The sequence below is a fragment of the Ursus arctos genome, unplaced genomic scaffold, assembly GCF_023065955.2.
Source record: "Ursus arctos isolate Adak ecotype North America unplaced genomic scaffold, UrsArc2.0 scaffold_12, whole genome shotgun sequence".
In the NCBI taxonomy this organism is placed as follows: domain Eukaryota; kingdom Metazoa; phylum Chordata; class Mammalia; order Carnivora; family Ursidae; genus Ursus; species Ursus arctos.
The window spans coordinates 68,131,470-68,275,648 of NW_026622786.1; the positions used below are offsets into that span (position 1 = coordinate 68,131,470).

At 41.2% G+C, this 144,179-nt stretch overlaps 3 protein-coding genes and 1 long non-coding RNA gene across 9 annotated transcripts in view; 2 read left to right on the forward strand and 2 right to left on the reverse strand.

The window, feature by feature from the left end:
- Positions 1-4,683: 4,683 nt before the first annotated feature.
- CMPK1 (cytidine/uridine monophosphate kinase 1) lies at positions 4,684-38,805 on the reverse strand. Of its 2 annotated transcripts, none has more exons than XM_026498156.4 (6): positions 38,547-38,805; positions 12,651-12,797; positions 8,561-8,713; positions 7,007-7,083; positions 6,675-6,771; positions 4,684-5,756 (listed from the first exon to the last, which is right to left on the reverse strand). In XM_026498156.4, exons 1-6 carry the CDS (start codon positions 38,715-38,717, stop codon positions 5,715-5,717), a joined length of 687 nt encoding a protein of 228 aa, XP_026353941.1. In that variant the 5' UTR covers positions 38,718-38,805; the 3' UTR covers positions 4,684-5,714. The 2 variants fall into 2 exon arrangements, with proteins under 2 accessions (XP_026353941.1, XP_026353942.1); XM_026498157.3 differs by lacking the exon at positions 38,547-38,805 and adding an exon at positions 38,257-38,362.
- A 10,917-nt stretch (positions 38,806-49,722) lies between these two features.
- Positions 49,723-118,250, forward strand: STIL (STIL centriolar assembly protein). Of its 3 annotated transcripts, none has more exons than XM_057310658.1 (17): positions 49,723-50,096; positions 51,932-52,018; positions 55,299-55,406; positions 57,380-57,492; positions 57,816-58,003; positions 59,186-59,433; positions 62,652-62,735; positions 63,969-64,055; positions 69,744-69,894; positions 71,652-71,761; positions 76,346-76,460; positions 77,627-78,565; positions 84,671-84,836; positions 88,188-88,416; positions 101,365-101,572; positions 102,983-103,233; positions 116,733-118,250. In XM_057310658.1, exons 2-17 carry the CDS (start codon positions 51,975-51,977, stop codon positions 117,517-117,519), a joined length of 3,828 nt encoding a protein of 1,275 aa, XP_057166641.1. In that variant the 5' UTR covers positions 49,723-50,096; positions 51,932-51,974; the 3' UTR covers positions 117,520-118,250. The 3 variants fall into 3 exon arrangements, with proteins under 3 accessions (XP_057166641.1, XP_026353943.2, XP_048076515.1); XM_026498158.4 differs by having other exon boundaries at positions 101,368-101,572; XM_048220558.2 differs by having other exon boundaries at positions 49,749-50,096; positions 76,346-76,448; positions 101,368-101,572.
- Positions 118,251-130,659: 12,409 nt separating this feature from the next.
- LOC130543464 (uncharacterized) lies at positions 130,660-136,489 on the reverse strand. Its single transcript, XR_008958835.1, has 2 exons — positions 136,315-136,489; positions 130,660-134,539 (listed from the first exon to the last, which is right to left on the reverse strand). It is a non-coding gene; the product is annotated as an uncharacterized LOC130543464 (long non-coding RNA).
- TAL1 (TAL bHLH transcription factor 1, erythroid differentiation factor) overlaps positions 133,152-144,179 on the forward strand; it is a 16,057-nt gene continuing 5,029 nt past the window's right edge. Inside the window, exons 1-4 of one of the 3 annotated variants that reach the window (XM_026498159.4) lie at positions 133,152-133,224; positions 135,962-136,118; positions 139,699-140,139; positions 141,495-141,589. In XM_026498159.4, coding sequence (XP_026353944.1) covers positions 139,700-140,139; positions 141,495-141,589 — 535 coding nt within the window. In that variant the 5' untranslated portion in view covers positions 133,152-133,224; positions 135,962-136,118; position 139,699. Of the gene's footprint in view, positions 133,225-134,220; positions 134,311-135,961; positions 136,119-139,698; positions 140,140-140,198; positions 140,640-141,494; positions 141,590-144,179 lie in introns of those variants that run through there. The other 2 variants (XM_057310659.1, XM_026498160.4) reach the window with 2 other exon arrangements.

The window sequence follows — 144,179 nt, forward strand, 5'->3', positions numbered from 1 at the left end:
AAACTGCAGATCTGTGCAATAGGGAAGATAAACGAGGGTATCAGGCTAGTGACGAGAAGTAGAGGCTACCAGAAAGACAGGAGGCATATCTGGTAAGACCCGAGGTCTGGGGTCCGATTCAAGACTCGTAACTGTCTAGCTATAAAGGTTGTTGGGCAATTGACTTGGATTCCTTGGGCTTCAGTTTAATCATCCGTGAAACAGGAAACTTGCCATCCCAACCTACATGATTTGGAAAACGAAATGAGATCACAGAGGTAAAAGTGTGCTGGCATTAAAGCGCTATACGAAAACACAATACAGTTAAGAAACCACTAGACTTGAGCTTAACTGGTGAGCTTGCTGAGGGCAGCGACTGTGTATTACTGATTGTGGTAGCCCTAATTAATCTGTCTCAAACATATTCTGAATGAATAGTCAACCAACTTGTGGTAACATCATCATTTAGTGCTCTTGTCATCTCCTGGTCTGATGTCAGACACATTGCCTAAGGAAGATGGAGATTTCCTGTAACAAACTCTGATCTCAGTCAAGGGCTAGCATCTCTGAAATGCAGCTTGCTAACATGATCAGTTAGCTCAATTAAGATGGCAGATCCTTGCATGAATGTGATTACAAACTAATAATGCCTCCTGTAGGAGTCTAGCAAGTGGCCATGGTCTGTGTATTGTCATATGAAACGATGATTTAGCTGATGACTATAAATTAAACAGCTACTTTAAGTCATATATACAAGCTAAACTCACAAATATTCGTAAAATTACTCAAACCATAAGTTAAGGATAAATGAAGATAGATGGTGTCAAGGGAGTCACATTCCTGAAACCTATTTTCATCAACAAAATGCTCCTGGAGAGTAGTGGGAATGTGGTTTACAATCATGAAAAGTTTGGGCAGATTTAGAAAGGATGTTTTTTTTTTTTAAAGATTTTATTTATTCATTTAACAGAGAGAGAGACAGCCAGCGAGAGAGGGAACACAAGCAGGGGGAGTGGGAGAGGAAGAAGCAGGCTCCCAGCGGAGGAGCCTGATGTGGGGCTCGATCCCAGAACGCCAGGATCACGCCCTGAGCCGAAGGCAGACGCTTAACGACTGAGCCGCCCAGGCGCCCCTAGAAAGGGTGTTGGTGGGAGTGTTTATGGGTAGAATAAGTCTCCTACAAGGGCCATCGTGGATGCAGAACTGGACTGAACCAACTCCTGCTTCTCTATACAGACAGCTTCACCCTCCCTGCCCTCATCCCCTCCCCTTCCCTCCCCTCCCCTTCTGAATCTTGCTAGCACAGTAGCAGCAGCCTCAAGTCCAGTAGTGGACCTTCTGTCACTCAAGAGCACTTATTCAGACCTCAGTAAAGGCCCTAAACAGAGGAACAGTCTCTGCTCAGTCGTGTTTGATGCTGGATATGACAACAGACATCTTGACACAGTACTTGATGTCAGGGGGATTTTGATGCAGCTGTTTTAAACTGGTCATTCTGATGTAAGAATGTTTTGACCCAACATGAAAGTTAAACATTAAACTTCAGCATTTTCCCTCCAAATAACGTAAACAACGTGTCTATCTTAACCACTCTCCCAGTACAGGACTGGATAATGGTAGTGCCTATTGTGCACTCCCTGGTATTAAAAAGAAGGTTTCCATTTTGACGAGGCTATTCTGATGCAGCCTTGTCTCAATCACAGATACTCTGGCCAAATTCTGGCAGCTGCTTTAGAGCCACTTGTGAAAATGCTTCTCTATAAGACGAATGAACAACCTACAGTGAGCCGTGCACAACAGCTTTGCGCTTTTAAGTACTAACTGCTGAACCAACTCACTGTCCTTTCCCTCTGGTTCTGGAAGCCCTTGGAGCCAGGTGGTTGTGAGAGGCCAGTTCTACCTAGAGTCCTTAGAGAGCTGCAAGCATTTATAGACTGGCAAGAAATCTCGGCTAATCCAGGGGTTTTCGTGGAAGTCCATCTTGAGTCCACCGTATCAATTTCCCCCGGAATCTCATAGAAGCAGCTACTGACAGTATATTTCTTCCAGGAAGCCTCCTAAAGGGTAGAATGCGAATATTCCCAAAGCTCACATACATGTTTTTTGAATTTTACTTTCTTTTTTTAAATGTGGTTACTCAACCAAATGAGAATACATCTGCCATCTACGCAGAATGCAGCTTAACTGCTCGGTTCCACTGTGTAGAAGACACTTTGTAAAGTTTGCTTGGATTATCCTGTTAGGGTTGGGATGTGGTAACCTACCTCCGCACATGTGCAGATGCTTTTCCTCTGGTCGGTTAGGGCATCAAAGGCCAATGTCAGAAGTTGCATAAAGTTACTTCAAAATGCATCAGAAATAAAACACAATTTTCCGTAGCTGAAAGAACCTCACTTAGAGAAATGCTGATTTATGACCCTTGTCTTCCCCCTAAATAGGACAAAATAATTAAACACTCTTCTCTTATGCCTCGTCTTAGGAGGACAAAATATGACAGAAAAACCTCTTTAAAGAAGAGGGACTCAAGAAAACCAGGTTCTGCTCTGATGAGCGGGGACAGCAGGGACCCCATAAAAATCTGAGCCCTGGTGATAGCCTGGAACTGGCATGGCTGACCAAGGGTACAGGGTGATAGCCAGAAATTCAACTTCATCCTTTAGCTCTCCCCAGGACAGGAAAGCTGATGACCAGCAGAATGTAACTGAGACCCAGAATTAACACCACAATCACAATAACCACACCCACTCAAAGGAAAGCATACCTGGATCTGAGAGAATACTTACACTGGAGTCAGGGGTGAGTAAATAAAGGGATTGGTGATTAGAACCATTTTTACCTTTTTTCCTTGGTACACAATGAGCTTCCTTGCTTTCATTAGGAAAAAAATGCTTAGAATTAAAGCTTACTTAATTTAGCTGAAGCGTACAGGTAGGCTAGGGAGAAGGGAAATAAGCTATATAATAATGATTATTAGCCAACAGAAGACATCTGAGGTCTACCGTATCAAGATGCTAGTTTTAGGCAGAAAACTCTTGGAAGGCAGAGGATGCTCGTAGCACCATGGCTAGTGCAATCCGTATGCGTTTGAAGATGGAGGACCAAACCTCCACCGAAAAAATGCTGACCTACTCTGGCCTGTACTTGCAGCCACTCTTCTCTCCAGAGACCACTGGAGTGTCAGGCGACCACTCAAATTACGTGACAAAGCCACAAGCCCCCCAAATCCTCCATCCTGAGATACTGCCAGCTGCCAACCTCCCCCTCAAAGAGACAAGCAATTGATGCTACAGAAAAGACACTATACTTGTGCCTCAATCCAAACTACTTCTTAAAGGAATGGGATAAATTCATGCTTTCTACTTAATTTAAGATGTGCAAACATAATACGCAGAGCAGAAAATTCTCCTGGATCCTGAACTCTGCTTTTAAACCCACATGTTAAATACGTGATACTTCTGCCTGAGAGAACAGAAATCTGAAACAGTAAAGGCCATAGCACAAAAGGTATTGGGATTATTTACCAAATAAGCCATACACATTCAACATCCCTGAATGGAAATAAGGTTAATTAATTAAAAAAATAATAATAATAAAAATTTTTTTAAAAAAGCAAAGCTTCCACTGGGGTCTTTCAAGAAAGTCAAAAAAAACCTGTATCTTTAACAAATGGAATGACCAAACTAATGAAGTCAGATGTATCTCAGTCAAATCCTAAACCCAATATTGCCAACATGGGTTTCTACTCAAAAGCAAACAAGCAAAGCCTCATAATTCAGTACTTATTGTTTCTTGGTTTCTGTTCTCAAATGCCACAGAACAATGTGTGATGAAAGGAACCAAAGCACCTAGTCTCAGCAGTCTTCTTCAAAACCTTAAATTTGCTTTCCCAATATGAATGTAAATATTTAGATTCCGCCATCTGATGAATTTCTTCACTTATTTGAGTAGGAATGCTCTCAAAGCCTTAGTCTTTACTCTCGCTTCATCCTGCCGCTGTTTGATTAAACCACCAGCAAAGTCCCTCTGTCCAGGCTGGACTACATCTCTAGATAAGAATTCATTACAATCTCTTCCAAGAAACCAAGATAATCTCAATACAAATTTTGGTGGCTAATATGTTACAGTACTTACAGATACTTTGTTTCCTAATGGCAAGTTTGTTGAAAAATGTATCATTAATAAGTGAATTTCATAATACACATAGAAAGAAATGAACCTATTATAATGTAAGAACATCCATAAATTGCACTCACTATCCCCAATGACTTTATACTTCTTCTTCTTCTTTTTTTAAAGTAAACTCTGTGTTCAATGTGGGGCTTGAACTCATGACCATGAGATCAAGAACTACATGCTCTACCACTTAGCCAGCCAGGTGGCTCCTATTCCCAAGGACTTTAAATATAAAATCAAATTACGCAAGGACAAAATTCCTTACCTGATTTAAACCTGTATACCAAAAATGAGAAACATTTTAATAAATCTCACACTAAGAACACTGGAAGTCACTCTGCATTAGTAATGGCAGAAAAAGATAAGAAAGGAGAAAACAAATTTCTCAGAGATTTTTTAAAGGAAGAATGGATTTAAGAGACAATTCCTTTGGGCTCTATAGCCTTTTTTTTTTTTATTCTGTAACTTTCAATGCTTCAACATGATGCCAAAAAAGAATATACTAAATAAAAGTAACCAGTAAGGAAATCAAACATTTATAAGATATATTTATTATTTTTCTGACCAAAGTGCAATGATTTTTAAATCTCCTTAAACAAATAATTGAAAAAAGTATTCAAGAAAATAAAACACAAATGGAAAATTAACCAGATGTTTTTACTTCATACCAATCCTACATTTAGTCTAGAAAACAAACAAAAACACTTTGAATCAAGTGTTACTAAAACGCTAACCAAATCATTTACCATAAACCTCGTACATGCATTTCAAGGTTCCACTGCTAGGAATTTTGTTAAGATCAATTTAATCATTAATAACACTATATAATAGAGCACAGGAACACAGGTCATTAGATGTGATCCTTGCCCCTCACCCTCAGATTAATGTCAGAATAAAGCTGACAATTCTGCCAGGCTCTGAACCCCCAGTGACCCCATCCCAATCCCTGGAAGCAAAGAAGATGCCCTGTCACACAACTTTGTATAAGTTGTAATAAAACAAAGCCTAAGTTTTCTTACCTTTCTATAGGAAATGGTCAGTTATTTGATAAATACTAAAACACTTCTAGGAATTCATTTTATAAGATTGTTTACCAAACACATTTTGCAAGAACTGACTACACAATAAGTTCCTTTGGAATTTGGTCCACAAATTCACTTAACAGGTTGGAAATTTAAAACCTGCAAGAAAAAAAGGATGTGGGGAATCCCTAATCCTAACATGTTGTAATTATTAAAGGGATATACAGACATACTAAAAAGTTTTGCTCACAGAAGGCACAAACTATAAAAGGGATATGCTTTTTGAATAAAAACAAAGAACTAAGCTGATATCCTTCTTTGTTTTGTGAGCACCATAGCTAAGATGAAGTTAGACCCGAATTCACTGTCTACTCCTACAACCAAAAAAATCTAAGATAAAAAATTTGTCTTACTACATACTTTCCAGCCATTAATTGAGATGTAATTATGAAAGATTAAAATTGCCTTAAAAAGGGGTTGTAATAGCAGCTATCAAAGCAATATTCAAGCATGATTTCGAAGATGCTTTCAGGTTTAGAGTTAGCCTTCTTTGTCAAAAATCTTCACGACTTCATCGAAAACCTGTAAAGGACAAAAATAATAGTAATTTAAAAAGCAGGTATTATTAAAACACATTATGTGGCTAAGTTCCTGTTAAAAAGTCAATTTTTAAATTAATTTTCAAGATGTATCATATTAAAAATATTGTAATTTGTTGGTTTCATCTATTTTACTTTAGACAGTAGTATGTAATAGCAAAAATACATAAAAAATGGTAAACAGGTACATTCAATTTTATTGTGTTTTCAGGACAAAACAAATTTCTTGATCGGTAGCAATTACTTGATAAAATGCAAACTGAAGTGGCTTGTTTTTCTAGATCTGGTTCTAAAGCACTAACTTCCCTGATGTACCAGCTCACTTCTATGGGAAGGAGTAATGGATAAAAAACCCAACAGAACTATGTGATAAACAAGGAAGGTCCAGAAAGGAAGACTCAGGGAATCAAGGCAAGAGGAGATGGATTAAGAGATACTAGAAAGAGCTGCTGGGCACTGAGAGATCATCAATTTTCAGAGGAGAGAAGGGCCGGGTCTGGAAGCCCTGCGCCCCTAGAGCTCTGTGCTCTGTGATGAAGAGATGGAAGCAGCCCGGTGCCCTTGAGCTAAGAGGAATTGCCATTCACATTAGATTTTAAAAAGTGAACACGGTCCAAATCATAGTTCTCAAAATGCCAATTTTCCAGTGCTTGAGCAAAGAGGTTTGGAATTAATAACCACGCATTTCTTGTGAGGAACAAGTCTGAAGTTGTAAAATTTACTTTAGACGCTTTTCAAAAAGGAGAAAAAAAAGCTCATTTTTCATTTAGTCTCCAGGGTCTTGAAAAGCAAACAAACTAACTTGTCATATCTCTTTTTCTCCTGCCTACCTACCCCCCCTGGCCCTGCTAAATCACATTTTTACTTGACTTTTCTTTTAAGGCAAGCTAGGGATACTCACTTCGTCAACAGACTTAGAGGCATCTATTTTCTTGACTTTCCCCATTTCTTCATATAAGTCAATAATTGGCTTTGTTGACTGAAGATAGGTCTGAATTCTGCAAAAACAGCAAATAATGCAAGGTTCTAAGTATCCACCCGTTCTTCCCCATGTTACAGGATCGCTCAGAGCACAACCCAGATCTGACTCCCTTACCATCTCCTTAGACAAGACATTTTACGTATTGAAGCATGCCATTCTCTGTGTCTGGGCAAACTGAGGCAGGTATTTAATCTGCTCCTCAAAGTTCCCAACTGAGCCTAAGGCGGCGATGTGTAAAATCTGCAAAGTACCTCTTCTCCAAGCTCTCTCTGTTGTCATCACTTCTACCACTACTCTTTCCCCTCTCAAGGCATCGTTCGATACAGATCTAAAAAGAGAAATAAATAGTCATTACAAAAAAAAAAGATGTGAATTTGCTATTCACATTCACCATCCTTTTTTTTTTTTTTTTTTAAAGATTTTATTTATTTATTTGACAGAGAGAGACAGCCAGCGAGAGAGGGAACACAAGCAGGGGGAGTGGGAGAGGAAGAAGCAGGCTCCTAGCAGAGGAGCCTGATGTGGGGCTCGATCCCAGAACGCCGGGATCACGCCCTGAGCCGAAGGCAGATGCTTAACGACTGCGCCACCCAGGCGCCCCCACATTTGCCATTCTTTTAACCTGAAAAGAGAACAAAGTTTGAAGAGAATACAAAAACTCCTACATTGAAACTAATTTGTCTAATTCATTAATCAACATGCAAAGTCCTTTTAAATTTAAACATGTGGCTCAATTTATATAAACTAGGTTAAATAAGTACAGAGCATAATAAGAATTCATTCATGACTCAGTTTTTCCTGTGTACTTTTTTTTAAACCGCAATAAAAAGAAGATCTGTATGTGTATGCTTCCATCTAGGATATATTATTAACTTATTAGGTATGAATTACATGCCTCAAACTTTGTTCCATTTTGCTTACTTTTTGATAATTCCATAAATCTCCTAATATTTAAGAATCAACAAATTTGCATTTGAATAAAGTATCCCTTGTTAATAGTGAATAAACATTCCTTAGTTATAAAGCTGTGGTAACATTCTAAAGTTAACTTTGAAGAATAACTGAAAACATATTTTTGAGGGTTGGAAAAAGAGAGTTAGATTTTCAAACAACGCAAAGGCTGCAGCAAGTCTCTCCAGCAGAGGCACATTTGCAATTCAACCCAAGAAGAGCCAACTTCCTTCCAGGCAGTACTTCAGAGTCTTATTCTTTCAGGCTGTTGGCACTAATTTAATGAAGTTATAGTGCAGCTGTCAAACAGTCAGGCCCTTTAATTAAATGATCCTGAGAAATTCATTTAGTTATTCAAAGGTATGTCTGGGTATGTTATTAGAAGTACCAGGAAGAAAAAGAAGGCTTCCCTGCTTTTTTCAAGATCCTTTCACTCTTAGGGAGATCACTATCAAGCTATCTTCCCCCCTCCCAAATCAAGCTAGCTTATATGTTTAAAAAAGAAAGCTTTCCCAACTTCCCAAAACTGTTTCCCTAACATCCTAAGGCAATGCTCTCTGATAAGAGCGCAGCCTCATTACCTCACATCATTGGACACGTCAATTCTTACTTAAAAACAAAGCAACTACTTGTTATCTTGAAAATAAAACAAATTTGAGGTCCACAAAGTTGCTGATGCCAAACAGTTTTTAGTAGTCCAACAGCAAGACAGTGCCTCTCCAGTTCAATTTACCAGTTCAAAGTAAAACTGCTGCCAATATAACATGTAAATGTAAGTACAAAGTCACTGTTTTTCTCTAAAAACAACTGTCCGTTGGTTAAAGCCCATGTGAGCTGATGAAGGTCTTCATTACCTCATTATTACAATCAAAAAACAGAACGAAAGACACATCTGCCTTCCCATCCATGGTCTTGTTCCATCCTTGAAGGTTGTCTTGATTTCTTGGAAACCCATCAATCAAGAATTTATTCTTCTGAGCATTGGCAGCCATTGTCTGATCCATTTCCTAAAAGAGAAGGAAGATTTAGGTTCAACAGGACAACAACAAAATGCAATTTCTTTTTTTCAGTGTTAACATGTTAAAGAAAAGCATATACTAGGTTCAAAAGTAGCCTAACTGAAGGAGTGACTAATTTTATGAAGTTTATGGGGCGAGGGTAGAAGAAAAGGTTTGACTCAGGAACGATGTCCATTTGAGGGGGTATCTGAAACAATGAAGCATAAGCAGAAATGTGAAAAAAAAAAAAAAAAAAAAGCTCGTAAGGTAGATATCAATAAATGACTACAAAATGCTGACTGACCACACAGAAGAAATTAAAATATAAAGACGTACAGAATTCTATTAATTTTAAATTGGCAGCAAAAAGATTAGTTGAAAAATGGAGTGAAAAGGGTAGAGAAGTTCTTTTTTTTTTTTTTAAGATTTTATGCTTACTTAAATTTTAATTAACATATAACGTATTACTGGTTTCGGAGGTAGAGTCCAGTGATTCATCGGTCTTATATAACACCCAGTGCTCATTACATCACGTGCCCTCCTTAATGTCCATCACCCAGTTACCCCATCCCCCCACCCCGCTCCCCTCCAACAAAATGCAATTTCTTAAGCAGGGTGTTGGAGATATGAGTGTTTGTTTTGTTATTATTATTCCTTAAATCACTAGTAAAGAGTGGAGGGTGCATAGAAAAAAAAAAAAAAAGACTTAAAGGCAATGATCCAGTGTAGCAAGTTGGTGGAATTACAGGTATGTATCCCTTCCCAATTTATACACGTACACACATACAACTTTTTTTCCTGCAGTTTCTAGATTTTCTTCAGTAAGCATTTATTACTTTCATATACACATTCACAAAGTTATGAACGGCAAAAAGAAAAAAAAAAAAAAGCATTAACCAGTATCTTTGCTCCAGCCCCTAGAGACCCTATCTTGCTACCCCCCTGCCCCCCCCCCCCAATTCCCAAGTCATTTTGCTGTAGGAAGAAGTATGCTGCTTCTGCAGCCATTCAGATTCTCTGCAATAATTCAAGTCCAACTGCACAAAGCTTCAGACAAATATAAAGAGATTGCTAGCATTAATTATTAGCATAAAAGTTAATATATTTCTGACAGAAGCTAAATAAACTTTAAAAGCCACTAGCTACCCCATAACACAGGTAGCAGAGGAAAGAATTCAGTCAAGAAAGACAGCAAGAGAGCACGCTTCACCACCCTCCCCCAAAGTCTGAAGCCAGAATGTCGAAATATGTGAACAGGGGATGCATATCTCTGAGGTCTCCAAATCCTCACCACCGCCCGCCACCATGGGGTATGCACTGATGCATGGCTCTGACCCGCTCTAGAGAAGCCTCTATTCCAAAGCTAACCAACAGCCTGTCCCCTCAGTGCTCAAACTATCTCCTTGTTCCTCCAGAAGAACAAGGGCCATCAGGCCCTCTGATTCCTTCATCTGAGGGTTGGCTGTGTCCCAGCATTTGCTTCTCCAATATTCTCCAAGAATACAAAACTTGCCCAGAATGTTTTTGGGCCCCTGCTATATAGCATTTCTACTCCAATTATGGTAGGGAAGGTATCTGAAGAGGTGCATGGATATTGTGCTCACTCAATGTACATTAACTCAAGGCCTATTACTAGGGAACATGGACAGCGACATGGCTCTTGGCGGGGCTCATGGTTCAGCAGGTAACAAACGGGTAAAGAAATGTGCTAAGTTCTATGAGGACGTATTAAAGGATGCTATGATAAAACAAAGAAATAAAGCTGATTCCTAAATCAAGAGCTGAGTCCTAAATCATGAAGTGGCAAGCAGACAGGGATCAAGGCACTCCAGAGAGTGTAAACTGAATATATAAAGGCTCGGACATGAGAAAGCATAACAGCTTTGATGAATCTGAAGTAAGCTGAGGCAGCTGAATATTAGGACATGTTACAGAGTGGTGGGAGATATGACTAGAAAGCAGGTAGGGGAAAGATTAAGGAACAATTTATTATGCCAAAGGAACTGGTTTTTATTCTGGAAGCAACAGAGGACCGCTAAGGAATTTTAAGCAGGATATGCTTGTATCACCTTCTAGAAAAAAAATCACCCTGACTGGGATGCCTGAGTGGCTAAGTCTGTTGAGCGTCGTCAACTCTTCATTTTGGCTCAAGTCATGATCTCGGGTTTGTGAAATCAAGCCCCATGATGGGCTCTGTGATGGGCTCCGCACTGGGTGTGGAGCCTGCTTGAGATTCTCTCACTCCCTCTGCCCCCCTCCCCTCCCCCTCTCAAAAAAAAAAAAAAATCACCCTGACTGCGCCATGAAGGTTGAATTAGAAGGGGACAAGCATGGATTAAAGGTAAAAAGACTCATGAGAAGGCTCTAGTGATGGTCCAGGTAAGGAAAAGAGGACCTGAACTACGGTGACAGTGGTAATAGAGAAAAAAAACTAAGTCAAAGAGGGTTAAGAGGAAGTTAACTGGAAGATCTGCTCACTGAATTGATATGGGAAAGTGAGGAAGAGGTGGAAAATACCGGATAGCCCCCAGATTTCTGGCTTGGGCACAGATGGTAGAACCATTAACCAGGACAGGAGATGAAGGGTGATTACACTTTAGATGATACACTGATACGCTGAGACACTTGTTAAATATTTGGGCGGCTGTCTAGTAATTAGAAATATAGGTCTGGAGTTCAGGAAAAAGGTGTGTGCTAGAGCTATCGATTTTAGCATGTGTTAGTATAATGAGAGCCGTGGGCATGGCTAAAAGCATCCAGCATGGACTACGTAAAAGGAGAGGAGAACCATGGATAAACCCCAGAGAACACCATGGTTTAGGAAACTTGTAAGGAGACGTAAGGAACAACAGCTGTTGAAGCAGGAAAGAATTAAGAAAAATGGTGTCACACAGAACAACGAAGTTTCAAAAAGACAGTGAATAGAGTTAAATGCTATAAGAAAAATCACTAAAAATAACCCCTAGATTTGATAAGAAAGATCACTGGTAACAATAGCAAGAGTAGTTTCAATGCAGATGGAAGTAGAACCTGACTACAAAGGGCTGAAGAGCAGAAAGTGAAAAACGGAGATGACTTTTTCACGTTTAGTGATAAAGCGGAGAAAGGGCATTACATCTAAAGAATAGGGAGGGAGGATATATTCTGGAATAGAAGCAGGTGACTCCAATCTCTGAAACAAAAGGTAAGAATGCGTGTAAATGAGCCACTCCTCCCCCTCAAGTTCCTGTGTTGCACCCAGGTGCTCATAGATCTCTCTCCCGTTGGGTTTCAACGATTTCTTGCTGTTCTCACTCTTGCATTTCTCCTTCGCAGTTTCTTTTATGTGAAAATACATGTTAATGACTCATCCTGGGAATCTATAGTGGAGAGATACCACGTAAATGCAAGATAACTATATTTAAGATGGGACATATTTTAATTTGATAGCTGCTAATCTCCATATTTCATACTGACGATGGTGACACATTCACCACAAAAGGAAACATCAAAATTGAGAAAATGGCAACAATTGGAGGGTCATGGGAAAAAGGAAGAAAGGAAAGGAAGGAAGGGAAGGAGGGAGGGAAGAAAGAAGGCTTACAAGAAAACAGAAAAGGGAAAGGAGGGGGGAAGGAAGAAGAGGAGGAGGGAAGGGAGAAAAGGAAGAAGAAACAGAAATGGAAGTGACACACTGCATGTTGTGGAAGGATCAAGGACACACATATGGATGTGAAACTGAGCTAGCTGATCCTAGATCGAGGTAGAGAATGCTTGCTACTGCCCAGTTTCTTCCCAGGTGAAAGCAGAATGTCCAGTATTACCATTCTCAAACAGCATGGCCACCTACCACAAGCCAAGAAATTTAGTACTCTCATTTTTTTTTTTTTTTAATACTCAAAGGAAAAGTAGATTTAGTTTCTCATTTCCTTGCTGGTTTAAACTGGTTGGCATTCACAGTCCTTACCCTCTTTAACAAACTGATGGTTATCTCAACTGGCACAATCTTGCCATCTTTAATGTACTTTTCAATGAGTTCACCATACTGTGAATCTGGGTTCTTCCTTTCATCACGAAGAAGTTCTCCTGCAGAAAGGTGGGTGTAACCATATTTCTGAAAGAAACAACACATAGGGAAAAAAATCAGAATACATTCAACCCAGGAGCACCTGGGTGGCTTGGTCGGTTGAGCATCCCGCTCTTCATTTCGGCTCAGGTCATGATTTTGGATGGAACCTCAGGTCTGGCTCCGCCCTCAGCATGAGTCTGCTTGTCCCTCTCCCTCTGCTCCTCCCCCGGCTCACTCTCTCTCTCTCTCTCCCTCTCGTTCTCAAAAAAAAAAAAAAAAAAAAAATAATAATAATACACTCAACCCAGTGGTAGGACTATCAATTTTTTTCCTTCATGTTAATTTCCATAGTCTAACTTTTCTATAATATGCTTTGCTTGTACAGTAAACAAATAATAAACAAATTTTAAGAGATTTTATACAATCAAGCTTGCTTAAAAAACATTCTTGGGGCACCTGGGTGGCTCAGTCATTAAGCGTCTGCCTTCGGCCCAGGGCGTGATCCCAGGGTCCTGGGATCGAGCCCCGCAAGGGGCTCCCTGCTCTGCTGGGAGCCTGTTTCTTCCTCTCCGACTCCCCCTGCTTGTGTTCCCTCTCTCACTGGTTGTCTCTCTCTCTTTGTCCGATAAATAAATAAAATCTGAAAAAGAAATTTTTTTTTTTAAAGATTTTATTTATTTATTCGACAGAGATAGAGACAGCCAGTGAGAGAGAACACAAGCAGGGGGAGTGGGAGAGGAAGAAGCAGGCTCATAGCGGAGGAGCCTGATGTGGGGCTTGATCCCACAACGCCGGGATCATGCCCTGGGCTGAAGGCAGACGCTTAACCACTGTGCCACCCAGGCGCCCCTGAAAAAAAAAAATTCTTAACCTGGTAGGGCATGGTAGCTAAAATGTTCACACACCAAGAAATCATCCCGAAATTTATGTAACTATTCAAGGCCTTAACATTTCATTATAATTCTTTAGAAACACAATCAAAGTTTAAATGTCATTAATAATGTTAAAAGAAATGCCTAACAAAAACCTATATAATTCAAGGCAAAAAAAAAAAAAAAAAATCTCACCACTGTTGGCCATACCCACCTTCTACAAAATGCTTCCCTTCCTTAAAACATCGAACTGAACTCATCGGCATTTACACTAACCCTGTTCTTCTGGTCTGTTCCCTTTCTTGGTAAATAGCACAAGTCCTACCTCCTCCACAAAATTAACTTTCCTAACCACTCTGGAGAGTGGTCACATAATCAAACAGTGCCTTCAAGTACCACTGTCTCTCTACCGAGACCACTACCTTCCTTACCATTCTTAAATATCCATCTCCTCCTTCTCTAGTTGCAACTAGAGGTCTCATCTGTAAAATGGGAATACAGATACCTATTTTATAAGTTAGTGGTGATGACTAAATGAGATAACATATATAAATTGCCTACCAAAGAGCCTGATGCATAGTATGAGATAAAAGTCATCAATTATCTTCTTGCCATTATGAAGATACTTATCTTAAATAATCTAGAAGCATTTTTATATTATATGTATATATATATACACCATTTTTATATTACGTATATACATATACACACACCTGCATACGTACGCACTTTAATGGTTTTTATAGAAGGACCAATCAAGAGGCTTAAGTGAAATTACAGATACGAATAGCCTATGAGAGGTCAGTAGAATAGTATTATTATGATTGTGATGATCATTATTGTGTAGGACCTAATGATGCATTAGGTCAGGGTGTAGGGTAATAGTTGAACTAAGTCATATGAGATGCTATAGTGTTGTTCTGCCATTTCCCCATGACTGGAATGAGAAAACAATGTAGATCTAAGAAACAATTCTGAATAATGAGAAGCTTCTTCCACCACATGAACGTACACATTCCCTGTCATTAAATCAAAAGAACTATAAAATCTACTTAAAAAACATTTTTGGGGCACCTGGGTGGCTCAGTCGGTTAAGCCAACGACTCTTGATTTCAGCTCTGATCATGATCTCAGGGTTGTGAGACTGAGCCCCAAGTCGGGCTCTGTGCTCCGCGCGGAGTCGGCTTGTCCCTCTCCCTCTGCCCCTCCCCCCACTTGTTCAATCTCACTTTCTCTCTCAAGTAAATCTTAAAAAAATTGTTTCAAATAAATAATAAAAAGAACACTTAATATTTAAAAAAGTGTTTTTACTCTCAAATATCAGGGCACTCAGAACTATATTCAATTTTCAGTTACAACAATCATCTCACCCCAAATTCTTAAGACTCCCTAAATGGGTTTTTATCTCACCTATAGTTAAGTGTACAATAAAAATTTAATATCTTAAATTTATCTTTAATTTCAACATTTAGATTTGAGGAAGCCCACATTCCCACCCTCCTTTTAAAGCAGGATATTTCAATTGCACAGTTCATAAAAACTCTCAATTACCTAGGTTATGGTGAGTCTTCTTTTTTTGGACTGCAGAAGCCATATATTCTTTACCCCTTTTTCTATTTCTAAACATTGTTGGCTAAACTTGTTCTTGCTGAGTAAAGTAAGCTAGCGGCAAGGTAGTCAGCAAAGGAAAACAAACTCTAAATAGTTTATTTGCTGACTAAAATTGGGCATAAAGTTGGATGAGAATAAACAAAACCGCAGCGTCACTCGTGTCTCTTAGTCATACAGCCCCTTCCATTAGAATAATCAAAAGTGTATTTAGTTGTTGTAACAGGCTTTAAAAAAAAACCCTCCCATTGTTTACAGAAAATGGAAATACAAAATGTTTAATTATTTAAACTGTTATTCTAAAATTATTTCCACACCACACCATTTTTAAATGCTACTTTGATCACCAAGCATAAGGAAACTACTGAAAGATGGGTGTAGAAAAGACTATAAAAAATGAGGCGTGACCCACTTTCCCACTCACTATTATAATTTTCAAAAAGCATTTTGCAACTAGTGTCCATAAAATTTTATAGCAGCTCCATTTCCTACAGCTTACTTTGCTTCCTGCTTGGAAGTCTATGCTTGCTGGATGTTCGCATCTGGTCTAGAGATTATAGCATATGGTAATATTGAATAACTGCAGAGACAAACAGTACTAAACAATGGCAAATGCTTAGTGAAACACCAACCACACAGACTGCTCTGTACGGACTGCCTCTGCTGCAGGAACAACATACATTTAGAAGCCCAGCTAGTAATTTAGAAATGAGTACATACGGTATTGGTTTCCTGACTCTGGAGTGCTCCAATTTGCAAGCTTTACATTGCATTAAAATGGGTTTTGGCATATCACTTTTCTAAAAGAGAAACTAGTTATAAACTGTAGAAGTATACAAATGATATTTTAAAAAATAATTACACACAGTTTGTCAAAAAGAGAGAAAACAACCTTATCTACAAAGTCAAACAAAACAAGGAATTTAAATAAATATAACCACGTCAGATCTATACATGTGTCTTCCTATTTCTCATCCACATTCCACTTTTTAAAATCCTCTATTTACTGTTTTATACTATATTTTTCTTAAGGATTTTGCTGAAGCTTTCCTCTTACCACAGAGTTTCTACAACAAAAAAGCAACTATCACTTACACACTAGCTATTATGGTATTTTAATAACAACTTCAAGGAGCATGTTTTTAAAGCATTCTGTTGTCATTAAGTAGTCACTGATGCCAATTTTGAGGAAAGCAAGAATGGCTATTTCCCAGGCTTAACCAAAACTTTTTCACATTCTCTGAAATTTCCTAGCAATTAAAACCTAGTGGGTCACTAACTGCAGTCTTAAGAACAACATTCAAAACCACAGCAGGTTATAAATACTATAAACTACAATAAATACAATTACAAGCTACTATTCAACTAAAAATAGCTTTGTAGTGACAAATGTATAAACTCAATTCATTTAGAGGAACAGTCGCAACTTTTTACTTTCATTTTCTCCCGTAAGAAACTGAAAAAACAACTCAATAAATTTTTATAAACCACATACTAAGATTTGGAGGGAGAAAAAAAAAGCACCATGCTCTCAATAAGGACAGAATGGCACTCTACTTTACTAGGTGAATGTTGACAATTTTATGGTATCAAATCTCCAATCATCTTGACGGACTTCTTTCACTTCTTAGCAATCATCTTTCCTTCTTTCTTAATTTAGGTAACGTGGTTCTATGTGAACAAAAACAATAAAAACAACCAAAAACAAAACCACCACAACAAAAAAGAGTTCAAGGTAAAACTGATACGGGGTGCCTGGGTTGGCTCAGTGATTAATAGTCTGCCTTCAGCTGAGGTTATGATCCCAGGGTTCTGGGACGGAGCCCCGCCTAGGGCTCCCTGCTCTGCAGGAGCCGGCTTTTCCCCTCTTGCTCTGCCCCTCCCCGCCCCCACTCGTGGTCTCTCTCTCTCTCTCTCTCTCTCTCAAATAAATAAAATCTAAAAATTAAAAAAAGGTAAAAATGATGCATAAATGGCAAGTCCTTGGAGGCAAGAAGAGATCCAGATGCCAGATACCTCCTCCAGTTAGTGTGGTGATTGGAAAGTACCATGGGACTGCTTCTGAGCCTCACAACAAAGGGCACATAGCAGATATATCAGATATAAATATATTTTTAATGTAACTATGTGTGTTAAGATTATTGGGCATCCTTTAAATAGTGGACGCATCTATGAAGCATTTAAGACTAAGTTTACTTTGGATTCCCTAGAAGATTAATGAACCTTCAAATGTAAATTTTGGTTATGTACTATCAACAATGCACCTTCAGCAGAACACCCAGAAATGCTGCAAGGACTATCCAGAGCGATCCACTCACCAGTCTGGTGCTTGTTGCAAACAACAGCTTCAGAGCCTACAGCCTCCCAGCAACATTTTACGTAAGCCTATCATTCATTTCAAAGGGATTTCCAATAGAACTTTTTCCAATTACTCTAAATGAGATGTCTGACAAGGACCTTCCAAGAACAGAATCTGCCAGTCTTGGGGAACTTCCATTACTTTGAATGTAAAAACTAACACAGTGCCCAGATGCTTAAAACTGGTCAAACGTTTAAGGTTCCTTCCAGTTTCACCGACAGTGGGTTTGAAAAAGGGTCTTTCCTATAATCACCATTAAAGAAAGGTTAGCATTAAAAGAAAAAAAAAAAAAAATCCAGGGCAAGAGAAGCCGAGTGTAATAGTTGACTTAAGTTGCTAGCGGATTTCCAATCTCATTTTTAGTCTGCCCTCATTGTATTTCCAAATGTATGCATTGCATTTCACATGCCTATTTAATTGCAAATCTACATTAACTATAAACTATGGAAGTTATAAACCAAGCTAAATCTTTTCTTAAGCAAAAAGCTTTAGCAGACAGATTTTAAATTAAAATGAAGCATACTTCTTTTTCTAATTAAAGAGTGATATTTTAAAAGCTTATATTCCGAAAAGGAGGGGTATAATCCATTCAACTGCACATAATTATAGCACTATTTATTTTCCTCAATGTTTTGCTCTTCATATAAGAAAACCTTAATTCAGGCAATACTTAAATCCATAAATATTTATTGAGTATCTATGAAATGTCAGGTCATGTGCTGATTCAGGGAAGGTAAATAGGATGTAATAGTGACCTGCATATATAAAGTGACGGGCACCCTACTATTAACTAATAAGGCAATTCTTCATACTTGCACAACTTTTCCTAAGGAATTCAGTCTTTACCAGCACCGTCTGCTTGGGGAAGAAGCTGATTCTTCAGAGGAGGTGGCAAGAAGACAGAACAATAAATAAAACTTAAAGCAAGGGTGAGTTAGAAACCCCCCAACACTATTTCCCCACCTGCGTAAGTCTGCATATCCCTCTAACAGTTTGCGAAAGGCTCTCAGATAACTAAGGATTTGGGTACCTGATTGACATACCGAATGGGCCCTATAGCAACTGTGAATTGCAATTTTCACACTCCAATTTCATTCCAGTTGGTCATTGCCAGTATTTCTCTTTTAATTCATCTCACCCATTCTTAATCAATCTGTATTCCCTACATTAGAAAGAGATGGAAAATGGTCAAAGATGAAGACCAGGCCCAGAAGCCTCCTGGGATTTCAGGAGCTCAGAAGCAATAATTTGAAAACTTCCAACACTAATGGACAGGCCCAGAGGTCTTGTTAATCTTGGAAAACACTCTCTGATCTTGTTAATTGAATGACCAATTCATACAGTCACCGTAGGGTCTACAAGCTATGCACTCGTATCACTACAACCCAAATATTGTTGCAGGTGGCCTAAGAGCCTAGAGTTCAGTTAAGTCATTTCCTGTGAGAACACTTGGAGGACATATATCAAACCACTCAGATGAAGCCCTTGCCTCTATTTCACATTAGAAAAGAGAGGTTTTTAAAATATTAAGCAGGCCTAATTGTATTTATTATTTAAAGAAAAGTAAATAACACTAAAATCAGAATATCACTACCTATGGAATACCAAAAGTAATAAAGTCACCCTAAGAGATTTAACTACTTGAGGATGCAATTTGTAAAAAGCATCATCACAAAATAACAACATTTTAACAGCTCAGGTTCTCCCTAAGGGCTAGAATTTATTTGGATTTACGAATCCACTCTTTGAGTAAAATGTGCAAAGGATACCAAACTCTGAATTCAATAATGTATACAAACATAGCATTTGAGCATCTGCAAAAATGATCAAACTAATGGAGAAATGCACTTAGAGAAACAAAGAATTCAGCAAGAACCACAAGGACATAAGAACCTTGCATGAAGTCACATCCTCAGAACACTGAACTGAAAGTTACGGGATTATTTTAAGACTAAACTCTGTCACAACCCTGTGTGACACTGGAAAACTGTGTAACCTTTCTTAGATCTCAGCTGCTTCATTTCTAAAACACAATTAATACTATCAGAAATAATATCTATACTATACTATCGGCTACAACAAAGTATTGTTATTAGCTATTACAACTAGAGGTATTCTCCTTAAGAACACAGTCCTAAATACATGGTCTACACTGCTAGATTTAAGACCTACTATGAGAGCATTCATGTCAGGGAGAAGTTAGACAAACACATTCAGGTTATTCCTGGAGCAAAGGCCAAAATAATCAGTGGCTAAACTACAAATTACATACCAATCAAGGAAAAGAACTACCAAACTGGGTCAACATCATACAAATGTACACAAGAAAGGAGCAAAGTCAACAAATAACTACAGAACAAGTATAGTATGATAAATGACAATCCAATCCACTATGCAAATAGCCTCAAACACAGAGGCTCCAAAAATTGGCATCAGAGATGTATTTGAGTACATTTAAAAATTTATGAGAACAGGAACTTATCTTGCTTATAAACAAACAGATCAATAGCTTTCCAATCAACTAGCAATGACTAATTAGAAAATATACATTTTAAAAGATCCTATTCAAAACAGCAATAAAACTTAAATTAGGATTAAAACTAATGTATAAAAATCATATAAAGAAATTAAAAATCCTTAAAACCATTACCATAAAAAGAAAGCTTTGGGGCATCTGGCTGGCTCAGTTGGAAGGGCATGCGACTCTCGATCTCAGGGTCATGAGTCCCACATTGGGCGCTTACTCAAAAACAATAAATATTTTAAAAAAAATAAGTAAAAAGAAGGCATCTGTGTTTCTGTGTTCCTGAACAGAAGGATGCAATACTATAAATATTTTAAAATTCCACAAATTAATCTATGAATTTATTGCAACCTCAAACAAATTTCAACTGGAATGAATTAATTTTTTTAATGAAACAGAATGACCTGATTCTCAAGTTCATCAGACAGTAAATGCGAGGAGAAAGGCCAAACCTGAAAATAATTTTAACAACTACAAGTGGGAACTTGTCCTACCAGGTGGCATAAAATACCACAAAACTATAATAATTAAAACAGTATGACACTAGTATAAAAATAGGCAAACAGAACAATGAAACTCAACAGTCCTGAAACAGACCCAAGTACAAATGGGAATTCAATAAATGACAGACTTGGGGGTCCTGGGTGGCTCCGTTGGTTAAGCGGCTGCCTTCAGCTTGGGTAGTGATCCTGAGTCCCGGGATCCAGCCCTGCGACAGGCTCCCTGCTCAGCAGGGAGTCTGCCTCTTCCTCTGACACTCACCCCGCTCTGGTGCCCTCTCACATAAATAAATAAAATCTTAAAAAAAAAAGATAGACTTAGAATCTAAGAACTAGTAAGGGGAGTGAGTGGCTGGCTGGCTCAGTCACTACAGCACACAACTCTTGATCTCGGGGTCCTGAGTTTGAGCCCCACGTTGGGCACAGAGAGTACTAAAAAAAAAAAAGAAAAAAGTTAAAAAAGACTTAAATGAAGGGGCACCTGGGTGGCTCAGTCAGTTAAGCATCTGCCTTCAGCTCAGGTCATGATCTCAGTCCGGGGATCGAGCCCGACATCGGGCTCCCTGCTCAGCGGAGAGTCTGCTTCTCCCTCTCCTTCTGCCTACCCCCACTTGTGCTCTCTCTCGCGCTCTCAAATAAATAAAATCTTTAAAAAAAACTTAAATGAAATAAAAATCAATGAGGAAAAGATTAACTATTTAATAAATGATACTTGCACAACTAGCTACCCATCTGGGAAAAAATTAAATCAGATTCCTGCATCATACCATATGTAAAACCCTAAGCAAAAAACCCTATGACAGTATTAGAGAAAAATAATCTTGAGATATAAAAAAGGCATTCTAAAATAAGAACCAAGTCAGCTAAGATTTATGTTTGACCACATAAATAATAAAAACTTCAGAACAAAGATATCATAAATATAATCAAATAACAAGCAAGAGCCTGGAAGAAAATGTTTTCGCCATACAAAGGTGGAAGGGGTAATCCACACTGTACATAAAGACATCATACTAACAAATAAAGAAAAAACCTCAATATAGAAATAGGCAAAGGATAAGAATAAACAATTCACAGGAAAGAACAGATGCTCAATTCACTGGTAATCATGAAAATGCAAATTAAAACAATGTGATTCCATTTTCCACCCTTCAGATCGGTTAAAATAAAAAGACTGCTCTATCTGGCTATGGCAAGAATGGCGGTAGGGGTGTGGGAAAACCAGCATCCTCATACTCTGTGGGAGTGTGAACTGGTTCAGCCTTTTTAGATGGCAATGTAGCAGAATCTATCAGAATTTCAGTTTATACTCCCTCTGGCTCAGTACTTCCATCTCTAGGAGCTGTGCTACTGAAAGAGTTGCACATGCGCGCCAAGACATTTTGTACGTGAATGTTCACAGCAGCATCATTTGTAAACAAAATCAAACTGTTCACCAACATACAAGAGGTTAAATAGATCTTTGTATGTATTATGAATGATGTAGAGCTATCTCTATGGAAAGCTATCCAAGATACACTGTTAAGCAAAAAAATGCAAGTCACAAAACAACAGGCAACATGTGTGCACACAGATGTGCGTGCATTGCATCTGTGTATAGACACATCAAGAAAAGGACCAGAGCGACGCGTGGCTGGCTCAGTCGGTAGAGCACACTACTCTGGATCTCAGGGTCGTGAGTTGGAGCCCCAGGTTGGGCGTGGAACCTACATTAAAAAAAAAAAAAAAAAAAAAAGGACCAGATACACATACAAAAAAATTTTTAAGTGATTACATAAGGAGTACTCTGAGGTTGATTAAGGAGAACTTTCACTTTTACTTTATGTACTTTCAAAACGTTTGAATCTTTATAATGTACATGTATACATATAAACTTTTTAAAGTTTTAATAGATATACTTTTACATAAAGCATATATACTATCCACACATCTCTAAATGGCAAATACCACAAAGAAAAATTAATGATTTAAATGTTTTATTAATATAAAATCCTTGGGGCATCTGGCTGGCTCAGTCGGTGGAGCATGCAACTCCTGATCTCGGGGTTTTAAGTTCAAGCCCCACATTGGGTGTAGAGATTGCTCAGAAATAAAAATATAAAAAAAAAAAGTACATACATGTGTGTGTGTATATGTGTGTGTGTGTGTATACATGTATATGTATATATAAACTCTTAAGAAAACAGCAAAATGAAATTCAAAATAGCCTCACATGAAGGATAAAATCCCTACATAAAAAAAAATGTAATTTCAAGAAAAAAGGGAAACAGTACCTGTACAATCAAGAACTTATTTAAAATTTAAAACTAAATCATTGTAGAGAATAGCAAAAACCAATTCAAATGTTTGAATAAAAATTTCTCTGTAAAGTGAGCCATTCTTTAAACAAAAGAGAAACAAAAGTATAATATAGCAACACAAAAACATACTGCATGGGCATGAAGTCAAGAGTTATATAAGGAGACAGAAAACAGTTCAGTTTTATAGCCTAGAAACAGATGGAAATTTAGAGACAACATTCAGTTGAGAGAATCCAAAAGGCACAGCAGCGAAGGTTTAAAAGGAAACATATTTCAATGAAGCCCTACTCTAGACACTAGAGTTCAAAATTGTAAGCAAGTTGTTCTGTAAATGACACCTTCATGGCAAAGACAATATACTCATACTACTTCTAGTCTCCAGAATAACCCTTTGGAGCACTTGCAGAACTTTACTGTGCCAAGCAATCTCTCTCAATTGATTTTTTAGACATAATTAATCTTGCTTAACTTTAACAAAGAATCGTCTTCGTTTTAGTCCACCAACCTGTGCTAATAGAAGAAAGTATGAGCAAAACCATTTTTTCCCCAAAGATTTTATTTATTTATTTACTTACTTATTTATTTATGTGCCAGAGAGAAAGAGAGAGAGAGAGGGAGCACAAGAAGGGGGAGCAGAAGGCAGAGGCAGAAGCAGACTCCTCATGGAGCAAGGAGTCCAATGCCGGACTTGATCCCAGGATCCCTGGATCACAACCTGAGCCGAAGGCAGACGCTTAACCAACTGAGCCACCCAGGCATATCAAAACCATTATTTATTTGGTTTTGAAAGATAGTACATGTTTTTAAAATTTGGGGGTATAAAGTTTAGTTTCATTACATTTTGTTCAATCTAAAATTAAAGTCGGCAAAACAAATGAACAAACAAAAAGCAGAATCAAATCTACAGATACAGAGAATAAACTGATGGTTGCTGAGGGGGGTGGGCAAGTTATAATAGAAGATACAGTATAGGGAATGTAGTCAATAACACTATAATAATATTGTATAGTGACAGATCGTAGCTACACTTGTGGTGAGCACAGCATAACCTACAGAGATCCTGAATCACTACGTACACCTGAAACGAATGTAACATTGTGCATCAACAATCAATCAATCAATCAATCAAAGTTTAAGTCTAAGAATACACATTTTTGATGAAACAGCCATTAAATCCTAACCCAGCTTGGAATTCAATGTTGGCCACAGGTAACTGTACCCATTTCTATAATGGGGAACAGAGAATATAAGGGACTCCCAGTTCTTGATTAGAGCCTAATTTCTTCCTATAAGGGAAAAAGTGATAAACGTATAGAAAATTTTATGGCAAATTTTCTTTCCTGCCATGACTATACAACAGGAAGAACACTGGAAACCATTCTGTTAAATGGGCAACTTCTCTCTCCCACCCCACTAGTGTGACTTAACTTGGTTGGACTCAATTATGCCCTAGAATCAGTCAAGTAAGCACTAAGAATCTGTTACCCTCACTCCTCCTTTCCATCCACCACTACCGCCTCTCTCATCCACCCCCTACTCTTAGTCCCAAGTACAAGACATACACTTACCAGCTGTCCTCTTTTTTAGTTTTAAACGTATCAATCTCTTAATCCCTGCATCATAGGCAATAGATCGCATACCTTATGTTCTAATGTGCAAGATGTAAGGCCTCATCAAAATTAAGAACTACTGTGCTTCCAAGGGTACTACCAAGAAAATGAAAAGACGACCCATGGGATGGGAGAAAATATTTGCAAATTATATATCTGGATAAGGGACTTGTATCTAAAATACGTAAACAACTTTGTAACTCAATAATAAAAAGATAATCCAATTCATAAACAAAGACAATTTGTAAAATGCAATATTCCGGGGAAAAGAAAGAAAAAAAGGACAAAGGATACATGTCCCCAAAGCAGGTATACAAATGCCTGGTAAGTATGGGAAAGTTGCTCAATATCATTAGTCACTAGGGAAATGCAAACCAAAACCATAGTAAGATACCACTTCCCATTCACTGGATAGCTGTTAAAAAAACAAACAAATGAAAAAAACAGGTAAGAAGTGTTAGCCAGTACATCAAGAAATTGGAACCTTTATACCCTGTAGGTAGGAACGTAAAAGAGTGCAGCCACTTTGAGAAAGTCAAGCAGTTCCTCAAAAGCTTAAATGTAAAATGTCTGCACCTCGTCTATCTGACAAAGGCTTAATATCTAGAATAAAGAACTCCTATAACCGAATAACAAAAAGCCACCTCAATTAATAAATGGGTCGAGGACTTGAATAGACATTTCTCCAAAGCTACACAAATGACCAACAAGTGCAGGAAAGATGCTCATCCTAGTCATTAGGGAAATGCAGACTGAAACCACAATGAGATACCACTTCACACTACTAGGATGGTAAACTGAAAATTAAGTGTTGGTAAGGATCTGAAGAAGCTGGAACGCTCAAACATTGCTGATGGGAATGTAAAATGGTAACAGTCACTGCAGAAAACAGTTTGGCAGTTCCTCAACAAGTTAAACAGAATTATCATATGACCCAGCAATTATATTCCTAGCTATACAACCAAAAGAATTCAAAACTGACTCAAACAGATGCTTGTATGCCAATGTTCATTGCAGCATTATTCACAATAGCCAAAAGGTGGAAGCAGCCCTGTCCCACAACAGATAAATGGATAAACAAAATGTGATGTACATATTATGAAGTATTAGCCATAAAAAAGAAAAAAGTTCTGACACATGCTAATGTGTATGAACCTTGAAAACAGTAATGCTAAGTGAAATAAGCTAGACACAACGAGACAAATACTGTGATTCCACTTGTGTGAAGGATGCAACATAGGCAGATTCATAAAGGGAGAAAGTAGATCAGAGGTTAACGGGGACTGGGAGAAGGGAGGCATGGGGACTTATCTCTATATGGCACAATTTCTGCTTGTGTATCAAAGAAGTTTTAGAAAAGTGGTGATGGCTGCACAACGTGGTGAATGCGATTAACGCTACTCAGCTGCACACTTAAGACGGTTAAAATGAGAAATCTTAGTTGTATTTTACCACAATTTAAAAAAATTAACAATGTAATATCAAAACCACTGAATTATACACTTCAAATGGGTGAATCGTATGTAAGTTATATCTCAATGAAGTTATTTTTTAAAAAAACAGAATACAGGGGTGCCTGGGTGGCTCGGTTGGTTAGGTGTCTGCCTTCAGCTCAGGTCATAATCCCGGGGTCCTGGAATCAAGCCCCACATCGGGCTCTCTGCTCAGCCGGAGTTGGCTTCTCCCCCTGCCCGGCAGCCCCCTGCTCCACGCCCCGCTCATGCTTGCATGCTTTCCCTCCTCTCTCTCTGAAATAAATACTTAAAAAAAAATACAATTCCTGAAAAATCATAAACAAGAAAATTTCCAAAACAGGGTATTAATTATATAATGTATCTAATCTATACAGTATATTGTTATATAGATTATATGATAAAAGTATATTTATTAACATGGTAATATGTTGACGATATTATAAGTGAAAAAGCAGGGGCGCCTGGCTGGCTCACTCGTTAAGCATCTGCCTTCGGCTCAGGGCGTAATCCCAGAGTCCTGGGATTGAGCCCCACATCAGGCTCCTCCGCTGGGAGCCTGCTTCTTCCTCTCCCATTCCCCCTGCCTGTGTTCCCTCTCTTGCAGGCTGTCTCTCTGTTAAATAAATAAATAAAATCTTTAAAAAAAAAAAAAGTGAAAAAGCAGGTTTCCAGACAGCATGAGCCCACTAAAAAAAAATGTCTGGAAGAAGATGCCTGAAAATAGTGACTGATGGTAGCTTTCTCTGGATGGTAAGATTACTGATAATTTTTATATTCTTTTTTTTTAAGATTTTATTTATTTGAGAGAGAGAGGAGAAAGCATGAGTGAGGGGAGGGGCAGAGGGAGAGGGACAAGCAGACTGTCCGCTAAGTGGGGAGCCCAATGTGGGGCTTGATCCCAGGACCCTGAGATCATGACTTGAGCCGAAGGCAGATGCTTAACCGACTGAGCCACCCAGGAGCCCCTATACTCTTATTTTTATGTATCTGTATTTTCTAAATTTTGTGTAATGTTCTATACTCCTTGCATAATAAAAAAGTAACCAAAATAAGAAGTATGTACATCTTTAATAACAGGACAGTTGAGGTATATATACAGTAATAGCTTATGACACTTAACCCATCATTAGGTCACTAGCTCCATTTGGCATCTAATAATCTATTTTGAATATAAATAATATTTATACTATAAACTTCCTTAAATCCACTCACCCTTTCTAGGATTTTTAAATGTAAGCTAACTCCAAATACTTTCTCTAAGTACAAAGATCTTTCATATTCCATAGCCTCTAAATACTATACCAGATTTTCTAAAATTTATAAACTGATCAGTGTGAGCAATCACTTTCCATGTTATAGCAAACAATAAGAATATAATGCTTTCCAAAACTACTTTTTTCCAAATTACTTTTTGATCTCTTTCCTACAGGTCTTTTCTAAAATGATAAATGTCACCTACACACTCAGTGTCATGTACTGTGCTGAACATTGTTGAATCATCACCTCATTTCATCTTCCTAACAGCCCAGTGAGGTTGGCATTATCATGGCTTTACAAACAAAGATACAGAATCAGACAAGTTAGCAAATACAGCTGTAGGTGGTAGACTGAGAGTCAAACCAACGTCTGAATTCAAAGTCTACGTGCTTTCTAATTGTATGCTCTATCGTAAGAAAGAAAGTTGGTCCTAATACCCCAATTCTTACATATTTGTAATGTGTAAAATACATACATGCACAATTCTATTTCAGAAAGCTACTCCTTTTCCCACCTTACACATTCTTTGTTACCAGCCTGAAGCTCTATGTAAACATGAAATACATGGGAAGTTATTAAATACAATTCCTTGAGCACAATTCATACAGCACAGAATGGCACAGAAGGTATCCATATTCATAGTGACTGGCTGATTTGCCTCTGAGTGTGACTACACTGGATTTCACGCTATCTAACACTGAAGTCTCGGGATACAGCTTTGTTTCAGGGCTGGCAAGACCACCTACTTCTATACCCCTCCTTTTATAAGAGGGCACGCTGAGATAAACCGACCTGCCAGTTAGTGGAGAGGAAACCAGCACTTGAACCCAAATCTGACTATTAATCCACAGTAAGCATCTGGGGCAATTCCTAGGTGACAGACCTGGAGACAGTTTTTTGCCTTCAAGATACTTACTGCCTTTGAATAACAGAATCTACTGGTAGAAATTAAAAAGGGAATTCAAAGTTGATGTACTTTATCATTGGGTTGTATCCTAGCATAGGGATGAGAGGAGAACTTTATCCACACACAAAGAGCCAGACATATTTGGCCTATCTATCATCCAGCCAGATTGTGACCATCCTTGCTTCAGTCTTGCCTTTATGACACCACTACCGCTTCTGACACCATTACCATTTCCACTTGCCACCTCCCTCACCCAATAATCACTAAATAAGTAGCAAATAAAACTGCCCACAATATAAAAACCTGTATTAACCATTAAGTCAATTCCCAATCACATAATCAAAGCATCCGGGCTGTCTCTCTACTCCCTGTAGACACCAAGAAAATATTAATTCATGTTATCTACCTAAACCATACATAATTATAAAGGGAAATCTTATCGGTTAAATTAAACACATAATACTTTCCAATGGCACACACCAGTGACAAATACATCACGGAAGTTCCAAACGGATGGTGGGCAGGGAAGCAGTCTCTTGCATAGCCCCAAGTTAAGCATATTTAATTGTTTGTTGAAATAAGATATAGCCTAATGATGAATGAAACCAATTTACGGGTCTTCTGGAGAAGACTGATGGGATCCAGTCCCTCAACGTGAGTTTCTGAGAATGGTCGGTAACAACCGGTCCTTTTTCCTTTACCAAAGTAATGTTTTGTTAGGTTTATTTACCAGGCAGCATAAAACTGTTGGCAAACAATATGTCCACTCGCACCTGTTCTCTATTAAATTCTAGGTGCTCTTATCACATATTTAGTCTATAAAAATGTTCTTGATTTGCCAGTTTAAAGCAATAGAAATGTTAGAGCAAATACATTTTCATAGGCAACTGGGCTAAAAGTATTAGCTTTAAGGTTAACAAGAGTAGGTGTGATTCGGCGAACATGACATGAAGAATAAGACGGTTATCACCCATGTCCACCCTTTCTCTCTTACCTGATCTAAAAGTCCCACTACTAGAGAACTTCTCTGAAGTGCTCAGGACAAGCGTTAGAAAAAATACTGTACTCCTATGTAACTTTGGGAGGTCCTCAGTGATTGAGGTTCTCTCCCCATTAGCATCTTAACTAGAATGTGGTCTTTAGATCAACCCATTATTGTCACTGGAACTTTAACCCAAAGGGTGTACATCAAGCAGATTTCAAAGAGAGTAAGGATAAGGGAAAGAACTGATGTTGAAGAGGCGCTTTGAGCTAAGACTTAGGTCGAGGCATCTAATTTTCATGGGGGTAGAACATATACATACATTCAGAGAAGCTCCTCCCTGCATAGCAAATTCATGTAGTTGGATATGTGTGTGTGTGTGTGTGTGTGTGTGTGTGTATTTTTTAAGATTTCATTTTAAAATAATCTCTACACCCAACATGGGGCTTGACCCCACAACCCCAAGATCAAGAGTCACATGTTCCACCAGTCGACTGAGCCAGCCAGGCACCCCAAATGGAGTATTTTTTATAAAATTTTTTCTTTATTTTCTTCAGTAATCTCTACAGCCAATGTGGGGCTCAAACTCATGTCCCTGAGATCAAGAGTCTCATGCTTTACCAACTAAGCCAGCCAGGCACACCGTATATATATTCTTTTTCAAGGCATGACTGAGCTGGCAGAAAATTAAAGAAGTAACTCAGATTTAGCTAAATCGAGGATGCACAAATCTGGAGTGAGTGTGTGCTAGAGTTGTGGCTGCCCTGGGGTCTTTCCCCACCCCCAAATCTCTGATGGCTAGAACCTGGGATTTAATGGCCCACAGACTGGGGAAAGGGGACAAAGACTGAGGCCTAAATAGGACTGGAGATCAGATCAAAGAGCTCCATGTAAAGTCAGAACCCCAAAAGGATGATACTCTTCGTGGCTCAACTAGAAAAGAAAACCCACCAGGCAGAGAAAACTGCAACAATTCCTAACCACAAGCCCATACTGATTAAAAAAACTTGTTAAGGAAAAAAGAAGGAAGTTCTGAAGTGCAAAAATAAATGGTGAATAGACAAACTGGTATACATGTGAGTTATTCTACACAAACATTACATCATTGCTATAAAACATTAACACATCATTTGCAGGGATTTAAGAAATCACTACAGTATTTAAATCCTGGAACACAGATAGGATGAACCTAGAGTTAAGCCTACTAAGGTATTTCTACTGATTAGGAGGGGGGAGAGTAAAAATATTAATCAATACTAGACTTAAGTTAAATAACACGTATGCTTAAAATTTCTAGGGCAGACACTAAAAACAGACTATAGCAACCAAAGTAGGAGGGAGTAAATGAGGGGAGGCATCTCAATCAAGTCAAAGAAAGCAGATGCGGGAGGGGGGTGTACAAAATTCACACACAAAAAGATGATGATATTAATAAAAACACTTATGTATGATTTACCACGTGCCTGACACTGCTCTAAGAACTACACATATTAGTTCACTTAATCTCCGCACCACCCCTTTGAGGTAGATACTATATATTATTATTCCCATTTTACAGATGAAATTTAAGCACAGAGAGATTAAATGACTTGGCTGAGGTCACGCGTACAGGTGTTAGGATGAAATTCAAACCCAGGCAGTCTGACTCTAGAATCTGAACTCTACATAGTGCCTAATAGACAATACACAGACACTTTGACATTCATTCATATCCTTTCAGTTCGATTTTTCTTCATCTAATGACTAAGAAATTAGCTACCTGTACCAAACGTACCCAAAGTATAGCTACTTACACTGCTCAAACCATTTCCTACGTTGACTATTTATGGATAAGCACAGAGTAGGCAAAGAGGAGGGTGCTAACATATATGAAGTAATAATACATATTAGGCACTCTGCCAGACATTTTATTACATAGGTTCTTCTGGTTAATCCTCACAATCACCATGAAAAGTAAATTAATATTCCAAATTTTCAGTGGAAGAAACTAAAAAGCAAAAATTTCAGTAACTCACCAAGAGGCAGGAACCCAGGTCTGAATGGCTTCAAAATCTATTTAAATGTTCAGTGAGCATCAGTTTATGCCAGATGTTGTGCTGGGCACTAAAGATATGAGAGTAAATCAGACATTTGAGGTTCTACCCATATGGAGTTTATGGTCTAAAGGGGGGTAATCTTTGGGGTTCCTGGACCCAATTCTAACTTGAGGGACAGGTTGCCTTACACAATTCTTGAACACCAGCAGAGTGTCCGAAAATTCAACTCAATTCTATCTACCCAGAGATATCGTCAGCTTTCACAGGTTAAAGGTTCAGTCCTACAAGACGCCCCCCCCCCACCACCACTTCAGAGCCCAGTTCCAAATCCAAGGTATTGCCTATACTTCTGACCAAATGACTATAAATTAGAGGACCCCAAGACCCCCTCTTTGGATTTGATTAATTTGCTAGAATGGCTCACAAAACTCAGAGAAACATTTTACTTACTAGATCATTGGTTTACTATAAAGAGGATGTAACTCAGGAACAGCCAGATACATGCATAGCACCAGGGCACAGAGCTTCCGTGCCTCTCCAGACAAGTGTCTCCCCCTGAGTCTCCACGTGTTCACCAACCCAGAAGCTCTCTGAACCCCGTCCTCATTTTTGGAAGCTTTATTACATAGTCATGATTGATTAAATCATTGGCCATTGGTTAAATATCCAGGTTCACTCCCCTCCCAGCAGGTGAGGGGGAGGAGTGAGACTGAAAGTTCCAACCCTCTCTTCACACATTTGGTTTTCTGGTCAACCAGCACCCCGCCCACCTTATGTGGGGTCCAAACCCCACCTCATTAACATAACAAGAAACACTTTTGTAACTCTGAACACTAGGGAAATTCCAAGGGTTTTGGGAAGGTGTTAAGTCAGAAACTGTGAACAAAGATCACAAGTTGTTCTGAAAATACCTAAGTATTGTTCAGATCTAATTACTTAACAAATATAACTTAGATATTTCTTTTGGACTAGAGTAGTTGTGAAAAAATTACTGAGACACTAGGGCACCATGAACTGAGAATGTCCTGGAATTTCCGTAGTAAGCTAAGATCTGAAAGATAAGCAAGCATTTCAAACACCAAGTAGGAGAAGGAGTCAAAGACAGGGTCCCCACCCTTGAAGGCATTACAGTACAGTTCAGAAGGCAAAAACTACAAGATAAACAGTTTTTAAACAATGTAATGTTAAATTTGACTATTTGCAAAAGTTTTTCATATCTTTTCTCATAAAATTCTATTAAATGCGTATCTATCCCTACTAAATTGAAAGCCCGTAGAAGCCTGCCTCTATCTGCATACACAGATAAGCACACAGTCTGCATTCAGGAAGTGTTTTCTGGGTCAATCTCACATAGGTTTACTCTCCTTAGGCTTTTCTCAGAAATGAAACCTCCAATTACCCGTCAAGGGTAACTCTGCTTTAAGTGTTCTCTACTCCCCCACATCTCCCAGCTGCTTCTTTCCTACTGTCCTTCAAAACTGAGTTCAGACACACCACCTACCCTGGGAAGACCTCCCTGACCCACTAGACTGAAATTTAAATGTCCTTATTTAAATGGTATATTTAGTACATTTTTATCATAGGACTTACCACTCTATTCTATAGTAGTCACCGATAAACTTCCTTACCTCCACACTAACTAAAAGCTTTCAGCAGCAGGATGTGTGCTTTATTCAGCTCAACAACAATCACAGTGCCTAGCTCTCAAAAAACTGTTTTCTGAATAAATGACAAGTCAAAGGAAATTTTTAAAATTATGTTTTTTCACCTTTATGGACTTATTGGAAAAAATGAGGAGTTTACTCAGAAAAACTTTAGAAAGGGGGTTCACAAGTTTGCAAAAATTAAAGCAGTTCATAACCATCCCGTGCTATCTAATAAAGAACCATACACTGCTGACAGAAATGTAATAAGTATAATGTTTTTGAAAAGTATTCTGACAATTATCAATTAAAATTTTTAAAAATGCACATATCCTCTGACTCGACAATCCTACTTTTAGGGACTTTATTTACAAAAACAGTATCCATATGCAATGTCTATTTACAAGGAAGTTTTCTGAAGTACAGTTTACAATAGCAAAACAATTCCTGGAAACTATCCTTAATGTCCATCAATAGGGGAATGGTACAACCATGCTATAGAACATGAATATTATGGAATATTCTACAGCTACTAATAAGAATGAATTAAATCAGGTGCCTGGGTGGCTCAGTCCGTTAAGAGTCTGCCTTCGGCTCAGGTCATGATCTCAGGGTCCTGGGATGGAGTCCTTTGTAGGGTTCCCTGCTCAGCGGCAAGTCTGCTTCTCCCTCTGCCCCTCCCCCCTGCTTGAGCTCTCTCTCTCTCTCTCTCTCTCTCTCTCTCTCTCTCATGCTCTAATAATAAAATCTTTAAAGAAAAAAAAAAAAGAATGAATTAAATCTATACGTAATGACCTGAAAGGATATCCATGATACATTCAGTAGAAAATAGACGAATCCCATCTGGAGGTAAAAAATACATATATACACTGGCATTTTTATTTCTAAGAATATTGAGAAAGAGATGGTGAAGCAGTTAAAACTAGACAGCTAATACAAAAGACATCAGAATTAGAGGGGATTTTACATTTCTCAACCAAGTATGTATTACTTTTGTAATTTAAAATAGAAAGGTAAAAAAAAAAAAGAGGACGTTTTCAAAAGTAATGATAGTAGTATCTCAATATAGTCTCCTCTCCTACAAGTTCTTAACCAAAAAAAAAAAAAAAAAAAAAAATCTAAGTTACAACCACCTTTAATAAGAAAGGTGGTACATCAGAAAAGTCAAGAATTCTGTGGACTATCTCTTTTACAGATAATTTAAACTTTCTATTATTTAAAAAACCTATCTCTTACTCTATCCTATCCCACCAAAAGGAGAGAAAGGCCTATTCTTAAACAAGCTTAATGTTCAGTGGATCTTTCTATCAAGTTTCTTCTATGAGCCATAATCTGCTTTGGGGATTTGTAATCAGGAGCTTGGATATTTCAGAATATTCAGCAGATTTTCACAACCATACCATTTATTCACTGAGAGTAAGCAGAAGTGTTACATAAGAAATCTGAGCCTGACAGAGCTAGGTCTCATTCAAGCATTTCTGTCCTGAAATTGGGAGAGCTAACTGCTACTTGGGCGCCCCCTGGGGACCAAATTTTAAAACTTTTTACATCTTAGGACAAACCAGTGTCTTCTAAGAAATCTACTGATTCAAAAAATACTTATTAAGCCCTTACTATGTGCCAGGCACAATGTACAGCACTAGAAACACAAAGACAAATAAAATCAGCTTTCTGATTTCTACATGCTTAAAGTTAATATCATCCCAAAATTTCTAAGCACAGTAGGTAGGGAGACCATACAAAGTATGAATTACCCATATAGTCCCTGGAGAAAGTTATGACACAGAAAATGACAAGAATGTTTTTGGGGTACTAAAGAAAGCAATTTGGCATTGAGATAAGATTTAGCATAATTTGTTTATGTAAGCAAATCTTTAAAAGAGAGGAGATTTAAGGGGCGCCTAGGTGGCTCAGATGGTTGAGCACCTACCTTCTGCTCAGGTCATGATCTCCAGGTCCTGCGATCCAGCTCCCCCCCTCCCCCAGCCCGGACCCCGGGCTCAGCGAGGAGTCTGCTTCTCCCTCTCCCCATCTCATGCGCGCTCTCTCTCTGTATTTCTGTGCCTCAAATGAATAAATAAAAAATCTTAAAAAAAAAGAGAGAGAGAGAGAGGAGGTTTAAATAACCTTCCAGCTAACACATGCAAAATGTGATTATTTTGAAAGACAAATTTAGGTTATGGCACCAAAATTTTTCTTGGGCCAAAACAATATAAATAAAGCTTAATTTTAGAAATTAAAAAAATGACACAGTAAGCCCATCATCCTTTAGTAACAAGTTATTCCACAATAACTCTAAGCACTTAACTCTGGAAGGATTGCACTGACTTAGAACACCGCTAATTTTCAAAAACAAATCGAGTACAAGAGGACACAGATTTAGAAACAATTAGTTACAAAATAAAATAAAACTGAGGAAGACAAGTACAAATAAATGGGCAAAGTCAACACCCAAATCTCCCTCAAATCCTCTCATCCCAGTTCAGAACACTTTCAGAAGACACTGTATCAGATCTGCCTTTTCTTCCTCACGGTCTGGGAGAGTAAGCAGCAGAGGTACAACTCACCTCAAGGAAGAAAAGAAGGCAGGGAGGGAAGGGAGAAAAGAAAGAGATAGATAATAAATAAATACATATAGACATACAAACCAGCTTCCCTCCCCTTATATCCACATCACTAACTGCAATGCCCCAGGACATTGGAGGGCCAGATATTCTCAGATTCTATAGCCAGGTCCAAATATGTACTTCTGGCAGCATGAGTTGGAAATCCATGTAATTCCCCACCTCCCCAAATTGTATTTCAGTCACAATTCAGGTACCCTGTGAGCTAAACTAGCACTGGCATGATAGATAGGGAATTTAACCTTTAGTTACAGAACTTTTTCCCTACAGAAAAAAACTTAGTCCTCAAAATTACAATTTTTTAGGATTCAGTTTATATTTGCTTATGAAATTTAAAAAATGAGTCAAAATACAGAAGACTCATGAGGGGGGGGAAAAAAGTCTCTGACTTAACTATTCACAGACATTCCATTGTTTAATTTAGTCAGCTAGGAGACAGCAATTGCTAAATTATAAACTATTTGGAATTTGTAGAAATCAACCCAATTATCGCAACTGGAATCAAGAGCAACTATTTTCATGAAAGATGACAATTTAAAACAATTTAAGCTCATATAATTGCCAAAATACTAAAGAATAATACATTATGAAACATTTAATCATGGAAATCTTATAGTTGATAATTAACAGGTTTAAAACATTATCAGCCATTACTGAACACAGTAAAGAATAAATACTAGTTACAGAATGTGTAGATTATTTTTAAAGCAGTGGAGTAATTTGAGTATTATTAGTTTGGGTGTGGATATTTAAAGCCACATTATGATTCAGAAACAAAATATTTAAATGCATTCAAATACAGCAGTCATAAACCAATTTTTAAAGTAATACTACTTTAAAGTAGAAATAACCAACTTCATAAATTAAGTACAAGAAGTATAAAATGGAGAAAAAAATTATCTGCATCTATGTGTGCCAGATATGTTACCTCATTTAATACTCACAAATACCACACTAGATAGGTATCATTTCTCTTTTCACAGAGGAAGGCCAGATAAAAGTAGCAACTTCCCTGGGTCTAAACAAACAGTAAATGGGGGGCACCTGGCTGGCTCAGTCAGTAGAGCATGCAACTCTTGATCTCCAGGTTGTGAGTTCAAGCGCCACAGTGGGCATAGAGATTACTTAAAAATAAATACAATCTTTTTATTTTATTTTATTTATTTATTTGAGAGAGAGAATGAGAGAGCACGAGAGGGAGGCGAGTCGGAGGAAGAAGCAGACTCCCTGATGAGCAAGGAGCAGGACTCCGGAACTCCATCCCTGGGATTCCAGGATTACGATCTGAGTCAAAGACAGTGGCTTAACCAACTGAGCTACCCAGGTGCCCAAAATGAATAAAATCTTAAAAAAAAAAAAAGGAAAGAAACACAAAGGACAGAGTTAGGGTTTGAACCCGTATCTCTTTGACTCCAAAATCTTTTCTCCTTTCCCTATTATGCTATATACATGTAAGAGTCATCTCAGATATTTAAAACAAACAAACAAACAAACAAACAAACAAAGGGCGCCTGAGTGCCTCAGTTGTTAAGCATCTGCCTTCGGCTCAGGGAGTGATCCCAGAATGCCGGGATCGAGCTCCCCTACTGCCTCCCTGCTTGGCTGGGAGGCCTGCTTCTTCCTCTCCCACTCCCCCTGCTTGTGTTCCCTCTCTCGCTGGCTGTCTCTCTCTCTGTCAAATAAATAAAATATTTAAAAATAAATAAATAAAAATAAAACAAAACAAAACCTGACATCATTCAATTGCCACTTATCTTAAAAAGTTAAAAAGAACCAACAAAAATAAGAAGAAAAATATTTATGGGGTTTTTTTTTGGTTGAATTAGTTCCACTTTCATTCCTTAAAATGATCAGTAATTATCAAGACAGCTGTAAAACAGTAATGAAGTAGATGTTACTATTTGACTTTCTTTGGATGCTCTTTAGAGAATAAAATACAGGACAGGAGTGCATTGTATGAACATAGGAATGGAATGAAAGTCCAAAGCTAATATAAGCCACGTCCTGGAACAGCAGAGAGCATTATTTTAGAAGTTCTGGGTCAAAACTTTTGTGGTCACAGAGTTTCACAGGGATTGTTTGGGTGTTTTACAGCACCACTGGTCGCCTCTCATTTCTATATATCATATCCTGTTTTCCTTCACTCCCCTGATTCTCCAATTAGCCTTTCTCCTCACAGTGTCACCGCAGCTAACCACGTTTACCTGTTCGAAAAGAGAACGGAACCGGTAACCTTAACATGTGAAGCAACAACAAAAAAAGTAACACAATTTTTGAGTCGGGAGGTATTTCACATTGAGTTTAAATCTGGGTGCAGAGCTCTTAGGGTCCAGAGTGCAACTGAGACTCGGAGAGAGGAAGTGACTTGGCCATGGACAAGGCGTGAGTTGGCAGCGGGACCAGAGGTTGAAGCTTGAACTCCTACTCTGCTCCTCAGCTTTTGGACCACACGAATCCGGACTGAGCCTCAGAGCTGGTACTGCCATTGACAGGGTCACAGAAGTGCTCCGGGCAGATCACAGAATACCTTAAGCAACACCCTGTCCCCAGGGGTTCTTTTCCAAGATTAAGACCAGGGTAAGGTTAGCTGAGGCGTTGGTGTTTACGGAGGGTTTGAGGGAAGGGGCGGAGTGGATAAACCGGTCTCCCCTCCAGATAGCTGCGAGTGCACACTGCCTCTAACCTGAACCCACGCTCCTGCTGCCTTCACCTACCACACAACCAGCGACACACTGACCTCGGTGCGCCGGGGGTCCCCCGAGGCTGATCTTCCCGGATCTCCCTCCCAGCCCACTCTCGAGACGAACCTGATCCCCAAATTGTAAGGAAAGAGGTGCGCGGGAACAAAGCGACCCCAAGCGGTCCCCCTCCATTACGGGCGCCCCCGAGGCGGGCGGACGTGGACTACGAGTCCCGACAGGCTGCGCGCCTCAGGACCCTCGACTACCGCCACGCGGGCGCCGCAATGGTCGCCGGGACTCGTAGTCCGCGGCTCCGGGGCGGGGGGGGGGGGGGGCGCGGACCGCCCCGCACGGCGGGACAGGCCAACCCGGCGTCCGGTCAAGCCCAGGGAGTGCGCCTGCTGCCCGGGCCTCACCTCGACGATGCGGGCGCACTGGGTCCCCTTGCCGGCGCCGGGACCGCCGAGGACGAACACGACCAGCGGTTTCATGAGGCGGTGAGGGCAGAGGAAAAGCGGCCGGCGGGTCAGCAGCGGGAAGCTAAGGCCCAGGACGTGCAGCAGCCTCCGGCCGCAGCGGTTCAGCATACACAGCGTCTCCGCCCGACGCTAAGAAGAGCTGACAGCAGCCCGGCCGGCGGCGGCGCGGGGCGGGGCGGGGGAAAGGGGGCGGGCCGAGTCGGCGCCCGCCGCGGCCCCGCCGCCGTGGCTGCCGAGGTGTCCGCGCCGCAGCCGGAAGGGGCGGGGCTTCCGCTGCTCCCTAAGAGGCTGCGCCTGGGCGCCCCCCGGTGCGGGCCCGCGCGCGTTCTCGTCCCCGCCCCTCTGCCGGCTCATTCATCCCACCGCTGGCAGTTCGTCCAGCGGCAGAGCCTTCATCGCACGCCTTGTGTGACAGGGCTGTGCTGGCGTCTGCAACGCGACGCGGGGGAGAGAAAACCTATTGTCTGCTCGTGAAGAGTTTAAATTCCAATGGGGAGGCATCCGAGCTGGACAAGCCAACGTAAGAAGAGATGATAGACAAGAAGGAAGGAAGGAAGAGTGATAGAGGCTTTGGAGGAAAAGAGCGGAAAAATAACAAGGGGTGGATGTGATTTGTAGAAGGGAGGCAGAGAAAGCCTCTGAAGAGGTGACATTTAAGCCAAGACATAGGAATAGGAAAGAGCAAAAGCAGGTAAAGACTAGGATAGTGTCCCGCAAAAAGAAAAGCGCGTGAAAAAACCCTAAAACAGCCTGTGTTGGAAAAGGCCGGAGAGACCAGAGCTAAGGGAATGAGGCAGAGAATGGAATGTGGGAAAGGTAGGCCCAGGCAGGTCGTTCAGGCGCTTTGGTTATGGAAAGGAGTTGGTATTACATTTTAATTGCAGTGGGAAGCCTTTAACTGTAACTCCATTTCTCTGCTGCCTGCATGTGAGAAAAATCTCATTAAATAGAAATAAAAATTAAATTTTTCAGTCACACTAACACATTTCAAGTGCTCAGTGGTCACAGGCGGTAGTGGCAATTGTATTGGACAGCTCCTAGAGAACATACCCACTACAATCAGTTCTATTGGGCAGTGCTGTACTAGAGCTTGTATTTAAGCTCCTGGGAATGATTTGATAGAAAGGGAGACAAGCAGCCCCTTGAGAAGAAAAATCAGATGGGCTCGAAGGGACAAATGGAGGGCCTTAGATGACTTAAAAGGTTTTAAGAGACAGGGGTGACTGGGTAGCCCAATTGGTTAAGCTTTCCGACTCTTGATTTTGGCTCAGGTTGGTGGGATTGAGCGGGGAGTCTGCTTGAGATTCTCTCTCTCCCTCTCCCTCTGCCCACCCATCCCCCCACGCACACACACTCTCTCCCTCTCTCTTCCGTGGATCGATAAATCTTTAAAAATATTTTTTTAAAAAGGTCTTAAGAGACCAAGACATTAATTTGCAATCAGAGTTGCAAGAAGGGCACAGTTGCAGGAAAGTTTGAAGGTAGGAAGAGTTCCTGTCTGAAAATTGTATTTTCTCAGTAAAGAAAAGGCAGTATCAGCTAAGGGTAAAGATTTTGTGGTAGGATTTTTGAGAGAGAAGGTATCAAATAGACATTTTTTAAGACTGGAAAAGTTTCTAAAGAAAAATAATCAGTAGGACTTCTGAGCAATATTAAGAGCTCACTTGGTATTTGAGATCATGGATTTTAAATTTGAAGGTGTTTGTTTGGGTGCAGACAGAGAGAAGACAGATTCTTGATGTCACCCAGGGTTGGATTTTTGCCAAGCAAGTACAACAGAGGGAGAGAGGACCAGCATGGTGTTTGCACGAGAATGTTTGCGATGATGTATACGGAATCAAAACCATATAGAAAGCAAATGATGGCATATGAGGGCTGACAGTGGGGATGTGGAAGAGAGCCAGGAAGGGGGCCAAGTTATTAGAAGCATCGATGTTGAAGAATGACTGCGGTTGGGTATTTGAGTAAATGAACTGTCAGTACAGATGCCAGTGTTCTGAGTGGGATATTTGGAATTGAGATTTCAGAGATTGTAAGTTTCTTTTTTTTTTAAAATATTTTATTTATTTATTTGACAGAGAGAGACAGCCAGCGAGAGAGGGAACACAAGTAGGGGGAGTGGGAGAGGAAGAAGCAGGCTCCTAGCGGAGGAGCCCGATGTGGGACTGGATCCCAGAACTGAGCTGAAGGCAGATGCCCAACGACTGCGCCACCCAGGCGCCCCCAGAGATTGTAAGTTTCTGATGCTGTTGAGATTCAGGGTGAGCCCAAGCTGGGTGAGACTGCAGGAGTAGAAGGCTGAGGCAAGAACATGCCCTGTGGTTGGAACTGAGTGGCCAGGGTGTTAGATTTGTCATCCAAGAAGTTTACAAGATAGCATTAGAGTGAAGAGAAAAACTACAAAAGAGGAACTAAGTTGTTGAAGACAGAGGGACAAGAAGTTTGATAAATGATAGCAAACAGGAGGGGAAGAGGGTAGTATAGCCAGCTTCCGTCTGGCTACCCTCAGTCTCTTTCCCCTCTACCACTCCTTACCTCTCTCCTTACCCAGTATTTCCAGCCTCCTCCCCATCTCATCCTAGCTTCTCTCCCTCCCTCCTCTCTCTCTCTCTCTTTTTTTTTTTTTTGACTTATACCATCTCTCCTCCCCTTCTTTTCCCGTTTCTAACTTCCTCCCATTTTCCCTTTCTACTTCTCTTTTTCTGTCCTTCTCCCCACCCTGGTCTCTTTCTTTGCCTCTCTTATCCCTTCTCTCTTCAGTTCCTACTTCCTTCCTTCCCATAATTTCTACCTTTTCCTTCCATGGAAGAGGGAATGGAATATCTCAGATCATCAAAGCTAGAGACATCTTATGATTAATAACTTACATTCCTTCACAATATCCCTTGTTTTGCTTGTTTATTGAGCCCCCTGCACCCCTGGGAAGGAGGAGCTAGGACATCAGTCAGCTGAAAACAAGAACAGTTGGTTACAATACTAAGAGCTAGTAGTATAAAAAAGGCCTCATTGAAGCAAATATGCCTTCTTTTTCCTTTGTGCATGTTCTCTTAAGTGTCTTCTGTATCTCTTCTGGCAATTAAAAGATATTCAGGATATGAAGTTTGTGGAAAGGGGGATTAAGAAGCTATTCACATGATTTTAGTGAAGGCCTTAGACCATATAGACAAAAAGTAGTCTTTCTTGATCCCATGATGGAGTCCACCAGAATAAGGTATCCACACCGGAGTGTGGATCCAAAATCTCATTGTATATCTATATATAGCAAGGTGCAGGGACTTTTCTATGTCTCTCTGGAGAGCTCTGACCACTGTAGATTGAGTACCTACTGTCTTGTATCTTGCCCAGCTCTTTTATGCCAACCATGCAGACAACTAAGGAAAATACTGCTGTGGAAATATATCAAAAAGTGAAACTCATGGGGCGCCTGGGTAGCGCAGTCCTTAAGCGTCTGCCTTCGGCTCAGGGCGTGATCCCAGCGTTCTGGGATCAAGCCCCACATCAGGCTCCTCCGCTGGGAGCCTGCTTCTTCCTCTCCCACTCCCCCTGCTGTGTTCCCTCTCTCGCTGGCTGTCTCTCTGTCAAATAAATAAATAAAATCTTTAAAAAAAAAAAAAGTGAAACTCATATACCCATCCCTGCCAAGGGTTTTCCAGGGAGTTATTTCCAGGAAGAACAAGGCTAGGCTAAAAAACAATTTATTATTTGTTAGTTCTGGGGGCCTGTACTGGTTATCTATTGCTACATAACAAACCAACCCCAAAACTTAACGGCTTACAACATGAAATGCTTAGTGTGGGAACCCTGCCCTCCCTTCTCCCCTCCCCCCTTTGCCCCACATTGGTGACCTAAAATGTTCAGTGTGGGTAGTGCTATGAGTAGAAAGAGGATTAACATGGAGGAGTTTTTCCAAAGCACCTATGTTACCATACCAGGCAGTCCCATGCGGCCATGCCAAGGATTCATAAAAGACACCATGCTACTCTGATGCTTTAACATTTAACCCCTCTACTTGTCCACAGTGAAAGGTCTAACTCTAACACCTTGCTCCTAATTTGTCCCCAAAGAATTCACTGTGTTTTTTTTTAAAGATTTTATTTATTTATTTGACAGAGATAGAGAGAACCAGCGAGAGAGGGAACACAAGCAGGGGGAGTGGGAGAGGAAGAAGCAGGCTCATAGCAGAGGAGCCTGATGTGGGGCTCGAGCCTGATGTGGGGCTCGATCCCATAACGCCGGGATCACGCCCTGAGCCGAAGGCAGACACTTAACCGCTATGCCACCCAGGCGCCCCAAGAATTCACTTTTTTTAAGCCTTAGATCAGTGCTCCTACTCCTTGGAGAAAAGGGTAAGTTCCACCCAGATGCAAACAACCAGACCTTCAATAATAATATGCCGTAATAAATATATATTGAGTAAATGGGTGTCACCAAGTAAAGGGTCATTTCCTAACTAAACCCATAGATTGAATTCCTAGATTAAATAAATTTGATGAATATCTGTTGAATATCCACTAAGTACCAGGCATTTCACTTACATTACCTAATTTTTGAATGATATCCAAACTTTTTAATAATCAGTGCAATCAGAATATTTGTAAATTTCTTCGCCAAGATATGCTATCCCAGGCATCAACCCTCTAATTACTGGACCATGGAGAGGTCCTTGGGGTCCCCGGAGAGGGGTGGAGGGCACTCAAAGTGCTCAGTGGAGTAGTTATAAACCAACTAATCTGAAAATAATTCACTATTTTAACCACCAATACTGGTCTTACCAGTTGTGTGTTGATTAAACATCAGCCTTGCCTTATAGAGTCCTCTAAACGATGTGACATTAGTACTGTCATTTTGCAGGTGGAGAAACAGCCAGGAAATGGAAGTACTTTGTTCAAGACCACATAGGCAGTAGATAACAAAGTCAAATTCAAACTCAGTGTATATGGCTTTGAATCTACATTCTTTCTATACAATACAGACCCCATACAAGATAAAAAGTTCCATATTCACAAAAGCCCCTCAAAGTTAATACTATTACAGATGAGAAGACTGATCTCAGAAAGATTTATAACAAGAGCTATCCTCAAAACCCACTCCTACCCATATGTGTTTATTTATCAAGTATCTTAGGTCTTTGGGGCATATATTCAATGTATGCTATTATTTCCAGGGTATAGCTATGTTCTTAGCGAACTCTATAGGAGCTGTCCTATTTATCATAATTACCCTTTAGCAATAGATCATCTGTTCCCATACTTTCATTTTCCCATTCTTGACCATACATACCTCTGCTGGTATGTGCCATTCATTCCTCAGGATTCAGCTCAGATCTTTCCTCCTTCAGGAACCTCTCTCCAAATTCCCAAGACTGGGTGAGGTGCCCCTTTTTTGTTCTATACACATCACCACCACCACCACCACCCATACACACTTATTCCTTCCCCCCTTTACTTCTGTTGTAGCACCATGGTGTATTGTGTATCTCCACACTGGATTTAGAACTTCTGGAAGGAAGACACTATGTCTGATTACTCTTTGTACAGCATGACAACCTGTTATTGTTACAGTAGGATTCACTCTCTTAAGTGTACTCTGAGATCCTTGGAATATTTAGACTACTTTGGTTGCTGCCACTCAAGCTTAATCTACGATGGTCTTTGGCAGCTAGTTCCCTGTAATTACAAAAACACCTTTCTTGAGTATACTTAGGAACCAGTTTCTAGGATCAGTCTGGGCAATGAAGCAAAGACATGGCATGTGGTAGCATTGGAAGGCGGGGTAGCAGGCCATATGCTTTGCATTCAGGCCTTTGTAGCCATCTATTATATTGCGATCTATTTCCTGGAAGGATGCTTAGTGCATTACATCACCTGATGCTTAATGGAGTTTCTAAAATGCAGATTCCTGTTACTTAGATTTGCATATTTGCATATTAGATTTCCTCTTTTATCAAAGGACCACTTAACAAAGACTCTGAGAACATTTGTTAAAGGAAACATGGTCTTTAAAAAGCTGATGTGGTAAATCTGACAACAGGCAATATGCGTAACCTCTTGGGAATGTGTCAGCTGAGCTCAGTCGGGTTTATGCTGCAGAATGGCAGGCTGAACAGGGAAGGGAGATTGTCTTATGATGGGTCTTACAGCATCTTTGCTTATTAACTCTGAAAGCATAGGTAGGATGGTTATACCTATAGTTTCCTTGCCTGCAAAATCAGGATAATGGTACATTAACTCAGTTACGCAAATACTTTTAGAGAATTTACCTATGTGTGTTATTTCATCATTCCTGTCTTCATTCCAAACAATCCAAGCTTTAAAAAAATCAATAAAATAAGGCGCATCTGGTGCGCATCAGTGGGCAGAGCGTGTGGTGTGACTCTTGATCTCAGGGTCATTAGTTTGAGCCCTACACTGGGTATAGAGATTACAAAAAAAGAGAAAAAAAAAAGGTAAAATAAGTGGACTTGACACATAAATTGTTATTTTTACCTCTCCCAAGAGGATTAAGAGTCTCAAGGGAATTTTATACAAATTGACAGTTTAACAATCCCCCTAAAAAATATGTTTCTTAAAAGCAAAGCTGCAGGTGTTTTTAAAGAGCAGTAGTCTAGCTTAGCTCAGAAGTGTAAATAGAGAAAGGAAAATTGGTATTTGGAGAAATTGAGTAACAAAACTCATAACTAATTCCAACTTCCTTGTTCCTGGTGATAACAATACCTCTTTAATTCCTTCAGCCAGCCTACTAGCAGACATGCCAGGGTTTATGACACCAAACATTTACCCAGGGTTAACATAAAGACTATGGCATGTAGACAGGGACTGAAAGGGAATAAGGAAAAATGAGAACAACGGATGTGTTAAGATGTAGAATTTTGGGTGAAATTTGCCCTTTATAATTTTTTTTCTTGTTATAGCATTGTTTGTGCAACAAACTCATGCATTTTTTAAATGTATACCATACTAGAAATGATCCTCTGTGAAGCAAATTAAAGCACTTGCAAATTTGAAAAGTAAGGCTGGTAGCTTTTCTCTGTAGGGACCCATAACCAGAGCAATTCCCTAGTGTCCTGAAATGACATAAATTTTTAAAAACGGGGATCAAAGAAGAGATCAATAGAATAGTATATATTCAGTCTATTTAAATTGTCTGCAATCTAAAAATAATTCATATTTGCTTTGAATAATTACCTCTTATTACCCCACCTTTAAAATTGGGCCTTCCTTGTTCTGTTTGTTATATCCTTCCAGTTCCCTATGCCATCAAGCGCAAAGCTGAGTGGGTAGTAAGTCCTTGGTATAGCATTTGTAGATTTTATTTCACTAAGCTTATTCTCTAATTTAACAAATCAGTTCCCTTAATCTCTATGAATGTGTTGCTCATTTATTAACACTGTCAATTGTCAATACATCTGGACAAATAATATATGGGTACTCTTTTAATTAACTTTCGCACTCATTAACTCTTTTCTATAATAATGTACAATATGCAAATGAGGAAAATCAATTTTAGAGAGATTAAATGGCAGAATTGAGGCCAGATCCCCAAAGCCAGTGATTGTTACATTATAACATAATTCAAAAAATGTTCTCAATATTTAGGGAAGTAGGCACTTTAGGCACCTCTCAGTTGTTCTAAATATGAGGCTGAGTCATTCCAATCCTTAAATGAAGTCAATAATTACCTTTCTCTTCATTTAATTTGAGAAGTATCTGTATTATGCATATCATTAAGTGTATATCCTGCTTAGGAATCCAGTGGTAATAAAATGTTTAATTGAAGTCTTACTGGTATTTGAGTTCTTATTAAGCAAAAAGAAGACATTTTATTTTATTGCTGTTGCTCAAAAAGTTAGCATATGTTTCAACTCTCCTCTTGTCCCTTCCTTTTTTTTTTTTTTTTTCTAAAGATTTTATTTATTTATTTGACAGAGAGAGAGACAGCCAGCGAGAGAGGGAACACAAGCAGGGGGAGTGGGAGAGGAAGAAGCAGGCTCATAGTGGAGGAGCCTGACGTGGGGCTCGATCCCATAACGCCGGGATCACGCCCTGAGCTGAAGGCAGACGCTTAACCGCTGTGCCACCCCAGGCGCCCCTCTTGTCCCTTCCTTTTTTCTTTTTTAGTAGACTTTATTTTTTAGAACAGTTTTAGATTTATAGAAAAATTAAGAACCTAGTACAAAGTTCTTATATACCCCCCACAGAGTTTCCCTCTATTATTAACATCTTATATTTAGTATGGTACATTTGTTACAATTAGTTAACCAATATTGGTACATTATTATTAACTAAAGTCCATAGTTTATTTAGATTTTCTTGGTTTCTTTTTTTGTTTTTGTTTTTATTTTTTGAGAGAGAGAGCATACGTGTAAGGGGTTGGGGAGGAGGGGAAGAGGGAGAAGGTGAGAGAGAATCTTAAGCAAGCTCCACTGACACGGGGTTTGATCTCATGACCCTGAGATCATGACCTGAGCTGAAATCAAGAGTTGGACCCTTAACTGACTGAGCCACCAAGACACCCCTAGATACGGCCAACATTGTCATAAGTCATGTTGATAGTATGTACACTGGATATGCCATTTTCAACACAGCATATCCAGTGTACATACTATCTACATGAGTTATGACAATTTGACCGTGATCACCTGGCTGAAGTAGCTTTGGTCAAGTTTCTCCAGTGTAAAGTTACTCTTTCCTCCCCTCTTTCCCTACTGTACTCTATACCTACCCTACACCTAAGGAGGGAGTTATGTGTTATGTTCATCCTTTCTCTTTTATCTAATATCATCTTACATTTCTCTTTCAGATATCTTAAAGTAGTTCTAAAGAAAACCATAGATCAATAGGGTCCCACCCAAAGTCCCTTTCTTTTACATCCCAAATTCAATCTCTAATGAAATCCTGTTGATTTTACCTTCAAAATATATCTAGAATCCAGCCACCTTTCACCACCTCTATTGCTAACCACTCTGGTTCAAGCCACCATCAGTGTCTCTCCTAGGTGGCTTGCAGTAGCTTTCTAACTGGTCTCCTTGCTTCCCCTTCCCCCTCCAGTTTATTCTCAAAGTAGCAACCACAGTAGTCTTCTGAAACCTAAAGTCAGATCTTGCAGCCCTTGTTTAGAATATTCCAGTGGTTAGGGCACCTGGTTGGCTCAGTTGATAAAGCATGTGACTTTTAATCTCAGGATTTTGAGTTCAAGCCCCACGTTGTAGGTGTGCAGCCTACTTTAAAAATAAATAAAAATAAAAATAAAAATAAAATAAAATAAAGTAAAATAAAATAAAAATATTCTGGTGACTTCCTGTCTAACTCAAAAGTGCAACCAAATCCTTATCATGGCCTTTAAGGCCCTGTGTGGTCTACCAACACCTTCTCCCCTTCAACCCTTGCTATTCTTCTCCTCACTCGCTCTGCTAAGGACATACTGGCCTCCTTGGTCTTCCTTGAAGATGCCAGGGAGCTCCCTCCCTAGGGCCTTTGCACTTAATGTAACTCATGACAGCCATCAAGGTGTCTTTCTCCAGAAAGGTCATGCCAATCAGCTGCAAAGCATACACTTGGCTAACAGCCTCTTGCTGTGGCCTTCAGGATCTGCCTTAGCTTGGTGCTTGCTTTTTCTTAGAAGCCCCAGCCAATGACTAAGCACAGCAAGGATTCTAGCCATTTCTGCCTAATGTGTAACTCTTCTAATGGGCAATCGTTGTTCCCGAGCTCCCTATTGGGTTGGCAAACACTTTGTCAGACATGCAACACTGTCTGAGGATCTTCCTACTCTCATACCAGAGCTGAGGAACTCACCATCAATTCTCTTAAAATGAGTGCCCTACATTCTAAGAATTTTTTCAGGAAAGCAGAGAATGACATTCTATAGCGCATATCTCTCTATTGGCTAGTTTTTTTTTTTAATTTATTTATTTGAGAGAGATAGAGAGAAAGAAGGCACTTGCCTACCACTGCAAGCAGGGGGAGAGGCAGAGGGAGAAGAGAATCTCAAGCAGACTCCCTGCTGAAGGCAGAGCCCCACCCTGGGACAATCCCACCACCCCAGATCAGGACCTGAGCTGAAATTGGGAGTCAGTTGCTCAACTGACTGAGTCACCCAGGCACCCCTCTCTTGGCTAGTTTGATACATTTTTCAGGATAATGTTTTGGGGACTCCTGGGTGGCCTAGTCAGTTAAGCGTCTGCCTTCTGCTCAGGTCATGATCCCAGGGTCCTGGGATCCAGTCCTGCATTGGGCTCCTTGCTGGGTGGGGAGCCTGCTTCTCTCTCTGCCTACCGCTCCCCCTGCTTATGCTCACACTCTGCTCTCTCTGACAAATAAATAAAACCTTAAAAAAAAAAAAAAAAGGATAGTGTTCTAACTCCCTCGAAAGAGTGGACGCTTACTCAGAACAATACAACCTACAGTTGCATCTCACACTTTGACATTCCCAAATTGCTCGGAAAGCTACTATAAGTGAAATGTAGAGGAAAGTGGCATTTCAAATCCTCACTCCACACTAACTAGCGGTGTGGTTTTACACATTTTTTTTACATTTACTACCTTTTTGAATAGTGATAATACCCACTTTGGCTGTTGCAGGTCAATCATATAAAATAATGGTGGAGAAAGCTCAATTACCAACATTAGTCGTAGAGACTAAGAATAAATGGTTTATAAATTTAAATCACGTTCTTTTCTACTCAACGGTAAGGAATTAAAACTTTTGTTGTTGTTGTTATTGACAGGAGAGGATTCTTCTTAGCTCAGAAACTAGAAGTAACCTAACTTCCCTCTCTTTTGTCCATTTAAGTAAAAAGTTTTGTCCGCTTCTACTCGCCGAGCGACAATTCGTACAGCAAGCACTTCCCACTGCCTCTGCCACCCCTGCATCCACGGGATTGGGCTTCTCATTGCGCGTGCGCAAGGCCCGCCCCACCCCGGAACTTAACCGTTGACCGAAATGTAGTGTTTAAATCCTCCGGAATCTGATCCTGGAGGGCCGGTGGCGCACTCATTTCTCCAATGAGGCTTGGGATTGGTCAAGCGCCGGATTGGTGCGGAGAGCTGATTGGCTGATGTAGCAGTACGTCACGGCGACCGTGCGAGTTGCCTCTGGCACCGCCCCTGCCCCTGACGGGTCGGATTTCCGACCAGTCAGTAGGCGCGGCGCGGGCTTCGGTTTCGCGAACCTCTGTTTGCCGCCTCGGTTCCCGCGACCCTAACGTCCCGGAGGCGGGGTGGAGGCGGCGGAGGCGCTCCTTGGAGCCGACCTCTCTTCCGACCTAACAAACGGACCCCGCTGGGCGGAGGTTGCGGTGAGCCTGGCTTTGTGTCCTGGATTCTTCCGAAGGGCGGCAGCGAAGCTCGGAGGAGGACGGTGGGCAACATTCGGGGCCCTGTGGTGGGTTCAGCCCTCCTGGAGCCAGAGGCCGACGATGTGAAGGGGAACTACTGGCAGAAATAAGTCAAGCGGACCACGAATTCCCTAGGAATCGTTTGTCGTTAGGTATGTGAAAGAGGTTTGCCGTAGATAACGTGCCATTTAAAGGTGTTTTTACTGTGAAGCTTTGATGGCTGAAGTGTGCTGGTTCTTGCATTCCTCGCATTCAGCTTATATAGCTACGTAGTTAAGGGGTCAGTTAAGGTTTGAGGTCCGTGGTCTACTGGGAATAGTGTGTAAGCAATACAGTGTGAAAATGCTGTGTGTGTGAACGCAGGCGGTGGTCACATCACATGGTGTCCAGGAGATGGTTTTACAGAGCAAGTGACATTGGATTTGGACTGTGAAGGATGATGGAGCTTTACCAGGGCATTCCAAGTTAAGGGAACAGACTGTGCAAAGATGCTTGAACTGGGGGAACTGTAAATAGTTCAATTTGGTTGGAATGTAGGGTAAAGGATGAGGTTGGAATAACAAGGTGGGGCCAGATTGTGAAGGTGCTTTATTTTGTATATAAAGAAGAGCCATCAGCTTTTTAAGTAGGGGGAATAATTTGGCCAGATAGGCACAAATACCCTTCTAGGAGCACTCTGGGGACTTTTCTGTAAATCTGGTGAGAATTGAAGTCAGGAACTAAGGTTGGAGAGATGTTAAGGCAGAATTTATATGGGGAAACAGGGAGGAAGGGGAGGTAAGGATAACTTCAGGGTTTCCATTTTGATAAACGATGCCATTATCTGAGAAGAATCTGTTTTGCTAGATATAGGTGGTATGTGGTTTTAGTTTCACTGGCTTTAATTGCTTGTGTGATACTCTTAGAATAAACTCATATATTGTTTTAAAATGAGAAATAGATCAACATTATCTTTTTACCCTAATACATAAAGGAAGAGGGGACAAATATGGAGCTTTAAGACTTTTTTGTTTAATGAAGAAAAATGGCATTTTATGTACTTTCTAGAGTTACAAATATCGATCCGAATACTGTAACCTGTGACAACCAAGTGATGTAGAAGGGCTTTCAAGTTTAAAGCCTTCATTCCATAGATGATGCATGAAATCCAGATATCTCCAAGAGGGGCTTTTTAGTCAATGTTACAAGAACACTCTAAACAAGATTTTGTTCTAGTCAGTAATTTCAGCCTCTGGCTTTATCTGAAAAATCTCTTCTGCACCTGCATTAATAACTCTCTCCTCCCTTATCTTGCTTCAGACGATTCCTTCTTGCTAGAATTAAAGTAGAATGTACAGGGCCTAAAGAACTCCAAGACCTAATAAAAGAGTATAGGAAATACTGAACTGTAAAGAAAGGACTATGAGCTCTGTATTTTGCTTTGATAATATTTAGATGGAGATACCCAGTGGGCAATTAGAAATATAGGTTTGAAACTGAGAAGAGAGGTGGAAGCTGAGAGTTTGCTATGTACAGATGGGTGTGGAAGCAATGGGAGTGGATGAGGAGTACCCAGAGAGGGCATGTGCAGCCAAAAAAAGACCACTGATTCTGTAGGGAAACAAGTCCGTTTGTGGGGATGCAGTATTTGTCTCTGTCTCCACAAGATTTAAGGTTTGTTAACCTTGTTACAGATCCAATAAATATCTAGTTTGTTGTTCCTATGTACTGTTTTGAGGTTTTCTGAATATTGTGAGGCTTTTGGTCAAAATTTCATATATTAAATACTGCCTGCTGCCTAGATTAATATTAACATTAATTTATAGGCAGAATGACTATAAAGTATGAAAATGATCAGATTCTACAAGCATTTTGTCTTACTAATCCAAAGATGAAGGCACTTCATATAAGTAACCTAATTTTGCCTGTACTGTTAATATGTGGTGAAATCATGTTTCTTATTTTTTGTTTTTATCATTCATTAGTAACATTCTCTTTACTTTTTTAGGATACTAAGCATTTGAAATTGAATACATAATTCACCAACTATCATGGAGCCTACATATTCTCTTGCAGGGCCCCAGATGAACACCAGGTATAGAAACATTTTTATTAAAATTTTTTTCACTGCTTCTCATAACTTGGGAAGATAGGTTGGAATAGGAAAACAACAACAACAACAGCAACAACAACTTTCAAATCAGGAAAACCTGGGTCCACATCTCAGCTCTACCACTTGGTAGGTGGGTGACCTTGATCAAGTTAATTAACTTCTCTAAGCCTCAGTTTCCTCATCTGTAAATGGGGGATAGTAATCTCTATATAACAGAAGATTATTGTGAAGGATTAAATAAGATTACTAAAGTAAAGGGTCTGGCACATAGTAGGCACTTAGTAAATATTACTTTCATTCCCATCTTCTCTTTTATGGTTTCACAGCGCATCTTTATTGATGGGAAATAGAACCTGAGCTCTCGAGGCTAAAAATCATAGACATATTTATTTACATCCTAGACAAGTGAGAATGTGGTTGGGTTCCTTCCTTTGTGTAAAACCTAATCCTTGATGGGAAAAATTTCACATTGGATATACCAAGTTTCTTTAAATGTCCCTAAACCTTTCCCCACTCATGTGGAATAGGAAGGAGGAGCTTGCCACCTGTCCCCTAATTTTCTCAGTCTGTCAGTACTCTGGGGATAAGGCAGATTGGCTTGCGTTATTTGGCTGTTTAGGTCATTTATCGTTCCTTTTTTCCCTCTAGGGAGGGACAATTAATGCTGACGTGAATTTTTTTTTTCTTCTAAACTATAATTATATCCATGAGTTACCTTCATTCTCTGTACTTTTCTTTTCTGCCAGATGTTTTTGATGAAGATAGTGGGAAACATGACCCAAAGAGGCTATCATATTCCTTTTGCTTAATTTTGGCCCTTCTGTTTTATCCTGCTGCCACCCCTTATTCTTTGAAAATTTGTCGACTCTGTTCTTTGAAAAAACTTGTTGCACTTGCAACAAGCCAATACATTCTCTTTTTTATTTTATTTTTGGGTCAAATTCATTCCTTACATTCTAGGTAAGATAATATTCTCATGTAATTTAAATTGATTATTCCTGATATATTCAACTCTAGTTTTTTTACTTATTTAATGACCTTTGGTTTTCTTTCTTTTTTTTTTTTTTAAGATTTTATTTATTTATTTGAGAGTGAGAGAGAGAACATAAGCAGAGGAGAGGCAGGGGGAGAGGGAGAAACGGACTCCCTGTGGAGCAGGGAGCACGACGTGGGGCTCAATCTCAGGACCCCGGGATCATGACCTGAGCTGAAGGCAGACGCTTAACTGAGCCATCCAGGTGCCCCTGACCTCTGGTTTTCAATAATCTCTGGGCTACAACAGTTCTGAATTATTTAGGGGTTGTAGACCGCTTTGAATATCTGATAGCATGAATCCCCTCCCATAAGATAAAACACTTACATACATACATGTAAAATTTTGTGCCACGTTGCAGGATGGTTGTGTTTCCCCTGCCTCTAAAGTCTATGGTATACCTTAGATTAAGAAAAGGAGTAATAGCAACATTTATTGAGATCTTGTTACGTGCCGTTTGCTGTGCTAATAAGCATATTACATTATTCTTATTTAATCCTCATAACAAACCTATGAGGTATAGGTGCTATTATTATACCCCTGCCTCTTTTTTTTTAAACTGTAGAGTGATTAACCAATCCAGAGTTATATAGTTGATAAGTGGTATAGGCAGGATTTAAATCTGATGTGACTTCTACTTTAAACCCTTTACATAGATGCACTCATTTAATATTCAGTGTAATTACCAGGAGATACAGGTATTATCCTGTTTAACAGATGAGGAAACTGAGGCACCGAGACATTAAATAACGTGAGCAAGGTCACACAGGTAGCAAATTTTGAAGCGAGTTTTCAGACCTAAACAATTGATTTCCAGACATTTTGCTTTATCCACCACATCATACTGCCTCTCACCAACTGATAAGTGATAAATATATTAGATATAGAAACTTAGATAAACTGACAGTTTGTTACTTACTAGCTTTGTGACCTTGAACAGCTCAGACTATGTCCTCATTTCAAAAACGGGAGATTAAAGATCCTTCTTACAGATATTATGAGCTCAAATTGGACATGGATTTGAAAGCACACAGCTAGGAATAGTGGTGGAGCCGGAATTGGAATCCAGGTTCTAAAGCACTATACCATTCAGCTTTTTAATTGTTGTATAAAGTTAGGAGAGTTATAGTTTGTTATTGATAAAATGGATAATAAAGTGTTTCTGGAAGTTTTAGTGAGAAATCTTGTGTATGTAAAGTGCCTTCTGGTATGCCTGGCACACAGTAGGTGATCAGTAAACGGGCTAGTCTTGTAGCTGAGAAGCTTCATTAGATGATATGTGAAAGTAAGATCTAGAACGAGGTATTCTTAATACATGATATGATTAATATTCTTTTAGTTCAACTAAATAGTCTACTAGCCCACAAATGCACTGGTATAGGTAGCTCACTGTCAGAGCTTGCGTGCTTTAATTACACGGGACTCTGGCTGATATCTTTTCCTCAGTTCTTTCTCTCCATTGTTTTTTTCTTATGGTTTTCTCATGTTACTCACTTACGTAAAATAAAAACTTTATGATGGTGTTCTGTATGATTTAACATTGAAACCTTGCTTTATGCTGTCTCTAGGGTCTTTGCTAAGGAGTTACTTATAATGCTGTCCTTTTGATGCTTCATTACCAATTAAACTGAAGTGATAGGACCCAAGATACCAAGTTTAGAAACACTGAAAAATGAAGACTGTATTAAGTTTTTGTGCTTTTCATAATTTTGTTGGGTGTTATCTAGAAATTAGTTCAGAGGGACAGAATTTTAATTTTAAATTTAAATGTAATTTCATGGTTTATACTATTTCTCTGTTACTTAATAAGGATATTATAGGATTGATACTCCTGATTCTTATTTATTTATTTATTTTTTTCTTTTTAAGTAGGCTCCATGCCCACTGTGTGGCTTGAACTCACAACCGTGAGATCAGGGGTCACATGCTCTACCAGCTGAGCCAGCCAGGCGCCCCTTCCCATTCTTTTTAAGAAACGTGTGTATATAAATTTATGTATGCATAGGAAAAAAAGGACAGGAAAAAGCTATACGTAAATTTTGAGTGCTTATTTTCTTGATAGTAAGGTTATAAGGATTTTTTTTTAACTTTTTAAAAATATTTCTAAGCTCCTTTAAAATTAACATAAGTAGTTTGAAAAGCCCCATTATTTAATGTTAAACTGCTTCTTATAAAATTTCTGCTAAGTATGCTTTTCATTGTGCTTTGATTTAAAAACTTTTTTTAAAGGTTTCCTTCAAGCAGGATGGTACCTTTCTACTTTCCTCCATCAAAATGTGCACTTTGGAACCCAATCCCAGTTGGAGATTTCATCTACTTACATCTCAATTACTACAGGTATAAGATGTTTCTCTTTTCAAATCAAACCAGTATAAACAGGAATCAAAAGGATGTGTAAGGCAAAGTTGATTACTATGACTAATTCCTTTTTTTTTTTTTAACTTTTCCATTCAGAAACTCCCCTCAAACAAACTATCCCTTTTGTGCTTTTGAGAAATAATCTTAATTTCACAGTTAAAATGTTCTGCAAATCTTAAGTTCTAAGTATTGTAGGAATTCAAGAGACAAAATATAATAAAAACTGAAAGGGTATTTCATTGTGCTTTAGCATGCTGTCTTTGTAAAACATTGAGAAGATTGAACTGATTTTGAGTGGATAGATCATTTTAGAAGAAATATAAAATATGGTTATGGGCAGGATCTTGAAAGAAAGACATAAAAACTTAGGCTTAAAGAAATAGAAAATAGAGATCCACTGCAATTTTGTGTGTAAGGGAGTTACTTGTTGAAAGCAGAATTCTAAGAAGGATGGGTCATAGTGGGGAGAACCTGGAGTTAGCTTAGCTGTGAGATGGTTTTCTGTAATCTAAGCAACATCGATTTATGCCATACTGGTTTGTTTACCTGGAGTCAGACGGCCTGGGGGGTCAAATCCTGATTCTACCACTTCTTATTTATGCAACTTCAGTAAAGTAGGCAAGGATCCATTTCCTTATTTAGAAAATGGGAATAACAATACCTGTTTCATAGCACTCTTGTAAGGATTAAATGAGACAGGCTCTGTAAAGCAGCAGTTGGCACGGTGCCTGGAACATAGGAGGTATTCAAATAAATGGTTGCTATTATAAGGGTTTAGAGCAATGTAGCAGTATTAAGATCAAAAGGAAAGAATGAAACAAGGTATTTTAAAGAAATAACTTATAGCATTTGATGATGGATTCAGTCAAACTAAAGGAGAGATACAAGTCAAAAAGTAAGTTCTAAACTAGTTGGCAGAGGAGGATAGTATCATTGATAAAAAAGAGTCTCGTGGGGGTGCCTGGGTGGCTCAGTTGGTTAAGCATCTGCCTTCGGCTCTGGTCATGATCTCAGGGTCCTGGGATGGAGCCACGCATCGGGCATCCTGCCCAGCAGGGAGTCTCCTTCTCCCTCTCTCTGCTCATACTCTCTCTCTCTGTCTCTCTCAAATAAATACATAAAATCTTTTTAAAAAACTCCAATGGTCCTATGGAAGTTCAATGAAATATTTCTTAGACTTGTTCATTCTTTTCTTGATGTCTCTTGACCTTTTATATTTTCTGTTATCTTTTTGTGCTACAATGTGAGTAATTTTTTCTTCAACTCTACTGATTTTCTCTTTAGGTGTACTTAGTTGCCATCTAATCTGTACGTTTAGGTTTTTTAAATGTGGAAGTATTCCATGTATTTGAAAGATTGTTTAAAATATATGTGCAGAGTTTATAGGATAATAAAAATTCATGTACCTATCCCCAGTTCATTATATTGAGTTTGTAATTGATTATATTTTTATTTCTGCAGTTCTTTGTGGTTCTTTTTCAAATTTGCCTCATCTTTTTTTGATAGTATCTACTTCCTTGCTCATATTTTGGAGTCCCTTTTATATACTTCACATTTTAATCATATTTTTTATATATTCTACATTCAGTAATAGTATCTGAAGTCCACAGACCGTATGTAAACAAACAGATGTGGTATTTCAATCAAACCTCATTTATAGAAACAGGAGGCTGGCCTCACAGTTTCTTGATCCTTGCTCTGGTTCGTAAAATTAAGCAAATGCTCAGAGAACAACTATAACTGCAGTGTCTACTTAGTGCAATTCTGGTTTCCAGGCAGCTCTTCCTACCCACCCCCACCTCCTCCCCATCTTTGACCCTAGAATTTCTCAACAATGATTTTTCTGTACATGTTAAAAGATGTGTGTTATATTTTAGGCAGCATTTCATGGCAGGAGGGTTTTTAGGATATCAGATCTACCATATTCATGAAAGACTTTTGTTATTTTTCAGAAATCCAAAGCTTGTGGTAACTGAAAAGACCCTCCGACTTGCTTGTCGTCATGCTAAGCAGAATAAAAAAAACCTGCCTTGCTTTTTACTTGGTTCTGTCACAGTAGATGAAGGTAATATACTTTAAAAAGATATTTTCATAACTATAATAGAATTTATGTTTTGAATTCAGCCAATTATTGTAGTGTGCTTTCTGTTAATTTTCTTTGCAATATACCAAGGTTATAAGGGTAAGTAAAAGTTGACACTACCCCTCACAGACTTCACAGGTCAGGTGGAAGAATATACATGCAAGCCATTTTTTAAAATAAGAGCTTAGTGTACTCTTAGTGTTCATACTTAGTATGAACAAAATGCTTTGCTATAATTGTAGGCTTGCTTGATTGATTTCAAATTTTTGTCATGCTATATAATAACTGCTATTTTTGTTCTTCAGATGAAGAAAGTATGACATTGACAATAGATCGTTTTGATCCTGGTAGAGAAGTACCTGAATGCTTAGAAAGAACCCCTACGGCTTCTCTTCCTGGGGACTTCGTGATTCCATGCAAAATTCATACTCATGGAGTTTGTTCAAAAGAAATAATAGTTCATGACGCAGATGACTTCAGTTCAGCTTTTAAGGTGAGATTTATTGATAACTTGATTATTCTTAATTGAACACAAGAATCACGTTATGTGTACTATGTTGTATTTCAATGAACCCATATTTAACAAGTATTCATAATAATTTCTGATTGAATGATTGTTGCTAAAATACAATTGAATGTGGTTTCTGAAGGCAGAGATTCTAGGGAGGTAATATGGATAGCATTCCAGAAGGGGAGGCAGTATGACCAAGATAACAAAGTGCAGGATGTCCTCAGGGTGATATTAAGGGTGTAGATTTTTGCTGCTTTTTGTGGGCAATCAGACTGGACCATTAGTTTGGCCAGATTGTAGAGATCTTTGTCTGCCAGGCTAAGGCATTTGAACTTTGTCATATGGGCTTAGAGTCATTGAAAGTTTCTGAAAAGAGGAAATACTATTAAATCAAGGATAGGTAATCTAATAGGGCAGCCTGACTGAAGTCAGAGAGAGTTGGTAGGCCAAGTCAGTAGTCAGGTGGGTTTTAGAGAAGGTGTATTAGCGTGGAGTAGAGTGGTGGCAGAATGGCTAGGAAGGACACAGTGGGCCTGAGCAACTATGCAGGAAGAACTGACTTGACGATTTGTGTTAATAAGAAAATAATTAAGAATGGATTTTAGATTTTCTTTCTTTCTTTTTTTTTTTTTTTAAGATTTTATTTATTTATTTGACAGAGAGAGAGGCAGAGAGAGAGGGAACACAAGCAGGGGGAGTGGTAGAGGGAGAAGCAGACTTCCTGCCGAGCAGGGAGCCTGATGCGGGGCTCGATCCCAGAACACTGGGATCATGACCTGAGCCAAAGGCAGATGCTTAATGACTGAGCCACTCAGGCACCCCAGGACTTTAGATTTTCTTAGTTGAGTTGGAGTTAGTTTACATCTGTTTTTTTTCATGTGATAAATGTTTATTGGAAATAACATTCTTTAATAACAATTTGAAATGCTGCTGGGACATCTAAGGTGGCAATATGTAACAGAGCTTGGTACAGTAAATCTTACTCGCTTTGACATAGTTATTCATGTAACCTTTTGGTCACATGGAAGAAATGAGAGAATTGAAATGTTACAAATCAAATTGTTTAATTTTGTCAGATCAAGGTATGTCAGTATGAAGCAAAACGTTTAGAGACATGGACAGATTTCAAAGTTTTAAAATAATTATATAATATTGATTCCTCAGGCTCTGCAGCACCATGTGTGTAGCAAAGATTCCTTGGATTGTGGTAAACTGCTTTCCCTAAGAGCTCATATCACTTCCAGGGAAAGTTCAGACATTGTGGATTTGGATTTGCATTGGGCAGCAGTAACTCTGGCAAATACCTTTAAGTGCACACCTGTGAAGCCCATCCCCATTATTCCAACAGCTCTGGCAAGGAACTTAAGTAGTAATCTGAATATTTCTCAAGTTCAAGGTACCTATAAATATGGGTAAGTAAGAGATAAATTAATTTTAAATATTGGTTACATTAGTATATTTTCATGGTATCCACATCATATGAAATATTTGTGCATTCAGTTTGTATGCCAGAGATCTGTGGTGGCTAGATAAATAACCAAGGAAAGTAAAAAATGAAGTTGTTAAATTTTGCTGAATATAGTTCAGAGTTGTCCCTATCATCCCAAGAAAAATTAATGGTAAAATTTATAATAAGGGGCACCTGGGTGGCACAGCGGTTAAGCGTCTGCCTTCGGCTCAGGGCGTGATCCCGGCGTTCTGGGATCGAGCCCCACATCAGGCTCCTCCACTATGAGCCTGCTTCTTCCTCTCCCACTCCCCCTGCTTGTGTTCCCTCTCTCGCTGGCTGTCTCTGTCTCTGTCGAATAAATAAATAAAATCTTTAAAAATAAATAAAATAAAATTTATATTAAAAATTGGTTGTATTTTATGATTTGAAATTAAGAGACATTATCCTCTATGTCATTTTGCCCTTTGTATTTTGCCTAGGTTTGGGTCGTTGTCTTTTTTTTTTTTTTTGGACTATAATCTATGAGCCTAACAGAGGCTGAAAAATTTTTTTATTACTTGCAGTTTTAATTGTGAATAATGAGCACTGCAGAGAGAGAAAGGAGATAGCTAAATAAAAATTTGTAGTATTCTTGCTTACCAAATAGTCAACCACTTGAGGGTGGAGTTTCCCCACATAGCTGGAGCAGCATCCTCTCCAGCTTTCTGTCACCACTTAGTTTCTTAGGAAATGTAAGCCAAATCGCATGCTTTCTGACCCTCAGCAGGGCTGCTTCCCTGAATCCTCATACACTTTCTTTATCTATTGTCTACTGAGCTAGGTTAGACAATGTAAGCACCCTCTGCTTTAAAGTCTAAGCAATTCACTTCTGGCTTCCTTTCCCACTGACTCCACCCTAGTTCCTGTTAGGTCTCTAGAGCTGAAAATGTTTGCCAAGATACACTCGACTGCAAGTATAGTCCTCCAAAAATGCCACTTCAAAAGAGGAAAAGAAAAAGAGAGGGTTTTCTTTTCAGAGGGTCCCTGGAATAGCTAGAGAAGTCCTATTTTTGAGTCCCACATGCTGACTGGAACAACTTTCTGGTTGGAATGGTACAAAGGAAAAAGTGTGTGTTCTAATATCATGGTATGGTCAAAGGTCATAGTGATCAAGAGTTTGAATTAAGTGAAACATTTAAGTCTCTAAGAGTAATAAGTGCTTCTCAGTTGGGACATGGGAATTTTTGTTAAAATTAACCAAAAAATTAGTTTTTCTTAGTACCCATGCCCATCTACTAGTAAGCATGAATTTATCTTTCTTTGAATTTTCCTTCTGTGACCCTTGGCATACTAGTAGTAACCCAGCATGTTCAATATTCTATTTAATTACCTATTTTCCTTGCTCCTTCTTCTCTAGAATTATTTAAGTTGTGACATCTGTCCTTTTCTTTGACCATTTTTCCTTTTCCTTTCATTTATTTACCCTGATATTTTTTAGGATCCATTATAGAATAGGTATTGTGTTAGACACTGAAATTAAATAGATAAAAACCATATTTATTGTCTGTTAAGTATATTAATGCCTAAACATGATGCAGATAAATATAATGGGGGTTTTATACAGTGCAGGGAAAGCAAGAAGGTGTGTCCAAATTGCCTGGGAAAATCATGGAAAGCCTGAGCTAGTTCTTTTAAAGAATAGGAATTTATCAGATGGTCAAGGCAAAAGAGCTTTCAGAGCAGGTGTAAGTGTCATTTTTTTTTAAAGTTTTTTTTTTTTTTTTTTATCTTAAGTAATCTCTACACCCAATGTGGAACTCTATCTCAATTTTGAGATCAAGAGTCAAGTGCTCTTCTGACTGAGCCAGCCAGGTGCCCCAAGTGTCATTTTTTTTTTCCCTAAGGTATTATTTTTAAGTAATCTCTACACCGAACATGGGCTTGAACCCACAACCTTGAGATCAAGAATTGCACGTTCTGTCAGCTGAGCCAGCCAGGCGGCCCCAAGTATCATTATTGATCCATAAATCTCCCTGCCAACTCGGGCTTAATCATCTTGTCATGTGGCCTGATAAATTCATTATCTTTGTGTTTTAGGGTTATTATAGCAATAAAATGTATCCTCAGGGGAACTATTAAGACTTTATATCACTAATAGCATCATTTTTATTTTTGTGTTTTAAAGCCATAATGATGAAATTAACTCTTTCTTTTTCTTTTTTTTTTGAGAGAGAGAGAGAGTGAGAGCATAGCAGTTGGGGGGGTGGGAGTATGAGGGGCAGAGGGAGAGGGAGGGAGAGAATCTTAAGCAGGCTCCATGCCTAGTGCGGAGCCCGATGTGGGGCTCAGTCTCACAGCCTTAAGATCATGACCTGACATGACATTAAGAGTCCGACACTTAACTGATTGAGCCATCCAGGCACTGCAACTCTTGACAATTCTATAGTTATTCATATTCTTAAAACTTACTGTCAATAATAGGGGCACCTGGCTGGCTTAGTCAATGGAGCATGTGACTCTTGATCTTGGGTTTTTGAGTTCAAGCCCCCCACTGGGGCTAGAGATTACTTAAAAAAATAAACTTAAAAACTTAATGGTCAATAATAAATCTAATAACAAAGTTTAAATGTGGGATAATGTCCTTTTAAGAAAAAGTGAATTTGGGGGTCTATTATAATGGTTCCAACGTTCTTTGATAGTGGTTGGAGGAATATAGTGCGTGGAAGATTGAATATACTTCACATAATTCAGCTTCATTAGTGAGAAGTCACATCTGTTGCAGTCTTATCAAGTCACCTGGATGCTTGAGCACTTCTAGTAACAGGAAATTCACTTCTCCCTGGGAAACCTATTTGAATCTCAAATAGTCAGCCTTGATTTTAACATTCCTGATTAAAATAAGTGGATACTTTTAGAGCAAAACTTTTTAAAAAGGTTTGTGATCTTCAATGGCCATTTTAATAGAAATTTTAAGATATTAAATCTCTTCAATCTCTTCCTCTTTTGGGATTCTTTTTGTACATTTTGAACTATTTGTGTGTGTTTGTGTGTGTGTGTGAGAGAGAGAGAGAGAGAGAGCGAGAACATTCATTTGAATCATCTTTCCTGCCTCAGATATGCTTATTCAAGCTCTCAGATTATATCTTTTAGGTAAAAAGTACATACTTCTAATTGTTTTTTACATGAACGTTTTCTGTTTAGATATCTTACCATGGATGAAACACGCAAATTGTTACTTTTGCTGGAGTCAGATCCCAAGGTTTGTTCTCTACCATTAGTGGGAATGTAAGTATTGTATTATATATGAAAACCTTTTCAGCCACATATGTATTCGAATGTATATAGTAAGCATGTTAATTAGTTGTACTATGAATATATACTTAATACTTAGATCACCTTATAAAGCCACAAAGGCCAGTGATTCACTTTCTTATTTTCATAGCAGAATCATTTAAAACCAGATTTTGTCCAATCTTAGGAAGAACTCCAATAAATATAAAGTTGAATTCTTCTGGTTGAAGTTGAAACCTTAGAGCCCTGTTTCTTTAACCTTCATCAGTACCCCCTGTCCTTAAAGCACCTTGAAGAACACAGGGCTCAGAATAACACTTTACACTGCCAGGCAGTTTTACAGTAATTCCCTTTGGTGTTAATGGCTTTCTCTTTAGAGTTTGTGGTTAATGACATTTAGACAGATTATTCAGTCAGAAATTTATGTTCTTTGAGTATTTATTGAGTGCTTACCCTATGCATATGTGTTGCAATTTAAAGTTCTCCAAGGAATTTATAATCAAGGTGAGGCAATAAAAATATATGTATATTCACAAATAGAAAAATAATAAGTATGTGATTTATTATGAAATGAGCAATATAGACAGCGTTATTAGTATTCATTAGAGGGATGATAGGGGACATTTCCTTAAAGAAAGCAAACTTGAGCTGGACCTTGAAGAGTTTGGATAATAGAAGGGAGGGGACTGGTGGTACGTGCGGTTAAACAATGAGAACGCACAAATGTTCTGCATGGCACAAAATCTTACAGTCTGTTTCCTATGGTCCTGATATCGGCTACGGGTTATACCAAGTGAATGCCTATTAAGAGCCTTGGGTGTTTGGGGCTACATATATATGTTACAGCATTTAATCCTCTCAATAACTCTATAGTTTTAGGCTGCGTTAGCATTCTCCCCTAATTTAGCCCATTCTTCCTAGTCCAGGCCAGTTGATTCTAATTGATTCCTGCTTTTATCTCTGTTGTTAACCATTTTGTCTCCCACCATTTTCTTGTCCTCTCAGGTGAAGAGGGCAGAGAGAAAGCTCTGTCTCTATATATCTATATTCCTTGTAATTATTAGCATGGTCTAGTGTTCATAGATTTCTTATTTATGAGCTGTTTAATGTATTGCTGGTGAATACCAAGAATCTCTGCTATATTACTTTGAGAAGGATGTAATCTAAAGCTCCTTAAGGATTAATTTGTAAGTGACTATAGCTTTTAATTTGTATTTTTTCTTTTAGTTGGCTATCTGGAATTATACATATCTATAGTCCTCAGGTATGGGCTTGCTGCTTACGATATATGTTCAGTTCTTCTATTCAAGAAAGGCAAGTGATATTTTGTATTTTATTTTGATCTTCTCCCTGTTCGTGTTTTATTGGTCTTGTTTAAAATTCATGCAGTGCCTTAACCTTTTATAATACTTTCAGACCAGAAGAATATGCACAGTAAGAAAAACAAATCTTACATTAAATGGGAATAAAACCGGATTAAAAAGGTGTGGTTGCAGTGTATTTGCACATGTGAAGGAATTCACTTGCCTAGCCATAGTACTATAACACAGAAGATACACTTTTTAGGTGTGGGGGGAAAAACCTAGAGGTCATCTACTGAGGCATCCTATTTTATAAACAAAGAGATTGATTTTCAGTGAAGTGATTGAAAATGTGTTGCCTTATGCATGTTTTATTAAGTTACACAGTGCTAATACTAGTACTGTAAGAAATATTTGAGATATTTAGTTTTCTTTCTGGAACTGAAGCACAAGCATTGGAACTAGCAAAGAAACTTTCTAACCTCAACTCCTCATTTAATTTTGTTATTTTGTATGTGATACCACCACTCCCCTCTTAGCTTTTTCATCTCTTAAAATTTCCAGGTCTGTTGTGTCTACCTTCGGTAGCTATAATACACTTTTTTTTTAATTTAGATCTTATTTACTTGACAGAGAGAGAGAGAGCCGAGCATGCACCCACAAGCAGGGGGAGAGGCAGGCAGAGGGAGAGGGAGAAGCAGGCCCCCTGCCTAGCAGGGAGCCTGATGCAGGACTCAATCCCAGGACCCTGGGATCATGACCTGAGCCAAAGGCAGATGCCCAACTAACTAAGCCACCCAGGTGCTCCTATAATACACTTTTTAAAAAAACTTTGTTGGAAAGGCAGCACAAGTCCATGGCAATAAATCAAACATATGTAAAGATATATAATAAAAAAATAAGTTTCTCTTCTACCCCGTATCCCCAGCCAGACCCTATCCCTAGGGACATTTACTATTAAATGTTAAATAGTATCTTGGGCTTCTTTACTAAAATATCGATGTGTGGACAAACTATCATCCTCTCCTATCACAAATAGGAGCATACTGTTCTTTTCTGTATGTTGCTTTTTTTCTCTATCATTATACCTTAGAGATCATTACATCTTGGCACATACAAATTTAGTCACATTTTTGACAGTTGGATAGAAAGTAATATGTATTGGGATGCCTGGGTGGCGTCTGCCTAAGGGGCTCCTTGCTCAGCGGGGAGCCTGCTTCTCCCTCTGCCTGCCACTCACCCTGCTTATGCTTTCTTTCTCTATCTCTCTGACAAGTAAACAAATAAAATCTTAAAAAAAAAAAAAAGGAAAGAATATGTATTATATTTTAAAAACTAGTCCTTTTGCCTTTGCAGACAATTTTGTGTTTATCTTTGTATACAGACGCATATGTATATATACTAGTATATTTGTAGAATAAATTCCTAAAAGTGGTTTTGCATATCAAAGAGTATGTAATTAAAAAATGTTTTTTTCTTTTGTAATTTTAAATTTTTGTAGACATTGCCCGTCAAAGACTGCCAGTTTATAATCATTCCAACATTGAGAGTGCCTGTTTTCTCTATCCCCTCACTAACACTGTGGAACAAATATTTATTGAGCACTACTGTGTACCAAGCACTGTTCATGATATTGGGGATAAGCAGTAAACAAAGACCCTGCAGAGACAGGCAGTAAACAGAATAAGTAAAATGAGTAGTATTTTATAAGATGATGAATGCTGTGGAGAAAAATAAGCAGGGAAGGTAGATATTGTGTGTCTGGATGGTAATGATAGGTAAAGAGTTGAAATTTTATTTTTTAAGGTTATTTATTTTATTTATTTATTATTATTATTTTTTAAAGATTTTATTTATTTATTTGATAAAGAGAGAGAGACAGCCAGCGAGAGAGGGAACACAAGCAGGGAGAATGGGAGAGGGAGAAGCAGGCTTCCAGCAGAGGAGCCTGATGTGGGGCTCGATCCCAGAATGCTGGGATCACGCCCTGAGCCGAAGGCAGGCGCTTAACAACTGAGCCACCCAGGCGCCCCAAGGTTTGTTTTTTTTTTTTTTTTTAAGTAATCTCTACACCCAGTGTGGGGGTAGAACTCACAACCCCGAGATCAAGAGTCGTATGATCTACTGAAAAGAGTTGAAATTTTAAATAGGGTGGTCAGGGAGGCAAAGTCTTGAGGTGAGGAAGGAAGCCATGTGGCCAGCTGTGGCAGCGTACCAGGCAGAGGATACATTAAGTGCAAAGACTGTGGGTGAAAGATCCCCTTGCATCTTCAAGAGACACCAAGGAGGCCAGTATGCCTGAGAGGAAGGAGGGAACGGGAAAGTAGCAAACCTCAGAGAGGTAACTTTTGATCTTTACAAATCTGATGGATGAAAAATGGTCTTTTCTGATGTCTTATAACCTCTTCTGGGATCTTCGCATTCATGTCTCTGGCCATTCTATTGGATTATGCATCTTTTTCACATTGCTTTGTAAGAGCTCTATTTCTTTCTCACTCTCTCTATACATATATAATATGTAAAACATAGAAATGTACATTTATAAAAAACGTGTGTGTATGTATGGCAAAGATTATATAAATACAAAAATGTGTGCAAAGGTTTTTTCCCCCAGATTGCCACTTCATTTAACTTTGATTAATGATATTTTTCCCAGACTTAACTTTTAATTTTTTTATTTTTAAAGATTTTATTTATTTATTCGACAGAGATAGAGACAGCCAGCGAGAGAGGGAACACAAGCAGGGGGAGTGGGAGAGGAAGAAGCAGGCTCATGGTGGAAGAGCCTGATGTGGGGCTCGATCCCAGAACGCCGGGATCACGCCCTGAGCCAAAGGCAGACGCTTACCCGCTGTGCCACCCAGGCGCCCCCCAGACTTAACTTTTAAGTCAGATTTATCAGTCTTCTTTTTCAGTCTTAGAAAGGAATTGCCCGCTCTAGGAGTATTTATTGAAATAAAAAATCTCTTGTGTTTTCTTCAGGTGCTTTTTGCAGTTCTCCTTTTTACATTTTGTTTCAACTTTTCAAGATAGTTTTATTTGCAATAAAACAAATATTCATTTTAGCATATTGTACAAAGTTTTATTATCAGTGACTGGTCTTACTTTTAACTACCTCTTGGCAGTAAAAGCTAGGTAAAATTGGTTATGAAGCTCTCTCTGTTAGTCTATGTTCAGTCTGAAGCATTAGGCAATTTCTCTGATACCTGAGCTCTTTAATTACTGCAGCTCTTTGAACAAGAGAGAAGTCAGCACTGCTTAGCATAGCTTAGGTTGGTACTTTACAACATTCTGAACAGTGGTCTTGTCTGACCCAAGAGAGAGGAATTGAGCAGAATAGGCATTCTGCCTCCACAGCACTCACTGCTTTGTTTTATTAATGGTGTAATGTATCCCCCAATTATTTTTCATTCAGTGTTTTACAAAGGAAAGACAACTACTAAAAGTATTTTTATTTATTTATGTTAAGATTTTACTTGTTTATTAGAGAGAGAGTACATGCACACACATGTGTTGGGGGAGGGGCAGAGGGAGAGGGAGAGAGAGAATCTCAAGCAGGCTCCATGCTGAGCCCTGAGCCCAAAGCAGGGCCCCATCTCACAATCCCAAGATCACAACCTGAACTGAAATCAAGAGTCAGATGCTCAATCGACTGAGCCACCCAGATGCTCCTTTATTTATTAAAAAAAATTTTTTTTCTTAAAGTATTTTTAAATACAGTTTCCCTCCTTCCCATCTGAAAGAGCAGGCGCTCCTATGAAACCTTTTGTAAGCCAAAATGACATAAAGCAAAGGAGCAACTACCATTAATTTATATGGAAAAATTTTTGAGTAGTCCCAAACTGAGAAAATAATCTCTCTTAGGCTTTTCTGATACCTTAGGACATGTCTTGCTAATAGACGCACAAAATCAGTTGAGACGAAACACAATACTCACAGACATGTGAGTACTCAAAGCTATGGCTGCTTGATGCTGAGATGCTGAGTGTAGTTCCTGAGGAAGGAGCCTGGCAGAGCTACTCTAGCTTTTGGTGCTTGCTACCTCTATAATGGCTCTTGCAACACAAATGCTGAACGTTATTTTCGATTTTGCCTTTTTTTGTAAAAGCAAAAATTCTCTTTGGATTTCTTTCAGGTAGTGAAAACAGATTCTAACATAGGTCTTCTGTAAAACTGAAGTGGCCTAATGTGAACTTTTGGAAAGGGGATATCTGTAGTTGGTTTTAGTATGTGTTTTAAGGATTCTTGATGACTTGACAAATATTTGTTGAGCCACTCATTGAATAATAAAATGAATGTTTATCCATGCTTATAATAGTGAAATATTGTAAATTATTAAAATGCCCACTTTTAGAAGTCTGGGTGAATAACGGCACATCTTTAAATTGTAATACTGGGTAGTCACTAAAAAAGAATAAAGAGATCTGAAGTATAATATAGAATAGGGACATGGGAAGAAATCCAAGACAGTCAAATAAAAAATAGCAATTACTAATACAGTTGACCTTTGAACAATGCAGGTGGTGTGGTGCTCAGTCAGAAATCTGCATGTAGCGGTGCCTGTCTGGCTCAGTCGGGATCTCTGGGTCATACGTTCAAGCCCCACATTGGGCGTAGCATTTACTTAAAAAAAAACAACTGCATATAACTTGATTCCCCAAAAACTTATACTAATAGCCTGCCGTTGACCAGAAGCCTTATAGATAACCTGGTTAGTTAACACATATTTTGTATGTTATATGTATTATATACTTTAAATATTCTCACAATATTACAAGTATTCTTCAATAAAGCAAGCTGGAGAAAAAAGTGTTATTAAAATCATAAGGAAGAGTAAATACACTTATAGTACTGTGTTGTATTTATTGACAAAAATTCATGTGTAAGTGGACTTGCACAGTTCAAACCCATGTTGTTCAAGGGTCAACTGTAGTATGTATGGTATGGCCCCATTTTTGTTAGATTGTATAAAATATTTTTGTAGGGGCGCCTGGGTGGCTCAGTCGTTAAGCATCTGCCTTCGGCTCAGGGCGTGATCCTGGTGTTCTGGGATCGAGCCCCACGTCAGGCTTCTCCGCTGGGAGCCTGCTTCTTCCTCTCCCACTCCCCCTGCTTGTGTTCTCTCTCTCGCTGGCCGTCTCTGTCTCTGTCAAATGAATAAATAAAATCTTAAAAAAAAATGTTTTTGTATGCTGAGGAGAAAATTATGGAATTATATACACTAAACCAGAGAGTGGGGTGGTTTTCATTTGTTTTATATATCCCTGTTTTGTTTGAAGTTTTTACCAGGAATATGTATTTCATAATAAAATGTATTTTAAAAATTAAAAATCAGTAACACTAAAAATTAAGCATATTTGCTCCCTAGTTTTTTCTTTTTTTTTAAGATTTAATTTTTTTATTTGAGAGAGAGAGACAGAGTGCATTGGGGGAGTAGGGAGCAGAAGGAGAGGGATAAGCAACCCCCTACCAAGCATGGAGCTCGACGCAGACCTGATCCCAGGACCTTGAGATCACCACCTGAGCCAAAGTCAGATGCTTAACCGACTGAGCCACCCAGGCATCATGCTCCCTAGTTTTCTTCCCAAAATTAGACTGCTTAGATAGTTTATTAACTAGGTTGAGAGATTTATGTAGAGGTGTTAGAATATACTCTTACTATCCTCAGTAAATTTTAATTAAATGGCATTTTTTTGTCCAGGGTTTTTTCAGAATCTGGAAATTTCATTATAGTTCTCTATTCTGTGACACATAAGGATCCTGAATTTTATGAATGCCTCCCCTGTGATGGCAGGTCATCTGACCTTCAGTTCCAGCTACTAACCAGCAAGGAAACCTTACATCTTTTCAAAGTAAGTGATTTGATTACCTAGCACATTAATGACTGTTTAAGGTTACGTGTTGGCAGTTTAAACCCAGTGGTCTTTACCCTTTAAAACAGTAACTCAAACTATTAGGTTTTGTTTATAATTATTACTGAGTATTAACAATACTCATTTGTGGTTAATGTCATTTTGTAAATTTTAGATCCTGTCTCCAGAACCAAATTATAATACAGGATCAGAGCTTTTCCACGGAATAAATTACCCATGTTGTTCTAAAGCCTTTGAAGAGTTTTAAGAATTTATATGTTTGTATCATTTTATGTTATTGAGAGTTAATTTGTGATCTTAGTGTTTTGTTTGCCCTGTTATTTTTTAAATGTGTGGATATAACAAATGGTTTCTCACATTTGAAAGTCAGTGTTCATGTGTAATCCTAGGAATCAGAATAGATTGTTGCTATATCTCATAAAACGCATAAAAATACACAGGTGATAGTCGCAGAAAAAGTAGGTATTTGAAACCGTAAGTGTCATTATGTATAAACATTCAAAGACTACTTTTTAGTAAAATGATTAATTGTCCTATGTCTCAGACTAATAATAAAAAAATTCTCAAGGTGCCTGGCTGGCTCATTTGGAAGAGTGTGTGACTCTTGATCTCGGGGTCCTAAGCTCAAGCCCCATGTTGCATGTAGAGCTTACTTAAAGAAATAAAAGTTTTTTTAAAAATTCTGTATTTTAATTATAAATATAATTATCTTAATTGAGGTCTAATAATTTATTTCCATTCTAGAGACATATATCACTTATTCTTTAGATCACATCCTCAGTTCACAGTTATTATTTTCACTGAATCCCTGGTTATTGAGTGAGTTACATAATACAGGTAATTAAGTTTTCACTTTCATTTATGTAGCAGGGAAATGGGACAGTTTTAAAAAGGTTACATAAAAACAGAACTAACATATGTTTGAGCAATTCCACTTCTGGATATTTATCCAAAGGAAATGCAAACACAATTCAAGCACAGACTTGAAAAGATATTTGTACCCCCGTGTTGACTGCAGCACTGTTTACAATAGCCAAGACATGGAAGCAACCTAAGTATCCTTTGATGGGTGAATGGATAAAGAAAATATGGTATGTATGTGTGTGAGTATACACACACACACACACACACACACAGTGGAATGTTAGTCATAAAAAAGAAGAAATCCTGTCATTTGTAACAACATGGATGAACCTTGAGGGCCTTATGCTAAGTGAAAGAAGTCAGAGAAGGCCAAACACCACATGATCTTACTTATGGGTGAAATCTAAAAAACCCAATCAAACTGAACTCATAGATACAGAAAACAGATTGGTGGAGGGTTGGGGGTGGGCAGGATGGGTGGAGGGAGTCAAAAGGTATAAAATAAGACATGAGGATGTAATGTATAGCATGGTGACCATAATATCTTCGAGAGTTGCTAAGACAGTAGATCTTAACAGTTCTCAACACAAGGAGAAAGAATTATAACTCTGTGTGGTGATGGATGTTAACTAGACTTATTGTGGTGAGCATTTTGCAGTATATACAAACATTGAATCATTATGTTGCATACCTGAAACTAATGTAATGAGATGTGTCATTTATATCTCAATTTTAAAAATGATTTAAAAAAAAGTTACAGCAATGGAAATGTCTCCCTCCTCCCAGTGTTTCTGAGCTACTTTTCATCTAAATAGAATTCTCGTGTGTTTTTATTTAAGTCAGCTCTCAAAGTACAACCTACTTCATTTCAGAATGTTGAACCTTCTGACAAGAATTCAATCCATTTTGAACTGACTGCTGAAAGCCAAAATGCAGAAACAGAGTTTTTCAACAAGGTTTCCAAGAATCTTTCAATTAAAAGGTAAGAGATGTTTATGTTATCATGTATACTTTTTAAATTATATTCACTAGTTTTTGATCGATAATAAAGTAACTCCCTAATCTGTTGAAACTGATTGTTTATCTTAGATACCATAAGATGTCCTTGCTTTACATACATTACTTCATACTCAGATGTTGGATGATTTTTTTTTTTTTTTTTTAAGATTTTATTTGTCAGAGAGAGAGAGCACAAGCAGGGGGATCAGCAGGCAGAGGGAGAAGCAGACTCTCTGCTGAGCAGGGAGCCCTGTGTGGGACTCTATGCCAGGACCCTGGGATCATGCCCTGAGCTGAAGGCAGATGCTTAACTGACTGAGCCACCCAGGCACCCCGTTAGATGATAATTTTAATGAAGTGACAACTTTAATATGGTTGTCATTTGAGTTGCTTTATTACATGGGGGGAAAGTGTCAGGAAATTATCTTGCTTAGGAAGAAACATCTTGTTTTTGTTCAGTTTGCCTTCTGTTCTGTTCTCTTCCTTATAGTTTTAAACCTGGGCCTATCAGAGAAACTCCTGTAAAATATAACTTCTCTACCAAAAAAAGAAAAAGCACTTGGGGATTAATTAAATAATGGCTGTGGCTCTTTGGGTCTGTATATACCTTTTCTGGTAAAAAAAGATATTCCTTTATAGTAGCATTCTCCAGAGAAACAGGAACAGCAGGATGGAAGGGGGAGGAAGGGAAAGATTTGTTTTATGGAATTGGCTCATGCAGTTGTGGCTCAGGTCCTGGTCTCAGGGTTGTGAGAATGAACACAACATCAAGCTCCACACTAGGCATGGAGTCTGCCTAAAATTCTCTTTCTCTCTCACTCTGCCCCATTCCCCTCCCTTTCCCCCATCCCCCAAAAAATATCTTCACAGAAACATCTAGAATAATGATTGACCAAATATCTGGTTACTATGGCCTAGCCAAGTTGACACATAAAATTAACCCTTCAGATCCCTATTCCAGCTTTCTCATTTATTCTACTACATGCCAGATAGTGTGCTAATGGCTGGTGATACGATGGTATTAAAAACAGTTGCAGACATGATTTCTTCCCTCATGGAATTTATAGTACAGTGATGAAGTGTTGAATGTTCTCCATATTATTGTAGAGGTCCACTAATTGAAGTTAATAGTTTGCCAAATATTTTTTTTTTTTTTTAAGATTTTATTTATTTATTTGACAGAGATAGAGACAGCCAGCGAGAGAGGGAACACAAGCAGGGGGAGTGGGAGAGGAAGAAGCAGGCTCATAGCTGAGGAGCCTGATGCGGGGCTCGATCCCATAAGGCTGGGATCACGCCCTGAGCCGAAGGCAGACGCTTAACCGCTGTGCCACCCAGGCGCCCCAGTTTGCCAAATATTTAATAACCTCATTTAAAAGTTACTTTGGGGTGCTGGTTTTGATGCTGTAGGTCTGAAACTATTGTTTTTATAGTAAACTCTGCATCCAACTTGGGGCTCGAACTCAGGACTCTGAGATCAAGAGATGTATGCTGTACTAACTGAGCCAGCCAGGTGCCCCTAAAACTACTGTTATTTTAACTTGCCCTAGTAGTTAATTTGTCCTTTTCTCAACTTTTTGACCATAACCTTAACCTGTCTATGGGCACCTTTAATACTGTCTGTTTAGTTATCTCGCATGAGAAACAGGAGGTACAAGATTCATTGTAGATCATTACAGTTATTGAGAAAATGGCTTGACTTCTTCTTTTTTTTTTTTTTTTAAAGATTTTATTTATTTATTCGACAGAGATAGAGACAGCCAGCGAGAGAGGGAACACAAGCAGGGGGAGTGGGAGAGGAAGAAGCAGGCTCATAGTGGAGGAGCCTGATGTGGGGCTCGATCCCATAACGCCAGGATCACGCCCTGAGCCGAAGGCAGACACCTAACCGCTGTGCCACCCAGGCGCCCCGGCTTGACTTCTTTTGATAGAATTCATTCATCTGTCCTTAACACTTGATTCTATAGGTGGAAATTAACTATGATACAATTTTAAAATAAACGCCAACTATACCTCTATATGTTTATAGAGGGCACAACATAATAGTTGTGAGCTCAGTTTATGGTATAAGACATCTGCATTCAAGTCCTGGCTCTAAACATCATTATTCCATCTGTAAAATGGGAATTATGACTGAATCTGTATTAGTTTCTGGTGTTGCTCTGACAAATTCCCACAAACCTGTTGACTTACAAGCAATACAAATTTATTGTCTTCCAGTTTTGGACGTCGGAAGTCTGAAGTGGTCTGTGAGGCTGAAATCAAAGTGATGATAGGGCTGCGTTCCTTCTGCAAGCTTTCGTATAGAATCCATTTTATTCCCTTTTCCAGCTTCTGGAGGCCGTGTGCATTCCTTTTCTGGTGGCCCCTCACACTGTCCTCAAAGCTGGCTTCTGACTTCTGCTTCTATCCTCACATCTTCTCCAACTCTGACCTTTTTGCCTCCATTTTATAAAGGCCCTTGTGATTACATTGAGCCTACCTGGATAATCTAGGATAATCTCCACATCTCAAGATCCTTAACTTAATCACGTCTGCAAACTCCCTTTTACCAAGTGCAGTAAACATAGTCACAGGTTCTGAGGATTAGAAAGATAACTGAGGTATACTGTCTCCATCTTTGGTCATTTTAAGTTATCCTTGATATAGTTTAGGTCACCAGAAAACTATATTCTTCTAGCTTTTCAGGAATACCTTCACTGTCTTTTTAAGTCTTTATTCAAAATTTTATTGAATATTTATGGAAGAAAAAGTTGGATTAAAGAAACACTTATAATTTCTTTAACATTATTTTTGATAACTGCAAATTTTCAACTCTGATCAAAGCTTTAATAACGATTAGTCATTTTTAGATTTTAATAAAATGTTTGTCTCACCTAAAGAGCTGATGTTCTAATTATACAATATAAAGTTTTTTCTTCTTGCCTTGACTGCTACAAGAGCTCAGAAATGAATTTTACTGCTCAATGTCAGAAATTTTATGTGTGTGTGTGTATATATGTTTGTGCTATCATAAGTAAGCATGTAGCAAATATTAATTCCTGGGACTCCTGGATGGCTCAGTTGGTTAAGTGTCTGCCTTTGACTCAGGTCATGATCCCAGGGTCCTGGGATCAAGCCCTGAGTTGGGTTCCCTGCTCACTGGGGAGTCTGCTGCTCCCTCTCCCTCTTCTTATCCCCCTGCTTGTGCTCTCTCCCTCTCTCTCAAATAAATAAATAAAGTATTTAAAAAATATTAATTCCTTGCCACAAACTTGGGTTCTAAAAATGTAACTTTTTTTCTTTTTAAAAATAATTGAACTTAATTTCTAATTTGACTGCCCAATTTTTATAGAAACCAAATTTCAGTCAATTCAAGATCTGTTTATCTTCTTTTCTGTGAGGTTATATGCAATTTGGAGGAATTAATGCTGTGCCAGTAATAGTAATGTGGGATGACATGATTATCATCCAGCCAAGCTGCCATTTGCTCAGGTGTTTTCATTTGCATCTGGTCTTTGGCAGTAGATTTGTGCGGTCCTCTGCTGTGACCTCCTTACCCTAGTCAGATCACTGGCCCTCTGTCATGTCCATGCTGCGCTGTGGCACAGAGGGTATCCTAATATTCTCCATGTCACTCTTGGCAGCTGGGGAGAACTCTGTGGAGCTCAGTGCAGACCCTCAGTGCAGATGCTTAAACACACCATGCAGATGTTCTGATTGTTTCATTGCAGCACTTTGGCTCAGAAGGAACTCTGTGAGTGTTTGCTTCTCAGACTCATCAGGGTTTAGGGCAGAGGTCTCTCAGACCTTCCATATCTACCTTGGGGTTTCTGTTGGGCTCCTTGCCAGGGAGATAGGGTGTTGGACCCTTTCTTAGGGATTCTGTCAATGTCTGCACTCTTTAAGCTTCCTTCTGGCTTTTCTCTTCCCTGAATTCGTCCTGTTGAGACTTTATCTAGGATGCCAAAAAACCTGATGCATATAGTCTTCCAAATTTTAGTCTTAAACTCTCAGCTTTGGAAACTCCAGCACTCAAAATGTCACTGTCCTATAGGGGCAGGCCCCTGTCACACAGTGACTACAACTGATTGAGTAGAAGGAGGTACCTCAGTTGATGTCTCCGAGTTTCCCAGCACACATATAAGTGTACAGGAAAATATAGTAGTTCCTTATCAAGTTCCCTTTTTAACACAATGAGTGTTTAATGCAGTGAGTATATAGCTTTATCACCAGTTTATAATTTTTTTATGGCAAGCACTATGCCTTATTTATAACTACATTTCTCAGAGTGGTTATTCAGAAGATGCTCAGTAACTGTTGATATTTTGTGACTTTAAGAATAACTGGGTTAAACTTCCCATGATCAGGCAAAGGGAAGTAGTTTATTAAGCATGAATCTGACTGGACCAGCTTTTCTAGGCAGCTAACACTGGCCTGAAAAAATAATCCGTGGTTGTCAGGTACTAAAGTAAATGATCCAGATACTACTGGGGCTTATTAAAACACTTTATTCAGTTTCAAAAAGAAAGAACAAATAAACAAATAGATTACTGAAGACTTTTCTTTACTCCCCTCTATTCTTTAGGTCTTCCCAAAAGTTATCTCCAGGAGAAATGCCAATAAACGATCATGACTCTGGTGTTGAAGATGAAGATTTTTCTCCAAGACCAATTCCTAGTCCTCATCCTGTGAGTCAGAAGGTATCACTGATCTTGTAAAGAACCCACCTATGTGTTTAGAAACCTAAAATCTCTTCATGTTAAAGCATTCAATAATATTACCTGAAATTTATTTAAGTTTTATTCAAAGATATATCTAGGTATATATCTGTATGGCTATATCTATATTATATCTATATATACAGATATAGATATTTTTCACAGGTACATGTAACTATTATATGTTACGTATATAATAATACATATGCATTTGTGTGTACATATTATAATAAGTACATATAATGATTGCTTCCAGAGAAAACTGAGGCACAGATTGGTTAAGTTGCCTGCCAGTATTACACAACTAGTAAGTGGTAAAGCTGGAATTCAGGAGGTTTGGAATTCAGTAAAGCTAGTAATTCAGAAGATTTGGTTTCAGAGCTTGGTGCTTTTAACCCATATAGACTCAACATTCTGTACCATCACCAGAACTTGACATTGTTATCACCAAATCTGAGAAAACATGATACTTGCGTTTGGAGATTGCTAATAACCCCTGTTATAATTTTTTGACTGTAGGCAATCTGTGGGTTATTGTGGAATTGTGCCTTAATTGGAACAATTACTTATTAGAAGGAAAATGAATAGGAAAGATTTTTAAAAATTAATATCAAATTATAAGCAAATTCACCACACGAATATTTAGTTTACTTTTTTCTGCTCTCTTCCACCTCTTAATTGCAAGTATTGGTAAAAAGAATAACAGTGAATAATTTCACTTAGTAGAAAAATATTCTGAAATACTTATTGGAAGATCTTTTGTTACTTAAGATGCAGAAACATTATTTGCTACGAGATCTATTGAAGCATTCTGCCAGTGATACGTTGTTTTGCAGAGAGAGGGTAAAAAAGTCTATTATAAAACAGTTCCTATATTGTGTTATGTGATTTAAGCAACATTAATCAGTGTTCCGATAAAAGTAGTTCCATTGTTAAGTGAGTTTGTTAAGGCAAGGACCTTGTTTACTTTACTGACAATTGTTTTCCTAGTGCTAGCACATAGAAGATGCCCAGAAAATATGTGTCAACTATCTAAAGAATGAACACTTTTTAATGAGTAATTGGATGTAATTTGGAAAATATTAGTCTGAAGAAAGTGCAACATCCTAAAAAATACTTTTCTTCTTTCATGTCTTTCCCATTTATAGGTTTCTAAGATCCAACCATCAGTTCCTGAACTTTCCCTTGTGTTGGATGGCAATTTCATAGAATCAAATCCTCTGCCTAAGCCATTGGAAATGGTGAATAATGAAAATCCTTCTTTGTTGATTAACCACTCTGAACACTTGGAGCCATTACAACCTCAGCTTTACGATGACAAACGCAGCCTAGAAGCTGAAGCTGGAGAGCTTTCCTTGAAAGGGCTACCAAATCAGTTAACCCAGAGCACTGTTCCTTTGAGACACAGCAAAGGAAGACAGCCATCTACCTGTAAGAACGGGAACCCCCATATCAGGAACAGCGTTAAACCATCTTCTCTTAATAGGCCATCTTCTGATACAAATGTACACAAAGAAGAATATCCTGTAAGATCCTCCACATTTAATTCTGAGCAGTCTTCTCATGCCCCACAGTCTCACCCACACAATTTTGTTTTTTCATCCCATAATTCAGGAAGACCAATGGAACTTCAGATACCTACTCCACCACCGCCGTCTTACTGTCCTACAAATGTTTGCAGTTGTTGTCAGCATCATGGCCACGTGCAGTATAGTCCAATAAATTCTTGGCAAGGAATGAATACAGTAGGGTCTGTTCAAGACCTCCCGTCTGAAGCCCTTCATAAGCATTCATTATTTCACCCAGGTGGATGTCCAGCTCTGTACCCGAATGCATTCTGTTCTTCAAGTAGCCCCATAGCCTTGAGACCTCAGGGAAACACAGGTGGTTGCACTCCCCACAGGATTGTAGAACCATCGCCTCTGGCAAGACTGCCTTCACATGTGGACTCACGGAACCCACCACCTTGTGCGGTATGCATGCACACACCCAAGACGGGGTCAGATAACGGAATGATGGGACTGTCTCCGGATGCATATAGGTTCCTCGCAGAACAAGACAGACAGTTGAGACTGCTTCAGGCACAGGTTTGCGAGCTTCCTTAGTTCTTTTAAATTCATGGTATTAATATGGTTTCTTAAAAATAACTGAGAATTCTTTAGTAATTACGTTTTATGCAGTAAAATTGTAGAATATCAAAACTAGAAACAACCTTGGAAACCAAATTCTAGTTCCTGTTGTTTTACAGATAAGTAAAAAGAGGATTAGAGAGAGAAAATAATTTACCCAGGGCGCCTGGGTAGCGCAGTCGTTAAGCGTCTGCCTTCGGCTCAGGGCGTGATCCCGGCGTTCTGGGATCGAGCCCCACATCAGGCTCCTCCACTATGAGCCTGCTTCTTCCTCTCCCACTCCCCCTGCTTGTGTTCCCTCTCTCGCTGGTTGTCTCTCTGTCACATAAATAAAATCTTAAAAAAAAAAAAAAAAAAAAAAGAATTTACCCAATGACACATTGCTAGTTAGGAGTAGAGCCGGGACTAGAAAGTAAGCCTTCTCTTCTCTGCCTTGTGCATATCCTAATCTACAACATAACTACATTTTTCTTTCATTTGTTGCCTCTAACAAAAAGTCTTTGTAGTTTAGTAAACCCTGGTATACAACTCCATCTAAAACCTGCACAATGTATTCTGATGCAGCTCTAATTTGTCAACCCTGTAGTATGATTAGTACTTTTAGCCAGTGTACCTTTAGAGAATAGTTCTAGAACCTCTTCTGTATATCTATACTAGACGTGTTTCACTCATTTTACTATGAAATGCTTCCTTTCTTCAGGCCTTTATGGCAGTTTTTAGTCTTTTAGTTATATGTTACACCATTCAATCTTGTACCTTTTTTTTTTCCCTTTTCTTTTTTTATTTTTTAAAGATTTTATTTATTAATTTTGACATAGAGAGACAGCCAGTGAGAGAGGGAACACAAGCAGAGGGAGTGAGAGAGGAAGAAGCAGGCTCCCAGCGGAGGAGCCTGATGTGGGGCTCGATCCCAGAATGCCGGGATCACGCCCTGAGCCGAAGGCAGACACTTAACGACTGCGCCACCCAGGCACCCCTTTTTTTCCCTTTTCTTACTGGTACCCTTTTTCCACATACCTACCACAAATCCCCTACCTTCTTCCTCCCCCCGGCCCTGCTCCCCAGTATGAATGAAAACAACCCGAAATGTATTCTTCCATATTTTGTCCATGATCCTGTAACTATGCCAAATATATGTATAATGGACATTATATACATGTATGATTTTTTAGAAATCTTTGTTTTATAAAACTGGAGTCATAGTGTTTGCATTTTGCAAAAACAAAAAAAGATAATTTGAAACTTCTGCATAGGAGTGCCTGAGTGGCTCGGTCAGTTAACCTGCGTCTGCCTTTAGTTCAGGTCATGATCCCAGGGTCCTAAGTTCAAGCCCCATGGTGGACTCCCTGTTCAGCAGGGAATCTGCTTCTCCCTCTACCCTTGTTTGTGCGCTTCTGCTCTCTCTCCCTCTCCCAAATAAATAAATAAATAAATAAAATCTTTAAAAAACAAAAATTTTAAGGACCACTTTTGCTTAAAAATGCTGTAGATAGGACACCTGAGAAAAATGTAGTTTCATTGTTTCTTAGACCTAGTAAATTCTTTGAAATTGTAAAATGTAAGTTTGATTTTTATAAATCCTTAAAAATATTTGGCACACATTTTAATGTAACTAAACATTTCACATTGAAAAGATATAGTTCTCATTTATTTCTTGTTTTTAAAAAAAGACAATCTAAAAAGACCTTTTAAATAGAAATCTTAGTTACTTGGGATTAAAATGTAAATATAGACTAATGAGTACATTATCTAAATCATTATACTTGGAGAATACAAGAAATGATGTAGGAAATGCTTTTATGATAAATACACATACTATTTTGCTCATGTGAATTTTTTTAACATTATTTTAGGTTCCACTTTATTTACATATAAAAAATCTTAACACATTTTATATATAAGTATATATAGAACTATCTTATTCTGTAGGATTTTGTTAAAATGATGTATAACAAATTTTCTAATTAGTCTCCTGTTCCAGTCTGAAGTTTCTGCTATTGCAGACAGTGCAGCAGTCAACATCCTTGCACTTGGCATTTCCCTGCATGTGTGCATATATCTCTGTAGCATAGATACCTAGAAGTAAAATTGTGAAGTCGAAGAGAACACAGACATTTTAAATGTTCAAAGACAGCCAAACTTGTTCCTGTCCTAAGGGAGACTTGTTTCAAGTCTCATTTTGGTGTAGTGGTGAAGGGATTGGGATCTGGCACCGGTCTCCTTGGGTTCTAGTCCAGTTTCAGTGTAACATAAATTAATGCAATCTTGGGCAAATTACTTCACTTCTCAGACTTTAGTTTTCTCATTCACAAAATAAGAATGTACATCAGTGTATGGAGTTCTAAGGATTGAATGAGTTACTAGGGAAAGGTGGCTTAGAATAGTGCCTGGCATATAGTTAGTGCTCAGTACATGTTAACTATTACTATTTTCATTATCATTATTATTTCAGTTAATGACATCACTTCTCATCCTGTTGCTCAGGCAAAAATCCTGGGTGTCAGAAGCCCTGGTTTTACTTTCTAGATGTATCTTGAACTTAACTGTTCCTTAACCATCTTGCCTGCTGCCTCCCTAGTTGAAACCATCTTCTTCTCTTATCCAACCATGCTACTTCCAGTACTGTCCCTATTTTTCCTTGGACAAAGTTGGAAGTTTTCCAATGATTGTATTCTCCAAGTAAAAGTTGGAAACATGACAGCCATCTTCTTAAAGCTCAAGTCAGATCATAGGGCTTCTCTCTCAGTGGTTTTCCTTTGCAATTAGAAAATCTAGATCCTTTGCGCTGGCCCTTGAAACCGTGTCGTTCGGCTCTGTGTGCCTCTTCTAGCTCATCTCTTGCTCCTGTCTTCCATGTTCACTACACTTCAGTTGCAGGATGTGCTTTTTGTTCTTCAAAAACATGAGCTTGTTTGTTTCCACTTTAGGTTCTTGACCTTGCCGCTCTGCCCAAACCTTGTAATGACTCACTCCTTCTCAGCAGTCAGGTCTTAATTATGAGTTTTTGGTTTTTGTCTCTAGGGAGCTCTGGGGAGAGAACTTACAAGATTCATCACTGTATTTTTTTAGCACCTTGAATAGTACTTCACTTATAATAGTTACCTTATACATATTTTGTAACTTGAATGAGTGAGAATGGCCACCCAGAAAGGTTGTACCAATTTAATACTCCAAAGTTGTTTTTCCACATCTCCAGTATTGTGCATATCAAACTATTAAAATTAGTATCAGACTTATAAAAAGACAGTTTTAATTTGCACTGTATTATTGTAATCAAGATTGATCATTTTGGGGCGCCTGGGTAGCGCAGTCGTTAAAGCGTCTGCCTTCGGCTCAGGGCGTGATCCCGGCGTTCCGGGATCGAGTCCCACGTCGGGCTCCTCTGCTGGGAGCCTCCTTCTTCCTCTCTCACTCGCCTGCTGTGTTCCCTCCCTCGCTGGCTGTCTCTCTGTCACATAAATAAATAAAATCTTTAAAAAAAAAAAAAAAAAGATTGATCATTTTATTATTTATTGGCCATTCATATTTTGTGTGAAGTCTGTCATTTACCCATTTTGGGTCCTTTTCTAATTAATTTGTGAGAGCTCATTATATATTAGGAAATTGGTTTTTTATCATATATGTGTGGTAAGCATTTCTTACAGTTGTCTTTAATGTTTTTTGTTTTAACCATTTGTTTTGTGCAGAATATTCCAATTTAGATATAATTAGGTCATTTTCTTTCTGGGTGTTAATTATGTTTAGAAAAGCTTTCTTCCTCAAGATTATAAAAAATTTATTCCTCATCTTCCCTCCCCCTTCAGGATTTGTTGCTTTATTTTGATATATGAGATAAGAGGTTTTTCCTTTTTAATCCTCAGATAACTGGCCTCATATATTTATTGAATAATGTATCTTTTTCTTAATGATTTGGAAATATTTTTTTATGGTGTAACGGAAGTATCATGTGTTTGCATCTATTTCTGTACTGTATTCTCCACTGACTTGCCTATCTGTTCTAGCACCAGTACCATTCAGTTAGCTTTATTGAGTGTTTCCTGTGTGATCTCTCTAAACTTCACTCTTCTCATCTGCAAATTGGAAGCAGTGATTGGTATTATATGTAGATTTGATGGTTAAATGAGTTTATGTGTATGTGTGTGTGTATCTGTATGTATATGTGTATATATAAAGTAGTTAGTGTAGGTCCTGGCTATCTTAAACACTCAAAAAGTTACAATTATTTTGTCTCTTAATCCTTACAACTACTTTAGTTTTAAGTGATATTGAGGCTCATAGTGGTTAAGTAGTTCCTCCTAAAAGGTAGCAGAGTAGGATTTAAACTTATATCCTCATGACACCAAAGTCCACATTATAAACCACTGTAAGTACATATGCCATTTTGTATTATTAACACAAGTTATATTTCTACTGATCTTAATAATTTGTTGATAATTTATATTTTCCTGTATTAGTAAAGGTAATTTGCTGAAATTAATGACATGAATTGAACACAATAGTATAATTTTTTTTAAGATTTTATTTATTTGTCAGAGAGAGAGCGAGCGCACAAGTAGGGGGAGTGGCAGGCAGGGGGAGAAGCAGGCTCCCTGCTGAGCAATGAGCCCGATGAGGGACTTGATCCCAGGGCACTGGGATCATGAACTGAGCCAAAGGCAGGCGCTTAGCCAACTGAGCCACCCAGGCATCCCCACAATAGTATAATTTATAGGGAAATAGAAAATCACAGCGTTTAAAAAGGGAGGCTTTTCCATGCGTAAGTATATACCCAAGAAAAATGAAAAAATATGCTCACATAAAAACTTGTACAAAAATGTTCATAGCAACATTATCTATAACAGCCAAAAGTGAAAACAGTCCAATGTCCATCAACTGATGAATGGGTAAACACAATGTGACATATCCATACACTGGGATATTATTCAACCATAAAGTACTGATAGGTACAACACGGATGTGCTTTGAAAATGTTATGCTGAGTGAAAGAAAAAAGATGCAAGGCCACATATTGTGTGGTTTCATTTATGTAAAATGTCCAGAATAGGGAAATCTGTAAAGACAGAAAGTAGATTAGTGGTTGCCAGAGGCTGAGTGTGGGCAATGGAGAGTGACCAGTAGTGGGTATAGGTTTTTTCAGGGGATTAATGAAAAGGTTCTAGAATTAGATGGTGGTGATGGTTACAAACTTTGTAGCAAATTTACTAAAAACCACTTACTTGTATACTTTGAAGGGATGAATTTTATGGTATGTGAGTTTTATTTTAGTTTTAAAAGGAACAGGGGAAACTTTTGGTGTTTGAACCTCAGCTTTGCTACTTGTTAGTTACATGACCTGGGCAAGTAACTTTAATTTCTCAAGTTTTTTTTATCTGTGAAGTGTGTTTAATAGTAGTATATTCTTTATGGGGTGGATTGTAATAATCATACATAAAAGCTCTTACTACAGTGTCTTGTAAAACAGGAAGCACTCAGTGTTTGCTACTGTTATTAATAATTCCAGTTTTAGCATGGCCAAATATGGGCTATTCTGATTAACCTTTATAAGAAGAACCTGTGTAAAAATGTTCACTATATGGTAAGGAGTTAGAATATAGCTCTTATCTTAATTTTGATTTGTAAGTGGACTAGGAATGAAATACTGATTTGAAGTGTTAACATTCAGGCTTTTTTACACAAGTGTCAATTTATGAATGCCAGTTTAGATATCTTTATGTTTTCACTTTTAAATTTGCACTTAGCCATGGGGCACCTGGCTGGCTCAGTCAGTAGAACATGCAACTCTTGATCTCTGGGTTCTAAGTTAGAGCCCCAGGTCAGGCATAGAGTTTACTTTTTAAAAAAATAAATAAAATTCATACTTAGCCTGCTTAAGTGCTTTTTAATAATGAAGGATGGTGATTTCTGCATTGAATAAGTTTTATGGTGTGATCTAACTGAATTGTGAGAAAATAGAGTTAAAAGTCAGTTATTTATAATTGGGGCACTTCGTAATTTTTTAAACTCTTCCGCCAGTTTGGTTGATTACTTCGCTGCCAGTTTAAAATATGTTTTTAATTGATACAGATTCAGCGTTTATTGGAAGCACAGTCTCTGCAGCCCTGTTCCCCTAAGACAGCCTCTGCTGAGGACACGGTGCAAGCTGCAAGACAAATGGAGCTGGTTTCCATGGAAGCACAGTCTTCCCCTGGCTTGCACATGAGAAAAAGTGTAAGCATTGCTGTGAGCACAGGTAGTTTCATTTTTTTTTTTTATTTGTAAGGAATTAAAAAAAATGCTATTCATATCACTTTTAAAAATTTTACATTGAAATTGGTGCATGGTAGAAACAGAACCAAAGCCAAGGTGAAGAGAGTATCACTTATTTAAGCCTTTGTATAATTTTACCCTTTATGAAAGAGAGCTATATCTGAACACAAATGGGAGACCACATGACATAATGCATTATTTTTGCTTCTTTCCTAGACTGGACCCAATTCTTATAACAAAAATCATCTGTGGTTTGAGGGATCAGGGAAGGTTTGTTTCATCTATGCCGTGTATTGATTCTGGGCCTTGAAGGGTACATAGGGTTTTAGTAGGTGGAATGGAGAGATGGCAGAGCAGGATGGGTAGAAAAAATAGTAGGAGCACAGTGAGAAAACACAGGGCTCTGAATTGTCTAGTACTGACCTATTTTATGGAGAACCTTTATTACATCTTTCAAAAACGAATGTCTCCTTTATTCAGTAAGCAACATTGAAGGCCTTTTTGAAAAATCAACTAATAATGTAAATGACATATATTTGGTTACATGTTTGCTCACTACCAGACCATGAGATCTTCAAGAATGTCCCCAAGATCTAGCAAGATGCCTAGTACATAGGGTGGTGGTGTTAAGAATGAAGAGAAAGAGTTGTGTAGGGTGTTGATAAGATTTGGTAACTAATTGGATGTGGCAATTGGAAGAGGTAGGATGCTAACGTTACTGGTTTGGATCCTGGAACAGAAGAAGGACCTTAGTGGAAAAATCAGTGAAATCCAAATAAAATCTGGAGATTTAGTTAATTGTAATGCACTAATATTGGTTTCTTGATTTTGAAAAATGTGCCATGGTAATGTAAGATGTTAACTTCAGGTCAAACTGGTGAGGAGTATACAGGAACTCTGTATTATCTTCTCTATAAATCTAGAATTATTCTAATATTGAAAGTTTACTAAAAATGAAAATAAAAGTTACTCCAGGATTTTCAGCTTAGATGACCTAGGGAAGGCAAGTTAGAGAAGCAAAAGGGAGAGGATGAGTTCAGTCTAAATATCTTGTGTTTTGAGCCACTTTGGGAAATGAAGATGGTGATACCCAAACATTTGAGGAGTGGAGATTGGTTGATGACCTAAGACTTATAAAAGGAACAGATGAAGATTTGAGACTGGAGAATAAAGATTTGAGAGGGAGAAAAAGAAGGAAGGCAGATTTCTATATTCTATCTCTGAACCCATTTTTTAACTGTCCATGTAGAGGGGAACGAGGAGGGAGGGGAGAAGAGCCTCATGTACATTTTTAAGTCAGATATTACTGAGTATTAGTCAAGATTCTTTGGCTGCAAGTAATGTAAACCACTTTGAAATAATTTAAGTAAGGAAGGGGAATTTACCGGAAGGATATGAGGTGGTTTCATGAAAACCAAAGCCAAGAGTGGGGCTGACTTCAGGAAAAAACTAGAACTAGAAACTGGAATACCATTAGGACTATCCAACTATATGGCTCTTTTACTCAATTTTTCTACTCGTTTTTTCTGGCTCACCCAAAGTTTCAAAGTGTATGTGTTACACAGTTTTAGCCATGTACACAAACCAGGTTACTGTCCTTTAGTCTTTTTTCAAATTCAGAGAACCTGAATGGCCTAGTTTGGATTAGGGTTTAATCCCTGGTTCAGTGGTAAGAGGGTTGAGAAGCATGTAATAGGGACACACCTGCTGGAGTCTCACCTTCGTTAATTGTGGGGGTGACAGTTCCCAGAGGAAGTTTGTGTGTGTCGTAGAGGGTTAGTGGACAAGGAGCTGTGGGTATTGTGAGCTAACCAAACATACATAACAAGCACACCAAAAAAGTGCAGTTTCCTCCTATAAAAGCTATACTTTTACTGTATTACAGTTGCTTCTCATCTGTATCTGCTCCTAGACTATAAGCTTTTAGGATTTTGAACACTGCCTTATTCCATGATTGTATCTCATTAGCTAATATGATGCCTAAATCATAATGTGTGCTGAATAAAAGATAATTGAATGAAGTCATTTACATGTTTAAGCTTATATTCTGAAATTATTTTGAAACCTCATAGATTCATATTCAGTTATTCAACTTGGATAACCTGGGGTAGTTATTACTTACATGCAGAAAAAAGCATTATTACTAATTGTTAGAACTAAATGGCTTTTAAAAGCATGTTTATTCTACAATGATACTTAATTTCCTGAAGGTATGTATTGGTAAATAGTCCAGAAGATTAGCAGCACTTATGTAGCTTTTTCATAATTGTTCGTTCGCTCTTTCTTTTCTTTTTTTCTTTTTTCTTTTCTTTCTTTTTTAAGATTTTTTTTTTTTTTAAAGATTTTATTTATTCAACAGAGATAAAGACAGCCAGCGAGAGAGGGAACACAAGCAGGGGGAGTGGGGGAGGAAGAAGCAGGCTCACAGCGGAGGAGCCTGATGTGGGGCTCAATCCCATAACGCCGGGATCACGCCCTGAGCCGAAGGCAGACGCTTAACCGTTGTGCCACCCAGGCGCCCCTCTTTTTTAAGATTTATTTATTTGAAAGAGAGAGAGCATGTGCATGTGAGCTTTGGGGGGAGGGGCAGAGGGAGAGAGAGTCTCAAGCTGACTTCTCTTTGAGTACGGTGCCTGTCATGGGGCTCCATCTCATGACCCTGAGATCATGACCTGAGCTAAAACCAAGAGTTGGATGCTTAACTGACTGAGCCAGCCAAGGACCCCAAACATTTGATTTTTAAATACTTGCCTGATGTTACGTATGTCTGATATGTCCTTGAGTATTCTCATAAATATTATATTTAAAGATAGAAATCAGAGAGCCTAGGGACTAGTTATTTTATATGTTTTCCCTTGTTTTTCAGAACAGTTTTCTGTACACACACATACACCCTAAATTGTATTCAGAATCTTTATATGTGAAATACATCATTTGAGAGCCACACTTCTTGAAGAGACAGGGCCCAGAATGTCCCTTGTTCCCTTTGTCCCCCGTTGTTTTTTGTTGTTTTTCTTTTTTAAGTAGGCTCCATGCCCAGTGTGGAACGCAGTGTGCTTGAACTCACGACCCTGAGATCAATATCTGAGCTGAAACCAAGAGTCAGACACTTAACCAACTGAACCATCCAGGCGCCCCCCCCCCCCACTTTGTACACCAGTTTTCTGGCTTTTCACCTTAACCTTTTATGGCATTTCTGAGAGGATATAATCTGAAAACATTTCTAGGTAATTGTGCTACAAAAATACAGTTAGTCTTACTTAGAGGTTTGTCAGAGGATTATTTTTATAGTAGTATATTTGTTTCAGTATCTGGTTAATCATTTAATCTCCAGGTGCCAGCTTGTTTTGGAATGTAGCCGGAGATGATCAAAAGCCTGAATCTCAGCTGAGGCAAGATGATACCAAGATTTCCAGTGAGGACATGAATTTTTCTGTTGATATTAATAATGAAGTCACAAGTCCTCCAGGTAGCGCTTCTTCATTAAAAGCAGTTGATATTCCCAGCTTTGAAGAAAGCAACATTGCTGTGGAAGAATTTAATCAGCCACTTTCTGTATCCAAGTAAGATGTCTTTGATTCTGCATTGATCCTCCTTTTTTTCTTTTTAAATTCTAATATTCTTTTGGTGTTTTAACTCAGAAACTGTTTTGTGAATAGTATTTTCGGTAGTGTCTTTTCTGATATGGTTCTTATGTAAATAAGAATTCTGGCCCTTCTAGAACTGTTCCCAGATGTCAGTCATTGGATGTGTTACAGTCTAGCTGAATCAGAACATCTGAAGAAAATTTCAGACGTACATGAGTTTAGGCTTCACCGTAGAGATTCTGATAACTAGGCCCCAGGTGGAAATGGGGCCCTGAATTTTGTAAATTTTTAAGGATTCTGCATGTTGCGAGTATGTATATAAATATATATATATAAGAATTTATTTCTGAGATTTACTTCAAAGTAACCTGGTGAGAAAAAAAATAGCTTGTGGAAGATGAAATGGCTAGGGGTGTAATTGGAGTAAGATTGATTTTAAGTAGGTAATTTTTCAAAAAAAGATTTATTCATTTATTTTAGAGAGTGCATATGAGCAGGGTGGGTGGGGGAGGCTTGGGGCAGAGAGAGAGAGGGAGAGAGAGAACCCCAAGCAGACTCTGTGCTGAGTGTGGAGTCCTACATGGGGCTCCATTCCAGGACCCTGAAATCATGACCTGAGCCGAAATCCAGAGTCAGCTGCTCAACTGACTGAGCCACCCAGGTGCCCACTGGAAGTAGGTAATTGTTAAAACTGTGTATAATGGTTTGTTAGACTATTCTCTCCTGTGTTTGAAATTTTTCATGAAGTTTTTATTATTATTATTAAGCAAGGATTTCAAAGTAATTTAGATCCTCAGGAAATTAGGAAAGAAATTCAAATATCTTTGAGCTTCTGATAAGTGCTGCCACAGAACTAGGCCCTAGAGATTGAGCAGTAGGTTAGGAAAAGTTGCTAACTTCATGGAATTTCCATGACTTGCAGAGACAAACAGTAACCATATAAGTAACAAATAATTTAATTTCATATAATGACAACTGCTCTGAAAAAAATAAACCAGGGTGATCAAGTGGGGTGTACCTAGGGTGGTGGCATGGGAGTGAGGGATATATTAAGTAGGGGATGGTAAAGGAAGCCTTCCCTGAGGTGGTAACATTTGAGCAGTGAGTAGAATGATGAGAAGGAGCCAGCTCTGAGAACACATGAAGAGTGCTCCTGGTAGAAGAAATGGCAGGTGTAGACCCTGAGGTGTGCAGGAGCTTGACAGCTCAGGAAACAATTAGGAAAGCCATTGTGGCTAGACACAGTGACGGAGAGGGAGGGGTGAAGGGAGGAGAGGGGAGAGAGAGAGCAAAGTGCTCAAGAGAGCGTGCTTATAGGAAATGGGGTCAAGGATATAGGCAGGAGCCAAATTATGTGGGGGCTTTGTAGGATGTAAAAAGGAGCTTTGAATTTATTCTGTGCTCATTAAATCCAGGGAGGATTTTAGACAAAAGAGTGGTATGATCTGATGTTTCGTTTTTTAAATAGCTGTTCTGTGGCAAATGAACTGAAGGAGTTTAGAGTGGAAGTAGGGAACTGGTTAGTATAGTAAAAGCCAATCCAAGTGAGATGAAGGAGCTTGGACTTGTGGAAGTGCTAGAAGGAATCAGATGCAGAATAAATAAATGAGAAGGTAGAGGAATGATGTAGGCGTAAAACACCATGTATAATAGTTAAAAGAGGTGAATTTGGTGGTGGGGTGACATGGGGCAGACAACTGATTATTTTTGTAAGTTATAAGCCCTGTGATAATATTTGACCTTTTTTTTTTTTCACTTGATACTTTTTAGGTACATTTTATTTTTACTTATTTTTTAATTTAAATTTTAGGTAGTTAACATACAATGCAATATTGGTTTCTGAAGTAGAATTCAGTGATTCATCACTTATATATAACACCCAGTGCTCATCACAAGTGCCCTCCTTAATACCCATCTAGTCCATCCCCCACCCAACTCCCTCCATCAACCCTTGCTTTGTTCTGTGTTGTTAAGGGTCCCTTATGGCTTGTTTCCTTCTCTCCTTTTTTTCTTTTCCCCCTTTCCATATATTCATCTGTTTTCTTTCTTAAATTCCACATATGAGTGAGATCATATGGTATTTGTCTTTCTCTCACTGACTTATTTTACTACCATAATACAATCTAGCTCCATCTATGTTGTTGTAAATGGCAAGATTTCATTCTTTTTGATGGCTGAGTAATATTCCTGTGTGTGTGTGTGTGTGTGTGTGTGTGTGTGCGCGCGCGCGCGTGCGTGCACCTACGCACACACCACATCTTTATCCATTCATCAGTCAATATCCATAGCTTGGCTGTTGTTGATAATGCTGCTGTAAACATTGGGGTGCATGTACCCCTTCAAATCTTATTTTTGTATCCTTTGGGTGAATACCTAGTAATGTAATTGTTCAATCGTAGGGTAGCTCTCTTTTTAACATTTTGAAGAACCTCCATACTGTTCTCCAGAGCGGCTGCAGCAGTTTGCATGCCCACCAACAGTGCAAGAGGGTTCCCCTTTCTCCGCATCCTCGCCAACACCTGTTGTTTCTTGTGTTATTAATTTTAGCCACTCTGGCAGGTGTGAGCTGGTATCTTATCCTGGTTTTGATTTGTATTTCCCTGATGATGAGTATTATCACTGAGCATCTTTTCATGTGTCTTTAGCCGTCTGGATGTCTTCTTTGGAACCATGTCAATTCATGTCTTCTGCCCATTCTGGGTCATTTATTTTTGGGTGTTGAGTTTGATAAGTTCTTTATAGATTTTGGATACTAACGCTATCAGATATGGCATCTGCAAGTATCTTCTCCCACTCCGTAGGCTGCCTTTTAGTTTTGTTGACTGTTTCCTTGGCTGTGCAGAAGCTCTTTATCTTGATGACGTCCCAATAGGTCCTTTTTGCTTTTGTTTCCCTTGCCTGTGATGGCGTGTCTATTAAGTTGCTATGGCTGATGTCAAAGAGGTTGCTGCCTGTGTTCTCCTCTAGGATTTTGAGGGTTTCCTATCTCACATTTAGGTCTTTCATCCATCTTGAATTTATTTTTTGTGTATGGTGTAAGAAGGTGGTCCAGTTTCATTCTTCTGCAAGTTGCCATCCAGTTTTCTCAGCACCATTCATCAAAGAGACTGTCTTTTTCCTACTGGATAGTCTTTCCTGCTTTTTCAGAGCTTAGTTGACCATATAGTTGTGGGTCCATTTCTGGGTTCTCTGTTCTGTTCCATTGAGCTATGTGTCTCTTTTTGTGCCAGTACCATACTGTCTTGATGATTACAGGTTTGTTAATAGAGCTTGAAGTCTGGAATCGTGATGCCTCCAGTTCTGTTTTTCTTTTTCAGAATTGCTTTGGCTATTCATGGTCTGTTGTGATTCCATACAGATTTTAGGATTACTTGGTCTAGCTCTGTGAAAAATACTGGTGGTATTTTGATGGAGATTAAATTAAATGTGTAGATTGCTCTGGGTAGTATAGACATTTTAACAGTGTTTGTTCTTCCAATCCATGAGCATGGAATGCTTTTCTATTTCTTTGTGTCCTCTAATATTTGTCATTTTAAATTATTCTGATTATCATAATGATTAAAACAATAAACATGTTCCTCCAGAAAACTAGAAACATTTATCTCCTTTGCTCAGTATGTATATGTTTTAATCATATAATTAAATTCTCGTAGTATGTACCACAATGTATTAAAAGAGGTATGTAAATATGTCTCCCCCGTTAAATTGAATTCCTATAGGACAGGGATCATATTCATTTCTGTATTTTTTTTTTAAAGATTTTATTTATTTGAGCAAGAGAAAGTGAGAGAGCAGGAGCGGAGGGGGAATCAGAGTCCCTGCTGAGCAGGGAGCCCAAGGCTGGGCTCTATCCCAGGACTCCGAGATCATGACCTGAGCTGAACTCAGACACTTTACTGACTGAGCCACCCAGGCGCCCCAATTTCTATATCTTTAGAACTTGACCCAGTGTATGGTCCCCATATTACCTATTTTGTATGGGTTCAATTGATAGGAAGAGCAATTTAAGGTGAGTCCCAGGATAAGTCCACATTTTATTTGGAATAATTTTAGAAACAGAAAAAGGGTGCCTGGCTGGCTCAGTCGGAAGAGCATGTTACTCTTGACCTCAGGGTCGTGAATTTGAGCCCCACGTTGGGTGTAGAGATAACTTAAATAAATAAAACAACTTAAAAAATATCTGAGAACAAAGAGGAACTAACTATGGTTATCCTTATTTATCCTCCTTGACTTCTGTAAACTGCAGACTTCTTTCTAGAATTATGGGGGTTTTCTCCTGAAATAGTTTCTAAGTCAGAACTTAAACTATCTCCAAACCATTGTGGTTTTTAACTTAAGAAACCTATCTGAGTTAATTGGTAGAAGGTAGTTAATTGCTTTTTCAGGGCAGCTAATCAGCTCTATTGATTCCAACACATAACTAGATGTAAATCTGATCTTCAGCATAATGTATTGATTTGGATTAAATACGACTTCATTGTTTTCTGTAGTGGTTTTAGTGATTCTATAGGATTCTTCCCAAATATGTGTTCTGATTCATGCTGTGCTTCCCACTGCTAAGTGTTCATACATGGCACCTAGCCACCTGGGTTCCTGTCCCCCTTGGATAGTCTTCCTAAATCTTTTTTCGGATGTTAAAGCAGTCTGTGAGGGATAAATTTATTTGCCTCAAAGCATAATTGGTAACTGAAAGCTTTTTCCCAGTGAAGAGCAGTGGTATGTGGTATTTATAGAGACTTTCATTTGAAAAAAATCCTATTTTTCTTTAGAAGTCATACTTCAGACATACCTACTAATACTTGTCATATTAGAATCATCTTTTAAAATTTTGTTTCGAGGTGCCTGGCCGGCTTAGTTGGTAGAGCATTGACTCTTGATCTCAGGGTTGTAAGTTCAAGCCCCACATTGGGTGTAGAGATTACTTAAGAATAGGATCTTTTAAAAATATATATAAATAAAATAAAATTTTGTTTTAATCTTAAATCTTTTGAGGTTAAAGTCTTTAATGTTTTGGTTCTTTTATTTTTCTTTTGTTTTTGCTTACTAGGTGAAACAACGAAACAGGTATTTAAAAAAAAATTTTTTTTTTTTAAAGATTTTATTTATTTGACAGAGACAGCCAGCGAGAGAGGGAACACAAGCAGGGGGAGTGAGAGAGGAAGAAGCAGGCCCCTAGCGGAGAAGCCTGATGTGGGGCTCGATCCCAGAATGCTGGGATCACGCCCTGAGCCAAAGGCAGACGCTTAACGACTGCGCCACCCAGGCACCCTGGTATTTTAAAATTCTTGAAAATGCAGTGTAGCTGAGTGATTATGATTAAGATGATGGGCTCAGGTGCCAGACTGCCTGGATTTGAATCACAGCACTGTGAACATAGGCAGGTTTCATAATTTATGGATGACTTGGTTTTCTCATCTGTAAATGGAGACAATAAAAGCACCTATCTCAGGATTGTTGTAAGGGTTAAATAAGTTAATATATGTAAAGCACTTAGTTCCTAATTACTGTTATCATTTAGCTAAAGATGGAGTGAGGCAGGGGCGCCTGGGTGGCACAGCGGTTAAGCGTGTGCCTTCGGCTCAGGGCGTGATCCCGGCGTTGTGGGATCGAGCCCCACATCAGGCTCCTCTGCTATGAGCCTGCTTCTTCCTCTCCCACTTCCCCTGCTTGTGTTCCCTCTCTCTCTGGCTGTCTCTATCTCTGTCAAATAAATAAATAAAATCTTTAAAAAAAAAACGTAAAGATGGAGTAAGGCAAACTCAGTAACTGACACGACTTATTTATTTATTTATTTGTGGGGGGGGGGACTCTCCTTAAAAACAAAGTGCTTTGCAAATGTTTGGATGATAAATATCCTGCTTAGTACAAGTAATTTCCCAAAAAGCCATAAAATCTCTATAAAGACTAGATTTCTGCTTCTCTGAGGGTTTTGATGATTTCATTAAAGTGAAATTAGTTAACATGGTTGAAGATAAAGGTTCAATTTGATGTTTGGGGAACAAAGGGAAAGCAAAGGGAAAGCCAAATTGGCTACCAAATTTTGGAGAGCTTTGGTTGGTAGAATAAGGAATTGTGTTTGTTTTAATAAATCATTCAAGGTTTTTGTTTGTTTTGTTGTTTTGGTAAAAAATACATAACTTAGGGGCGCCTGGGTGGCGCAGTCGTTAAGCGTCTGCCTTCGGCTCAGGGCGTGATCCCAGAGTTATGGGATCGAGCACCACATCAGGCTTCTCCGCCAGGAGCCTGCTTCTTCCTCTCCCACTCCCCCTGCTTGTGTTCCCTCTCTCACTGGCTGTCTCTGTTAAATAAATAAATAAAATCTTTAAAAAAAAATACATAACATAAAATTTACCATCTTAATGATGTTCAAATGTACAGTTTGGTAATGTTACGTACACTTAACATTGTTGTAAAACAGATCTTCAGACCTTTTTCATCTTGTAAATCTGAAACTCTGTACCCATTAAAGAACAACTTCCCTTTCTCCTCCCCCTCAGCCCCGGGTAATCATCATTCTACTTTCTGTTTCTCTGCATTTGACTACTTTAGATATTTCGTGTAAGTGGAATCATACAATATCTGTCTTTTTATGAGTGCCTTATTTCACTTAGTGTAATGTCCTCCAAGTTCATCTGTGTTGTAGCACGTGACAGGATTTCCTTACTTTCTAAAACAATAACATTCCATTGTATGTATATGCCACATTTTGTTTATCCATTCATCCATTAGTGAACATTCGGGTTACTTCTGCCTGTTGGCTATTGTGAATAACGCTGCTGTGAATATGGGTGTGCAAGTATCTCTTTAAGACCCTGCTTTTGGTTCTTGGATATATACCCAGAAGTGGGATTGCTGGATCACAAGGTAGTTGTACTTTTAACTTTTTGAGGAACCTCCAGACTGTTTTCCATAGTAGATTCAGTCATTTTATAGTTCCACCAACAGTGCAAAGGGTTTTGCTTGCCAACACTTACTATTTTCTGCGATTTTTTGTAGTAGCAATTTTAACAGGTGTGAGGTGATAGCTCATTGTTTTTGATTCGCATTTTTCTCTCATGATGACTGATGTTGAGCATTTGTTCATATACCTATTGGCCGTTTTATATCATCTTTGGAAAGAAATGTCCTTTGCCCATTTTAATTAATTAGGTTATTCGACTTTTTGTTGTTGAGTTGGAGTTCTTTATATATTTTAGATATTAACCCCTAATCAGATGCATAATTTGCAAATATTTCTTCTACTTAAGGTTTTTAAACAGGTACTTTTTCTCTGTGTATAAGATTTAATTCTTGGGACGCTTGGGTGGCTCAGTTGGTTAAGCATCTGCCTTCAGCTCAGGTCATGATCCCAGGGCCCTGGGATTGAGTCCCGCATGGGGCTCACTGCTCAGTGGGAGCCTGCTTCTCCCTTTGCTTGTTGCTCTGCCCCTGCTTGTGCTCGCTTTTTCTCTTGGTCAAATAAATAAATAAAATCTTAAAAAAAGAAAAGATTTAATTCTTCGTTATACCTGAAACTGATGTAACATTATGTGTCAACTATACTAAAAAAAATTTTTTTTTTAAGATTTAATTCTTGGTATTAAGTATACTAAATTTGGATACTAAAGGAAATTATACAACATAATTTCACTGAAGTTCTTTTGAGTTTAGGATAAATTCACAGGGGTCTTTACTGGTTTAAGTGCATTTTCATCTTAAGGAAGGGGTGGGGTGGACTGGGTGACTTGGAGAGCTCCTTCCTGATTTTAAGAACAGTGTGTCTTTGTGTCTGCGATACTAAATGCTGATTATAATAATCTCTATTTGTAAATTTTATTATTTGTTAAAATATTTGTGCATTATATTTTTGTTATTCTTCAGGATCTCGGACTTTTTTTTAACCTTTTTTTTTTTTTTAAGGTATTATGTATTTATTTGAGAGAGAGAGAGAGCACGAGCAGGGGGAGAGAGAGAGAAGCAGGCTCCTCACCGAGCAGGGAGCCCGATGCAGGGCTTGATCCCAGAATCCTAGGATCACAACCTGAGCTCAAGGCAGACACTTAACCCACTGAGCCACCCAGGTGCTCTGATCTCAGACTTCTTAATCAAATTTTATTTGAGAAAAGGAAACTAAATATAGAATTATATCTTGCCTTAAGCATTTTTATTTTGAAATTTTAGGTTTACTGAAAAGTTAGAAAAATAATGGCTTTCACCCAGGTTTCCCTAATGTTAACACTGTATATAACCATAGTAAAATGATCAAAACCAGGAAATTAACATTGGTACAAAACTATACTAAACTGCAAATTCTGATTGTACCAGTTTTTCCAATAATGTGCTTTACTGTTCCAGGAACCAATATAGGATTTCACATTGATTTATTAATTATGTCTCATTAGTCCAGTCTGTGACAGATCCTCAATCTTTTCTTGCCTTTTCACTTTGACACTTATGATGAGTCAGTTATTTTGTAGAATGTCTCTTTTAATTTGGGTTTGTCTGATACTTTCTCATGATTAAATTGAAGCTTTGCATTTTTGACAAGATTGCCACAAAGAGGTGTTGTGGCCCTGCCCTCTCAGTGTATCCTATCAGTGGGTTACATGATGTCACATATGTTATTAACTTTGAATGCTCAGTTAAGGTGACGTCTGCTAGTTTTTATCACTATAAAGTTAAGAATTTTCCCTTTGTACTTAATAAATACCTTGAGGCAGATACTTTGAGACTGTAAATATTCTCTTCTTGAGCTTTCTCCCTCTGATTTTAGCATCCATCTATATAGATGTGCCTGTCACAATGATTGCCATAGTATTTGACTACTGATGATTTTGTATTTTCCTCATTCCTTCTACATTTGTAAATTAGATTTCTTCTGTAAGAAGAAGCTGTTTTCCTTCTTCTCTGCTTTTGTATTCATTTATTTGTGTCAGTGTAGACTCCTGGACATTTCTTTTATTCTACAAGTTATAATTCAAACTATTATTTATTTTATTTGCTTAAATTGTTCCAGTTTTGGTCTTTGGGAGCTCTTTTAGATTGGCTTCTGTTTCCTTTGGAAAAGGACTCATCCTTTTTCAAGTGTGTTCTTATTTTTTGGCACCACAAGATGTTCCAGGCTCATCTTGTGTTTTCCCTGCCCCAACACTGGAATCAACTACAGAAACCAGGAGCAATGGTATCAGAGAACGTATTTTAGAAGAAAGATCTGAGCAGTAGGTATATCATTGCTACTTTGTATCTGTGCTTCTAGGCCCTCTTAGGATACACATACTACATCCTTATTTATTTCTACGCATATCTATCTTTATCTGAAAAGCCTTGACTTCATACCAGTCCTCTGATTCCAATCCAACACATCTCTTTTTCTTATTTGTACCTTCTTTCCCCAACAATTCACGTACACTATAGTTACTTATTTGTTCAATTCTAGTATACACATAAAGTAATTTCAGAATTGCTAAGAATTCTGAAATGGATTTTCTAGAGTATGTATATTTGTTTGTAATTCTTTTTATCTTTAACCTTACAATATCCAATGAAAATACCTTTTTCCATAGTTATTCAGGTAGGTTATTTTCTTTTGCATTTCCTTATGTGGTTGTGTTATTTGCTTGTAATACTGTTAGGTTGGTTTGTTACAGCTTGTATTCCACTTGAGGGCCATTCCATATTCTGGCTGATTTTGGTTGTTCTTTAGGTATCTGAAACATTACTGTGATTTTAACAGACCAAATTAGATTTTTAAAAAAGGTATATACTCAAAGAAGTGTTGTTCCCTTCTCATTCCTGCCATCCTGTTCCCAAATCCCCCTTTTTCCTATCCCTTTTCCCACCCATCTCCTTTAGATAACCAATCTCTTTAGTTACTGGATTAACTTTCTTATATTTCTTTTGCACAAATGAGCAAATGTGTCTGTATTTTCTTATAATACTTCTTTCTATATGAAGTGTAGAAAGGTAGCATGCATAGGTATTTTTTTTAACTTTTCTCTTTTCCCTTAACAGTATGTACTGGAAATTACTCCAAATCAGTCCTAGAGATCTTTCTTTATATGGCTATATAGTACTCCACTATATGGTTGTGCCACAGTTTAATAAACACTCTCCTACTCGTGAGTATTTACACTGTTTCCAGGGGGTGCCTGGGTGGCTCACTTGGTTAAGCATCTGCCTTCAGCTCAGGTCATGATCCCAGGGTCCCGGGTCCTGGGATTGAGCCCCGCTTCTCCCTCTCCTCCCCCCCTTGCTTGTGCACGCGTGCTCGCTCTCTCTCAAATACATAAATAAAATCTTTAAAAAAATAAAATAAAAAAAAATAGACTGTTTCCGGTATTTTTCAATTACAGGCATTGCTATAGTCATTATCTGGTACCATGTGTATTTTTGAATTGTTTCAGAAGTGGGATTTTTGCATCCAAAGTTAAGTGCATATGTAATTTTGTTAAGTGTTACCAAATTTCCCTGCAAGAGGTTGTACCAGTTTACCGTCTCAGCAGCAATGGATGAGATTACCTGTTTTCCCACAGCTGTGCAACAAAATATGTTGCCATATTTAACAAATTTTACCAGTTTAATAGGTGATAAATGGTATTGATGGTGTTTTAATTTTCATTTTAAAAATTATGAATGACTTGGATCACTTCTTCATGTTGAGAGTTATTGCCATATTTTTGTGAATTGTTAGTTTATGTCTCTCACCATTTTTCTACTAGAGTTTTAGGTCCTTTGTTCTTATTTATTAGAGATGTTAGCTCTTTGTAATGTATGTCGTGATTATTTTCCAATTTGTCAGTTGTCTTTTGACTTTGATTTTTTTTGCTGTGTAAAAATTTTTTACTTCATGTGGTCGAATTTATTGATTTTTTTTCTTAGAATTATATCTTAACTAGTATTTTATAGATATTCATTTCAGCTAATATTTACTGAGCTTATCATATACCCAGTGGGTACTGGGTACTTCATATCAAGTTCAAATTAAGCAGTATGGGGGGCATGTGGGTGGCTCAAGTTGGTTAAATGTCTAACTCTTGATTTCAGCTCAGGTCTTGATCTCAGGGTTATGAGATCAAGCACCATGTCAGTCTCCACACTGGGCGTGGAGCCTGCTTAAGATTCTCTCTCTGCCTCTGCCCCCCTCTCTAAAAAAAATATTAAGCAATATGGGAAAAATTGGAAATAAGCTGAGTTTTAAAGAAGAGATGTATGGTTAGAAAAATTATACCTATAAAATGAAATACTATGTAACAAAATTTGTTTTTAAGAATATTTAGTGAAATGAAAAGATACTTATGATATATAATGTTAGGTTTTAAAAAGCAGCCTCCAAAACTACCTTTGGTATGGTATAGTTTTTCAGAGAAAATACTACCTGTAAGAAAAAAAGTACAGATGAAAGTACTCTAAAATGTTAATAGTGGTTTTCTCTAGGTATTAAAGTATGAATGCAGGGCACCTAGGTGGCTCAGTTGGTTAAACGTCTGCCTTCAGCTCAGGTCATGATCTCAGGGTCCTGAGATTGAGCCCCAGGTCAGGCTCCCTGCTCAGTGGGGAGTTGTCTTCTCTCTCTCCCTCTGTCCTAACCCCGTTCTTGCTATCTCTCTCTCTCTCTCATGTAAATAAATAAAATCTTAAAAATTGAAACTATGTATGAGTTTTATTTTTTTGTATTTGATATAACTTTGAGCAGTTAACTAACCTCTGTGCCTCAATTTCCTTATCTGTGAAATAGGCATAATATGTAGTATCTGTCAAATCTATCTTATCTATCTGTCAAGTAGGCAGAATATGTAGTATCTGTGAGTTTTATTTTCTTCATATTTGGTATAACTTTGAACAGTTAGCTAACCTCTCTGTGCCTCAATTTCCTCATCTATCAAATAGGCATAATGTATAGTATCTATCTTACAGGTCTTTTTGGTAAGGATTTTGTAAGAGGATGCACTTGAAACAGTACCTGGCCTGTAATAAGCTTTCTGCTAGCTAATATTTATTATTACCTTTCTCTACAATAGCCACATTGTTGCTAAGAAGCTTTTTTTAATATTGCTTTCCATAGTAAATTTAAAAATATATATATACTAAATGTGAAAGTAATAAATGCTCATTGTTAAAATTTGAGAAATATGTTAAAGCATAAAGAAGGAAAGAAATCTGCCAAATATATAATGTGATTCTAAATGGCAGTTTATGAACTCTTATTTGACAGGGATCTTTTTTTTTTTTTTAATTTTATTTATTCATTTGACAGAGAATGCGAGCGCAAGAGCACAAGCAAGGGAACCGGCATGCAGAGGGAGAGGGAGAAGCAGACTCCCTGGCAGGGACCCTGGTGCGGGGCTCGATCCCAGGACCCTGGGATCATGACCTGAGCCAAAGGCAGACGCTTAACCAACTGAGCCACCCAGGCATCCCCTGCCAGGGATCTTAACTATATTTTAAAACTTAAAATAAACAAATAATGTATTTAAAATCTTTAAATACTTGCATCAAGTTCAGGAGAAATCAATAGGTTGTTTGCCAGCTTTCAAAAAAAGAAGTTGTCTGGGGGCGCCTGGGTGGCACAGCGGTTAAGCGTCTGCCTTCGGCTCAGGGCGTGATTCTGGCGTTGTGGGATCGAGCCCCATATCAGGCTCCTCCGCTATGAGCCTGCTTCTTCCTCTCTCACTCCCCCTGTTTGTGTTCCCTCTCTCGCTGGCTGTCTCTATCTCTGTCGAATAAATAAATAAAATCTTTAAAATAAAAAAAAAAAGTTGTCTGAATATAAATAACATGACTTAAAAAGGTGCTACGATCTGGTTTATGTGCAGCCTGTCAAGATGAGAGTTGAAAATACAAACCAGAATGCTGTTTGAGTCTTATCCCTTTATTTCAGAGTTACTGCACTTCAAATATATGTTAAAGGTATCTTGATAACGGACACATTATTTATATCCTTTCAAGCAGTTCTTCTCCCGTTGTGAGAAAAGATGCGCCTGTGTTCTTTCCGAATTCCATGCTGGCAGAGAATGTAAGCATGTGCTTACAGAGTGGACCAACAGAGGGTGCCAGTAACAACTCTGTAACATCAGGGGAACCAAAAATTGAGCAAGTAATGCAACCCTTGCCTCATCAACCATCAGATAATCAGAAAATATACCAGGATTTATTGGTAAGAAAATGTAATACATTTCATCTTTTCTGAGATGATTAGGGTAGACTAGTTAAGCCTCTCCTATCTTTAAACTGATTGGGACCTTGGTATAAAAAGATTTTCCCCAAATTAATGATACATAATTTATTTCTTTTAGCTTTTCATGATTATGATAACCCTAAATTCAGTAATTTTTTATAAGCATGCCAGTCATCAGATACTTAGATAGCCAGGGGAAAATCTTAAAAAACAAAAACAAAAAAACAAAGTAAAGTTAGTACCAGAAAAAATAAGGAACAGTTTGCAGAAAGTTTGAAAATTGGAAAGTAGGAGAATATTTATGGTAATATTTGTTGCATTATGTAAACAGATTTTTATTGACTACTTCGCTTAGTCTAAGAAGGTGAATTGAGTAAAAAGGGGCACCTGGGAGGCTCAGTCCATTAAGCATCCAACTCTTGGTTTGGGCTCTGCACTCAGCCGGGAGTCTGCTTGAGGATTCTCTCCCTCTGCCTCCTCCCTTACCCATCCCCTCCATTGCACTGTCTCTCTAAAATAAATAAATCTTTAAAAAAAAGATGAACTAAGTAAAGTGAGTAATATAAAGATAAATAGGATAGTCACTGCTCTTGAGAACCTAGGAGAAAATAGCGCATGGATACCAGTAGCAAACAATGATAGGATAGGCTGAGAAGTACTGAAAGCAAAGGCAGCATGGAATAAAAAGAGATAATTCTGGTTGGATGAAATAGTCATCTAGTCATCTTGGAAAAATTAGAATATAAACTAAGACTTGAAGGTTGAATGACCCTGGCTGTCACTTCCATCCAAACTGTAGACTTTGGAACATTTGATTTCTCCATACTTCCTAGCGCCCTAAGTATTCATCAGTGAACACGTCCTTGCTGTTTGCCTGCTGGGTCCTATACTGCTGCTCGCAGCTGTGTGCTCAGGGAATGAAATGTGCTCTAATGGCAGCAAGGCAGAGGTAGTACCCCAGGTCATTCTCATTCAGAGGGAGAAAAGAGAGGAGTCAAATTCTGAAAGTAACATAAAGATCTAATTTATAACTCTGAGACATTACCATTTTTCAAATGAAAGCATGATTTAAAACTTTGGTTTATAGTTACTATAAACCCTTGAAAACATTTGAGGTACTATTCAAATGATTTTATAGCTGTTAGTTTTAAAATGAACAAGTTCTGAACATTCTAAATTTCCTCTAGGGTCTGATGAAATCATTCATTGAATGGGCTTCCTTTATAAAAACCCCATAATATAAAAAAAACTTCCAAATATACTTGATTCTTTGTAGAATTTGGCTAGATATGATTTTGCTTTTCTCTGGCCTTACTTATGCGCTATTTACATTTTTTGTTTCCTTAGATTGTTAATAGTGGTTTTTCAAATCTTTTTTCTTTTCGTTAGAGTCAAGTGAACCACCTACTGAATAACTCCTCCAAAGAAACTGAGCAGCCATCTACCAAAGCAGTAATTATCAGCCACGAATGCACCAGAACACAAAATGTTTACCATACAAAGAAAAAAAAACATGATTCAGGTCTGGCAGACAAAGATTGTGTTCTTAATGCAACCCTTAAACAACTAAGAAGCCTTGGAGTAAAAATCGATTCTCCCACTAAAGTGAATAAAAATGCACATAAAGTGGATCACGCCAGGTAACTTTAAAATTTGTTATTTATTTATTTATTTTCAAATTTTTATTTAAATTCTAGTTAATTAACCTACCGTGCAATATTGGTTTCTAGAGTAGAATTCAGTGATTATCATTTATAAACAATACCTAGTGCTCATCATAACAAATGCCCTCCTTAATACCCATCACCCACTTAGTCCATCTCACACCCACCTCCCTCCATCAACCCTGTTTCTTCTCTATCTTTAAGTTTCTTATGGTTTGTTTCCCTCTTTTTTTCTTTTCCCCCCCCATGTTTGTTCATTTTGTCCCTTAAGTTCCACATATGAGTGAAATCATATGGTCTTTGTCTTTCTCTGACTTAATTCACTTAGCATAATATATCCTAGCTCCATCCACATAGTCGCAAATGGCAAGATTTCATTCTTTTTGATGGCTAAGTACTGTTCCATTTTATACATATACCACATCGTCTTTATCCATTCATCGGTCAGTGGACCTTTGTGCTCTCTCCATAGCTTGGCTATCGTTGGCCTTCGACTCTGTATTTTTGTATCTGTTAGGTAAATACCTAGTAGTGCAGTTACTGGATCGTAGAGTAGTTCTGTTTTTAACATTTTGAGGAACCTCCATTCTGTTCTCAGAGTGGCTGCACCAGTTGTCTACACCAGTTTGCATTCCCACCAACAGTATACCTGTTGTTTCTTGTGTTGTTAATTTTAGCCGTTCTGACAGGTTTGATTTGTAGTTCCCTGATGATGAGTATTGTTTAGCATCTTTTCATGTGTCTTTAGCCTTCAGGATGTCTTTTCTTGGAACAGTGTCTGTTCACGTCTTCTGCCCATTTCTTAAGTGGGTAATTTGTTTTTTGGGTGTTGAGTTTGATAAGTTCTTTGTAGATTTTGGATGCTAACCCTTTATCAGATATGTCATCTGCAAATATCTTCTCCCACTCTGTAGGCTGCCTTTTAGTTTTGTTGATCGTTTCCTTTGCTGTGCAGAAGCTTTTTATCTTGATGAAGTCCCATTAGTTCATTTTTGCTTTTGTTTCCATTGCTTGTGGTGTCGTGTCTAGTAAGAAGTTGCTGTGGCCAAGGTCAAAGAGGTTGCTGCCTGTGTTCTCCTCTAGGATTTTGATGGTTTCCTGTCTCACATTTAGGTCTTTCATCCATCTTGAATTTATTTTTTGTGTATGATGTAGGAAAGTGGTCCAGTTTCATTCTTCTGCAAGTTGCTATCCAGTTTCCCAGCACCACTCATTGAAGAGACTGTCTTTTTCCTACTGGATAGTCTTTCCTGCTTTGTCAAAGATTAGTTGCATCATATAGTTGTGTAAAACTTGTTTTAAAAGATGAAAAGACTTTAGAGGACACCTGGTCGTCTCAGTCAATTAAGCATCTGTCTTTGGCTCAGGTCATGGTCTCGGGGTCCTGGGATTGAGTCCTGCATTGGGCTTCTTGCTCAGCAGGGAGCCTGCTTCTCCCTCTGCCTATTGCTCCCCCTGCTTGTGCCTGCCGTCTTTCTCACTCTCCCTGATAAATGTATTTTTTAAAAAAGGTGAAAAAATTTTAGCTGTATTGCAGCAATCTCATGAGAAAAGGTATTAGCTTGCCACTCAATTCAGTTGATTCATCATTTATTCAGGGCCTACTATGTGTGTGATGACTAAGAGACCATCTCTACCCTATAGTAGGAGAGTGGTTTTTACATACATAAGAGATACTGCGGGATGTCCTGGGTGAAGATGCCAACAAAATGCGCTGGGAGTCTTGGAGAAAGAAATGAATTCTTACTCATTTCTGGTGTCTGGAAGGTCTTCCTGGAGGTGACAGGGTCTTTGTCAGCTACTGGACATTCAGTTAGGCAGTTGTACCAGCTAAAAGGCAAAAACATTCCTTTCCTTAGGAATGTGTTTTGAACAGTAGAGTCCTACAAAGCTTACTTACTGCTTACCAGTTACAATTGGCCATGTTCTTCTGTTCAGATTCCTCTTCATCAAAAGACGACTTAGCACAGACTTGTTTTTAAAATCTGAAAATTGTATTAAGATTAGCATGTCTTCTGTTAATTGTTTTTATTGTTTTCTAGTTGCAAAAGTAACAGGGTCTCATGATTTAAGAAAGTATTAAATAGGGGTGCCTGGGTGGCACAGCGGTTAAGCGTCTGCCTTCGGCTCAGGGCGTGATCTCGGCATTATGGGATCGAGCCCCACATCAGGCTCCTCTGCTATGAGCCTGCTTCTTCCTCTCCCACTCCCCCTGCTTGTGTTCCCTCTCTCGCTGGCTGTCTCTATCTCTGTCGAATAAATAAATAAAATCTTTAAAAAAAAAAAAAAGAAAGTATTAAATAACACACAAGAATATCAGGTAAAATGTAAAAGCTCCAACTCCCCAAATTCCTCAGTCTGGACCCTCCTCCCAAGGTTACTTCTCTTAACTGTTTCTTTTGTATTCTGTAGACATATTCCATGCATGTTCAAGTGCGTATGGGTGTGAAGACTATTGCAATTTGTTTTTGTTTTCTCTTGTTTTGTTTGCTTAAAATTATGTCTTAAATACTTTTCTTTATAGGTATATGCAGTTCTTTTGCATGCATTTAAACAGCTGCGTAATGTTCTGTTGTACCCACGGTCCTATAAGATAGTGAACCTGTCCTCTGTTAATGGACTTTTAGGCTGAATCTCTTATTTCTTATCTCGGATGATGCTAAGTAAACGTCATTCTATAGGAACTTGTACAAGTATATTTGTTGGATAAATTCTTACAAGTAGGCAGAATCAAATGATATGTGCATTTAAAGTTTTGGTAGTTGCTGCCATTGCCCACCAAAATAGTTGTTCCAATTTACATTCCTACCAACAGCGTAAGAGAATAAGGCTAGCATTTTTGAAGATTTTATCTCCATACTGTGCGATAGAGGCTACATAATGTATGTTGGAATATACAAATCACCCTGCTATCTGTGTGGAGCACTGCGTATTTTGGGGGGCAGTTTTTAAGTAATTATTTCTTCAGAGTGGTTACCCAGTTTTAGTGTCTTCACAGTGACACACTGGAAATAATAAATTTTCAGTATATAATGAACTTGATTGGTTTTTTAGATGCTTTAGAATGAAATGGGAAGTCAAGTCTTTTTGATTGATCATTGTGGGGTAGTCATTGTTTTAATCAGGATTATTCTTTATTTAAATAATAATTTACATTATAAATTTATACTACGAAAAGTATACATGCTCAGGGTTGGTGTTTTAGAAAATGAAGAAAATGTCATTTGGACTTATAACATCTGAAAAAAAATTAGCTTTTTAAGAATCAGTTGCAGTTTTACTATATATACAATTTTTAAAATTTTTCTTTAAGCATTGTGATCTATACCCATTTTTAAAATTTGCTTACTTGAGTTGAAAAACTCATAGATATACGTTCATAGAGATTGGATTTTAACTTCATATAAGATGATTTTCTCAAGGAAGTGAAAGCCAATATGAAAAAAATTGTTTTCAGTTCAAAGTGATATGTTAAATTAAGTATTTTCATAGAGGAATAAGCTGACAAAAACCTAACAGTAACAAAAAATTTTTAAGTTTTATTATATGGTATAAGTTGTTCTATAAAATATTGTTTGTAGAGCTTTGGAAATAGAGTTTGCTATTTATTTTGTTTTCATACTCAAGGTAATACAAACTTACTATGTAAAATGTAGAAAAAACCATATTCACACCAAATTCATTTATTATTAAAACTTTACTTTTTTTTCCTTTTATTGTTTTTCTAAATTTATTTTATTTTATTTTTAGATTTTATTTTTATTTATTAGAGAGAGCGAGTGAGCATGAGCCGGGGGAGGGGCAGAGGGAGAAGTGGACTCCGCACTGAGCAGGGAGCCTGATGAGGGGCTCAATCCCAGGACTCCAGGATCGTGACCTGAGCCAAAGTCAGATGCTTAACTGTTCCTTTGCTGTGCAAAAGGTTCTTATCTTAATAAGGTCCCAATAGTTCATTTTTGCCTTTGTTTCCCTTGCCTTTAGACATGTTAGACATGTCTAACAAGACGTTTCTGTGGGTGAGGTTTAAGAGGTTGCTGCCTGTGTTCTCTAGGATTTTGATGGGTTCCTATCTCACATTTAGGTCTTTCATCCATTTTGAGTCTATTTTTGTGTATGGTTTAAGGGAATGGTCCAGTTTCATTTTTTTGCATGTGGCTGTGCAATTTTCCCAACACCGTTTGTTGAAGAGATTGTCTTTTTTCCACTGGATGTTCTTTCCTGGTTTGTCAAGAATTAGTTGACCACAGAGTTGAGAGTCCATTTCTGGGTTCTCTGTTCTGTTCCATTGATCTATGTGTCTGTTTTTGTGCCAGTACCATAGCGTCTTGATGATGACAGCTTTGTAATAGAGCTTGAAGTCCAGAATTGTGGTGCCACCGGTTTTGGTTTTCTTTTTAAACATTTCTTTGGCTATCCAGCGGGGTCTTTTCTGGTGCCATACAAATTTTAGGATTATTTGTTCCAGCTCTCTGAAAAAAGTTGATGGTATTTTGATAGGGATTGCCTTGAATATGTAGATTGCTCTGGGTAGCATAGACATTTTAACAACATTTGTTCTTCCAATCCATGAGCATGGAACATTTTTCCAATTTCATTGTGTCTTACTCAGTTTCTTTCCTGAGTGTTCTGTAGTTTTCTGAGTACAGATCCTTTGCCCCTTTGGTTAGGTTTATTCCTATGATTTTGGGCAATTGTAAATGGGATCAACTCCTTAATTTCTCTTTCTTCTGTCTCATGGTTAGCATATAGAAATGCAACTGATTTCTGTACATTGATTTTATATCCTGCCACTTTGCTGAATTCCTATATTAGTTCTGGCAGTTTTGTGGTGGAGTCTTGGGTTTTCTCCATAGAGTATCATGTCATCTGCAAGGAGTGAGAGTTTGACTACTTCTTTGCTGGTTCAGATGCCTTTTATTTCTTTTTGTTGTCTGCTGAGGCTAGGACTTCTAGTACTATGTTGAACAGCAGTGGTGATAGTGGACATCCCTGCCGTGTTCCTAATCTTAGGGGGAAAGCTCTATTTTGCCCCATTAAGAATGATATTCGCTGTGGGCTTTTCATAGATGGATTTTATGATATTAAGGTATGTTCCCACTATCCCTACATTGTGAAGAGTTTTAATCAAGAAAGGATGCTGTACTTTGTTGAATGCTTTTTCTGCATCTATTGAAAGGATCATATGGTTCTTGTCCTTTCTTTTACTTATGTTATGTATCACATTGATTTGCAGATGTTGAACCACCCTTGCAGTCCAGGAATAAATCCCACTTGGTCGTGAATAAGCCTTTTAATGTACTGTTGGATCCTATTTTTTGGTGTATTTTGGTGAGAATTTTTGCATCCATGCTCATCAGGGATATTGGTCTGTAATTCTCCTTTTTGGTAGGGTCCTTGTCTGGTTTTGGAATCAAGGTAATGCTGGCCTCATAGAAAGAGTTGGAAGTGTTCCTTCCATTTCTATTTTTTGAAACAGCTTCAAAAGAATAGGTATTAATTCTTCTTTAAATGTTTGGTAGTATTCCCCTGGGAAGCCTTATCCGGCCCTGGTCTCTTGTTTGTTGGGAGATTTTTGATTACTGCTTCAGTTTCCTCGCTGGTTCTGGGTCTGTTCAGGTTTTCTATTTCTTCCTGTTTCAGTTTTGGGAGTTTATACATCTCTAGGAATGCATCCATTTCTTCCAGATGGCCTAATTTGTTGGCATATAGTTGCTCACAATATGTTCTTATAATTGTTTGTATTTCTTTGGATGTTGGTTGTGATCTCTCCTCTTTCATTCATGATTTTATTTATTTGGGTCCTTTCTCTCTCTCTCTCTCTTTCTCTTTTCTTTCTTTCTTTTTTTTTTTTTGGTAAGTCTGGCCAGGGGTTTATCAATCTTATTGATTCTTTCAAAGAACCAGCTCCTAGTTTCTTTCCTTGATCTGTTCTACTGTTCTTCTGGTTTCTGTTTCATTGATTTCTTTTTTTTTTTTTTAAAAGATTTTATTTATTTATTCGACAGAGACAGAGACAGCCAGCGAGAGAGGGAACACAAGCAGGGGGAGTGGGAGAGGAAGAAGCAGGCTCATAGCAGAGGAGCCTGATGTGGGGTTCGATCCCATAACGCCGGGATCATGCCCTGAGCATAAGTTGTATATATATATATACACAAAAATAAAATTGTATATATATATACAAAAAGAAAAACATATATATATATATATATATATATATATGTTGTATATATATATATATATACAAAAATTAAATTAAATACAATGAAAGGATAGACTGTAACTATAAAGATGAAAATTTAAAAAGACTTTAACAAGAAAAAAAGACGAAAAAAAAGAATGAGACAGGTGAGGAGAACCGAGCAATACACTACATTCTGGGTATAATTTGGTCTGTTAGAAGAAACTGCATCCCAAAATTGTAAAGAAAGAAAACCTTACATATATACAAAAATAAAATTAAGTACCATGAAAGGATAGAATGTAAGTGTAAAAATGAAAATTAAAAATTTTTTTAAAAAGAGTTGATAAAAGAAGAAATTGGTTGAAAAAGGAAAGAAAAAAATGAAAATTGAAAGACTAAAGATTCGTGGGGGAAAAACCATGAATCCTACATACTGTTTGCCCTAGCACTGGAGTTTTGCAGTTCTGTGTGATGGTAAACTTGGTCTTAGCTGACGTCTTGCCGATCCGGCGGAGGGGCCTGTTGCACTGATGCTCAGAAGTCTGCCCCGGCGGAGCTGCACTGCCCTTGCCAGGGGCCCGGCTGAGTAAGCTGCTCGGCTCTACCTGGTTTTTGTTCCCCGAAAGCTTTCCGCACAGCTGCACAGGATGAGAATGAAAATGGCGGCCTCCCCGTCTCCGGCCCTGGGGCCGAAAGCCCAGGGCCCCACTCCACAGCGCACCTTCAGAGAAGGGCAGTCAGTCACTCCTGTCCCCCTGGTCTCCGTCTGCACTCCGTGCTCACCCGGCCTGTGACCGATCATTTCAGTCTCAGGCACGTGACTCCGTTCGGAGTCTCCAAAGCCCGGAGACTCCGAGGGCGCGCGCCCACACCACTCCCTCCCGAGGAGGAAGGAGTTCTCGCCAGTTTTGCCATTTGTTGGGCCCCTGCTCAGAGAGCGGTTGCCCAGCCGTGCCCCGGTTCGGGTTTATGGCAGCTCCAGCTGAGAGCCCACTCCTTGGCTCGCTGCTAGCAGCCTGCTTCCCCACTCCAGTGCCTGGGGACTCTGCCACGCTCAGGCACTCCCAGTCATCCTGAGACCATGGTGTCCCAGCTAGGATTCCACCCCGTTTAGCCACCTGAGCACCTTTCAGGCTCCGATGTCCCTCACCAGAACAGACTTCTATAAAGTTCCGATTTTGTGCTCCGCTGCTGTATCGCTTGCCGGTAGCTGGCTGACGAAGGCCCCCTCCCATTTGCAGTTTATCTTCCCATCTATCACCTCGGGTTCACTTCTCTGCACCTCCTACCTTGCAGAAAGTGGTCGCTTTTCTATTTGTAGAGTTGCAGCTATTTTCTTAGATCTCCAGTTGAGTTTGCCGATGTTCAGAATGATTTGATGGCTGTCTAGCTGAATTCCTGGGACCAGATGAAACTAAAGTCTCCTACTCCTCTGCCGTTTTGGACTATCTCCTGTGCAGTATTTTTCATTTAATCCTTAACAGTAATCTGTGTGGTGGACAGTATTACTCCTGTTTTATAGATAAGGAAATTAAGTATCAGTTTGCTCAAGGCCCCATGCCTGTGATTTTAAACCTACTCTTCCCTAACTGCAAAGTCCATAGTTGGTTTTTTGTTTTGTTTTGTTACTGTTTTGCTCTATTGCTTACTGCTTACTTAATTTTTTGGTGGGGTCTCATGGTGGTACATAGTCTGTTGCTTTGTGTTTTGACCATGCTGTGTCTACCAACCCCCCCCCCCCGTTTTTTTTGGCTTTACATTGGGAAGTAATGTTTCCAAGTTGTAACCCTTTCTAAGCATCATCTTTAATGGGGATATAATAATCCATTAAGTGGAACATAGCATTTGTTTACCTAACCCTTGCCCTCTTGTTGGAACTGAAAAGAACTTGGGAAGTTAGTTTCAATTTCTTGCTTAAATCACTTTTTTATTTTATTTTATTTTATTTTAAGATTTTCATTTTTAAGTAATCTGGACACCCAACTTGGAACTCGAACTTAGAACACTGAGATCAAGAGTCACATGCTCTACTGACTGAGCCAGCCAGGTGCCCCAGTTTCTTAGTTTTTTGTTTTTTTTTTTAAGTGGGCTCCATGCCTAGCTTGAGCTCACAACCCTGAGCTGAGATCAAGAGTCAGACACTTAACCGACTGAGCCAGTCTGGCGCCCCAGTTTCTTACTATTTTAAATGCTGCTGTAATGAACATCTTCTTGCAGTTTGCATTTTTTTGGTTTTAGGATTATTTCCTTAGAGTCTCAGAAATGGGAAGACTAAGTCAAAAAGGTAAGAAAATGTTAAAGCTGTTGCTGCATTGCTTTCTGAAAGAGTAAGTTTTAAGAGTCTTATCAGCTATATGTCTTACTATTTCACTCATTTTACTTTAATAAATACATATTGAACTTCTATTTCGAGCCAGCTCTGAGAGACATCATGGCAAACACAATAACCTGTTGAAGACATCTTTGCCCTCACAGGGCTCAGAGTGTGGTGAAGACACACAGATAGTCAACTATAATATATTCTGTCGCCTCCTATGAAAAGGACAGATACAGTTTGTTTTAGAAGCACACAGGAGAGGTAGAACATTAGCAATAGTTTTGTACCGTATTATAATACCCCGTATTAAAATTGCCCTTTTTAAGATTTGGGGGGGTGCGAGGGGGAGGGAGAGGAACAAGCAGACTCTACGCTGAGTGTGGATCCTGATGCAGGGATCAATCTTATGACCCTGAGATCGTGACCTGAACCAAAACCAAGAGCCAGATGCCCAACTGCCCCACCCAGGTGCCTAAAATTGCCCTTTTAAAAGATGTTTACTAATTTAGACCAAAAATATCTTAAGCTATTCTTATTTATATTCTATCAAATATTTATAGGTTCTACATATTATTATAATTAAAAATGAAACTGGGGCTGGTACAGTTGGGTAAGCATCTGACTCTTGGTTTCGGCTCAGGGTCATGAGATCGAGCTCTCCATCGGGCACCATTTCAGTGTGGAGTCTGCTTGAGACTCTTTCCCTCTCCCTCCCCCCCCCCCCAATCAATCAGTCAATAAACAAACCTTTAAAAAAGGTTTGCGCCTAGGTGGCGCAGTCGTTAAGCGGCTGACTTTGGCTCAGGGCGTGATCCCGGCGTTCCGGGATCAAGTCCCACATCGGGCTCCGCTGCTGGGAGCCTGCTTCTTCCTCTCCCACTCCCCCTGCTGTGTTCCCTCTCTCGCTGGCTGTCTCTCTGACGCATAAATAAATAAAATCTTTTAAAAAATAAATAAATAAATAAATAAATAAATAAATAAATAAATAAATAAAAAAGAAAAAAGAAAGGTTTAAAAATGAAACTACACTAAAACTGTTTCTAACACATAGAAGTCAGATTTTGTCTGTCATTAATCTTAGAAATATAAGACCATCTAAAACCTACCTAATTTACATTGTTTCACGGTTTGTCTCAAACTTATTTTTTTAGTATAATCTATCACTCTCTACCAACTTCCAGTTTACCTAGCATTGGTATTTGCAAGGTTCCTTGCTGTTACTTTTATCTGGAATACTCTTTTTCAACTTTCTGCCTGCCAGATCCTCTTACCTATCCTTCAAAGCTGAACTCAGATGGCACCTCCTTTGTCAAGGTTTCCTGGACCCCTCACCAGAATATCGATGTTTTTTTACTCAGAATACCTTGTTTCTAATAGATTATAGCATGTTCTTGTGATAGTCTTTCCAGCAACATCGTGAATTTTATCTGAGTCCTCTTTTCTTCTACCACACTTGGTGGACCTCCCATGAGTCATTTGCTAAATTAGTGAAATCCCACCTGTTTGGGTCATCACTGAAGCTTACAGTGAATGCTTTATTTTTAGCACCTCTGTAGTTTTTATTGTCAATATTTATACTCTTTTGTTATCTTTTAACACATATGAATATAATATAACTGGTATACTTAAAGTTCATAAGGCAGTTGTTTAGAATTTAAGGTACATTGTCCTGTAGAAACAGTGTTATAAATTCGTTTAGTATTCCAGGAAAGTACTGTATAATTCTTATAACCCGCACTGTTCCTCCCAGTTCTCTAAACCACCTATTCTTTGTCATTGTACCTATGTGAAAACTTATTTCCTGTTCCAGTTCTGGACTTCAGGAGCATCTCCTCCCACCAGATGAGTAGCTGAGACAAGGGAAGGAAGATTTCGTTTCTTTTCTTTTTTAAGATTTTATTTATTTGAGAGAGCGCGTGCATACACGAGTGGCGGGTGGGGTGGGGAGGGGTAAGCAGACTCCCCGCTGAGTTGAAGCCATCTTTGTCTTCAGATGCAGGGCTCGATCCCAGGACCTGGGATCATGACCTGAGCTGAAGGCAGACGCTTAACCAACTGAGCCACCCAGGTGCCCCAAAGAATTCCTTTCTGCTTTCCTGTTCCAGAACACTACAGAGATTAGGCAGCAGAGCAATGAAAGAAGGTCTTAGACGACCCTAGAAATTGTAGGGAAGATGGAGATTGTGGTTTTGGTGTCTGGCAACAGCCTCTATAGACGTATTTCCAGTTCCTTTCAAATTCAAAACAGATCTTCAGGGGCGCCTGGGTGGCACAGCGGTTGAGGGTCTGCCTCCGGCTCAGGGCGTGATCCCGGCGTTATGGGATCGAGCCCCACATCAGGCTCCTCCGCTAGGAGCCTGCTTCTTCCTCTCCCACTCCCCCTGCTTGTGTTCCCTCTCTCACTGGCTGTCTCTGTCCTGTCAAATAAATTAAAAAAAAAAAAAAAAAAAAAAACAGATCTTCAGCAGTCTCTTTAGTTGCTTCCTTCCTTCCTTCTTATTAGTTAAAAACCCTATGTAGGATAAGTAGGAGGTGACTAATTGGGATTCGAACAGGACAATAAAGTCAAGGTTGGTTTTCATCTTTAAGTAAGTTAGAATGATTTTTGAGCTTCCCTTAATTGTCAGCCTGTGACTCTCATATACAAACATAAATGGGTTCTCATCATCCTTTCGTGACTGCCTATATACTGAGATTCTACTACGGCATATCTGTGCTCAAGGCTGTTAGGATTTGATTAGTGGGATGGCCTCCTTTTGCTTCTCATCTTTAATTACCCCGGTGTTATATGCATTGGTTCTGAGTATTACTGATTTGTTTTGTTTTCAAAGTAATGTTGTTTCCCCTAACCCCAAATTGAAATTAGCGAGCTGTGTTACACAATGAAACTTAAAAAACCTTCTAAACTGATATTGACTGGTTTATGGATTTATATAGATTCTTTAGCTATTCTATAAAAGAAAATCTAATTCAAATTAGACCTTCTTTTTCTAAATATTTACTCTTTTGAACTAGAAGTTTTTGTTCAAATTATTTACATTAATATTATCTGTAGCGATATTATACCTATATATATTTTAATGTGTACACAGGTCTTCTGATTTAATATGCAAATTGCTTATCATTTTGAAGAAATAGGCAAAGAAAGTAGAAAAAGATTTTATATTCAGAAGATAATGAATATTTCATCATAGAATAGTGTCTAGGGGCATCTGCGTGGCTCAGTTGGTTAAGCGTCTGCCTTTGGCTCAGGTGATGATCTCAGGGTCCTGGGATTGAGCCTCGCGTCGGGCTCCCCTGCTTCTCCCTCTCCCTCTGCCCCCCGCCCCCGGCTTGTGCTGTCTTGCTGGCTTTCTCTCAAATAAATAAAATCTTTGAAAAAAAAGAATAATGTCTAGATAAATTGGTATCTCTTCCATCATATTAAGACAGTCTCCAAAGCAGTAAGTACCAAGAAGTTTAAGGAAAAATTACAAGGTGGTTTTAAAGACCAACATCACTGAGCACACCGCGCCGTTGTTTCGTGATGACGTCACTGGTTTCAGGAATATCAATGGTTGGAAATAGCTTCTTCAAAATTTCGGGTGCTTCTCAGAATGAAAATACCTGGTCCTTATTTGGGTTTTACGGGGGGTAGGGATGCAGACAGTGGCCGGCATATGTAAAACAGCTTCATTGGGTGAAATGGAAAGTCTATGTATAACATAGTTTTTGACCAGAATATAATGTTTACCACAACCAATGCTACACAAAAGATTCTAATTTGTAGGGAACAGAAAAACTGATAGCAAAGTAAAAGGTGCGGAATGGAGTATAAACAGTGGTTGTGGAGCCCCAGAGAGTAAGGCAGACCTGGTCTCAGCTTTTCAATTCCTAGCTGTTCCGGTTAGGGAAAGCAGTTAAACATCTCTATTCCTTAGTTTTTTTAACTGTAAAATCAAGATAATAGTACTAATTTCTTTTATTCATTTAGTAAATATTTAATAGAGTGCCTACTGTGTACCAGGCACTGTTCCAGCCACCGAGGATATTGACGGGGTGGGGGGTGTTAAAAATCCCTGCCCTCATGGGGTTTTGTGAAGGAGTTAGATGATAAATAAGAAATGCGAGTTAAATATATGGACTGCCAGCAGATGATACAAATGTGAAGTGTTGGAGAGCGGAGCATGAGGTCAGAATATTTAGCTCTGAGAGAGGTGTCTGTGAGGATTAAATGACATATTGAATGTTTAGCAGAGTGCCTGGCATATATAAAAGGCATCAATAAAAATTAGCAGCTATTATTATATTTATTTTTTATTTTTATTTTTTAATGATTTTTTATTATATTATGTTAGTCACCATACAGTACATCCCCGGTTTCCGATGTAAGGTATTATTATATTTATGATAGTAAGGAAAAAGGCAAGTCAGTTGGTTAATATTAATGAGATAACACCAATCAAAAGGGAGTTGAAAATTCTATCTACTGAAAGAAAATTAGTGTATACAGAGACACACGCACTAGTCCATATCCAGAGACTGGTTGATGTTTTTCACTCATTACAAACGCAGTCTCTTCAACTGTGAACAATTTAATATTCTGAGCTACTCACCAAAGCTTGTAAATGTTACATCATCAGATGTTTTTTGTGTTTGATTTTATTTTTGTTTTATTTTACCAGAATTGAATGGCTTTTACATTTGGGGGTGTTGTATTTGTTCTTGAAACCGTGACTGATGCCTACATTTAGGAAAACTAGTTGTGTTCCACTCTCAGTCTCTGAATCATAGACTACCTTCTAGTTTGTCATATTTATCTCTGGAATGTATCTGGATCGTTAAGACTTAGATGTTTGAGCACTCAGCTAAAAAAACACCACGAAGCTTAAAGCTGAAGACCTTTTGTTACTTTCATAGAGTGGAATACATTTAGAATAACTCGATTTTGGTGCTCAAACTAAGATAAATGATGGCCTGCTCCTTTGTGTCTTTCAGTGTGTTGGCATGCATCAGCCCTGAAGCAGTGATTTCTGGATTAAACTACATGTCATTTGCTAACGTTGGCATGAGTGGCTTAAGCCCCAGCGGTGTGGATTTGAGCATGGAGGCAAACGCTATAGCTCTGAAGTATTTAAATGAAAACCAGCTGTCACAACTCTCGCTCACTCGATCAAATCAAAATACCTGTGACTCATCCTTCAGCCTTCTACATATTAATACAGACAGAAGCACAGTGGGGCTTAGTTTAATTTCACCAAACAACATGTCATTTGCAACTAAAAAATACATGAAGAGATACGGCCTCATACAAAGCAGTGACGACAGTGAAGATGAAGGGGAGCCTGCAAGTGGTACAGGTAGCAAGGGTGAGCATTTATCGACTCAAAACCTTACATCCGCACCTGAACAGCTGGACCGTCAGAAAGAGCCTTCTCGGAATGCCTGTGAAATAATTCGTCGTTACAGCTGTGAATCCGTGAGCACCCGCACAGATGCGCCAGTGTTGAGAAATATTACAAATGAAGTTGTCCAGCCGAAAGCAGTGCAGCCACTGAATGAAAATCCAGCTTTCTTATTGAAAAACCTTAAACCAAGTCCTGCAATGAACCTCCGAACGGGAAAAGCAGAGTTTACCCAACATCCTGAGAAAGAAAATGAAAGGGACACTGCAATTCTTCCTGAAGGTTTGAAACCTGAAACTTTGAAGCAAACGAATAGTATGAATTCAGTAGGCACCTTCTTAGACGTAAAGCGGCTCAGACAGTTGCCAAAATTGTTTTAAACCTTAAACTCACCACCCTCCTGTTCTGAGGATGGGGTGTCTCTTGAGGAGACTTAGGGAAGCCAGAGCCTTTGGTAGTCTGGAAGGTGCCTAGGCATTCTAAGGGCTCGTCGGGTTCTCGGCAGCAGCTGATTGCAAAGAGCTGAACAGGTGCGCTGCTGGGCTGTGAATGGTGCGCTGGTGGGGGGGGGGGTGAAGTGCTCTGTTCAAGTAGAGCGAGCTGCTCGGCAGCCCTGCAGCCTTTTTAAACAAATCCTGAGATCAGTTATTTCGACAAATTTAGGTAAACCGGTACCGTCCAGCTCTGAATCCGAACTGCTCTTTTATACTGTAAATTGTGAAAAGTTAACTCCATTTTCCTAGCATCTCACATCTCCATCTACCCAGTATCACTTGAAATAACATAAAATAAACTTATCATGACCCTGACTAAATTAGCTGAATCAACCCTTATTGAATTTAAGGGGAAAGTTTTATTTTTAAAAATAACTTTAAGATCTTTTATACAGTGAGTGTATATGTTCTCTTAAGATACGTATTTGTTAAATTCTGTGGAAGTAAAGCTTTTGCAGTCTGGTGGGTTGATGTTAAGGTAACGTTATCAACTTTTAGCACTAGCTATCACAAAATAAGAAAATTATTGAGTATGAGTGTGCTTTGTAAACTTTGAGTGTTTCAAGTGTTTTAATATTTTTTAATGGAACTTAATAAAAATGTCTAGATTTACTGTCTTCCTCTATAGCACATCCTTCTCCCCTTGTTTTAAAAAAAACTTTTGAGGGGCGCCTGGGTAGTGCAGTCGTTAAAGCATCTGCCTTCGGCTCAGGGGGTGATCCCGGCGTTCAGGGATCGAGTCCCGCATCGGGCTCCTCCGCTGGGAGCCTGCTTCTTCCTCTCCCACTCCCCCTGCTGTGTTCCCTCTCTCGCTGGCTGTCTCTCTGTCACATAGATAAATAAAATCTTTAAAAAAATAATAATAAATAAATAAATAAAACTTTTGACTCCCCAAAAGTGACAAAAATAGTAACAGTCCAGGTATACCCTTTGCCCTGCGACCCCCAACTGTAGTATCTTACATAACCATAGCAAACGATCAGAACCAAGAGACTGACATCGGGCACAATATTAGCAGCCAAACCACAGACCTTTCAGGTGTCACAAGTTGCTGCGCGCACTCGTTAATTTACTTCTTGGCGTGTGAATCTGGTCACTTATTATGGGTCTGTGTAACCTCCACCACAGTCAGCCTACAGAACTGTTCCATCACCACAAAGAAACTCCCTAGTGCTGCCCTTTTAAAATACAATCCCCCGTCCTCCAGCCCTAATCCCCGACAACCGGTGGTCTGTTGTCCATCACTAGAATGTTGTCATTTTGAGGGTGTCGATATAAACGGCATCACGGTAACTTTTTGAAGCTGGTTCTCACTGAGCGTAATGTCCCTGAGATCCATCCACGGTGTTAGTGCTGCTTCCTTTTTCCTCCCACCTTCTTAAGAATTAAGTTTTAAAGTTTTGTTTCTAAATATAAATGGAAAAAGTCCTCATTCACTTGAGAGAGAAAGCTCTTCTGCTGAAGTTAACTTAAGCCGTCATTGCCTCATATCCAAGTTTGACGTGGAAGCTGGAAAGAAGAGGACTTTGGATCTCTGAATACTTTCTAACTCATCTGGGCCTTCTGAGGGAATCATCTGATAGAACAGTTCCTCATTTGTAAGCAAAGTATAGTGACCTGGTGGCTCCTGCTGTTCCCCGCGGGACCCAGGACCAGTTGCTGCCTGTTGCCCAGCAGCGGTGGTCTTTCCGGTGAAAAGTAAGGCATGGAAATAGCAATGATGGTGATTCTGTGTCTCTGTTTCCACGGGCATCATTTGGCACTTTAGTTATAGCATAAAAACCCACTTAAAGTCTTCACTAGAGTCAACTTTTAAGAAACGGAATTGTCAGTGCCACTTTGCGTGTGCTCTATTTAACATTAGCCCCCAATATCTCACCCAAGAAGCCAGTGTGGGCACAATTTATATTGCACGTGATTGAAAAACCTGAGAGAACGCTAGTGAGTTAACTGACAGCCTCATTAACTATACCATTATCACTGGGAACCGTGTCATTTTCACACCAAACAAGAAGCTCTCTGTCTGAACAATGAAAACTGAACCTGAGGCGTTTCAGGCAGAATCTAATCCCATCCATTCTGTTACCACATCTAATTTAAGGCCCATGATAAGACACAAACAGTTTTGGAGACCGAATTTAGACTGCATGATTAGTTCAACAAAACATGTCTCTTTCTACTAAATGCATGTCTAGAGAAGAGGGCCCATCACGGAAGCCTCTGGAAAGTTTCCTAAGAAGGTTTTACTGTGGGGGCACCTGGGTGGCTCAGTCGGTTGAGCATCTTCCGACTCTTGATTTCAGCTCAGGTCGCGATCTTAGGGTCGTGAAATCGAGCCCTGTGTGGGGCTTCGCGCTGGGCGTGGAGTCTGCTTGAGGTTCTCTCGCCTTCTCCCTCTGCCTCCCCGCCCTCCTCCCCGCCGCTGCCCGCATGCTCTCACACTCACACTTTCTCTCTCTCTCTCAAAAAAAAAAAAAGTTTAACTGTGGGAAGTTATTTGGTAAACTCGTTGCTATGGTAGCTTTCAGGCATCTTTGGGCAAAGCATGAGTACTGGAAAAAGTGGATTAAAAGACTTTGGATATGATTGCCTCTCAAGTGATATCTGTCTGAATTTTTTCTTTCATTCAGTCCCGCAGTGTACCATTTACAGATACATGGGTGCCACTTCAAATGGAATAAGGAAATGATGGAGCTTCCATTACTCAGCTTCTGGAAGACAAACCCACTCGTCTAGGTCCTGGCCAGTTGTCACCTCTGCTCTCACCAAACGTGCCCTCTCTCAGCCTCTGAACCCTTTGCTGCCTTGTAACTCTCTGCTCACTTGTCTTCTGCCTCACCCTTAGCGTGCTAAGCTGCACAGGAGTAGAGGCAGACATGTTAGACATTAACCTTGCCTTTTGCCAGCTGTTAAGAACTCTAAGGAAAACAGATACACCCTGGAAACAGTCATACCACAGTATGAGACAGATGAAAAATGGAAAGGAGGGATCCGGCCTGTAAGGAGCCACAGAAGGATCATCATGACCACTTCCATCTTTTTAGGACTCGCGTTCCTGGGTGCTATGCAGAGTACTCCATGTGCATTGATCGGGTCATTTAAGCATCCTGGCTGACCCGAGCTGGTGATTGTCATTCTCGTAGATGAGACCTGAGGGAGATAATTTACCCAAGTAAGTTGCTAGCAGAGATGCAAGCTCTTACTCAGCCACTGAGAAATACAACTTCTCTGAGGCCTGAGGAGTTTTGGAAGAGCTTCCTACAAGAAACATCTTGAGCCGAATGAATGATTCTGAATAGTGCAGTCAATGCTCTTTTGAGTATATGCTGTCCTCCAAGCTGCCATGCCTTATTTGGCCCCAGGAAGGAGTCCCCTGGCCCTTTAGCCAAGACCAGAAATAACTATTTTTTACTCAACGGTCCTGAAGTAGACAACCCCAGCTCTGTCAGTGTTAAAGAGTTCACTTCCATGATTTTACATCATGGTGGTCAACAGAGTCTAGCGTATGGGCTCCAGAAAATTAGAGGAACCAAAGAATTTTCTGTGCTTTTATTTTCTAGATGTTATGAGGGCAGAACCTTTCCTGGCCGCCTAGATTAACTGAGAGGGCTTTGTGCCTGCAAAATAAATTTAATGGTAGTGTCTTAGGTTTGCAGACTGCTTCACACTTTTCAGAGTGCTTTCTGACCTACTTCCTCATATAATCCTCACATCCAAAACCAGATTGAAATATGGATGGCAGGCATCATTAGCCCCTTTTTACACATAATGAGAAAGACACAGATAAGATACAACTGGCCAAGGTCATACATTTTTAGTTAACAGCTAGGACATCAGCCTTGTGTTCTTCCATAGCATCCAGCCCAGCAACAGCTTCCTCCTCCATTCTTCCTCTCCCCACCAGCACCTGTTTTACTCCTAATCATTCAACAGGTATCCAGTGTTGATTCTGCTGGGCACTGAACCAGATGCGAGCATAAGGTGATTAACAGGACAAACTTGCCATGTAGGATCTCAATCTAACCAGGGAGAGACATGCAAACATTAGCAATACAGTGAGGTCAGCACTCCTAATAAAACTCTATAATGTGTGAGGGTATATTAAGAGGAGCTGGGAGGTGGGGTAATTTGGAGAATGTTCTAGATTTTTCCAGAATCTTGCAGGAAGAATAGGAAGGGAAGGGGAAGAAATGGTATTTCTGATAGAGGGAACAGATTGTTGGGAAGCAAAGAGATATGAAGAGGCACAGCATTGGAGGAGGGAGTTGGGGTCAGGAAACCAAAGGGAGAAAATATCCAAGTAGAAAGAACTGAGTCAGCAACAGTTAGGTTCCTCTATTGCTCTGCCTCAAATTCTGTGACTGGGCAAGTCACCTCTTATCACTAGGCTTTTGTTTCCCAATTTTGGAGGTGAAGGGTTAACCTGCCTATCTGGCATTCTGTGATTATGAAACGATGCAGAAATATAAGGTGTGGGGAACGTCTGGGTGGCTCAGTCAGTTAAGTGTCTGCCTTTGGATCAGGTCATGGTCCCAGGGTCCTGGGATCGAGTTCTGCATCGGGCTCCTTGCTCAGCGGGGAGCCTTCCTCTCCCTCTGCCTGCTGCTCCCCCTGCTTGTGCTCTGTCTCTCTGACAAATAAATAAAATCTTAAAAAAAAAAAAAAAGAAAAGAAAAGAAAAAGAAATACAGGGTGTGAGGAGTGGTTTGCAAGTCCAGAGGAGGGAGAGGCTTCTGCAAGAGATACCATTGGAGTTAGGTCTAGAAGGGTTTTGAAGGATTTCCACAGTCACAGGTGAGGAAATGGAAATTTCCTTACTTTTTATAATGCTTAATATATTTCACAATTTAAAAAGAAAAAGAGAATTCAGTTTTCCCCAAGATGTTGAGTAATACCTTTTCTAAGGGTTACCTGCATGTCTTTCTCCAGCTCTGAGTTATATAGTCCCTGTTTTTAAGGAGTTCAAAGTCCCGGGTGGAAGGAAACCTCAAACCCACAAAAAGGGGCTTTAGGGTTTGGAAGTGTGGGTGATGTTCCCTATCTCCTCCTCTCCATTCCCCAAACCGGAACTGTCTGGATCGCAGAGAACATCCTCAGAGGAAATCCTGTTTTCCACTTCCTGGTCAGAGGCTGAACTCCAGGAAAAGGCTAGATTTGGGGAGAGCCCTGTGCCCTGCCTCTTCGTGGGCGGTCTGAGGCCTGAGGCTGGGAGGATGAGAGGGGCTAATTAAAAACACAATGGAAAAGATGACGTCAGGTATTCAAGGGTGTCAGAGCTGCAGGGCCCTCAGAAATCACTTGGTCCTTACTGTACAAATGAGGCCCTGAGAAGGGACTTGCTCAGTAAGCACAGAGCTGGGGCCGGAATCAGGAGTCTAGACCATACTGTATCTGAGTCAGTAAGCTAGGTATCAAGCAATAACCTAGGCCCTTCCTATTTTCCTTTATACCATAAAGAGGGGGGGGGGGAAAGGCAGTGTCTGTGCACACGCACACACACACAAACACACACACACACTTCCCAGCCTTCTTACTTTGCTCACATGGCTTCCTTTGCCTCCAAACCCTCCATGGGTTTAACGCCCTGTGTGTATCCTTCAAAACAGCTTAAAGCCTACCCTGCCCCACATCGCTTCCCCATCCTGCAGGAAACCTTCCCAGAATCCTGTTGTGGAAGTGACATTTTTCTCCTCTGACTTTACTCCTCTCTCTGGTCCTCTTTTTGTCCTCTTACAGATTTATTACAACCAACTTATATGTTGGTTATGTGTTCCCATGGCTGGGAGTTCCTCAAGGTCAGGGACCACGTATGATCCCCTTGTCCAGTGAAGAGTCACAGGCACAAGGTCTACTGAACATCCCGCCATATCTGGGGCCTTGTGGGAGACCCCGGGGAGCATAACACCGGAAGAAAAGGCACTGTTAGACCCTGCTGTTGTAAAAATGCATTTACGCATGCCCAGACACACATGTGCAAAATCACATTCATCCATGTCTATCCAACTCAGAACCTCATTTAGCCCTCATAGTACCCCCGTGAAGTGACAGAAGCAAACATTCAGCTTCACCCGCAAACACGCATAGTTCTCCGTGAAGTCGCTGCCGAAGAGTGGCTTGCTCCAAACCCCAGAATCACCCTGGAGAGGCCTGCGCTGTGACTCTCGAAGCCCCCTCCCTACCTGCGCTCTCCTCCCCATGGAGCACAGAGAGTACCTGTGGAGACCAGGCGTCCAAGAGCCCCATCCCCACGAAGGCCTGCATTTCCTGGGCTGCCCCAGGGAGGGGCTGCTGCTCACAGCTTGCATACCTGCAGAGCCATTTCTGTCTCCTAGTAAGGGCCATACAGCTGGATTCTAGGGCCAGGAGGGCTGGCCAGTTGGGCTTCCTCTAAGTTCATGGCCCAGGCTCCTGCTGGGCGGTGTCCCTCTCCCTCAATTTCTTTCTCCAGCTGTGTTACTCTTCTTCCTCCAACATACAATTGCAGTGCTGCTACGCTGTCTCTAGGATATGCTGGGGCATAGACAAATCAGACCCAGTCCGTGTCCCCAAGGGGCTCGTTGGGGTTCAGAATCCCCCTAATATATGTGGTTGGCACCATGTTGGAGGGATGCTTGAGGGACACAGGAGAAAAAGCTAGAGGCAGGAACTTCTGCTCTCCTGGAAGTCCCAGGGCAGCCAAAGTCCTTGGCTCCCTCGGTCTGCCTAAAGAGATCTACTTGGTGTTCACCCTGCCCCCCACCCCCTGCCACCCAGTGCAGCAGGGCCCCAGTGTATAGTCCTGGGGGAACAAGACCATGGTGGGACTGACCTGGGAGAAGCAAAGTACCCAGCCTTGGGCTGCCAAAGGCCTGAGATCATGGATATGTTTCCAGTTGGCTCCTTTCCATTCTCCTGAGCCTCATAGGCACAAGCCTCAGCTCCTGGCAGGCAGCCCAGATGGGCTCTGAGGCCTCTCACATCCCTGGCAGCCCCCACAGGGCCCAGAATTACTGTTCAAACGCGTTTGATTAAAATGAACAAATAAGCAGAAGCCATGCCCACTATAAAGGTGAGGAAACTGAGTTCCGGGGAGGGTGGATGACTGCTCTCCCACCACAGCTTCTAACATTAGAGCGTGAAGGAAGCCGGATTTCTTAACCTAGTGCAGAGCATGCCATCCAGGAAAGGGGACGGGTGTCCAGGCACCTATGATGTTGTCTGGCACAAACTAGACACTTAGCAAATGTGGAAGAAAGGATGAATGAAGCTGGGTGGCATGCATTTGGGAGAGCCCTGCCCACCGTTCTTGCCTTACCGACCACAAAGCCCCCTCGTATAACTGGAGTGACAGTCACACGGAGCTTCTCGCCGTCCCCAAAGGTACGCTTTCCCTCCCGCCGCCGCTGGGCCTTTGTGCCTCTGCTGTTGCACTTCCCGGCGTCTGCCCGGCTACTCACAGTCCAAGACACATGACACCGGTTTGTAGTCTAGTCTGACCGTTCCCGGCGAGAATACCCACCACACACACACACACACACAGTGTTTCTCCTGGGTTCCCAAAGCATTTTGTGTACCCCTCTCTAGCAGAGCACGTATTAAGCTGCATGCGATCCTTGCTTCTGTGTCTCTCTCCCCTCTTAGCATCTGTAGGCCTGAGCACAGGGCCTGGTGTGGAGTAGAGGCTTATAGTAAAAATTATAGCTTCTATTTATTAAATTGTGTTCAGCTCTGTGCTAAGCTCTTTGTATATGTCTCATAGTGTTTCCAACAACCCTGTGAATCATATATTATTTTACCCCCATTTTATTTTATTTTATTAAGAATTTATTTATTTATTTATTTATTTATTTATTTATTTATTTATGAGAGAGAGAGCGTAAGCTGGGGGAAGAGCAGAGGCAGGGGGAGAAGCAGGCTCCCCGCTGAGCAGGGAGCCCAACTCAGGACTCCATCCCAGGATCCTGAGATCATGACCTGAGCCGAAGTCAGATGCTTAACTGACTGAGCCACCCAGGGGCCCCTTTACCCCCATTTTGGAGACGAGGAAACAAAGACAGAGAAAAGTGCAGTAACTTGCTCATATATTCTTATCCAAGCCATTAGGCTGTCCTGTGAGTGGGTTCCAGGCTGCACACACAGAACCCAGGCCACACAGGGCCATGCAGGCGAGAGGGCCTCCTGCCACGGCTTTTCCTGGTGACTCAGGGTTGTGTGACAGAGCCCGGTAGGCCTCTGTGTCTCCTTAATGGTGTCTTTAAAAAACGCTCCCCTTCCCTTCACACCCTTTTCATCACTCCCATGCTGCCGCCCCAGAGAGCTGGCTAGGACTCTATCGGGTCCGATTTGCTAGGATAGGACTGGGAAGCAGGCTCTTTGTTTCTACGGGGACCTGTGGGGTCACTGAAGTTGTCACCAAGAGCCTGAGTGGAGACCCAGAAAGAGGAAGGAGGCAAAGATGAGAGCCAGATTAAAGACAGAGACAGAAAGAAGAGCAGACCCAAAGAGCAAGAGCTTGAGATAGAGACAGCAGAGTGAAAGAGATGATAAGAGATAAAAGGGAGAGAGATCCTGTGGTCCCCTCGCCCCATCCCTACTAGAGATGGGGAAACTGAGGGTCAGAGGAAGTGACCCTACTTCCTGGCAGATGTGTCTGTCACTTTTGCAAACACCATCAATTCAGTTCCTCTCCTGTCCTCAGATATCTACCGCTGCTCGCGCCTGGCCCTCAGCGGCAAGGGTCGGGCTGTCAGACTGTCCCGGAGGGCTCTGGGGCATGCTAACGAGGACAGCGAGAGGGAGGGCGGTCAGTGCAGGATGGATCAGGGACAGCGTCCTGGACAGGATAAAACTGAAGCCAGGCCACAAAAAATGTTTGTAATCAACTTTACTGAGGCACGATTTACACACAATAAAATGCACCCATTTGAAGTGTACAGATTTTTGTACTTTTGACACACATAGGCTCGTGTAAGCAGCACCATGAATCAAGATATAGAATATTTTCATTCCCCAGAGAGTTCCCTAGTGCCTCTTTGCTGTCATCTCTCCCCTACCACCATCCCTGATCTGAACTTGGTCCTTATAAATTAGCTTTGTCTTTTCTAGAGTTCTCTATAAATGGAATCATACACAAATAGACCCTTTTGTGCCTGTCTTCTTTCACCGAGCATAATGTGTTTGAGGTTATTTCATGTTCTCGCATGTGTCAGTAGTTCGGTTCCTTTCATTGCCGGGTAGTTATTCTATTGCATGAATGTACCACAATTTGTTTATCCGTTCACCTGTTGATGGGCATTGGGATTGTTTCTGGTTTTTATCTGTTACGAATAAAGCTTCTGTGAATATCGTGTCCTAGAGTTCTTGGGGATTATATATTTTTCAATTCTCCCAAGTAAGTATATGTCTATAAACTGTGTATTTATAAGGAACTGCCGAAGAGTTCTTCAAAGTGGATGAATCATTTTTGCATTTCCCTTCAGTGTATGAGAACTCCAGTTGCTCCACACCCCCACCATTACTTGCTATTGTCAGGCTTTTTTTTTTTTTTAAGATTTTATTTATTTTATTTATTTATTTTGAGAGAGAGAGAGACAGAGAGAGTGTGAGAGAGAGCAGTGGGGAGGGGCAGAGGGAGAGAGAGAATCTCAAGCAGACTCCACGCTGAGCATGGAGCCCATCACGGGGCTCGATCTCATGACCCTGAGGTCATGGCCTGAGCTGAAATCAAGTCAGACACTTAACGGACCGAGCCACCCAGGCGGCCCTATTGTCAGTCTTTTGAATTTTTACCATTTTAGTTGGTATCTCATTGCAGTTTTAGTTTACATTTCCCTAATGTAAATTTGAGCATCTTTTCATGAGATTTTTGGCTATTTGTTTTTATGTTTTAGGGTCACAGGGGATTTAAACTGGGACACATCACGGTGCGGCCCAAAGTGCCCATGATTTTGAAGTCGTTCTCTCAATGTTGCAATTACGTCATTATAGCTAGCAGGAATGAAGAGGACATCGGGTCCAAGCCAACGTGGGTGCCAATCAGCTGAGTGACCTCGGGCGAGCTGAGCCCGTTTCCTCATCTTTAAAGTTGGGGTCAAGCCAGCAGCCTGGCAGGGTTATTGTAGAGGACATGGCAGAAGAGAGGTCGAAGCAGGGAGCGGTGCAGGCAAACCTAGCAGGTGCTCAGGACAGAAAGCCCCCTTCCTCGGCCCAAGGATCCCGCCCACAAGTATTTCTGTGTACCCAAGGGCCAGGGCCTGTGTGAGTGACCGCCAGCAACTATATGCTAGCCAGAGGACTGGGGGCGGCACACGAGCTCTGTCCTTTTCTGATAGCTCTAGGGGCAAGACCACTGACGGCAGAGCTGTCTGGGCAGCTCTGCTTGGGAGGACAGAGTTAAGGCACTAACCGTTCCGTCTGTCCGGGGAGCAGCCCTGGTCTTCTGAATGCTCCTGTTAAGAGTTGTGCGTTAGGCAAAGGGACACAGCTTCAAAGCATTAGGAAGCACAGTGCTTTCTTAACACGTTCAGTTATCTGCTGGTGGCCTTTCCCGCAGACGACAGCGGGAACCAGAGCAGTGGTTCTCAGTTTGAGGAACATCCGAATCACCTGGACGGTCTGTTGAAATGCAGACTTCTGGGCCTCACTCCCAGAGTCTCCCAAGTATCAGGCCTGGGGCGGGGCCTGGGAATTTGCTTTTCTAACAAGTTCCCGGGTGATGCTGACGGTCTACTTCGAGAAGCGTGGAATTAGAGTGACGCCCTTTGTGTCCCTTTGGAGCTGGGACGGGGGCGCTGGGGGTTGGCAGCACAGAGACGACTCTCCCCACGTTTCAGCTTGGAATTCTGTCTCAGGCCTGCTTGTTGGCAGGGTGGAGGCTTCTCTCAGAGCAAGGAATGGAGACCACATGGAAGTGGGAGGGGGAAGCCATGATACCTCTTCAAGTCGGAGTTTTATTAAGTTAATCCTGTGATGAGAACACTCTGATGTATAGACAATGATTACCTCCCTTCTACAGACGAGGAAAGTGAAACACAGAGATCGAAACACTTTCCCGGAAACATACAACTGGCAAGGAGAGAGTAGGCAGGGGACCCCGCACTGCCCTTGGAAGCAGCACAGCCTCCAGCCCGACTGCCCTGAGCCTGAATTCCGGCTCCACCACTCACCAGCTGGGTGTTCTCCACAAAGTTGCTCAACCTTTCCATGCCTCGGTTGGCTACCTACAAAATGGAGGTGACGTAGCCCCTACTTTACTGGGTTGTTGTAAGGATTAACTGAATTAAATACTTCTGAAGTGCTTAGGACAGTACCTGGTACCTCGTACCACCATACAGATGTGTTGAAAGTTAAACCTGGCTGCTCACCGGAGTGCACACCACCTGCCTCCCCTCCAGAGAACAAGCTCAGGGGAGAAAGCTCACAGACCGGCTAGAACCCAGGACCCGCGAGGAGGAAACACCTGAAAAAATTAAAACCTCCCATTTGGGGTTTAGGAAGAGCCCAGCCTTTGGTAGGGGTAGGGATGGAGGTGGGGGACAGGTCGGAGAGTGGCCATCACAGCCGCAGGCCCCAAACCTGGCGAGACTGTTCTCTCCGGGCTGCTCCCCTCCAGGACCAGACTCCAGCCTGACCCGTCTGGGTCCCAACCTCCCCTCCTCCCCTCCGCCCTACGCCGCGCCCCCCCCCCCCCCAGCCCAGGCGCTCTGGGTTTCCTGCCCGCCCAAGGCCCCCGCTTGGGGCGGGCGGAGGAGGGGTGGCATTTCCTGGCGGGGCCGTGGGCCACGTCACTCGCTCCTGGACGCTCGGACAGCGCGCTGACCGACAGGCACCAGATGCTATTTCGGGCGGCGCCCCGCTCAGTGCGCAGTTTCCGTTTTTCCACCGACCGTCGGAAACAGGGCTTGGGGGGAGGGTGTAGACGTCACGAGCCCCCAGCTCCAGGCGGGGGGTGGGGGACAGGTCCGGGATGGCTGCCAGATGTCACAATCTGGAGCTTTGCGAACAGAGGGGGATGGTGGGCGTCACCTCCCCAACCTGCGACCGATGCCTCGGCACACTGTCTGCCAGGGGCTGGCGCAGAAAAGCCTTGCCCTGTCCGCTGTTCCTTCCCTACAACCTAGTTGGGTCATTTAATGCCCCGTAAGAGAATCGGACAGCCTGTAGATGCCTCAGACACCCAAAGTCAAGGCATTCCAAACCAAATGCAGGACCTCTCCCTCTGCCCCCTGGACTCCAGGCCCCCATCTCCAGGAATACCGCCACCACCTGGGCAAAGGAAAGCCAGAAACCCAGCGGGTTCCTGGATTCCTCCTTCCACCTCATCCCCAAACCATATTCTTACAAACCCAGTTTTGTATCCTAAATACACGCTGTCTTCATCTGCCTCAGTCCACCACCCTCCAACTGAACCACTGTAGGGTGAATTTGACACAACCACATTTTTAAATGAAACTTCTCTCTGAAGTAAATTAATTTGTTGTAATAAAGCCCAGTATTTAATAAAATGTACAGTGTATAAATCTCAAAAAAAAAAGAAAGAAAGAAAAAAGAACTAGTCTTCCCACTTCCCACCCATCCACACCCCTTCTCCACCTTGCGGCCAAAGGGCTTTCCAGACATGCAAATCCGATCCTGTACAGGACACTGTGCTCACCCTCCAACCAAATAAACAAAATGGTTCCCCCCTAAATCCTGTAAACTGACCACAGACTTGCTCCAACCACTCTAGACTCTTTTTTTGTTCCTTGCATGAAATTAAGGCCCTTCTGCTTCAACTCTTGTCCTGCCTGGAAAGCTCTAGATGTTCACTCTTCTACCCACCCTCAGATCCCATTCTTATTTTTAAATTTTTTTAATAATAAGCGGGTTTTTTTTTTTTAAGATTTTATTTGTTTGAGAGAGCGAGCGAGCACATAGGCAGGGGGAGCAGGAGAGGGAGAAACAGGCTTCCCGGTGAGCAGGGAGCCCAATGCGGGGCTGGATCCCAGGACCCTGGGATCAGGCCCTGAGCTGGAGGCAGACGCTTAACTGCTTAACCGCTTAACTGCTTGACGGACTGAGCCACCCAGGTGCCCCTGGATCCGACTCTTAGATCTCAGCCAGTCATCATTTTCTCAGGGAAGCGCTCCGTGGCTAGGCTTTCTGATGGGAATGGCCAGCACCTATCTGGGGGGGCTCAGAGGTGAACTGACTTGCTCAAGGATGACAGCACTGGGCTTGGAACTCAGAATTACATGAGTCCCACACTTTCAGTTAAGTGATGCTGCCAGCAAAGGCAGTGGGGACCAGAAGAGGGAGAGATGAAAGCCAACCCCAGTGCAGGGAGGCTTCAGGGAGGAAGTGGCCAAAAGGTTGAGTCTTGAGAAATGGATGCGAAAAGAGGAGTCCAGTAAGGCAGAAGGAGCAGCAGTAGCTAGGGCATGAGGGAGGAGGGTTGGGTGAGGCGGGGCTGGAGCCATGGGGAGAGAGCAAGAGATGGGGCTTAATAGACCCAAGACACCCCTCCTCAGGGTCCATGCCAAAGGCTGGTGTGACTGGGCCAGGGGACATCTTGTGGCAAGTCCAGGAATTAAACTTTTTTCGCAGAACATGAATGGCCCTTCTCCCATGAGATTGTGTAGACCGTTACCTGTACCCACAGGGCACGCTGATTTCCACCAGAGCGCACAAGAGGATCAGAATGGACAGCCTGCGCTGAATTAACCGTACCTTCACAGAGAGTCATCCTGGTGGCAAGGAGGGGCCAGTGCTCAGTCTGTGACCACACTCTGGGCTCCATCCTTGACTGGGACTCCATCTGGAACCAGGTGAGGGGGCTTTTCCCTAGTTCTTAGGCTCCAAGCCAGAGCTGCTGTAAGGACCAAGCATCCTGGCATGATGGGTAGACTTGTGGACTGGGAACTGGATACTTGAGTTTGGGTCTCAGCTTTTCCTGGGGTCACTGCGAGCTGCGTCCAAGTCATGTCTCTGTGCCTTAATTTTCTTCTCTATAACAATAACCGGAATTCCCATGCACATGCATATGATATCGTCCTGGGCTCTGGGCTGGGTGAGTTTCCAGAGATTATTGTTGTCACCACTGCCTTTTAAAAAAGATTTATTTATTTATTTGAGAGAGAGAGAGAGCACATGAGTGAGAGGGCAGAGGGAGAGGGAATCCCAAGCAGACTCCACACTGAGTGCACAGCCTGATGTGGGGCTTGATCTCACAACCCTGACATCACAACCTGTGCTGAAATCAAGAGTCCCTCACTCAACAGACTGTGCCACCCAGGCCCCTTGCCACTGACTTTTTTTTTTTTTAATGAGTATAGTATCGGTAGGTATAATCTCCCCATTTTACAGACAAAGAAATGGAGGTTTAGAGCCAAGTAACTTGCAAGATTTGAGCCTGTGCTGTTTCCCCTCCACCATAAAAGAATGAAAGCAGATACCCTCCCTGGGCTGAGTCCCAGTTGCCCACTGCTCACTGAACCCAGATTTCTACCCCACAGTAAGGTCTTAGTCCCTGCAATGAGTTGAGCCCAGATCTGTCCTCCCAGCCTAGGCTCTAGCTGCCCTTCTTCATCACCTGGGCTCCAGAGAGGACTTTGATGCCAAATTTGCTTCAAACCCAAGCTCCACCACTTACTAGATCTGTCACATCGGTAAAGTTTCTTTGACTCTCTGTGCCACAGTTTCTTCATCTGTAAATGGAGGATGATAATAGTACTAGCCTCCTAGGATTGTTTATGCAAAGGAAAGGAATCTGTATTTATAGAGTGCTTAGAACGGTTCTTCAGCAGCAAGATTAAAATGTTTAAAATATAATGGGGTGGGGACGTTCTCAGGCTCTGGGCTCGGCCTGAAACTCAGCAGAAGGGACATTTAAATCGCTCTGTTGACACCAGTCGTCCTCCACAGAGCCGCTGAATGTGAGCTCGGTCTACCACACTGGAGACAAGCATGCTCCATATTAGAGCAGAAAAGAGCCAGGGCTGAAGGGGCTGCGGGGTGGGGCAGGGGGGACCTGGGGCGCTTTTGGGGATGAGGAACTGCCCATTGAAACGCGGGTGTTTAGGACACTGGAAAAAGAGTGAACACCGCCGGGGAAGGGTCGGGAGTGATGGTTTGGGTGTCAGAGGCAGCGACGGAATTCTGGGATGAGAGTCGCTGAAGAAAGGTGTCTGGCAGGCCGAGGGACTGCGGTTGGGGGGTGCCCGGGTTCCCGAGAGGCTTCGGGATCAGAAATGGGACTGGACTCACGGAGTCTAGACTGCGCGCTCAACTCTCGCCGTGGCGCATTCCGGAGCCGGTCCCAGCGCCGCACAACCAGTCCCCACTCCCTCCGGTGAAATTGCCAAATTAAAATGAATCATTTGGCCCATAATGGCCGAGGCGCTTATCGGGGGCGAGCGGACCCGCGGCAGCGCCTTATCTCGGCGGCGCACACGGCCCCGGCGCGCCTCGGCCCATGCTAACGAGGCCCAGAACGTGAGCGGGATTAGCGCGCGTCGCTGGAGGAGCCTGGGCGCGCGGGCGGGGGACGGGGACGGGGACGGGGGCGGGGGCGGGCCTCCGCGCTAAGGACCAGGTCTCAAAATGGCCACACGCATCCCCCCGTAGCGGCAAAACGTGAGCATTCCGGCCTTTTTCTAGGGAAAAGCAACCTGCGGCCTCCCGCGGAATTCCCCACCAGTTCCTCTCTCCTTCTCCCCGCTCGCAGAAGAGGTCTTCGCTCCTTTTCCCTGGGTTTCTTTCGATGGGGGGCATTTTCCACGGACGCCCTCCGCTCGCCGCCGCCGCCCCTCCCGCCTCGGAGACTCTCTTCCTTCCTTCCCCTTTTTCCTTACGCAATATACAGAAATGCGCGAGGCGGTGGTTGGTTTTCATTTCTTCTTGGTGGTGGTTTGCATGCGGTGGGGTTGTGAGTGCGTGTGTGAGCCGTCGGCGATGCTGACTTCTTCCGAGTGTGGTCTTCCAGAAGGGTTGTGTGTCCGAGTGTGATGGTGTCCGCGCTCTTTGGGTTGTTGCTTTGGATTCCTCGAGCCCTTCTGCGTTTTCATCGTTGTATACGATTATGCTCGTTTTTCCTTCTCGACATGGGTCTGGCTCTGCGTGTTGGGTTGTGTGGCCTCTGCGACTGTATTTGGGTGGTTTCGTTGTTGTGTCGGGCGTGTGTGATCCTGACTACGTTAGATGTGTGTCCATGAGCGATCTCGTGGGACTGATTTCGTTGTATCGTGTAGGACCGTGTGCGAGCCTGACCATGTCGGCTTGTGGGGCAGTGTGGGGTTGTGTTTACTTTGCTTCCCTTCTGTGGGGCTGGACCGTGTGTGGTCCTGTCCGAACTGGGTTGTGTGCCCGTGTGCTTGTGTCCTTTATAAGTGCATTTTGCAAATCGCTGGGGGGTGGAGGGGAGGACGAGCAGGAGATGGAGCTGCAAGTTGAGGAGGCGGCAAGGGGGCGGGGAGAGGGATTTCACATTTTATTCCAAATTATGATGTATTCGGAAGCCAGTGTTGGCTTGGATGGGCAGACGGAGCCCGATCGGCGGCTGCTCTGTCCGGAGGCCAGTCTGTGCCTCGGTGTTTGAGGGGTTTGTAGTGAGTGGGAGGTTTTTCCAGGCTCGAAGCTGAGCAGCGCTCGCCAAGGCCCGCGCCTTCCAGCCGCTAGCCGCCGGCTTCTGTTTCCGCCGCACCCAGGCTTCATCCATTTCTGGTCAGTTTCGCGGGGACCTCCGCGGGGTCTGCGGGAGAGGCCTGGAAAAGACAATGGGCGCATTCTCCAGGTTTCGCGCCTGGGGTGGGGATCCTCGGGATAATTATTCTCCAAAGAATACTTTTCCTTCCCTTCCTCGGGTGAGCGACATTGCGGCGTGGGTCAGGTATCCGTCGCGTCGGTGACCAGGGCCAGGCTTTGTGGAGGGAGGGGGTCAGTGCTGCCCTCGCTGCGAAAGAAATGGATTTTGTTTTGCCAGTTATTGTGGTTACTGATGTCGTCATGATCATTATCACCACCATCATCATCATTCTATTTAATTAAAGTAATCGTTCAGTAGCGAAGCGGCTTGGCCCTTTTAGCTTCTTTGGAGCGATAACAAAGCAGCACGGCTTCCCGCTACCAGCTCTATTTTTTTTTTAAGTTGCTGGGTTGGGGTAGGGAGAGAAAATGGAGAGAGGAACGGGCACAGAGACCCTGTCATAAAGCAAAAATTAACCCGGACCTAAGACACGGGAATGAGTGGATTTTCCCTTCTTCTCACCCCTCCCCCCATCTGGATTAGAAGAAGAGAAAGAAAATCTCCCGCATTGGACTGAAACCGCAGGGAAGAATTATTCCTATATTTCCACCAACGCCAGGGCAAAAAGGAGTCCTTTGGATTTAATCCAGGATTTCGATGTGTAATCATAAACTGGACAATTGAGGCAAAACAAATTAAACAAAACCCTTTGGAGAAGAAAAAAAAGCAACCTAAATCTCCGTAGGCTGCACACTGCGAAGCAGTGTTGGATCTTACCCTCCCTCCTTTGCCTTGTTTATTGCTGCGAGGAATTATTAGAATTCGCCCCTACGCTGCCAGTCTGAACACTGAAAAATTGAAAATCATTGTGTGGGGATGGTTGAAAGGAAGGAGGAGGCTTTCTTTCTTTCTTTCTTTCTTTCTTTCTTTCTCTCTCTCTCTCTCTCTTTCTTTCTTTCTTTCTTTCTTTCTTTCTTTCTTTCTTATCAGTAGGAAGAAAAGAGGGCACCTAGATAGATAAGATATCTGCCCCCCATCCTCTTGGATCTGTGCTGTTCTGACTCCATTCCTGTGGGAAAGTAGCCTTTGGAATTGGGTTCTGGTTTCGCTTTGGGCTAAAGGCGGGTATGGAGATAATGCGGGGCCTTGGAGGTTCTGCCCCACAGATCAGGGTGTGAAAAACAGATTCCCCTTTTCCAACACACATTTCCCTACTCAGCCGTGCTAGGCGTTGCGGCTGCTGCTCCATCCTGACCCGGGTTCCCAAGTCAACCGCATAGACACGTCAGTGCTTAGAAAACAAACTCGGCCACACTGAACCAGACATCCTGGTCGGAGGGCCCGAAATTGTTCTGCAGTCTGTGTGGAGCTCGACCTCGTTGTTGTTGTTGGAGTAAATAGTTATTCCTGATTGGTCAGGTGTAGGGTTCTTTTTTAAGGGGGTTTTGGGGGAGGCTTCAAACACCTGCAGGGTGGGGGCAGAAAGCCGGTTGCAATTCCCTGGGCTGGCTGGCGAGGACAGGAGGTAATTCCCAGCCATTGACCCCCATTTCTCTCTCTCCCTCCCTCTCGCCCTCCCTCTTTCTCTCCACCCCCATCTTTCCTGGAAACTTGCTTTGGGCGCGGCAGACTGCCCAGGACCACACCGTGGCCTAACTGCTGGTCTCTCAGCGAGAAAGGGGGGAAAGCAAAGACCCCTGTCCACAACTTGGACCTTGGCTCCTGCCCCTCTCCGGCGGAGTGGAGATCCTATTCAGAGGGGCCGGTTTCTCTAAATATGCCCCAGGTGAGTTTTGGGGAACAGTATCGGTGGAAACGGTGTCCAGGAAGACCTTGGGTTCCGGCCTGGGGTGGGGGAGGCTTAGGACAGAGGACAGTCCAGTCTACGATTGGGTGAGGGGAGGACGAACCCAGAGCTGGGAATCCAGGATCTGTGCCTCTGCGGCTTCTAGAAGCACGCGATCCCGGATAAAAACACCTACCTGGACCTCGTCCCCCAGGCCGCTCCCATCAGTCCTGGTTCTGTGGGTGTTTCACAAGGCTCCTAACTTTGGGGCGGCTATATCCGGATGGTGCAGGCTGAGTGTGCCTGGGCCACTGGCAGGAAGAAGCCCCAGCCATCCAGGCTAGGCTAGCGCAGTCCCAACTCGGGTGGGCCCTGACCGGAGCCTAATGCCTAGGGTGGGGCTGTGCTGGAACACCCCTCCGCTCTCTCTCGTAGTGGCAGGGAAGGTGGCTCTGTTCACTGGTGCTTTGGGTTCTCGAGCAGGCTTGGGGCTCCCCCAGGGGGTCGTTCGGGTGTGGGTGCATTATGAAGGACAGGAAGCCAGCTAGCTCTTACCCGAGTCCCTGAATACCAGCGTAGGCTGTTTTCATAGGAGAAATTTTCCCTGCCGGGAATTGGGAGCTGCTTGAGACCCTGTGCCTGCCCCGCAGGAGCTCCTGGGATCCCTGTCTTGCTCAGACACAAACGGAAATGTTGCGGCCATCTGGCGACAGGAGATGAGGATCCGGTGTTGGGGGCTTCGAGCTGGTTCCGGGCGGCACAAAGACAGAGGAGTTATAATGGTCAAATAGTCTAGTGTGATTCTGTTCAAAAGCTTCTCCCCACTCTTTCATCTTCCCCGAATAAAAACAAATGAACGAACGATAATCACTCAGGCTTTCCTTCCAGTAATCTTAACTGAAGCCAAGTGATGGGGTTTAGTCCCCTACAACCAAAGGCACTTATGAGTCCTCTGTTGGCTTTTTCTGGAGCATGGACCCCTCTCCTGGGTGATCCTGGTTGCTGGATAGCCTGCCGGGTTTTCCTAAGGTCCCGGGGATGGGCGGGGAGAGGTCGGCCACAGACCCTGGGGACCAATCATAGGTTTCTCACAGGGAGCCTCGGAGATATAGATATTTATAGGCGGCTGGGGAGGGCATTTGGGGCCAGGGTCAACTCATCTGGAATGTGTGATCTTCTTGCCCCTCCGGGATCCGAGCCTACACGAAGCCTTGGAATTAATCAGAGGGTATAAATATGTCATAAGGAGAGCTTGAACTCAGTCTGGTCATTGCAGTGTGCACCGTTTGTTTGCTAGTCGGTTAGAAGCCGGGGCTGAAGCACGTGTCACTGGGCACACAACGGTGTGTGGGGACAGTAAGGTAGGGAACCAGCACCTTGGGGCTTGTATATTTTGCCACAGGATGGTATATTACTGGTGCATTTCACTGCTGCAGGGGAGCCAGGGAGACTGGACTGTAAACATCTGGAGCATTTCTAGTGGCCGCAGTGTCTTGGCAGTCCCGTTCTGTGGATACGGATCTATTGTTTCCGCCATAATCGTAAACTCACTTCCAATGAAGCCTTGCGGTCCCACTGCGTTTGCGGCTCTTGTGCACCAGGTCCCAGGGAATTCTGTCGTTTCCTGGTGAGCCCGTGGAGCTGGCAGACCAGGGCAGAAGTGCAACCCAGATGACAGTTCTCCATCAGCTCTTGTGTCTGGGGGCAATTCTGCGGAGCCCTCCTCGAGGAGGTTTCAGAAGTCAGGTCTCTCTTCTGGGGCGGGAGGATGTTTCTCAGGCCAACCCGGGTCCAGAGTGCTGCAGGGGCAGAATAGCTGCCATGAGTGATGAGATGGACTGTGCTTGGGGCTGAATTGGATTTTTGTGCATTTTCTGCTATAAAATATCCCAATTATCTAATTCTGGGAGGAGAAGCCTTATTTTGAATATCTTATAAAGTCTGTCGAGTTGAATATATATATATATATACACACACACACACACACACACTTATATGTATGTGTGTGTGTGTATTTTATTAAAACAACTCACAAGCACCCCCAAACTCCAGACCCAGAGTCTCATGTTTTTTATGGTTTTCATTCTTTTGGGGCCCTGGCTCCATTGGCATCAAAGCAGGGTGATGGAAGCCCCCCCCCACCAGCAAGTGTTACTGGGGAGTAGAGCCTTTTTTTTTTTTAAGGATTTTATTTATTTATTCGACAGAGATAGAGACAGCCAGCGAGAGAGGGAACACAAGCAGGGGGAGTGGGAGAGGAAGAAGGCAGGCTCCCAGCAGAGGAGCCTGATGTGGGGCTCGATCCCATAACGCCGGGATCACGCCCTGAGCCGAAGGCAGACGCTTAACCGCTGTGCCACCCAGGCGCCCCAGGGAAGTAGAGCCTTTTTGTCACCCTGGAGTATGGTTGTGGAGAAAAGAAGGAGAGTCCTCAGCCCCAGGGATATACATGGGAGGGTGTATACAGGGGGATAGCGCAGTGAGGTCACAGTTCTGGTCCTGCTCTGTGGATCTGTGGCAGACAGGTTCATGTGACCTTGGGCAAAAGGCAGTCCCCAATCTCCTCGCCAATAACAATGTTTCCTTGGGCATTTGCACGGTGCTTTTAAATGCATAAGTGAGGGATTGCTCCCATTTCCCAGAAGACAACAGAGGCAGGAGAGGGAAGAGTTCAAGGGCCTTCATGATACGTCTTCCCACTCAAGAGTGGGAGCCTAGACCCCAGTGGCTTCAGGGACACTCCGAATGCCTGGGCTCCATACCCACTCAGCCAAGCCTCCCTTCCAGACCCCAGCTCACTTCTGAGTCCAGCTGAGCAGAAGGAGATGGAGTGGGGGTGGGGGGACGTAGGGCTAGGATCATCTTCTTCCCTTCCTGGTGTCTCATCTCTGGTCCTGGTGGGAGTATAGGGCCACTGGAGTTTCTAGAAGCGGCACAGAATACACGGGGTATTTGCTTAGTGCAGTTGGGGACCCCCTGTAGGGGTGAATATTTGTGGAAAAGGAGAGCAGGAGTCTGGCTCTGGCACAGGCCACCCCAGGCCTTGTAGCCTCCATTCCCTGAGTTCTCTACTTGTTGAGAGGCAAGGGATGTTCGAAAAGCACCCCACCTCGGCGCCACAGTTTCCCCGCCAAAACCAAAAGGGGGGCGGGAAGAACACGGTCAGGGGATTTGTTCCCTCCTCTTCCCTTGCGGGCTGAGCAGGGGGACAAGATGACATTTCTTTCTCTTTCTCTCCTCTTTCTACATTTCCTTCCTCCTTTTTTCCCTTCTGTTTTCTTTCGCTGGCTGTATTCCTTTTCTTCCAATGTCTGTCGTCTTCTTCCATCTCCTCAGTCTCTGTCTCCCAGACACCCTCTCTCTTCTCCCAAACCATAGGCCCTCTTTCCCTCCCGCCCCAGCCCCGCCGCTGGGCCTTCAGGCCCCGGGGGAGGGCGTGTGTCCACGTGGCGCTAAGTGAGTCCGCCTCTTCCCACGTCTCGGTGCGCGAATTTCTCTCTGCCCTTCACCCACCCCTCGGTGGGCTGGGGGCGGTTGTCAGAGCGGGCGTCCGCTTGTCTGTCTGTCTGTCTGCCCGCAGGATGACGGAGCGGCCGCCGAGCGAGGCGGCCCGCAGTGACCCCCCGCTAGAGGGACGGGACGCGGCCGAGGCCCGCATGGCCCCCCCGCACCTGGTCCTGCTGAACGGCGTCGCCAAGGAGACGAGCCGCGCGGCCCCCGCGGAGCCCCCGGTCATCGAGCTGGGCGCGCGCGGCGGCCCGGGGGGCGGCCCCGCCGGTGGGGGCGGCGCCGCGCGGGACTTAAAGGGCCGCGACGCGGCGGCGGCCGAAGCGCGCCATCGGGTGCCCACCACCGAGCTGTGCAGACCTCCGGGGCCCGCGCCCGCGCCCGCCTCGGCCCCCGCGGAGCTGCCTGGCGACGGCCGCATGGTGCAGCTGAGCCCGCCCGCGCTGGCGGCCCCCGCCGCCCCCGGCCGCGCGCTGCTCTACAGCCTCAGCCAGCCGCTGGCCTCGCTCGGCAGGTCAGGGCCGCGCCGGGAGGGTCGGGCTGGGCGGGCGGGCGGCCACGGGGGGAGCACTCGGCCCGGGCGTCCCTCTGCCCCTCGGAGCGACCGCCTTCCTCCCGACGGGGCGGAGCGGCGGGAACGCGGGAGTACCGGGGGTGTTGTAACCTGCACGCCCGAGCCCGTGCGCCCGCGACCTGGGCTCCTCCGTGGGAGTGTGCGTGTGCGTGTGCGCGGGCCGGCTGTGGGGTGCTCCGTGCGTGTGCGGCGTGCGTGGCTGTGCGGAAGCCCGGGAGGGGTCCGCGCCTTCGGGAGTGCGGGCCTGTGGCTGCCGGTGAGCAGGAGCGGCCTGGCCGTGCAGTAGGGTGGTGGTGGTGGTGGTGGTGTGTGTGCGCGCGCGTGTGTGGTGGGTGTGGTGCGGACCGAAGGCAGTCGCATGAGTGTGAGTACCAGGCAAGAATGTGTCTGACTGCGCTCCCTGTGAAAGTCTTCTGGAAGCTGCAGACCTCAGTGGACAGGTAAGAGACAGATCTGAGGGTGGTTGCAGGAGGGCTCCCTCCCCTAAAACTGCTGCAGGGCGGTGCGGGGAATGGATCCTTCCCTCATGTCCTGAGCCCCTCTGCCCCTAGCTGTGCTCTCTGGCTGGGGCCTGTACCCCCCTCCCTGTGAAGGTGCCCATGCCCCTGCTGGGCCCACCGAGATGGTGGGGAGATAGAAGTAGGTTTGGGGTGGAGACAGGAAGGTGAGGCAGGGGTTGACAATGTGGGGCAGTTAGTGCGTCTGTGGGAGACCTTGGGGAAGAAGCTATGGAGAGCCCAGAGTGGGTGGGGGGCATGTAAGTAGTGGTCAGTCCAGGGAGGTTTCCTATATGTGGTCTGTCCATGAGCCCCCTGAGGCCTGGGTAAAGGTGGGGTGATTCATGGAGAAGGGGACCATGTGCTCCTTGGGATGCTGGAGTCGCACACCATCAGGTGTGAGGTTCACCTCTGCCTGCATGAGTTCCTGTTCAGGAGGGGAGGTGTCTAGACTGTGTGCTTGTATCTGGGAAGGGGAGTATGTCTACCTGTGGGGTGTGTGTGTTCATTCTTGTGCTCTGTGTGCTCACTTCTGATTGCATGTGGGGGGGGGAGGGGGTGTGTGTGGCCCTTTCTTCCCTTGCTTGTCTCACCAAGGAGAGAGTGGGAGCATTCTGTGAGTGTGTTTGGGTGTCTGTGTGCGATGCTCCTTCCATCCCAAACTCAGGTATAAAAGGAGCAGGGTTGCCCTTGTTTTCGGGTGGGGGGGGGCTCAAGAACACGTGGGGAGGATCGCTAAGGAGCCTTTCTCCCCTTCACCTACATGTGATCTTATGATCTGCCTGCTCCCTCCCACAGTGGGTTCTTTGGGGAGCCAGATGCCTTCCCTATGTTCGCCACCAACAACCGAGTGAAGAGGAGACCCTCCCCTTATGAGATGGAGATTACTGATGGTGAGTCTACCGGCCTCTTCCTTTGTACTCCCCCCTCATGCTGGTTAGAGCCCCCTGAAGGGGGGATCATCAGGGACTACTCCATAGGTGTCTCGCATAGAAGGCTTGGTACCTTGGAACCCGAGCGGGCCAGAGTCCTTGCCCTGCAGCTGACTTGGGTCGAGGGGAAGTCGTGGGTGGGGCTGGGGGGGCCATTCTCATGGTCCTGGGAAGAGGGCACATGGCAGTGAGGACACATTGTGGTATTTAGCCCAGACCTCTAGGGTCGGTTGTAGTCCCCACTGTAGCTCCATTCCTGCATCTGGCAAGAATCCCAGGGGGTCGGCAGAACACATGGTGCTCCCTGCCTCTAAGCACTGACCCTCAGGGATTTCTTGCACCTCCTCCCAAGTCCTTTTTGGAGTCTGGAGTCCGCTCCCTGCCTGGAATTGCACCTTTAAGGCCCTTGTCCCAGGTCCCTATATCGTGGGGCCCGCTTGTCCCCTGTTCCAGACCCAGGACTGAGACCTGGAGTTCCCTTCCTGACGTCATAGATTCTACCGTGCCCCGCCCACATCCCCTAGCAGGTCCTCCGCACTACTCTTGTGAACTACGTGAGGAGTCCTTGGCACTGGACTTGAGAAAGGGGTTGGATGGAATGGGACAGTTGGAGTATCCTGTCCCTCTTCCCATGTAGTAGATGGGACCCAACACCAGGGGGCAGGAGAGCAGGCCCTTCAGAGCCCAGGACTTGGAGCAAATCCCTGGAGCTGCCAGTGTGTCAGCCTGGCTGGGGCCTGGGGCTCCTGTGGGAAGGACACCTGAGGCCTTGAAGCCAGACTGGGTTATTCAAGGAGCCGGTAGGAGGGACGTGTATTGAGCTGGAGCTTCTGGAGAGGAGGGGACCTAGAGTCTGGACAAGGAACGGACCACATAAGACCTAACCAGCTCGGGACATGAGGTGTAGGTCCAAGAGGGAAGGGTGATGGGGTGTCAGTGCTGCTGCGTTAGGGGGAGGGGTCACATCAAACAGGAAGTAGGCAGGACCAGCCTCGAAGTTCCCTAGGGAAGAGGCATTTTCTACAGAGAGCAGAGCAATGAGACTCAGGCACAGAGAAGAGGAAGGAGGAGAAGGGGACGAGGGGGTGAGGGTTTGGGGGGAGTGCAGAAGTGTAGGGAAGCCATTACTTATAAATGTCACCAATATTTACTGAGCACTTACTTGGTGCTTGGCCACAGAGAGGCAGAGGACACAGAGCGACGGACAGACTCGGGGAAGAGGAAGGTGCGGAGAGGTGAGGAGTTCTCTGAGCAGGTGCCAGAGAGGAATAGGCAGAAATGAAGAGGGAGGTGAAGAGAAGGGTATGTCTGTGGGGGGTGCAGACTATGTCCGCGAGACTTTGGAATCAGAGATTTTGCCAGATAGAGTCCATAGAAGTGGAACTAACGCAAGGACTAAAGTCGGGACTCTGTGTGGATTCCAGCTGCTGAGCTTCTCTGGTTCTCGGTGCCCTCATTTGGAAAGTGGAGGGAATAATAGCTTCCTCACAGCTTGCTGAGAGAGTACAGTGGGGTAAAGGGTTCTTAGGGCCGGGCTGCGGGTAGGTGCTCCTTCTGGAGTTCTGTCTAGCTGCAGCTGTGACAGCAGTTGTAACGCCCCCTCCCCACCTAGTTGCTCCCTCAAGGTCAGCCAGCATTAGCCATGGAGCAGGGACGGTCCTCCTCATGTCACAGCCGAGGGACGCCCCTCTGTCTGGCCTGGAGGCCAGAGAACATCGCATTATTCCTCTGCGGCAGCCTCGGGTAGGACCACCAGCAGGTTGCTGTTTTTCCCGCCTGGGGCTGGCCTTTGGCAAAGAGTCAGCTGGGCCCAGGGTCTGTTGGGGTTTGGAAAGCCAGCTCTCAGAGGCACGGTGGGCCAGGGGTGCGTGATCCCCCTGAGAGATGGTGTGTGTGTATGTGCGTGTGCATGCATGGGTGTGTATCAGTGTGTGTGTGTGTCCGTGAAAGTAAGAGAAAGATGGTCAAGCAAGAAGGGCTGGCACGGGTGAGCAGTCCCAGCCTCAGTCTCCCTAGCCGTGAAGCAAGCAGTGGGTCCCAGGGGCGGCCTCGACCCCTCCTCTCCTCTTCTCCCCTACTGTAGTTTCCCCTATTCTGTGGTCTGGTTCTAGGGGTTATCGAAGAGCGCAAACAGATACCCCCGGACTGGCAGTTTGTTCCTCGCACGGAGCTTCCTGGCGACTGCCGGGAGCCCAGCTCCATGCCTCAGCGTTGGGGAGGGAAGCGGCCACCTCAGCCCAGGAGTCAGGTGCACTAGGAGGGCCCTCTTCGGTTTCCTCTGGCTTTGGGAATCCCAGGTCAGGCTGGGACATTTAGTGCAGTGCTTTGAACGCCGTAGGTGCTCAATACGTGCACGCCGGTGTCTGCCGCTGCTCCGCGAGTCTTAGTACGTGAATATAGTCCAAATATTGGTCTAGTCTGTGATCAGTGCACTGTAGATGTGGAGAGACTGAGGCAGCCCTCAGACACCTGCTTAGAGCCTCAGGCCACGCCTGTGCCTGGCCCATCTCTCCACTTCTCTGCTGGGGAGAGAGCCCACAGGGTAGGTCTT

Bases quoted from the DNA above. Each gene is read 5' to 3' on its own strand.
- STIL (XM_057310658.1), top strand. From the start codon at position 51,975: ATGGAGCCTACATATTCTCTTGCAGGGCCCCAGATGAACACCAG. The intron at 57,493-57,815 runs GTAATATACTTT...TTTGTTCTTCAG, and splicing joins TTCTGTCACAGTAGATGAAG to ATGAAGAAAGTATGACATTG. The intron at 101,573-102,982 runs GTAAGAAAATGT...TCTTTTCGTTAG, and splicing joins AAATATACCAGGATTTATTG to AGTCAAGTGAACCACCTACT.
- CMPK1 (XM_026498156.4), bottom strand. From the start codon at position 38,717: ATGCTGAACCGCTGCGGCCGGAGGCTGCTGCACGTCCTGGGCCTTAGC. The intron at 12,798-38,546 runs GTGAGGCCCGGG...TGTTTCTTTCAG, and splicing joins AGTGCGCCCGCATCGTCGAG to AAATATGGTTACACCCACCT. The intron at 8,714-12,650 runs GTAAGGACTGTG...CTTCTCTTTTAG, and splicing joins CCATCAGTTTGTTAAAGAGG to GAAATGGATCAGACAATGGC.